Source organism: Lissotriton vulgaris, chromosome 4_1 (assembly GCF_964263255.1).
Source record: "Lissotriton vulgaris chromosome 4_1, aLisVul1.2, whole genome shotgun sequence".
In the NCBI taxonomy this organism is placed as follows: Eukaryota; Metazoa; Chordata; class Amphibia; order Caudata; family Salamandridae; genus Lissotriton; species Lissotriton vulgaris.
In genome coordinates, this window is record NC_141691.1 from 1,936,354,886 (window position 1) to 1,936,499,064 (window position 144,179).

Sequence of the window (144,179 nt, forward strand, 5' to 3'; positions counted from 1 at the left end):
AGTATTTAGATTTGTTTTAATTTATTGGCGGTGGTGGTACTGGGGGGTGGTACACTGTACGCTGCTTTTATTGATTTGAAATCAGCGTTCGACTTGGTGCCCCGTCATAAAATGTGGACTGTCTTTTTAGAACAGGGTATGCCCTCTCTCCTCTTTAATGAAGTTACACAAGGGTAATTATGCCCAAGTCCGCTGGAATCAACACGGGAGCGTTACAGAAAAAATCCCAATCGCAAGGGGTGTGCGCCAAGGATGCGTTTTGGCACCGACCCTCTTTTCGTTGTACATCAACAGGGTGATCAGCTATTTTGAAAACCAACCAACTGATGCCCCCAAGTTGGATGGGAAGCTGATCCCCCTGTTGATGTTCGCCGACGACACACTTTTAATTTCAAAAACCCAGCAGGGCTTACAGAAAGCCAAAGATGCTTTTGAATTAATTTGCAAAGACCATGGACTTGTTATAAACGTTAATAAAACCAAGTTTATGGTACTACATAAATCTAAGCAAGTTAGAGGCAGGGCACTCGTGAGTGGAGTACAGCTCGAGCAGACAGAGGTTTTCTCATACTTGGGTATCACCCTGGCTTCCAAAATGGATTGAGAACACCATACTAATCAATTGGCCATAAAACACACACAATTGGCAGGGGCCTTAATGAAGGCATTCTATCTCTCCCACACTAGGCCGGTTAGTTCAGTTCTTAAGATTTATGATTTATGAAGATTGGCTCAGCTGTTCTGTATGGGACAGAATTGTGGGGGTTTAGTAACCTCAGTTGTCTAATGATAGCACAAAATAAATTCCTATGGGGAATTACAGGTCTCCCGGCGTCAACCCCCCTGACACCTCTTTTTTATGACCTAGCTGCCTGCATTTAGAGGACATGGCTCGCTACAGAACGATAGCCTACTGGAGAAGACTGTGGGTTACCCCAGAACTCTCCCAGTATGCTCGGGCATTTATGGATGTACGAAATGCAGACAGGGCTCATAAGATTTCATGGATGAGGGAGGTTGGGGTAACATATAAAGCAATGGGGTTATTAACTCTCTGGCAAGATCCTGAGGCCAATGTCTTCCCACCGAGGAATCGGTTTAGAGAACTTTATTGGAGTCTGGTAGCTCAGAAAAGGTTTGGTCGCTGTAGTGGCCCTTCCCTGACCGCTGCTTTTTTAGACATCAAGCATACAGCAGCCTTAGAGGGCTATTAGGACTATATAACTGTTCCCGGAGATAGGAGAAGATACAATCATTTTAGGATTGGTACTTTACCCATTAACAGCTACACTGCTAATTGGCGCAGTGGTTCCGGTGCCACTTGTCCCTTTTGTCCCTCCGAAAGGGAAAGTATTGGACACATACTACTCGTTTGCCCCGAATATAAAGTATCAAGTAGGACATGGTTGAGACCCATTTGCCTCCAGCTAGGTATACAAACAGGTTGTGAGGCACTGAGGATTTTAAAAACAAATAACTCACAGCCTGTGGTTATAGCTGTTGCAAAATTTCCCCACTGGATGTGGATCACACGAGCCCGAGATCTTTGCACATATTGATGTGTTGTGTGTATTTATCTAATCACATAAAATTGCACTTGTCACTTTACTGTCTTAGAGCAATACAGAGTTGGAATTATTTCTGTGTTTTTAAATAATTTGAATTTTTTAATAAATTGAAAAGTTGGATTCTATTTAAACTGGTCATAAAATCCACCACTATTTTATTAATTAATTATTTATATTTTTAACGATGGCGGTTGACTTTATGTAATGTCTTACTGCTTTTTGGATGCTATTTGCTGCTAGATTTGTTTTAATCAGCCATAAATGTAAATTGTCCTGTTAATGTGTCTTTTATGATTTTTATCGAAATAAAGACTTTTGAATTGAAATGAATTGAATTGACTTTTTTCCATCTGGATCAGAAAGGTGGAACTGGCGCCAGATGCACCAGATGTGACGAAATAGGGGCAGACCTGCTACACCTTCTATGGTCGTCTACGGTTATCCAAACATATTGGAACATGGTCAACTGCCTAGCTAGGAGCACAGGACGTACCCTGGACTGGTCATGGAAATTATGCATATTAGGACTGTATCAAAGACCCAAAAAGTATAAGGTGACGTCTAGATATATAGATCTAGACCTCACAACAGCCAAGCGCCTGCTCACACGCTGCTGGAAATCCCCTAACCCCCCAGCGGCTAAAGCCTGGTATCAGTCACAGTTGTGTTGGGCACAGGCAGAAAGTGTAGCACTTCGTAGGGAGGATGCCATGGGGGTTTTAGAAGCATCCAGTGGCGGAGGATGGGACACAATATTATCAGACTTCAGAGCGCAATGGCGGGATTGATCAGAAATATCAGAAAGTGAACTCAAAAGTGTTGAGGGGACACATGGCCGAAACTGATATATAAGGCGGGGTGATGACCAACACACTAATAAAGACACCTACGCCGGATAACGACGGAGGAGTAGTCCCCCCCTTCCATCCCAAGCCTGCTCGAATCCTCCCCCCTCCTTCCCCACTCCTTTGCGGAACCCTCATTTTGCCTCCCCCCCTTACTCCCCATCCATCAATCCAGATGTACATGGAGCCTCTAGGCATCATGGTAAACCATGCAATTTGTATACATTGGGCATTGGCGCACCCACACAGATACAAGCAACTCGTATCTTGTTGGACTGGGTGGTCGGGTTAACACACTGCAATATAGGGAATAAAAGCCGTACTGCATATGGTAATCTAAGGCAGTAATGCAGAGCCTCAGGAAGCAGAGCAAACTGTTGTGTGTTACTTGAGTTAAGTTGACTATAGTTAAACTCCGTATGTAAAGGCACTACATCAATCAATGTTACCGTAAATCTCTTAACACATAATAATGTTCGTATTGTCTACAGTACTGACTGCATTGTCGCCACCAAGTTACAGTGTTATTTGAATAGACTTCCAGAAATGTCAGATGTATTGAAACTTAGAAAACAAAACAATAAAAACACATTTAAACAAAAGTTATCCATTAATAAAAAGCTTGATTGGTATGGGCAACCTTGAGGTCGATTTAAAACTCCTCACAAATTCACAACCACATAATAAAAAGCCAGCTCTGCTTTAATCAGGCATCATAGCACACCCGGGATGCGCTAGGTATCTTTGATGGGAACCCCATGAGGAAGCATGCCACCATCTAGATTGGTGGGTGAGGGTAGCTCGCTCCTTCTTGTCTGCTTTTGATACATTTGCTGAATGCCATGGGCTGATACTTTTAGCTGCTGCCAGCTGAACCACAGAAGACAGTGGCTTAAAACGAGTCGAGCAAAGCCCCTTTTGTCTATATGCACCTGTATGCAAGTGTATGCATATATTCAATATTGTGTTGTGTGATGTAGGTTTGTGAGTTATATGATGACAATAGCTCTCTCCAATCAAGAATCGTAACTTATAAAAATAACCTTGAAAATTAAATGTGCATTAAAAGCCATGCAAATGTCATCAATGTAGTGAAAGATGCTCGATCACTATTGTAATCTATGCTTTGAGGCGCATACAGAGGTGCAAGCATGGAACATATTAAGGAGGCAGTGAGTATGAGTGATGAGCAGACAGGGCTGGTTCTATTCCCTCCAGTGTTGTTCTCAGTGAAACTCTGATCAATATGCCATCTCCAGTCACTGGTTTGTTCTGAGCGGATCTCCTTCCGCTTCCTTCCTCACATTCCATCATCTTATATCTTGTGGGTCGAGTAGGGTCACTGTTGCTTTAAGCACCGTGACCTTTAGAATTATAACAAGGTCCCAGAGCACACATAGCAATAAAAAAGCAATCATACAGCTGGCCTTGTGGACATTATTATTTTAGGATCAATGTGATGGGTTTTTAAAAAGGCTAGTAGCATCCCGTGGCTTTTAAACACACATGCTCGGCCACAAAGCGTTGGAGCAGTAATTAACTATTGAATCGCCTGCCCTAACGAGCCAGCGGCAAAGGGACTGCACTCCGCCCAGCCGACCTGCAGGAACACGTGTGCAGATGTGCATTTGCTCATTTATTAATTATATTCTTACTGGGAGGGATTTCGAGTTGTAGGCTCGGGCCTGACATTGCACGACAGAGCTGCAAGCGGAACAAAATGCTCTCTTTGTCCTTCTTGGAAAACAACAAATCGATGTGTACTCTGTATTTTGTCTCTCATGGTTGCAGCTCCATTAGCTCGAGAGCAGGTGTGTGATCCATGCTTCTGTGTGCTGTTCCTCCGTGAATACAAGCAATTCTCGCATTGTGGTCATAATTGCACCTCAAAATATTGCTCTCAGGAGCTGCTCTCACTCCTATATGTGATCTTTAAAAGGTCAGCAGACCAATTATACCTCCTAAATCTATTACATAAAGAAAACGTCAGTATATCAACTATTTGTGCTGGAAAGAGAAAATGATTTCCTTCACCTTCTCTCCTGCCACTAGGGAAGATCTCTGTGCTGCCTTTACCCTTTCGTGGGCAGCCAAAGAAACGATTAAACCTGGCACACTGTTTTTTCAAAAGAATCTGTGGCGTTTTAATAAAGATCAACTAGGGAAATATGTCATTATGGAGAAGAACATACTATGAATCTTGCTCCTTTCAGTTTACAAAATGAGAGGCCATCTTTTGGGGTATGATAGAGCACTGACAAAGGGCTCTTAGGTTTGTCCAAAAAGGAGATGCTGGCGTGGCTACATGGAAGATAATGAATTGGATAAATAGAAAGACAGGAAAAAGTATAGATTGGGATTTAGATTGTCTTCAAATAGTCTACAATCTGTAGCATGGAAGGCCTTGATCAAAAACTTTGAAAATTGCAATATATTAATGTAAGAAATTGGGTTATTATTTGAGAGGGATCAGAGCCCCACCCACGTAATATAGACAATTCTTTTCAGGGTGAACCACAAACGTCACTAAATAAAAATGTGCTTAAACACTGATAGTTTAGCACAAAAGCAGTCAGGCGTAATTTATAGGCAATATATAAAGTATTTATGGAGCACTGGAACAGCAATATAGTGAATCCAGAAAACAAGAAGACTTCCATATCAATTAAGAAAAATAGAGTACATTTTAATAAAATTACATCAATATAACAACAAATCCAATAATTAGAAGTGGAGTTATGATTTGTAAAAGTTTCACATATAACTAGCACCAAGAAGCAGAAGTGGAGTTTTTCTTAAAGTTTCAGGCAAAAATAGCAGCAACAAGCACAAAACGCCCATTACAGTCATCTGGTCATGCTGGACTGGGTCAAAGTTAAACGTTCTGGCTGCAGCAATCGAACGCGGGTCAAGTGAAAGAACCACATTTGTCCTGGTGGGGAGTTTACCTTCTCACTCGATCCAGACCACGTGAGAAGCCTCAGCCGGACACAATGGTGGGGGCTGCTATGAGATCATTGTTAGCGTGAAGCGCAGGTCGTTTTCAGAGCTTAGCATTGGTGGCAGATGCAGACAGTACACTTTGACACAACCAAGAGTCTATGACCTGGGAATTCATCACTTGGGGGTCATGACTTACTCATCCAGAGGCTAGAATCAGGGTCCAGGCAGGGCCAATCTGTGCTGGAGAGCTGGACTGTTGAAGGGAAGGCCTCTTAATACTTGTTGTGTCCCTGTAGCTCAAAAAGGAGATAATCCAACTGATCTTTGGAACTGGGGTGTGAGAACAAAAATATGGTTCCAACATGTGCCCCCCAACAGAAACCAGGGAGAACTTTTCACCTTCATCGGATTTCTCAAATCAATTCAAAACAGCTTTATTCGGTGACAACAAGGCAAACACCATAAAAGCATACTAACACACATGTATCTAAAAGAAAATACATTCTGACTATACATCGGACTTCTCATTCCTATGGCAGAAAAACCTGGAAAGACTATCAGCATTGGCATTGTCAGTACCAGGGCGATATTCCAGTATAAAGTCCATTCTCTGTAGGGAGGTGGACCATCTCCCCTCAGCTGCATCAGCCATCTGAGGGGTCTGTGGTCTGTCTGAACACCAAATTCAGTCCCAAGCAAATATGGTCTCAATTTAATCAGAGGCCTGACCACTGCAAATTCCTCCCTTTTTATTGCACTGCACATTTTTCCCTGGCAAGTATCCTCCTGCTAATGAAGGCTTCAGATTGATGTAAGCCCTCATCATTTCACTGTGAGAGGACAGCCCCAATGCCATGGTATGAATCCCTTGGAGAAGTCAGGTGCCTCAAACAACGGTGCAGTGTGAATGGCTTTCTTTCTGGTATCAAATGCTTTCTGGAACATCTTATTTTTTTATTTGAAAGGTTTTATAAAGCGCAAACAAGACCCAGAACGGGTATCAGAGCGCTGTCCAGAGAGGACAATTAGTGTTGTCATGGGGAGACAGTAAAATTACAATACAACAAAGGGAGCATAAGAAGGACCAGGTGAAGGCCCTACTAGAAGAGGCTGTGCAGTTTAAGCAGACCACTGCACCCCAAGAACGATACAGTACAGTTCAAATCGAGTACTAATTTAAACCACATTAGAGAGAAAGATTGTCAGGCATACATTTCAATACACAAAGTAAAAAAGATTGTATAGCACTTGAGGGAATTGATTATCACAAGAACAAGGAGGCTATTGCTGTTGAAGTTCTTCCAAGTGTAGCCATTTGACTTGTTTCTTAAAGGAAGCAGTTGAGTTGTTGGTTCTGATTTCCGTCGGAAGGGCATTCCAGATTCTTGGCGCCAGTCCTGAGAAGGTGCGATTATAGGTTCTTTTTTTTGTTGAATTTGGGTGGTTTCAGGAGTAGGGTATTCGAGCTTCTTAAGTTTCGACTGGAACCGGAGATCTCGGGTTTCTTTGGCAAGTAAACAGGGCTATTGTGGTGAATAGCTTTATCTGTCAGACAAGCAATCTTGAAGCGGATCCTTGCTTCAATGGGAAGCCAGTTAAGTTGAATTAGGTCAGGTGTAATATGATCATGCTTTCTAGAGTCTGTGATTAGTCTGGCAGAGGTGTTCAGAGTAGCTCCTAGTGGCACTAACCTTGCTTTAGGAAGCCCTGCTATGGTTACAAAGCCATATTCAACTCGCAAGATAACAAGTGATTGGATTGCTGATTAGACGTCCTAAGGAGGTAGGAAAGGTTTGATTTTCCTGAGAGTGTTGAGCTGATGGTTCGCACTCTTAGTAGTGACCCTAATGTGTCCTTGCATGTTTTGAAAGTGTGACACCTAAAGAGCAAGTGGAGTCCAACACGTGCAGGGAGCAGTTGAGTGCAGAGATATCTTTGATCCAGTTTTACGTTGGGGTCGCTTGGTTGCGGGTTGTAATCAGGAGAAATTCTATTTTGAGTCCGTTTAGTAACAGATGGTTATGTGTTGGCCATTGTTGAGTTTTTTGGAGCACTCCTTTAAAAGTTTTAATGTCACCTGGAGAGAAGATCTTCAAATACAGTTGTGTATCGTCTGTGTACATATGGTATTGAATGTTTGACCCGTTCAAAATAGCAGTTAGCGTTTCCATGAGGAGATTGAAGCGCATGGGGGAGAGAGCAGATCCCTGAGGTACCCCGATAGTGACCGGGGTGCTTACCACCAAAGATTGGTTGACTTTGATTCTCAGCGTTCAACTGTGCAGGAAGGAGGAGAACCAGTTTACCACAGGGCTAGATAGCCCCATCCTATATTGTAGAAGGTTAATCAAGCGATCATGTTTGATAGTGTCACAAGTAGAGGAAAAGTCTAGAATAATTAAAAGACAAGATTTGTCTTGGTCCAGAGCTCTCAAGGCATCATCCACAATGTGCGTAAGGGCAGTTTATGTGCTATAACCTGGTCTAAAGCCTGACTGATGTCGGTCTAGCAGCTGAAATGTCTTGATATGGTTGCATAGCTGAGTGTGAACGCACTACTTGAGAAACTTTGCTAAAGATATGATGCTGGTGATCGGCTGGTAGTTATTGGGGTCAGTTAGGTCTGCATTGGGCTTCTTGGGAATAGGTGTGACTTGCCCCATTTTAAGGCAGTCCAGAATCATCCCCTGTAAGAGAGAGATTGTTGGATGATCTTGGTCCAGATAGGCAGAATGGCCGGGTTGAGGTCTTTGCGCAGCATAGCGGGGAGTGGATCACAGAAATGGTTGGATGGTTTAAGAGATGCCATTGAGTGTGACATCTCCTCAAAATCAGGGAATATGAAGGTGTTCCAGCAAGCATTTTTTTTGGGTGTGTACTCTGTGGAGTAAGGCGGAGCACTCACTGCAATAGGTATTGTCACACCCAGGGAGCTCATCGACAGCAGATTAGCTGCGGCAGTCCCCAATCAATACTCTTTTCCGAAAAGTGCGCTGAGAAGTCTTCTTCACTGGGACCAGCGGTTTTGATTGCAGGAGTAGGATTAGCCTGTTATTTGATGATATCAAACAGTTTTTGGGATAGTTTTTAGCGCTGTCAAGCTGCACTTTGAAATGATCTGATTTAGCAATGCGAATTTGTTTGGTATTAGAGCTTCTCTTCTTCTTCAACTGATTTAGATTAGGGGTGTAGGGGGCCTAAGAGAGCCTTAAATTGCGTCTTTTGTTGTTTAGGGAACCATTGAACCAAGGTTTAGATTGTTTGCAAGGGATCCTTTTGAGTTGCTTCGGGCTGCAGAGTCGAGTATGTTAGTCATGGTATTGACGTAGTGATCTGTCAACTCTTCCAAATAATTCATTTTAGTGGGAGGTTCTAGAAGCTTCTTGCTCAAGTTGGTGTCTCCGTCCAGATCACCTTCTTGGGCTGCTTCTTTAGAAGTGAGCCCAGATAAGGGAGCTACATTGATACCATACCACACCTTAACAATTTATTGTAAAATCCAATGAGGATTAAGAAGAGACTCACCTGGTTCTTGGGAGGTACCCAAGCCTAGATGGTCTATTCCTTGAGCTGGAGGGCCTGCACCTTGCCCCCACCAACTTTGTGGCCCAAGTACACAACTGACCCCTGCTCTATCTGGCACGTACTGGCCTTGATGTTTAGGTCTGCCCTTTGCAGTGCCTAGAGCTCTTCCCAGAGGTGGTCATTTGATCATACTAGCTAGAGCTGAAGAAGCAATGTAGTCTAGATAGGCTGCACTAACAGCCTCTAACGGGGGCATTCTTTAAGACAAAAGGCATCACTCCAAATTGAAAGCGGCCCTCTGGGGTGGAGAATGCTAACTTCTTGTTGGCCCTCATGTTTAGAACAATCTACCAGTACCACAATGTCAGATGAAAGGTACTTCGCAACTCCTAAGCGATCAATGAGCTCATCAACTCAGGAGATGGAGTGAGCTCCAGTCTTGTTGACTGACAGGAGGCACCAGTAATCCATGCAGAACCACTGTTCTGGAGAGATGCCCTGTGTGGCAGCCTTGGGTATCAGTAGCCCTTGACTGGAGCAGGAACTACAAGAGGGCTCAATCAAACCTAAATCCACCACCTTTGATACCACACCTTGTCAGAGAACCTGCAAATTCAGTTTTTGGCAGGCACGTTGTCCCCAATTTCTATGTTGTCTGTAAAACAATCAGTGAGCCCTGGGGTCAGTGAAAAAAATGAGCCAAACTGCCTCAACAAGTTAGTGAGTAATTTTATTGTTTGATTAATTAAAATCATTAGAGTCAATAAAACAATATAATTTAAGACTTAGCTGAAAACACAATATTCACGAGAGGCAAGTAGTCATATGTACAATATTTCAGTAGACAGTTTAAGGATGTAAAAGTCATTGTTCCAGTGCTTCAACTCCACAAATGAGTAGAACAAATTCATATAAATGGTCAGATAAATTAAACATTATTCAACAGTTTATTTGGTACTAATAACTTAATAAATTGCGCAAATTTACCGCAATTCATATAACCAAATAATTTCATAAGACCTAAGTTCTAAGTCTACTGACTTTTTAACCAGGCATTGTTTAGCAGCAGAAGCATGTGCAACATATTTACAAAGGATGTGCAAATGTGCTACGGTACATACTGTTTAGTGATTTCCCTTTTTCAACCCTGTAATAACATAAATATTCAACTGAAAATGCAATAATTAGGGAGACCTAGCAAATAAGTAATTCAACTACCAGTAAACAACAAAGACATCAATTACAAAGCAAATTGAAGTGTAAAACACAACATGTACTGCCATGGTTTCGATGCAGACATTTTTCTCTTCACCACAGCCAAAAACTTAGCAAACCGGCAAATGAAAAGAATAGAACTGCAAGCTAAACATAAAATCACAGCTTGACAGCACATTCTTGCCCCTGCTTCTAAAAAAAGGGTCTCCGCAGAATTTAATGAGAACTTTGGAGATCTGGACAAACACACACTACATGTAGTAGTGTTTCCACTGAGTGGCCACTCAGTCTGCATTTGCTGTGTGGCCAATCCTTTAAACATAGCAGGGTGCCCTCTTTAGTTGGAGAAGTGCCAAGTCTTGCCTCAGAAATTAATATTGCATGTATGTAGGAAAATGCGAGCAAAGGTAAGTTTGGATGCCCAAGGTTTTGTAAGCATTAATAATTGACCAGTCATGCTTTTTTGATGCGAAATTGTCTTTTCCAGTTGAAACGAGAAGAATTTAAATGATTGATTCATAGAGCTCTTGAAGCATGCTACAGCCATTTGAGTGGACCATTGAGCCTTTAGGCAAATGGTTTGGGAAGAAACCTGCATATATGCCCCCCATGGGCGGAATGGTCAGAAATATGAATTGCTAACCAGCACATGTTGGCAAGAGATCTAGTTTCCGATGAAGCCAGGGAATAGGAGAGTTTCGGGTATGCTGCTCTGCCTGCTAGGTCCTGCCTTTGAAGACCAAACTTTAGACCAATTTGGGCCTGGGCCAATATACGTTGGAATCTTGAAGTGAGCCGTAAGTTAAGGCAGGAATTAATTTAGCTGACATTATATTCAGAAGGTGGCTATAAGATGGACCTGCCAATTTATCACAAAGGGCTTTAAAGTCAGAGATGTTAGTAGCAGCTTTAATCATAAGTAAATCAAAGTAGTTTCTGTGGGAAATTTCCTTATGAAACAAGATGCCAAGATACGTGTAGCTATTAACAGTTTCAATTGATTTTCCTCTTGAGTACTAGGAGCATTATCTGTATGGAGATGCTCTAATCCATAAAATCTTTGTTTTTTTAATGTTAAGATAAAGGCGGTTGACTAGTGTATATTAGTCAAAGGAGCTACTTTGATGCTGCAGTCCTATTTGTGTTTGACTAAGAAAGACTATATCATTGACAAATTAAAGATATTTTAAAGGAATGTGGAGAGCTGAAGAGGGTGACAATTTGATGTATCCAAATGTTGATTGAGGTCTGCCATAAATAGAATAAATAAAGAGGGGGTGAGAATGCACCCCTAATTTAGGCCATTTTATATTTGAATTCTCCTGGTAAGAGATGTTCCATCCCCCAACTTGATCTGGACCAAAGTGTTTGTATAAAAGCATATTATAAGGTCCAGAAGTTTTGATGGACACCCCATGCAGCTAGTTTTTACCATAAACGTTTTCTGTGGATGGTGTCAAAGGCCGCCTTTAAATTAATGAAAAAGATGTAACGCTAGTGTTTCATTGATATGGAGATCTTGACCATCGTGATTGAAAACAACAGAACCAACATTGATGTGAAAATCGGACTTGCCCTGACGAGGGTTTTGTTCATTAATATTAACAGAGGTGCTACTTCTTCGTTGATTAGATCGTCTGACTTCGATTTTACTTATACATAACGCCGTTTAGAACAGAAAGTTAGTGGTGTCGCCAGTTTCGCAAATAAACATACTGCCCTGAGGAAGTCTAAATGCATAAACTGCTATAAATAGACGAAACACGTGTTGGCTAGCAATCCAAAGAGATGCTGTAAAGAACATTAAAGAAGAAGACTGACACCTACTCTGGAATATGATGTTTTATTCAATAGTTGTTTTGTATACATTTTGATTCTGCTCGGGATATATTGTATATCATTTTGCTAATGTGGTTTACTACATTATTTATGACGATAGATAGACGTCATTATTATCCCTAGTAGCAGCTCTAATAGTTCTTCTTAGTACTGTTGACAATAGAGCGCGAGCTTATAACCTTCTATCTATTGCTTTTCATTGTACTGGTAAGATGTAGTTCTCTCCTTTTTGGAATGTAAACTTATATCCAAAATGATGATAAAAACACACTCTATTAGTGAGTTTGGTTGTATACCTTTTATATATAGAGTGTACATGTTTATTTTCTCTGACACTCATATTTGCCTATGTGTTGTGATGTTTCACCTGCACTTTCATTTGATATCCTCTCTCTTGTTTTCAGTGACATGCACAGTCCACGAGATAGGACAAGGAGAGGACACCTAGGGAACCAGGCGATCTCGTAGCTTGTCTTATTATGATTTCTTAGTAATTACGAAATCACACATTATTTTCTTTTCTCACATTTGCAGTAGCATTAGTCATATAGGTCCTGAAGAAAGCAAGGACTCAGTTGTCCACGAGATTTGCTGAAACATGTTGACCTCTCATCACACTTAGGCAGCTATCCTCATAAACTGCAGTTGACTTTTTAATATTGGAGGAGTGAGTAGCACCAGAATAAACTTTTACAGTACTCCCTCACCCAATTTTAATACACATTTGTTCACACTTTTATTGTTTTGCACTGCAACATTAGTCACTCTGTTTCATCCTTGAACTCTGATACAGAATAGCAAGACCATACAGACACCTGGCTGAGTAGATGAAGGCTGTTCCATCTTGTCCTCATCCATCAAAGGCAGGTGTTCCACTCTTTGGTCAATAAGGAATCTCAAATGATGAAGGGCGGTTCCGTGTGGTGACTGATGAGTATCCTTTACTCACCCTCTTTGAGGTCTGGAAAGTAACCTTAAGGTTCAGGATAAATATAGTGTATGTGTTTGGTGTCTCCAGAGATTATACATTTTGCGTTAGGGCAATGAGTATAAAGCGATTTGGCAATTTCCAATAGGATAGTTACTTGAGCTATGCTAATGGCCCACCTCGTGCTCAAGTTTAAATTTAGTAGAAATAGCAGAGATGAATATTGGATTTCTATACATGGCAGCCAGGTCATGTCATAAGAGAGTGCTTGAAATTCAACATCGATTTCTGTTGATATATAAATGGCTAACACAGCTTTTGTCCTATCTTTAGATGTAGATCTTGTAGCTGTGATGAAGATCTCCTGATATCCAATAATCGGAGTACTATGCTCCCTCCACATCTCTTGGAACCTCAAGATCATGAAATCTTGCAAGGACAAAATGGCCTCAGAATCCCCCAAGAGCCAGGTGAGATCATGAAGATTCCAGGAGCAGGACCTCATTGGCAGTTGTCGTTGATTAATCTTTACTGCAGTTCAATGTTCAATAGTACTTCTTTGGCAAGGAAGAAGTGATGGAAGCCAAGACCAGTCGTCTGATTGAATGCTCTTCCTGAGGCTTTCCTTACAAGCACATTGCTTGAAAGCTGATTTTGCAATTTAAAAGTTTGCTGTTTTATACGGTTTGGAAAGGGGGCCTATAGCACTGTGTAATGACCTAGAGGATTGTTGCAAGGGTTTGGGAGTAGGGGTTACCTGCCATTTCCTTGTTAGGGGTAAGCATCAAATTAATATTGATTGATGTTTCAAGGGGGCATCCTTCCTAATTTCAAAACCCCTTTCTGCAAACTGCGCTCTGCAAGTAAACACTTTGTTTGCTGATTCGGGGAGTTGATCATTTGAAGAAGGTAGTTCCACCTGAAGAGTTGGAGAGATCTAGATTGAATTGAATGGCTTCAATATCTGCAGATGTAAGTCTGGATAAGGTCAGAATCAACTTTACAAGTTTTAAAATGGCACTACAGATGAGAATGTCATATAGACCTATAGACTGATATTTGGGTATAACAATAAGCTTACTAAAGTTAAGAGGAGAGTTTGACAATGACGTTCCTGATTGTGTCGCATTGTCCTGAACATGTTCTGGACACAGTTCCTCAATAGTGGATCTAACAAAGACCCCTACAGGGATGAGATGACTTTGGACTCCGCAGAGACTGCCTCTTGGAATGTTTTGATCATTTGATAGTTACTAACGTTATGAGATATAGTTGTCATGGTGCTTCTTTCCTGCGAATTAGTCAATCCAGTGACTTTGATGAAATCTTTATCCTTGGATGATTTTGTTTGACCTGCTTCTTGATTTGCTTCGGAAGAATTGTTTTCCTTAATTGTGGGCTGATTGGGCCACCCTGTTGTTTGAAACTTAGATTGAGGGTTGGCACTACTGACCAGTTTTGTACCGGCCTCTGACGACTGATCCCTGTGGGCCAGTTTCATACAAACCTTGGATGGCTGATCACTATGGAATTACTGAGTGACTGCTATCTCCACCCCATTTTGACAACTGTTGTTGGATTTGAGTTTAAATATTGGAAAACAATTTTCTAACATTCCAATATCACTTGCAGCTACTGTTGCTTTCTTAGATTTATTTTGTTCTTTGCCTAATATTTTTTAGCTGTTTTCGTTAGACTTTTTTGCATGTTGGTACAGATAGGTGAATCTCTGCAAAACTCTGTATGAGGAGAGCTGGTCTGGCGATAATGAGCAATTCAGCTCTATATGTGCAAATAAAGAGCCCTGGGGTTGGAACTCTTCTTGCCCTTGAGGTTTATGTTGGATACAAAGGGGTTGGTTCACTGCGGCCTTTGGCTGCTAAAAATGCACCATAGTTTTGACATTTTCCGCTAATGATCCAGCTATCATCAGGAGCTGATATACAGAGGTGCTGCCATCATATTTTGCAACGAAAGACCGGTCCCCAGATTAAATTCCTTATAGTCAACTACTATTGGTTGGTCACTAGTGAGGGGTACTCATTGCTGATGCTTATGTGTCTTTGGCAATACCTTTAGAGTTGATTTTCAATGCTGTTGAAGTTGGTTTTGGATAGGTTATTCGTGGTCCTATAAATGGAACTGGACTAAAAGGGTCAAGATCGGTCCTTCAACTGATCGAGTCTATTCTAGGTAGTTCCTGAATGGAATTAAAAGTTAGCATGTTTGTAAGATTCGCCCAGAGCTGTAGTGGTGGCAGACCTATAGTATAAGGATGTTGTTTCTGGCTTCGTTCAATCCCAAGTAAGGAGCTCTTAGGGGAAGGGGCAGAGTGGCCATTCTCCGAGCAATTCTTGAGGTCTGAAAAATTAACGTGTGCCTCATTAACACATTTTGAATAATTGCTATGAGTTGTAGGAAAGTGACTATCTGAAATTACAATGTCACCATGAATTTGCTGGATTACTGGATTAGCATGCGTTCTCTGCAGATTAATACGGACGTCCCATTGAGGAATCGGAGCCTTGGATGGCTAAAAAAAAAGCTATGTCATCCAGATAGGCAGCATAGAAGGCCTCCATACCTAAAGGGCCTAGTTCACCAGCCTTTCAAACAGGGGTTTATAAAGCATGCTACTCACTCGTGAGGGTCTCAATGCGCTGGGGAGTGAGGGCAGCTCCAAATCAGTCGAAGAGCCAGCTCTTGAGGTTCTTTCTGGAGGTGTGCAGGGTGGTGGAGCATCTGATGTTGACTGGGAGTTTGTTCCAGGTCTTTGCTACTATGTAGGAGAAGGCTCTTCCACCTGCTCTGGATCTGCAGATGTGTGGGGTTTCTGCCAGGGTGAGGTGAGCAGAGCGGAGGTTTCTTTTGTGTACGTGAAAGGATATTCTGTCGTTGAGGTATTTAGGTCTGATGTTGTGGAGGGATTTGTAGGCGTGGGTAAGTAGCTTAAAGGAGATCCTCTTTTCGATGGGGAGCCAGTGGAGGTCTCGTAGGTGCTGAGTCATGTGTTCGTGTCGTGGGGTTCCAAGGACAAGTCTGGCTGCAGTGTTCTGGATGGTCTGGAGCTTGTGAAGCAGGGTTTTGTTGATACCAGCATAAATAAGCATGGGCGAATTTTGCGAATCTCGCGTTCGCGAATTTTGCGGATTTGCGAACTCGCAATCCGCAAAATCCGCGAATTCTCGCGAATTTGCTGATTTTTTTTTTTGTGTGTTCGCGCGGGTTTCTGCCAGTTCGCGAGGGTTTTGTACAATTTCGCAAAACGCGAACTTACCTGTCGGGTCGCAAGTTTCGCGAACTTGTTGTTTCTACCTGTCCAGCCTGTTTGGGACACTCTTCTTCATCACTGCCACTCTCTGTCACCACTGCCACTCTCTGACTACTCATGCCACCCTCTGGCCCACCCATGCCACCCTCTGTTTCATCAAAGCACCCTCTGGTTGTCCAGTCAGTGTACATTATTGTGGCAATGCAAGCACACCTTCCCTGCCTCAAGGGACCTGAATTAATTTGGGGCTGATTAATGTGTCACAGAATATTTTTTTAGCTGGCACCTGCTTCCTTAGTGCTTCCTGATTAGTGATCTTTTGCACTTGCTAAGTGCTTTCATTGTTGCAAAATTAGTTACAACACCTGCCCTGCCCCAACTGACAATAATGAATTAGGGGCTGATTAATGGATTTGAACTTCCAGCCTGGCTCCTGCTTGTCTCCCTTAGCTGTAATTCAGGACCTTTGTGGCATATGTGTAACTATTCTGAGGTTCAGAGCAGGGTCACATAATAGTTGCAACTGGCAACTGAACTCTGGAGGGGCCCCTCAGGAAGCACTACAGGAAATGGCTACTAATGATGAGCCTGAACTTTTGAACCTGGTAAGTAGTTTCAGTTTTGCTAAAATCGTATTTCTGCAATTTAGCGCTTATTCGCGGGGCGCGAAGTTGTACTGGGAAGCCGCGAACTCACGCGAGCAGTGCGAGCAAAATCCGCTGCTCGCGGATTTGCGGATTTTGCGGGAGATTCGCAAATCTCGTGGATTGCGAATTTACCGAAAATCCGCAAAATCCGCGAGCGAAACGGATTTTCCGCCCATGCTTACATAAAGGGCATTACCTGTAGTCCACTGTGCTGGCTATGAGTGTGTCCGTGACGGTCTTTCTGTATTCTGGGGGGATCCACTTGTAGGTCTTGCGAAGGATGTGGAGGGTGTTGAAGCAGGTGGAGGTGACAGAGTTGACCTGGTGGGTCATGCTGAGGGAAGAGTCTTGAATGATGCTGAGGTTCTGGGCGTGGGGTGGGTGGGTTTCTGAGGGCAGGGGGCCACCAGGAGTTGTGCCATGCAGTGTGTGAGTGTCCCAGGATGAGAACCTCTGTCTTCTCTGAGTTCAGCTTCAGGGAGCTGTTGCTCATCCAGGCTGCAACGTCTTTCATTCATTCTTGGAAGCTGAGTTTGGTGCCGTCGGGGTTCTTCGTGATGGAGAGGATGAGCTGAGTTTCATTGGCGTAGGATACTATGCTAAGCCCATGCTGTTTGACAATGGCGGCGAGAGAGGGCCAGGTAAATGTTGAAGAGTGTGGAGCTGAGTGAGTATTCCTGAGGTACTCCGCAGTTGATCTCCATAGGTTTGGATAGGAAGGGGGAAGTCTTATCCTTTGGGTTCTGCCAGCGAGAAAGGACCGGATCCAGTCGAGGGCGGTTCCTCTTATGCTGGCGTAGTGGATTCTGGCTGTCAGGGTGCGATGTGCGACTGTGTCGAAGGCTGACAAGAGGTCTAGTAGGATGAGGGCTGCAGTGTGTCCCTAGTCGAGTAGCATGCCGATGTCGTCGGTGGCGACGAGGAGGGCGGTTTCGGTGCTGTGGTTGCTGGGGAAATCAGACTTGGAGGGGTTGAGGATGGTGTTCTCTTCGATGAAGGTGATGAGCTGGGCGTTGATGATTCTTTTGGTGACTGGCTGCAAAGGGAAGAAGGGAGATGGGTTGGTAGTTTTTCAGGTCTGTTTGGTCGGCTGAGGATTTCTTGAGGAGGGGCATGACCTCTGCCCACTTCCAGTTATCAGGGAAGGTGCCAGATTCGAGGGAGGCATTGATGGCCCGGCTTAGTTTGGGTGCTATGGTGGCGGTTGCTCTGTGGTAGATGTGCAATGATCAGGGTTCCTTGGGAGCTCCTGAGTGGGTGTTTTTCATGGTCGTGGTGGTTTCCAGGTGGTAATAGTCAGCTGGTTGTCGGTTGTGGAGAGGGTGGCGGTGTCCGGAGTCTGTTCGCTGAAGTTGTAGTAGAGGGCCTTGATTTTCAGGTGGAAGTAGGAGCTGAGCTTGTTGCAGAGGTCCTGCGATGAGGTGCATCTGTGGTTTTGCGGGGGGTTTGGTGAACTGATGTATGATGTTAAAGAGTTCTTTTGAGTTGCATGCATTGGTGGGGATTTTGTTCTTGATGAAGGTCCACTTGGTGGCTCTTAGACGCTGGTGGTATTCGTTCATGGCGCTCCTGTAGTTGTTTTGGACTTCGCTGGTTTTTCTGTTCGGCCAGAGTTTCTTGAGGCATCTGCAGGAGTGTCTGGCTTCCTGGAGGTCGGTGGATAACCAGGTGGCCTTCAGGGGGTGTTGTTTGCTGGGGTGGCGGAGGGGTGAGAGCTTGTCGGCGCAGCCAGAGATCCAGCGGTGCAGTTCTTTGGCTGCTGAGTTGGTGTCGGTCGTGGTGTAGGGGGGATCGTGGAGGAGGGTGATGTTGAGGTCTTGCTTCAGTTTCTTCACGGCAGGCACGGGGCAGGTTTGTGTGCGATGGTGGTGTTGAAGGTAAAATGCACGCAGTGGTGGTCTGTCCAGAGGGACTGCATGGTGTAGCTGAAGAGGATGTTTGTCCCGCCTGGGAAGATGGGGTCGAGGGTGTGTCAAGCTCTGTGGGTGGGGGTGGTGATGAGCTGGTTCAGTCCGAGGTTAGCGAGGTTATCCAGGAGGGTGGTTGAGTCGGGGTTGCTGCGGTTGGTGAGGTGAAAGTTCAGATCTCCGATGAGAATGTAGTCCATGGAGGCGATGGCGTGGTGTGCGACCAGGTCAGCAATGGTGATGGCGAATATGGTAGTGGAGGTGCTCTGTGTTGGAGGGGGGCCCACTCATGCTGGAGGTGGAGGGATGGAGGGAGCTCCTGTGTGCAATGGCGAGTCCTCCTCCTGGGCAGTGGGGCAGCCCTTTCTCAGGATCTTGTATCTGACAGGGAGGGCAGTGGCGATGTCGGGGGCGGAGGTGGTGTTGGTCCAAGTTTCGGTGAAAAAAGTAACATCGGGAGAGAGTGTGTCGAGCAGGTCCCAGATCTCTATGGCATGTTTGTGTAGGGAGCGTACATTGAGGAGGATGCACCTCAGGTGTTTAGTGGTGCTGGCGTTTGGCGATGGTTCAGCTATTGTGGGGCCGCTGTCTGTGGTGAAGGCTTGTCAGCAGTGTCAGCAGGAGAACTGGCCGTGGGTGGTGTTTGGTGAGGCCCTTTGGCAGTAGGTGGTTCTCCTGTGGTTGAGTGCGCAGAGAGCGGCAGAGTTGTAGTGGCGGAAGGGTTCCTGGCACTGGCCGTGGTCGGGTCGTGAACGGGCACAGACGGGCTGGTCTTAGGCGCGCCTTCTATATAGAAAAGGAAAAAAATGGCAAAAGGAGGAACAAATATGGACACATTTTCACAATAGATGACAGTAAATTCTCCTATTGGTCCTGTGACTAACATCCACTGCGAAATTATTCAAATGTTTTCTAATATCATCACACCCACAGGAGGATAAGATTACACATTTTATTTTTTGTAATCTGTTCAAATTATACTTTTTTCATTTCTTTTATATATATCACAAAACACAAGCAAAAAATGTATACATATATACAACAAATAAGCCTACCTATGTACATACCTATATACAACGACTATACACAGTAGAACAACATGTACACTTTATACAGCAAAAACATATAACAAAAACAATATATGACAAAATAAGGGGGGGGGGGGGAAGTATAATTTATATATATATCTCTGTTAAGTACTTCCTATCTTTCACCCTATGGAACAGTACTACAGAAGTGTCCTCCTATTGAATCTAGGTGGTACACTGGGAGGTAGTCAGACACACCAGTTCCAAACAAAAACTTTGTGGAACCCCACTCTTCACATGTGTCCAGTGAAGTATCTTTCACAAATAAATTGAAAACAACAGGACTCCTCCAATTGGAAAGTGTCGACGCGGTCGCGTTTCGGCCTTCCAAAGAATTAGGCCTCCTCAGGACAGGGCGACAAAAGTAGGGGGAAACAAACTTGAACTTCACGGTGGCAAGCCACCCGCTATGTCGACAAACGCCAACTATTTCTTGCGTGGTCCTATCTTTTGTTCAAGGGGTCAATCGCAGGGTTCTAGCATCATCCTGTGTGAACGAAAAATCCAATGTCGGCAGTCCAAAGTACTGCAGCAACAAGTCGCCATGAAGGTCCGCTCCTTCAGCATGCCAGCGGCATGACTGTACAGCAGCCGCTGTTAAGTAGGGGAGAGGGAGGGACGTGCAGCTGGGACGCAGAGGAGGGGTCATGTGGGCAGAGGTGTCAGTGGAAATGGGGGAGAAAATGTCAACAACACACAGCAAAACAACAGCAGGGTACAGGCAAGATAGCAAGATAGCAAGTCAATAGAATGGGCACAGGAAACTGCACAACAATGGGCATAGAGTACAGGCAGCACAAGGAAGCAAAAATAAATATTAAATCAACAATGGGCACAGAACACAAGGAAGAAAAATAAAAACAAAACAGCAATGGGCACAGGCAAGGACAGCACGCAGAATAAAAATAAACTATGGCTGTGAAAAAAAGGCAAGAGTGGCAAAGGGGCTTGAACCCTACATGGGTGGGGATCGGAGGCAGAACAGAGCACAGCTGAGCTGCTAGGGAAGAGCAGATCTCAGACCGAGGAAAGGTAGCAGGGGCATTCTTTAATCCAAAGGGCATCATCCTAAACTGATAGGGGCATTCTGGGGTGGAGAATGCTGACTTCTTCATTGCTCCCTCTGTTAGGATGATCTGCCAGTACCCTGATGTAAGATCAAAGGTACTGAGATACAGGGCAGCCCCTAACCTGTCGATCAGATTATCAGCCTGGGGGATGCGGTGAGCATTTGTCTTAGTCACTGAGTTTAGCCCTGTGTAATCCACACAGAACCTCAGTTAAGGTGTAGTGCCTGGTGGGGCACCTTTTGGTATCAGAAAAACAAGACTGGACCCTGGGCTACTGGAGGGACACTTCAGTGTTAATGCTGGACTACACCTTATCTGGCAACCTGCAAGATTTATTCTTAACATGGAGGTTGTCCCTTGTGTCCACATCATGTGTACACAGGTGAGTAGTCCCACAGTTAAGGGAGAACAAAGAAGGGAAATATCCCTGTCCCAACACTGGGCTCCTTGTTGTACAGGAGTTAAAGTGGGGTAAAGGATTACTCCTTTCACAGTCCCATCCTTCTCCTTGGAGTCCTACAGGTCAGGGAGAGGGTCACTCTCCTCTTCCTCTTTTCCATCTGTCACCAACAGCATGGTGAGCTCAAACCTCTCAAAGTATGGGTTGAGGAGATTTACATGCAGTTTGAGGCGGTTTACATACCCCATCCTGTGGTGTTTCCTAAGGGGTTTGAGGTCCACTAGGTATGTGGCTTCACCTTTTCTTTCAGTCACCTCATGGGACCCGTTCCAGCGGTCCTGGAGGGCTTTGGGCTCTGCCAGCACCATCACCCACAATTTCCGACCAGGTTGAATCTCCAAAGTAGTAGAATGTTTGTCATACCACTCCTTCATGACTTCCTGACTGCCTTCAAGGTTAATAGAAGCTTACTTTCATAACTTAGCCATCTGGCTTCTGAAAGCCAGTATGTAGCTCACTACATCCTAGGGGTATCTTCCTGGGAGCTTCCTCCCACCCTTCTTTCACCAGACTCAGCTGTCCTCTGACTGGGTGCCCATACAACAGCTCGAAGGGGCTAAAATCCACTCCTCTCTGTGGCACCTCTTTGTAAGCAAACAGCAGGCATGGTTTCCTCAGGGCCTCTAGAAGGCCTCTGATCTTGCCCTTCAGGGCCTTGTTGAAGCTCTCAACAAGCCCATTGGTTTGTGTATAGTAAGGGGTGGAGAAGTTGTAAGTTACCCCACAATCCTTCCACATTGACTACATATAAGCAGACATGAAGTTTGTGTCCCTGTCAGACACAATTTCCGTAGAGAACCCCCCAGGGGTAAAAATCCCCATTAGGGCTTTTGCCACTGCAGGTGCAGTCATGGTTCTCAGAGAGATTGCCACTGGATACCTAGTGGCATGATCTACTGGAACCAGCATAAACCTGTTGCCTGAAATAGTCTGGGGATCCAGAGGCCCTGCAATGTTGATGCCCACCCTCTCAAAAGATGTGCCAATGACTGGCAATGAGTTAACATGGGCTTTAAGTATTTACCCTGTATTCCCACTGGCCTTGCAGATATTACACAATTCCAACAGAGGGCATCCGAGAAATGTTTTATCCTAGGCAAAAAAAAGTGGTGGACAAACCTTGCAAATGACTTGTCTTGGCCCAGGTGAGTAGTAAAAGCTGATACCATTAATCCCAATTCATGACCGGAAAAGTGACAGGTCCCCCCAGGGACCCCCGCCCCCCTCAGTGTGGCAGGAAAAAGTGAGTGGTTTGTCCGGAAAAGTGACATGCTTGGCCGGAAAAATCTGCGTGTCCTTAAATGTGACAGGCCTCAAGCCCCTGGAAATACAAAGGGTGTGGCCCCAGGGGTCCTCAAGAGGGGCGTGCAGGGGGCGGTGCTTCTTCTGGAGTCCTCGGCGAACCATAGCCCTATGACCCGTGTATGACATAGTTGTGAAGTAGAGGGTACGCCTTTTTTGGGGGCTGTTTAGGATACATATAAGGCCTCCTTAGGAGTATTGTACAGCAACCGGAGTCCTGAATACGCCGCAGTTCCCACAGCAAGAAAAAAAGAAAAAGGAATGAAGCGATACAACCCCGTCGTGAAAGGCCCTATGTGGGGTGGGTCCCAGACCACTATCAATAGATATTACAGCTGCCTGCCACCCCCGGTGGTGGATGAGAATGCTCAACAAGAATCACCTGGGGTTCAGGGCTGCAACGTTACTGGTTTTGACGCTGACCTGCGTCAGAGTATGAAAACCCCTCGTCCCAAGGCTTGCGACTGTTGTATATCCCCTATTAAGGGCGATAGCAGCGGGAGTGAAGACTCTTGTATTGACAGCGCGTCTGAGGGATTCGAATTTGAGGAGTTGGACAGCTTGGGAGATCCGGTAGTTCTACCTGTCACCCCCATCTATGAAGACCTTGGTTTTCAGGAGGATGCGAATCCCGAGAAGGACGTCGTGCAGCCGTCGGGTACACCAGTCGAAGATGCTGGGTTTTCGGAGGACATTAGCGACTCTCAGGATTTCAGAGCGGCCGCCGAGGGATGCGCCTACGGCATAACCGCTGTTAAAAAAGCGGTAGAACATCCTAAAACACCAGTCTATGAAGACATGGATCTTCCTGAGCAGATGGATGTTGAGAAGGTCGTTCTACAACAGCCTGGCACAAGCGTAGAAGAGGATGGGCTTCGCAGGACATTAGCGACCCTCAAGATTTCAGAGCGGCCGTAGAGAGCTCTGAAATCTTGAGAGTCGCTAGTGTCCTGCGAAGCATCGAAGATGATGGGGCTTCGCAGGACATTAGCGACTCTCAAGATTTCAGAGCGAGCGGAGAGAGCTGTGAAAATGCAGAGGTTAGTAAGAAAACTGTTATGCACCGTCTGGTACGTACTGTTGTACTTTATTTCTCCAGCTAAACTAATGATCCGTCAATCTTTCTTCTTTTACCCCCTAGGGCTGTACCCCAAAAAGAACTAAGGTCGGGGAGTCTCCTACAAAAACGGACAGCGTGAATTTTTACTGTCTATGTTGTGCAAACCAGGCTGAAAGTTCAATAAGTCAAAGTGGTGATGTTCCTGTGAAGCGGGTCGTTGTCTCTAAGAGAGACGTTGTTGTAAAAGAATATATTGCAATAACTTATGACCATTTGAAGTCTGTTAAAGGTTTCGTAGTGGCTGTGGTGCAAACGTGTGTCAAACATGACTATTACGATCTTTGTTATGGACATAAGGCGGATGATCCTCAGCAGGACGCGCACAATTGTCTGCTCGATGCATACAGAGACAGGGTAACCCGTCATATATGTAGTGCGTTAGACCCTCACCGGATGTATAAACTGCTAAGGATAGTTTACGGGTTGTCAGATGAAAAGAAATATGTTCACCCTTCTATGGTTAAGATCATCACGGCGGCACTCGAGGAAGCCCAACACGACCCCCATCCCGATTTAAAACTGCTGTGTATGCGGGCTGTGTGCACGGTTAATGATAGAAAGATGATAGAAAGACTCATAGAAAGATGGGTTTGTAAGCTGTATAAAAAAAAATATAAGAATAAGGCCGCTGGCTCCGAAGACTATTTTAAATAAATAATGTCACACCTAAATTACCCTGATAGTGTGTTTTTTAGAATGACGTAGTATGATGTTACACCTCGAGGTGACTAGGGTTTAAGCAGTTCTTACAACGTTTACTGTGAAAATGTAAAATACCTACTGTTTATGATTTGTTAAGATTCACTATTTTTTTTATAAAATGTCCTTACGCAGAACAAGTGTCATTCATTGGCTGTGGTGTAGCTGTTGATATCATGCTGGGGGAGCGGTTAAGAAACCTTTATTACGATACTGGTGGGGGGGGCGGCTTGGGAAGCGCCGAAGCTCTGTAAAGAAGGGCTGTAGCTGAAAACAAGCATGTGACAAGAGCCAAGGTCAAGACGTGGCTTTCAGGAGAAGAGGCGTATTCCCTCCATAAACCAGCCAGAAGACGTTTTAAGAGACGCCCAACAATCGTTAATGCACAATTAGATTATCAGTGGCAGGCTGATATCATAAGCCTTCAAGATATAGCAAAACATAACAACGGCGCCCAGTATATATTAACAGTCATAGTCGTATTGTCCAAGTACGCCTACGCAGAAGCGTTACACGATAAAAGTGGTACGAGTGTCACGGCCGCTTTTAAAGACATCTTCGCTAGGGGCCGAATTCCTCAAAAACTACAAACAGACGCCGGCAAAGAATTCTTAAACAAGACATTTTAGAAATTATTAAACCATCATGGTGTTCAACATTTTGTGACACACACGGAGGTAAAAGCTGCTGTTGTAGAACGGTTTAACAGAACTTTAAAGTCTAAGATGTGGAGGTACTTTATGGCCAACAACACCTACAGATACGTGGATGTTCTTAAGGCTTTTTTAGATGTATATAATGCCAGTTATCACCGGACCATCAAAACAGACCCCGCAGAGGTGACTCCTAGTAATGTTTTAACAGTATGGAGAACGGTGTACGGGCGCAATTTTGCTACAAAGGTCAAGAAGCCTGTTTTTAAAAAAGGAGAGCACGTCAGGATTTCAAAATTGAAAGGCGTCTTCACGAAGGGCTACCAGCAGACATTTAGCGACGAGATATTTATAGTGGAAAGTGTGGAGCTCAAAGAGGGCCTGTATATTTACAGGTTAAAGGACTACGCAGGGGAAGAGGTATCTGGTATCTTCTACAAGGAAGAGCTACAAGCGGTACCTGATGATCCGAACCGTGTGTATAGGGTTGAAAAGGTTCTGAAAAGGCGGGGTCGAGGGGTTAACAGTCAGGCGTATGTCAAATGGAGGGGCTGGCCTGAGAAATTTAACAGTTGGGTGTTGGCCAGCTCTCTGAAGGGCGTGTGAGCTAAGGCCCTGTTACAAGCAGCTGAGAAGATGGAGACGAAGCCCTTTCATATCACCTTGCCATCCAACTCTTCAAAGGTCATGTTCCCCGACAACCAGATTTCTAACTACATCGTGAAATTGGCAAAGCCGGTGGGCCTGAAAGGGGATTGGGAGGTGGCCCTAACAGAAATACAATACCCTAGAACCTGGATTACCTTGACATCGAGCGAAGCAAAGTTTTTCATAAAGCGTGAGGACAATGTGAACATGCACTCTGGCATCCCGTTTGGCTACTACCCATCAGTTGCAAGTGTTGTCGACGCCATCAACAAATCCATAGCCTCCCTCGAAGGATATGCGAATATTCAGCTGACGCTCGATCACGTCAGAAGGAAGGTGTTTCTTACAGCCCCGACTCGAGGCACGTCGTTTAACTGCTCCGGTAAATTAAAAAGGATTTTAGGCACAGTGATGAATGCGGCTTCGAAAGACCTGGCGGAACAGGATCAATCTTGTCCAGATATTAACCGCTGTTAAGATGGGTCCAGGTACAAGGTGAAAATAATGGGATGGTCAATATCCAGTTTCATAAACCTGACTACGTCGCAGTTTCTAAAAATCATTTTGACACTATTTCAATTATGATCTACGATGATCAGTCTGAGCCGGTTGGGTTTAAATACGGGAAAGTTATTGTCAAGCTTTATTTAAGACCAGAGACGCGACAGCGGCTATTAAGCAGGCATCATGGTGGTCGTGAAAACATACGGTGACCCTTCTATGTACCGGGATTATAACAGAAACCAAGGAGGAGCCGTACTTTCAAGGAACACCGGTTATGTACGGGGCTGGTTTAGGGGGATTCTTCAGGAGTCTGTTTAGAAGAGCGATGCCATTCCTGAGAAGAGGTTATGAAATTGCAAAACTGCATATTAAGACGGCCGCTATGAGCATTGCCGGAGACGTGGTGGGGTCTGTTACTTCAGCAGTTGCAGAGCGCATGAACAAGCAGCCGCAAGAAGGATCGGGGCTGGTGTACGCAACGCGTGCACGTGTTAAAAGGTAGCGTCGTGCTACGAGCCGCAGGGGCCCCCCGGCACCCTATAAAAAAAAAGGAGCTCTTCAAAACGCACTCAGAAAAGAAGAGCTCCAAGACGGAAGAGAGCCGTGAAGAAGAAGAGAGCCGCCTCTAAAGTGAATATTTTTTAAAAGCCTCGTAAACTAAACCATGGCCTTTATACATTGCGCATCTTGACACCCAGCTTTCAACGGGTCTCTTCTACAGGGATACACACGCCCAGTTTGAAATCACTGCTCTGGACGGCGCCAATAAGGGTTTTGTAAAAAGAGCGGGGCTGGCAGCAGGCAGTTGTAACTTTGACCTTCTGGGACGCATACATTCAGACCTATTCTTCCAAGATAAAGTGCTCCTCAATGGAATTGATCTTAAGATCAAGCTTACCCGCAACAAGGACTCATTCTGCCTCATCAACGGGGATGCGGAACAGTACAAACTGGACATACTGTCAGCGAGTCTGTTTGTAAAGAGAGTGCAAGTATCCCCGAGCGTCAGGCTAGCGCACGCCAACGCTTTACAAATATCAAACGCCAAGTACGCTGTGGAAAGAGTAGCTCTGAAGTTATTCAGTATCCCAGCAGGTACCCGCTTAACACAACAGCAGAACCTATTACTTGGGCAACTACCCAAACTCATCATTATCATTTTTGTGGACAATACAGCCTTTAGCGGTACCTATGCCTCAAATCCCTTCAATTTTAAACACTACGGCATCAACTACGCCGCGTTGGTCCATGAGGGCAATGTGATTCCCGCAAAACCCTACACTCCCAGTTTTATAACCTCCAACTACGTCAGGGAATATCAGGGGTTGGTTTCGATAACAGGGAAGCACCAGAGGGACTGCGGCGTAGCCGTGTCACGCAAAGGCTTTGGGGCTGGATACACGCTGTTCGCATTCGACCTGACCCCCCACCTGGGAGACGGCGATCATTACAACCTGGTCAAAAACGGAAATCTAACAGCTGAAATACGATTCAGTAATCCTCTACCTACGAATGTGAACATGGTCGTATTCTCGGTATTCGACAGCATCATCCAGATCAACCACGCCAGACAGATTTTGTTTGACTATCTTTAAAACATTGGCAAAATGGACACTGTGCAGATACGTGACGTCTTAAGCAGGCATAAACACGCTAGGAAAAGCTTTTTAGGTGTTTTCCCTAGCGACGGGTTACCGTCTGAAATAGGGGTAGAAAGACCCCGCACCCTAGTCTTTAACACGGATCCTCACTACAAGGGTGGAACACATTGGGCGGCCTTGTTTATAGAGAATGATCAGGTTATAATGTTTGACAGTACAGCAGAGTTCCCAGAACACCGCCTATATACACAACCCATATTCAAGTTTGTAAAAAAAGTTGCAGAGCGAGTGGTGTATAATAAGGTGCGGGTGCAGGATTCTGTAGCCATGACATGCGGGGAACACTGTATTTATTTTATCAGTAAAATGTCGGAGGGTGTTTCGTTTAGAAATTTCTTAAATTTATATTCGAGGGACCTTGTCAACAACGACAGTATAGTTGTGTAATATGTAAAAGAAAACACAAGGGTATCGGTCAGACCTGTGAAAAATGAATATGTTGCTTGTCAAAATTGTAAGAGCTTATAACTTATGTTTTTAATGATGAACGTCTAAAAATAAAAGACAATATTTTTTTAAAAATCAGGCATTCAGTCTGTATGTATTTTTATTGCTTATACATGCACCATAATTTAGAAACAAAAAGTTTTTAAAAATAGGAGCGGGAGACGGTATGAAAAGTTATAAAAGTGTTTATTACAAACAGGACTGTAGGTTGAACATTACAATGACAAACTCTGGCGAATAAACATATGAAGAAAAATTAGACACGCTTTTACACATAAACTGTACATTTTTAGTTAAAAACCATTAAGGCTGAATCCAAGTATGGGTTTTGGACAAATGTCTTTTTAGCCGTACAGCCGGCACCACGGGGGTACTCCACGATGGGGATAGCAGCGGTGCGTCCGAGCCTGCAGACGATGGAGGAATGGGTGTCTTTAAATGTTCAAGCAGACGCCGGTGCTCGTTATTGCCCACCAGCGTGGATGGGATGTTGAGTTCAGCCCGCAGCTGTGCCCCTGGTTCCCGCCGAGGGCTGCCGCTGCCTCCAGCTGTGCTCCTGGCCCCCGACCGCTGCTGCTTGCGCTGCCTTGCTCTGTAATCCTCTGTTTATCGTTCCGACTTGTGCGCTGATTGTGCCTGTATTTTATTTTGTTTCTCTGTGACTGTATCCCCTCCCTGTGGCTTATAGTTTTATTTGTTTGTCGCCTTGTCCCCTGTTGCCCCTGTTGTGCTCAGCCCCAGCTGCGTTTTCCCGCCCCTCCCCGCTCCCGCCGCTGCCCCCCTGCGGCCCCGCCCCTTTCCCTCGGACGCCCTTCCCATTCACCGCCCCGCTCCCGCCTCCCAGCTGCTCCTCCCTCGCTCCGCCCCCCACACTCTCCACTTATGGCAGAGTGGCAAACGCACAGCGTTGACGCGCAGCGGGCGCGCCGTAAGCGCGCTGAAGGCACGCCAAAGGTAAGCCCGTCTGCGCCCGTCCGCGCCTGGACCGCGCCCAGCGCCAGGACCCCTGGCCCCCGCAGGCACCAGCCCATCCGCCGGACCTACGACGCCACCGAACTCAACGCACTCAACAGCGGCCGAATCCCCGGATGCTACCGAGCCACTCCGAGACGCACCCACGGACCCTTCAGCTGCCACTCCTGCAAATTCACCTGCAACCAGACCTGCACTACATCAGCACCCAACAAGCCGAACACCAGCAGCAACCACCTGAAGTGCATCCTGCTCAACACCCGCTCCGTCCACAGACACACCATCGACCTCTGGAACCTCCTCGACACCACATCTCCAGACGTTGCCTTCCTCACGGAAACCTGGATGAACGCCTCCTCAGCACCCGACATCGCCATCGCCATCCCGGACGCATACAAGATCTCCCGGAGGGACCGCACCAACCAGACGGGAGGAGGCATCGCCATCATCCACAGGAACACCATCCGCATCACGACCAACACCGACGACACCCTCACAACCGCCGAACACCTGCACTTCCAGATCCACACCGACCCCAAGACCACCCTCAGAGGCACCCTCATCTACAGACCCCCGGGACCTCGCACACAATTCAGCGAAGACATCGCCGACTTCATCAGCCCGCACGCCCTCCCCTCCGCTGACTACATCCTCCTCGGGGACCTCAACTTCCACCTGGAGAACAGCAACGACCGCAACACCACCACCCTGCTAGACAACCTCGCCAACCTCGGTCTCAAACAGCTGGTGACCACCCCCACCCACTACGCCGGACACACACTCGACGCCGTCTTCTCATCCAGCAAGGACATCGTCTTCAGCCACGCCACCGGACTCCACTGGACGGACCACAGCTGCGTCCACTTCAGCTTCAGAAGAACCACGACCCACCACCACCAGCAACAGGTTGCATGCAGAAGCTGGAACAAGATCACAGCCGACCAGCTCGCCGCATCCCTGAGCCAGCACCCACCCACCAGCTCAGTGAACCCTAGCCAGGCCGCCAACCTCACAAAGTGGATCATTAACTGCGCAGACGACCTCGCCCCACTGAGGACCCCTCCCAGCAGACCCGGCAGCAAGAAAGCATCCTGGTTCACCGACGAACTCAAGAGCTCCTGAAGAACTGCCGAGCCCTCGAGAAAGCATGGCGCAAAGACCCGACACCAGACAACATGACCACCCTCAAGCTTGCCACCCGTAAACACCACCAATTGATCCACGCCACCAAGAAAACTGCATTCAAGGCACGACTGGACAATAACGCACACAACAGCAAGGAACTCTTCAACATCGTCAAAGAGCTCTCCAGCCCCAACGCCGGAATCAACAACATCACCCCATCTCAAGACCTCTGCAACTCCCTCGCCTCCTACTTCCACAACAAGATCGCAGACATACACAACAGCTTCAACACACAACTGACGCACCCCATGACCGCACCAAAGCCCCCCACCACCACCGTCCGCGCCTGGACCCCGACCACCACCGAAGACACCATCCGTACGATGAACTCCATCCACTCCGGATCCCCAACCGACCCTTGCCCTCACCACGTCTTCAACAAAGCCAACGCTGTCATCGCACCCCATCTGCGGGACATCATCAACACCTCCTTTGACACCGCCACCTTCCCAGAGAGCTGGAAGCACGCCGAACTCAGCGCTCTACTGAAGAAACCATCAGCGGACCCCACCGAACTCAAAAACTACCGTCCCATCTCGCTCCTCCCGTTCCCGGCCAAAGTCATCGAGAAGACCGTCAACAAGCAGCTGGCCGCCTTCCTCGAGACGAACGGATCCCTCGACCTCTCGCAGTCTGGCTTCCGGGCCAACCACAGCACCGAGACCACCCTCATCGCAGCCACGGACGACATCCGAGCCCTGCTGGACAATGGGGAAACAGCGGCCCTCATCCTCCTAGACCTCTCCGTGGCGTTCGACACCGTCTGCCACCGCACCCTAGTGCAGTGCCTCAGCAACGTCGGAATCCAGGAGAAGGCACTAGAATGGATCATCTCCTTCCTCGCGGAAGGACACAGAGAGTCCGCCTACCCCCGTTCAGATCAGAAGCCACCAAAGTCATCTGCGGCGTTCCTCAAGGCTCCTCGCTCAGCCCCACCCTCTTCAATGTCTACATGAGCCCCCTTGCGGCCATCGCACGCCAACGCAACCTCAACATCATCTCCTACGCCGACGACACCCAGCTGATCCTCTCCCTCACCAACGACCCCGCCACCGCCAGAACCAACCTACACGAAGGGATGAAAGACGTAGCCGAGTGGATGATGAACAGCCGCCTGAAACTGAACTCAGACAAGACGGAAGTTCTCATCCTGGGCTCCTCGCCCTCCGCCTGGGACGACTCCTGGTGGCCCCCCGCCCTGGGCAGCGCACCCAAACCAACAGACCACGCACGCAACCTGGGCTTCATCCTGGACTCCTCCCTCTCCATGACCAGACAAGTCAACGCCGTCTCCTTGTCCTGCTTCAACATCCTACGCATGCTACGTAAGATCTTCCGGTGGATCCCCACCGAGACCAGGAAGATGGTCACCCAGGCCCTCGTCACCAGCCGACTGGACTACGGCAACGCCCTCTACGCCGGAACCACCACCAAGCTCCAGAAGAGACTCCAGCGGATACAGAACGCCTCAGCAAGACTCATCATCGACATCCCCCGACACAGCCACATCGCCAAACACCTGAGAGACCTGCACTAGCTCCCGGTCAACAAGAGAATCACCTTCTGTCTCCTCACCCACGCACACAAAGCCCTACACAACAAAGGCCCAAAATACCTCAACAGCCGACTCAACTTCTACACTCCCACTCGCCAGCTTCGATCGACCAGCCTCGCCCTCGCCGCCGTCCCCCACATCCGAAGAGCCACCACAGGAGGAAGATCCTTCTCCTACCTGGCCGCCAAGACCTGGAACTCCCTCCCGACCCACCTCCGCCTGACCAAAAACCACCTCGCCTTCAGGAAGCAGCTCAAGACCTGGCTGTTCGAGCAGTAGCGGACCCCCCTCCCCCAAGCGCCTTGAGACCCTCCGGGTGAGTAGTGTGCTATATAAATGTCTTTGATTGATTGAGCAGCGGCTCGTAGAAACTGCTCCCAGCCGCGTGGGGTATTTTGAGGCGTCAGGATTCTGGGGTGTGTGAGACCTTTGACTAGATCATACATGTGCGAACCTGCAATCGGCTGGCCCCTGTAGAGAAATTCTCCTCGATCATTCCAGGATGTTAGGTCTTTAGAAGCGGCTAGTTTACTCATCAACGTTTGTGCTGCCCCTCGGTGCCTTTGACTTATATTTTTTAGGAGGTCCCCTACAAAGGTATCTGAGGGTGGCTCAGAGTCCGGCGGTTCTTGTAGGGGTTGAGGGGCATTCGTAGGGGCTGCTGGCTGCTCAGAGTCCGGGTTGTATAGAGTTAGCTTGTTTTTCTCGGTATTCCACTGTTTGTAGTAGCTTAAAAGGTTTTTTAAGACTGCTGGTGTAAAGATTGGCCTTGTCGTAGGGGTTTAGATCAGTCCGATTCAATATAGCCTTAATTTCAGCATCCAACCGTAGAGTCTCATTTCTGCGTATATCCCATACATTGTCCGCGGAAGAGCCCAGCTGTTCCATTTGTTGTTTAGGAACCAAATACATTTTTGTGGCATGCTCCATCAGCGTGTCGGGAGGAGGCTTGTGATTACAGGTATAGCTATATGCAGCAAGGCGCCTATAAACCCCCCAGACTGTTTCACCAGCTTCTTCTTGGTAATGAGTGAGGCCCTTTTATTACTGAGCTTCTTAATAAGACCCTTCTTATTCTTCAGAACCTGTAATTGCCCCCTTGATATAGGAACTTTGCCTTTTAGGGTATTTAGGGCTATTTCTGCAATGGCAGACACTAAGTCATCAGAAGCAGCGCACAGGATGGCCTTTCTGTGTTGGGGACTGGCGGTAACAATCATTTTCAGGAGAGCGAAATTACGACGTAGACGGTCCGACATGGTCAACACCTTGTATTATAAAGTCCTGGTTGTAAATGTCTTTAAAAGTCATCAAACCTGCTTTTTATAGGACCTGTTCTTGACCCTTGGCGTGTAAACTACGGGTAGCTCGGGGGGGAAAAATATCAGCCCTCAATCTATAGTCTTCTAGAGTTTCATTTTTTAAGTCTACCAGTAGGTAACCGTGGGGTTTTGCTGTCGCGTCGTTAAAGGCTTCCATGAAGAAGTGAGTGTTTCCGGGGTACATCTGTTTAGCTATGATGGATATTTGTTGTTTGTCACGGGGGTTTTTAAATAAAACAAGGTACGAAGCGTTGAGAGCTATAGATCTGCTGTTCTTACCCTTGTAAAACAAGTTCTGCACAATATAACAGATACTTAGATTGCGATGATGTGAATATTGAGTAAACGCTCTCTCTAACTCCGGATGATCGCCCCCTTCACGCATAAGGTCATCGACAATTATCATGTTTACCCTGGTCGGTGGCAGTAACTCATCATCGTTGAGATTATCCGGTATACCCTCTATAAATCTGATATGGGGGAAACTGCGGGCCAGGCCGTATAAAGCGGCTGCCAGCATGAATAAAGCCATACAATGTTATTAGGGGTCTGGGATAGAACAGAGGCTGCGTTTTCTAAGAGCTTTTTTATAAAGTAGCTCTTACCGCTGTTTGAGGGCCCTGCTAACACGCAGGGGAATGGATGTTGTAATTGGGTGTCCATGTTAGGGCCGTGTTTGTCTCTCTAATGGGGTCTAATACCCGTACAGCAGCGTTTTATAGTCGGTGGTCAGGACCCTTTTATCAAAAACAACGCGTAAGGTTTTATGTAGGGGCTGTGTTGTAATTTCCCACTTCTTTTTGGATCTGACTATGCAGGGCTGGTTCACAACTATAGTTTTAGCATTTTCGCAATCGTCTGATGCCGCGTATTCGTGCACCAGATTCTTTAGACTGTCAAAATTGATTTTTAGGGTGTTGTTGACATTTAGGGTTATGCCTTTGACCTTCATACACACTTTGTTCTTGTTTGTGCGGTAGGAGTATGTTTTAGGCAGGGATGAAGTATATTCTATTATATGCTCATCCTTATCGAGCTCGCTGGTCAAATTACCAAGATAATCTCCAAGGGGAGGGTCTTCATCCCCCTGCTTACTCACAAAAATTACAGAGTCGGTATCATGATACAAACAACGGTCCTGGAGTTTATCCATAACCCTGTAAAGCTCTAGACGGGCGTGGGCTGTGGTGAAGCTTGCTATGAAGATGTTTATGTTGTTACACGTTGTGGGGTATGCTTTTGTGTATTTCCAGCATAGTGCTGTGGTATCGTCGTCGATAAACTTGCAGCTGGACACCTCGTAACAAGGGGCAAAGAGGTACTTAAACAGTTCGGCAGGATCTGTTATTAAGGTCGTGTTTGACAGATTTGTACGCTGAGCGAATTTTCCCCATAAGGAATTAAGACAGAGTTTGGCTAACCGTCGACGGGCGGGGTTGACCTCTATCAAATGGGGTTGTAACTGGATACCCTCGTGAAAGTAGTAGTCATCGATGTACTTCTGCTTTGCATCCTGACTAGTACACCATTCGGGATACCCAGAGGCTTCCTGCTTGTCTCTGAGAAACAGATTAATGTACGGGGCAAAGAGTTGTGTAGAGGTACTCTTAAAATGCCACACCTCGTGACTCCTTCCAAGCCTGTAACCTATCTCTAAGGCAGCTTCTACCTCGATGCTGCACCAGGTCCCTGCGAGCATCCTTTGTTCTTCGGTGTGCCCACAATAACCAACCTCTTTAAACACAGCACATGTTCGACAGAGGGGGAACATCAGTTTACCATCGACTCTGTATGGTAACACAGGAAAGTAAAGCTGTCTTGGAGGATAGATTTCACATTTGACTAGCCCAAAGTATTCGGATATGTGCTTAAAATCTCTATAGATGATGGTTGGGTGTCCTAAGGGGTATACCTTCATCTTGTTCACAAACGGGTACAGACTGGTGAACTCTTAGTAGTGTATTTTCTCACCATCACCCGCTGCCCTGTACAATTGTATGGCATTTGTACGACCGCCGAATAAGGCATCGTGAGGTTCCAGGGGTTCGGGTAAAGCGCGCGTCTGTAGGAAAGAACAGAGCTTGGTGTCGATTGCTAGCATCTCTAACCATTCGTGCTCCCAAATAGCCCTCAGAGCATAGCCACATTTTTCAACATACTGGGCCTTCAACAGAGTATGTCTGTGTAAGTGTTCAAATTTGGCACCCAGCAATCTGTTAAACTCGTGAGGCTTGTAACATTGAGGACACCCGTGGTAAAAACAACCATTGTATTCGAAGGCCGTCGGCACTCCCTTAATTACAGCGTACCCATCCAGGTAGTAGGGACCCACACGGTGCTCACCGCCCTGTAAGGCATGGTGAATCTGTATGTCTTCCTTCTCAGAGATGTACATGAGCCAGCGGATAGAGGGGGTTGAATAACGTTTCTGTTTGCCGTTATAGAGATCTGGAGGGACTAGAGCGATACTTTCTGGTTTTAAAAACATGTGTTTGTAAATGGACATACACATGGAGGCCAGTGTGATGTTTTGAAAAGGGTCGATGTATTCGATCTCCTTTGGCGACTGATCCTTCTCGGATTTCAAGGCCTTGCTTTTCTTTACCGTTTGAGGCTTCTTGGGTTTCATAGCTCTGACCGTCGTAGCTCTTTGAGGCTTCTTTGGTTTTAACAGCTTGACTTTCTTAGTCATCTCCACCACAGCATCTCTGAAGAGGTTGCACGCTTGTCGCAGGATCATTACATCCACCTGACAATAAGCTTTCAACTCTGTTTTAAAATGAAACTCCTTTTCACGGTTTTCAGAGTACCATTGTTGAAAGTTCTCTTTCTCGGCAGGCATCATGTATTCAACCCCGTAATTGTCAGGAGAGAGCATGGGACCCACATAATCCTGGTTAGCCCAGGTATTAAAAAAGTGTGGAAAATAACCTTTACACAGAGGGAATCCAAAGGCTTTTGGAAGCTTGCTCAGTTTCATGGGTAAAAAATTCAAGGTGTCTATAAACCTTATTTGTAACTGGCCAGCTGTTAACAGCATCAGCTTGGAACCCTGAGTGATGAGGTCTACTTGTACCTTTTCACGAATCATATTTTGCAAAATAAAGAATGAGTCGTAGGCTTTTGAATTGTGGGCCAGCATGGTGTAGCCTTTGAATTCTGTTTGAATGAAGGTGTTAAGGAAATCACCAACGCACGTTCTACCTTCAAACTCCCAGCTGTCGTCGGAAGTTAGATGGTGGGCGTAAATATAGTTAGGCTGGTGTACTCCAGTCTCCTGCGTGCACTCTATATCAAACACGATGTATGCTTCGGTCTTGGTCTGGGGTCTGCCTTTAACCATGTAGCACTGATGGTTGGTACCAGCATCAAAAGACATCCGACACCGGGGACATTTCTACCCCTGCATTTGTGATCAACAGCCACAAACCAGCCACACTGAAAACAATCCATTTTGGGGCTGCATCTAGCAGCTTTCCTGTGGATGTTCAAACAGTCTTGAGAGCGACAAAACATCTTACAGGTGCGACACCTCACCTTCAGGACTGCGTCTTCGACGCAGCCATCCCTCTGGCACATCTTACAATGTATTTCACACTGATGACGTTCCATATTGCTGTATATGTGGTTGCAATGTGTACACACGTATCTGGCTCCCAGAAAACCTTTAAGGTTCAAGATGCCGTAAAAGTGTTTGTCATGGTGAAGGACATATACAGTCTTGTTCCCCACACCGGCCCCGGTTGTAAAGTACTTCCAAGAGCCGTTGTGATAAAGAACTTTCACAGTCACCGAGAAATAGTTTTCAAAAAGACTGTCACCAAAGCCGACCAGCCGGTCTGGAGGTATTTCAAGAACCTTATGGGCTTGAGACGCTCTAGCCAGGATGACAGCGTCGGTGGTGTCGCGCCCCATCAGCAACCCGGCTATGCTGGCCGCAAGACACGTGTTGGTTGCATTATTGTTAAAGTCGAGCAGCCAGCGCTGCTTCTTGCCTATTATCTGGCTGTATAGTACGCTCTTTAAGGGGCGGGAAATACCCCCCTCATGGCCCCGTACAATGAGGGCTATGACCCTGAAAGTGCCAAAGGCGACTAGTTCAGCATGGCTCTGTAAAGGCCGCGACAGGTTTTCTAAAAAGTCGACGGCGTCAAACACATCTCGCGATGCTCTTCTGGTGAACAGCAGACTATCAAAACCCTGCCCCTGGAAACATAGCTGGAAAAAATCATTGGGCCCCACATCGCGTAACAACCTTTCAATGAGCGCTTGCACCGCCTGATGTATAGCAAAAACACCGTGATCGGTGGACGTTATTCGGTGTAGGTTAGCAAACCTAAACTCCTCGTAGTGCTCGTGGCCCTAAATCTCTCCACATTACGCCTGTAGCTTCTAACGCTCTCTAAAAAGACAACCTCTGAATCCTCATCTTGAGGGGTTTGACTTTCTGGGGAGCTTGTTGCGGTATCATTTTGAGGGTTCTGGTTTAGTAGGGGATCTTGTTGTCTTTTAAAGCGCCTTGTAGCACATATTCTGGCTTTCTTTAGCTTCCTGATTAAAAACCGACGTTGTTTAGCGCTTTTGGCCCACTTTTGTTTTTTATGGGGTCCTGCTTTTCTAGGTGCCAGACCCCCGCCTATCTGGGCAGTATGTACTGCACCTATGTGTGGAGTGTTCCTTGAGGCCTCTGTTATAGAACCACACAACGACTCCTCTAAGGGTTCCCGTTGGGGTTGTGTTGGGGTTCTAACACCAAATCCTTCAACCGGTCGCCCCTAGGGCTGTCCTCTCCCGCGCAAGTGTTCTGGTGTGTGTCTGGTATCGCGGTATATGATTCGGACTTGGCTTTCGAAACAGCATGCCTCTGTTTGCGGTGTTCTATACACTTTTATGACCGCGTAAGCGTAAGAAACGCAGGGATTTTGTTAGAACTGTTTGGACCTTACGGGTATATTTTGAGGTGCGTATTTTACTAACCCCGGGGGACTGACGTTTCTTTAGGAGCTGTCGGCGTCCTAGTCACGGTTGTATAGTCCCTATGTCTGATCCTGCTTCCTGACAAGTTTGGAGGATCACTCTTTTACAGAGGTCAACCCTTTGCAATATCTTCTGTTGTGCCGCCACCACGGATCTGTCACAGCTACCCCCCAATCCCCATTTTAAGGTTGCGGTGACCGCTTGGCGCTTTAGTTTTCTGACAGCCAATTGTATATCCTTTACATACGCATCTAGTACCGGTTTTGGATTTATAGAGTCATATTTTGGAGGGTTGGGGGTGAATGCAGGGGTTGTGTGTGTAGCAACCTCTAATGCGCCGAGGGCCTCTCTAGTGTCTTCAAAACCCCCACCATTCTGTAACTGCAGGCCTTGGGGGATCATGGAACAGGGTCCTAGTGCGAACACCTAGGGGCATCTGGGGAGGGGGATCATTCTAAATACCCCCTCCATACTATGATTGGACCATTCGCCCGCCCCTGTACTAGCAGCAGTGTATATTGCCGGGGGTGTCGCTGGGCTGGTTGGGTCGTAAACTCTCTGAGGGGGTATAGGGGACATAAGAAGGGGTGTGTTTAATTGACTGTCGCAATAATCAAGGGTGCCACAAGCTATGGCCCTATCGTAGGGTTGGGGAGGCGTAGGTGTAACACATGTTTGCAAAACCACCTTGTTGTTGTTAGAAGGGCCCGCGTACGCTGCTTCTGAGGTTCCCTCAAGGCTGTCTGCCGTTCCACCTAATGGGCGCCCCTTTTCGGACACTTTGTCCCTAAAAACGGATGGAACGCCTATCAAAGTTTTTAGGGTTTGGTCTTGGGGACATGGCTCTGCATGATTCGTTAGTTTGTTTGAAACTCCCGAAGGTTTCATAGGCGGATAAGGGGTCTGAGGTGTAACAGGTTTGCTTAAGGGGACCTCAGGTGTTTCTACTTCTGACACATCTAATCTATGCTTATTCTTAAGATATTTTCTTGAAAGCCTGCTGACTTTAGGGGTTTGTGGTTGTAACAGAGTTTCCGCAACAGGCGTCGCTGTCAATGGGTCCTTAGAGAGCCCCGGGGTAGTGGGCTTGCTCCCCTGCTTAACAACATTTTTTAAAGATAGATCTACAGGAGGCGTCAGGGGTTCAGAAGCCACAGGTTTCTTGCTGAGGTCTAAGGGCCCTTGTTGGGACATATAACCGCCCTTCTTCTTCTTCTTGAGGTTTTTGGGCCCGGTATGGGGTGAGGGTTTCAGCTGCTTTTTGTTAAGGACAGGCTTGGTTGTGACCAGCTTCCCTTTTGAGGCCTTGAGAGGTTTCAGATACGCTGAGGGTTTTTTACACAAACCTTGCTTTACAACGGCTGGGGTTGTCAGCACTACTCCAAGGTTGACACCCACCCCTGGTAAAATAAACTGTCCTGTAAAAGGGTTCAACTGTTTGGTGGTGGGCTTGATTTTACATTTCTGAGATGTCCCTGTTCGCTGGTGTATATGGCTGTAATAAGAACAGAGTTTATCCTGGCGAACACGCCTACTCACACCTTTCACTGTAGGCCCCTTGTTCAGAACGATCTTTGTGATATACGCCAATGGTTTCGTAGCTCTTTTAGCCTTATGAGTATCAGCGCCGATGCTCTTTTGAGCTGCTCCTAGAAATGTAAAATAAAAAATATATATATTAGAAACACGCATGACTCTTGTATAAGATGCTTACACTACCCTCCGCAGGACCCTGGTACTCTAAGTCTGAGGCCCCTTGGTTTTCAGAGAATAAAACCCAGAGTTCTTTTTTTGTTTCACACCCTTTTGTAAAAACACACCTTTTAGATGACTTTTCCCAGATCCTTTCTTTTTCACGGGTCCATCTTTAGATGCTGTAGCTTTCCTTATCACAGTTGTTTCTTTTGGGCGTTGGGGCGACTCTTGCACAATCACGATGTCCTGGCGTGACTCAGGGGGACCTGTAAAGAAAAATAATCACATTTGTAGTATAAGACAGACCTTAGCAGACCCCTCTGAGGAGCGTTCCTATAGTTCACATTTGTTTTTTAGGGGGTACTAGGCCCTCCTCCCAGGTCTTAAGCCTCTGAAAACCACCGCCCTTTTGATTTACCTGTAGGAAGGGGATTAGCCTGTGCACTCTTCTTTGTCTCCTCCTGATTTAGTGAACAGCGCCAAGAAACCGACCGGTGTATGTTGCGCTTTACAAATTGTTTTTACATTACATTACATTACATTACATTACTCAGCGACGCGTCTTGAGCCACTGGTAGGCGCTGTAGTTCACCAAGAATCCTCTGTAGTTCGGGATTCAGACCTATAAAAAGTATACATATGTGAGAACACATTAGGAAAGCAGGGCTTCTAAGAAACAAGGGTGTGCAGTAACTCGGAAGTAAGAATCTCTAAGTGCATATACCTGTCTCTATGGTTTGCATTTGCGAGTCTGTGAGGATTAATTCCCACAGGTCCGAGTCTGTGAGGGTTAATACAGGCAGTTCTGAGTCTGTGAGGGTTAATACAGGCAGGTCTTGTGGCTGGGGTAAATATATAAAATGAAAAGAAGGGGATGCTTTAAAACAAACCTCATAAACACTATGTTACAGTTACATACCTCATAGAAAAACACACATCACACCTTGAAAATCAACACATGAGTATTAGCGTTTACTTATGGGCAGCTGCATAAAATAAACAAACAGCGACTTAGGCGTGTATATAATATTGAAAAAACAACCAATTGAAACACCCCTGCACAGACCTTCAAACGGACCTCAAAAACCTCCTTTAACAGCCTCCTTCAAGGACACTTCCTAGTTTAATTCAGTGCCCCCCCTCTATAATCTGAACGAAGTCCTGCCATTATAGGAAATGTTGTTCTACAGGGCTATATAAGTGTCATACTAGGGGTTCTGCCCATTTATGGCATTATTATACCTCTACTTGTACTTTGTACGCTTTTGTGCTACATACACACGTCGCTTTATTCCTCCTGTTATGAATCGCTTGCTACCCCTTGTAATTTGTATGCTATAGATACATGCACAAGTACCCCATTGCCTACGTAATGTTTGCTTGTTTTTAAGTGTCTGTCATATAACCACTCCTGCCGCCTGTAACTTAACGCTCTCCTTTGGAACCTGCACACATGTCACTGTTTCCGCCTGTAATGCACCGTTTGCTACATCGTGTATTGCTCACGAATACCACTTTGCCGCATGTAACGGTTTTTGCTTTTGTAATTTGTTCACTTGTAATGTTCTTATGTATCAGGCCTCTTGTGAAGCGCTCTGACACCTTCAGGTAAAGTCTGCACTATAAAAAAATGCCTAAAATGGCATTGAGGAATCCCCACACACTTCCCTTCCGGGATTGCTGAGGTAGGAACCGCCCCACCAATGACATCATCGGGACTCCCCTGATGTCACTGGAGGGGCGGGCCCTACCACACCAGTCCCGGAGGGGAAAACAACATGCCGCCGCCATCGGGACCCACGTGGGATTGCCGCCAGCCGCCTCAACCCCGGAGCAGCACAGTCCATACGCTTGCTCTGGGATCTTCATTTTTTTTTTTAAATTATAGGGGCCGCCAGCCCAAGCAACCCACAGCAGCCGCGCATGCCCCGGAGCCAGCATGGAGCGGCAGTGGTGCTCCGGGGTTTCATTTTTTTATTTTTAAAAAAACAGCGCCACACACGGAACACTGGAGCCACAACAGCGCCGCATGCCCTCGGAGCCCGCAGGGAGCCTGAGCGGTGCTCCGGGGCTTTATTTTTACAACTTGGGCATGGAGTCCTACCCCCGCAGCACCGGGGTCGTCGGAGCCCTCCCCACAGCACCCGCACATGCCAGGGAGCCCACAACCGCCACAACGGAGCATAGGAGCTCCCAACACCCTCCTCAAAAACCCCGGAGCTCCGCATGGAGCACCACGGACTTCGGGACAATATATTTTTTTACAAAGGGGCCGCTAGTCCTACATTGACCCAGCAACCCACGAACCATCCCCTAAGGCCTCATACGCCACACGGAGCTCCGCATGGAGCCCAGCGAGCTCCGGGGGCATTATTTTATTTTTTTAAACGATGCCTCCAGCCCACCAAGGGCCCCGATACCCCCCAAGGCCATAGGAGGCCCCACCACCACACCGCAAGCCGCCGGAGCCACGCATGGAGCCCTGCGAACTCCGGGGGCATTATTTTATTTTTTAAAACGATGCCTCAAGCCCACCAAGGGCCCCGATACCCCCCAAGGCCATAGGAGGCCCCACCACCACACCGCAAGCCCCCGGAGCCACGCATGGAGCCCCGCGAGCTCCGGGGGCATTATTTTATTTTTTTAAACGATGCCTCAAGCCCACCAAGGGCCACGCCGGCCCCCAAGGCCATAGGAGGCCCACCACCACGCCGCAAGCCCCCGGAGCCACGCAGGGAGCCCAGAGGGCTTGGGAGCATTCATTTTTTTAAACGAGGCCTCACGCTCCAACAACGCCCCTGAGGGCCACACTGCCTCAGGGGCCAAGGAGGCCCCACCACCACGCCGTAAGCCCCCGGAGCCACGCATGGAGCCCAGCGGGCTCAGCGAGCATTAAGATTTTATTTTAGTGAAAACGGGGCCTCACGCCCCACCACGGACCCCCGAGGGCCCCAGCACTGGCCAGGGTGATCAGGAGCCACCGGCAATACCCCACGCCAGGACCGCGGCTACTCTGTGAAGTCCTACAACTCACCAGCGCCTATGCAGAGCACCGGCCCCCTGATGGTGAGTACCAACATGTGATATTTAATTTCTGTGTAAAACGCTGATTGTATGTGTATGGCATTAACAGCACATATGGGTCATGTTTCTATACATTGTTAAAGAGGTTGTTATGCATGTATCAAAATGTATACTCTTAGCTATGCTAGGTATTCACTCTTAAAATGCACCCCTAAAATACCCCACCCCTGTGTTTAAAAATAAAAGACAGTATTGTCCACCTTACCATTACTTGAAACAGCGTAAACCATACATAGCGTTAAACACCCTTTTAAAAAAATACACCATTGATCACATTAAATACACCCCCTCTTTGCACCATCAACATTACCCTTAAACAACATAGCCCCCAAACCCATACTTAATTGCAACACTTTGAACACCTTCCTATACAGCTCTAAAACCCTTTAAAAATACAACTTTGAGCACTTAAATACATTCCCCAATACATAAAATAGAATCAGCATACACCAACCACCCAGCCCCTTATTTATTTACCTTCCTTAAGTTGTTGCAGGCAGCGTTAATCTGTGACAAGTTGCTCTGATCCATTACTCCCTTTAAAGTCCTGGGACGGGTCTGTACCACTGCAATTCACCAATGCGACCTTCCAGAAGTGTGGCCTCTGTATGTGCTTTGTGTTTGAGACCTGTATTTGTAGGGGGTTTATACTTTTGAACGGTCTGCTCATTATACATACAGCCTTTGTGGAGGTGGGCTCCTAACGGATGATAGTGCATTGCTTTTGATGCTTCATTTCCTGACACAGGCCCTGAGGACATACCTTTGAGGCCCTCTTACGGGCGCTTCACAGGGTCCTAAGGGTCATCCTTTTGCGTTCATCTTATCACGGTATCTGTGACTAATTACATTTCAGGGACTTTAAGTTGCTGGCCTTAGTGCTCATTTTGTCCTCGGCTGTAATTATCTTTCACGTGCTCTAGGGCGTCTCCTGCGACAGTGTGACTTATCCCTGGGACCTCTGCTAATCCGTCCCTTCACCTCTTTTTGCGGGGTCGTGTGCCCTTGGAACTGTGTTAAATTACATTTCATGCCTTAGGAGACTCCTTGTCCACCTCTTTTGCAGCTCCATCTGTGCTAAATTACTCTTTACAAACCCTTCTTTTAAAAACGCCACATTTAACTCTCTGACACAAACCCCGTGCTGCACCCTTTGTATTTCCAGGGGCTTGAGGCCTGTCACATTTAAGGACACGCAGATTTGTCCGGCCAAGCATGTCACTTTTCCGGACAAACCACTTACTTTTTCCTGCCACACTGAGGAGGGCGGGCGGGGGTCCCTGGGGGAACCTGTCACTTTTCTGATCATGAACGGGGATTAATGGTATCAGCTTTTACTACTCAGGTGTACTACCAGAGGTTTTTTGTAAGCCAGCTCCAGTAGGAAAGCACAGAAGCATTGGGGAGCCACTAGTGAGTTTTCAGTCCTATGCCCAGGAACCTTAGGCTTTCTGTAAAAAAAGTTTGTCCTCCCAGTAATTGTGGTGACTACAAGAGGCATCACCTTCTGTTTTACCTTTAGCCTGTTGCCTCATGCTCATAATGGTTGGGCTCCCCTTTGTGCAATACAGAACTCCTACTTGGTTGGTCTTTCTTCCACATGCCATCCAACAAGCTCAGGCAGGTCACCAAGCAAAGTAATGTCCTCCTCAGTGGACACCAGGGCGGCCACCGCAGGGGCCACGTCTATCTCACTGGAAGTACATTCAGAGCTGGTTCTCCACACCTCTGCCTCTACCCGTTCTAGCACATGGCTGGGCCATTGTTCCAGGCTCTAGCCCTTTTTGACTCCCATCCTGGGCATCCATGGACTTTGTGGTAGCACAGATCCATTCAGATTACTCTAACATCTCCACATAAGCCTTGAGCTCTACTTCCTTCCAGGTAGTGTGCTAAAGGTAATTAGCCATCAAGAAGTCCACAGGCATGTCAGGGCTAACTGCACATTTCAGAAGACCTGCCCCATCCCACTCAAATGGAAAAAGGGCCAAATGATAGTGACTATCTCTGTTGTCAGCCACCACAACTTGGTGGGATGCATGAAGAATTACTTGCTCTGGGGAAACCAGCTGACTCTCTATCAAAGTGATACTGGCTCATGTATCCCTCAGAACCTCAACCCATTGCCCATTGATGGGGACCCATTGCCTATACTTGGAAGTATTTGAGGGGAAATTGATCTTTGGTACCATCTCACAGTCACCCTGGGAATCCTAGGGTAACCCCAATAAACTCCCCCCATTAACTGGGACAAACACATCCCTACACAAGCCACCCCTGGACCCTTTCCTCCCGTGGGAGGTGGTGCTCTGTTTGGAAGCTTGGGATCCCCCTTGTAGTGTCCATACTTGTAGCACTCATAGCACTTAACTTGAGTTGCTAACCTCTGTCAGGGTAGTTTTTCTTCTGGTGACCATATTGGGAATTTGAACCAGACCCTTACCCCTGTGAGTTGTTTTGCGGGCCTGAAGAGAATATCTTTCTGGACACTCTGGTGCTGACCCAGAATTTGCCTCCTCAGCAAGCTTCCTGGTGTCAGTAAGCTTGCTATCAAGCATGTGTGGGCGCAGCTCCGTAAAACAAGTATCACAAATCTACTCCTTTAAGAACAAGTTGTACAACCCTTCATAATAGGTAACGTTGCTACCCCTCTTGGTCTATGCCTTACCAACATAGCTCAAGAAATTCACTCATGTTTGTGTAGAGAGTTTGTGACTGGCCCTGAACCGTTGCCTGTACATCTGAGGGGTCAGCCCAAACTTGCTGACTCAAATTACCTTAATGGCAGTGTAGCTGGCCTGATCCCCCACCTCTAATGTAAGGAGTGTATTCCTCCCCGTTGTGGGCATGTACCGACATAAACTGCCCATCCCCCAGAACTCCTCAGGTTGCCTGTGCACTTTCAAAGCAACTGCATAGACTGCCAACCATTTATCTACATCATCCCCCACATTATAATTGGGCGGCATACCTTTTGGAATATTAAATCTTTCCTTGTGTGAAGACCCTGCAGATAGGCTGCCACCATGTATTGTTGCTGGAACCCTCTTGGAGGGCTCTGATATCGGGCACTCTAAGGCTCATGGGCCATCTTCCTTTCCTCCATGACCAGCCTCTTCTCTCCTAGAGTTTGATCCTTTGCAAGCGCAGCAAGGGATAGGGTCTGCTCCTTGTCCTTCTCCATCTTGGCAAGCTCTGGCTTCAGTTTTCTTTCCTCCCTGTTCTCCAGCTCCTCTGAGAACAGGTTCTTTGAGGACACACTGCTGCATGGTTTGGAGTGGACTTCCAGTCGTGGGAAAAAATTGTCCCTCAGTAGGCTGCATGACAAGACTCTCTGTCAGGTCCCGCTGTGATACTTTCTCAGACTCAGATCTTTCATCCTCATCCACTTCTTCTGGGTGGGCTGTTGCCCATGCTCTTAAGGCTTTATGAAGCTCTCCCATCTTTGCATTTCCCTTATGGAACACCCTGCTCTCCTGGCAGAACCCCTTGTGCTGGGTTACTGTGTATGCCTCCATGTTGGCCAGCTCAAATTTCACATTGTCAGGTAGGGCCACAGACATTGCATTGTCTGACTGCGCCTGGGAGGGGAGGCATGGGTGCTGCAGCCGGTTTTCCCAAGGAACTCCCATAGATTTTGAGGCATCCCTAGATTTACAAGATCATGTAAATCTGGGGAAGCGCCAAATCCTTAATGATGAAAGAATTTCTTTATTTCTTCTTGTTTTTTCCTCTTTCTATATGTGCTGCATTCTTTGGCACCCATTGAAAGAGCAAACCCCCTCTCAGGGTTTTTTCTGTGCAGGAAGGTGTCCCTTCCTGCACAAAAGCAATCCTGCCAACAACCCAGGCACCCTTGCACCATGGCGCAAGAGTGCCAGCGTGGGCGCTAGGCAGCGGAAATGGCGCCATCGCAGGGAGAAAGGACAGGAATGCATCATATTGTACAAAATATGGTGAATTCCTGCCCTTTCAGTTTGGTGTAGGGCAGTGCAGGAGATTACTTGCAGTGCTGCCCTACGTCAAATCTTGTAAATAAGGGCCTATACATTTTTAGTCTTCTGTAATTGAAAGTTCTCTGAAGCAAGAGCTTCGTATTGTGAATCCTACGTTCTCTGGGGCATATTTAAAAGCCCCTTGCGCCACTTTTGCGTCACTTTTCCCATGTTAAAAGTGACGCAAAAGTGGCGCAAGGGGCTTGTAAATCTGCCCCTCTGTGTTTTATGGCCTAATTTACAGAATATTTTTGGTCCAAATTTCCCACTTTAAGAAGCTCATTTAAAATAAATAAATAAATAGATAAATAAATATTAATAATAAATATAAAAGTTGAAGAACGTGGGCTTGATGTTGGGATTATAATATGGATTTTCTGCTGTTGACAAATATATATTTAAAAAAAATAACATGTTGTATTACAAATTACTTAATGCCGCAAATGTTTTTGCCACGAAAAAAATGCAATTTGCTTTCACAAATCTGTTTAAGCTACCCAGCATACAAAGAGAACACGTATAAATGCTGACATCTCATCTGTAAATATAACGTGGCTTTAACATCCTCTTCATAATATAGAAAAGTGTACAGCTATTTGATTCCCTAACTTCAGAATGCCCACTTACCTTGACACAAGAATTTTGCGCAACGTAGTATTATGACGTTTTGACAGCATAATTACATAAAAATAAATATTACGGTTTAAGAATGGCAGTGCAATTCCTAATGGCCGGGAAATTATTCTGACGAAACTGCGTGCAGGAGCATTCTAACGACCCTTTTAGGTTTACGAAAATACACCACACCATTATACATATCTTGCAAGGAATGACAGTTTTGATTATTATGTCACACAGACAAGATAATGACGAAAACCGCGTATAATGAGCACGTTTTCCTTCACATGTGTCTAAATCTGGAATGTAGTGACACACGGATTCACCTTCTCACATCTATCACGAGATTTTCTGCACTTTCAGAGACGGTAAATGTATATTTACAGTTTTCGCTTTTCAAAAAGCGCTGTTTGACAGATATTTCAAATGGATTTGGATTGTCAGTTCATTCTTTGTGGGTTTAGGTCAAATGCGTTAATTTTTATCCCGGAATCTTTGCTTGTCCAATAACAACAGCGTATTTTTTAATGGAAGAAAATAATAAAGCAATACTACTGGGCACATAATGTAGGTAAGTGCAAGACCACATATTTTTGATGCCAAAAATATTCAGGGGCAGATTTATGTTAACTGGCGCATCCCCAGGGATGCGTCAGTTAACGTGCGCAACAGTGCGCCACAGCTCCGCCACCCATGGTGCGCCGCATATATAATGCAGCGCACCATGGTGCAAAAACGGCACAGATGTGTGACGCATCTGTGCCGGAAATGTGGCGCATTGCTGGAGTTGCGTCGCAAGCGCGACGCAGCTCCAGCAAGGCTCGGGGGTGCCCCAACTACACAATGCTGCGTCAAAACCTACGCCTGCTTCAAGCAGGCGCAGGGTTTTGACGCAGCATTGCCCTGAAAGTGACTGAGTGAAATCTCATAGCAGGAACGCCCCCCCCCCTGCGCAGGAACGCCTCCTTATGGCGCAGTGCTTTACAACGTGACGCATCTCCTAGATGCGTCACGTTGTAAATAGGGCGCATTGTTTGCGCCACAGTTGCTTCAAATAAAGTGACACAATTGCGGCGCAAAGAGGCGCAACGGCCTCATAAATCTGCCCCTCAGTCTTTAATCCACGAACAATTTTAACTTATTATTCTATATCAGTTTATTTCTGCCACAATGCCGTTAATTGATTTTATTGAAAATTAAATTGTTTAAAAGAACACAGATCTTTATTGTTGGGAGCTTTCTCATACAGGGTATTAAAAATGAGGGTCTCTTATTAGCAGAGGTATGCACCTTTGTCCAAGTAGGGACCCTTCCTACTAGTCAGGGTAAGGGAGTTACACACTCTAGATAAGCCTTGCTCCTCCCTTGGGAGCTTGGCACAAACATACAGGCTTATCACAAAGACAATGTGTAAAGTATTTGTACCCAAACATACAGTAACACAGTGAAAACAACACAAATGGAACCACACCAGTTTAGAAAGATAACGTACCTTTATCTGAAGCAAACACGTCCAAAATGACAATATACATGTATCAAAATATTACTTTTAGAACAGTTAGTTTAAAAATAGCACTTGTATAAACAAAAAGCTCCACCTATGACAGGCATAAATCCAAGGTGCGTGGCATGGGGCACAGAGTCACATGGACCCCAAACAACAGTACCTTGGAAAAAGAAACAGTGGACGATGCATAGCATTGTGGAGGTGAAGCTTTATTGCATAGGTGGATCCGGTTCCCTGTTGCAATGGGGGAGGCAAGACACTGAGTACGCAAGGAGGTGAGGCGTCGAATCCAGAACAGGAGGCATTGTGGTGAGGCGCCGGTTCCGGGGAGTCGATGCCAAGTCAAAGAGTCCCTGAAGTCACCATTGTCGGTTCTCGGCTTCATAATAATGGGATGCAGATGCTGTCGGTGACAGCGTCTGCCCAATTGGTGGTGTTGTGAAGGACGGTAACTTCAGGCGTCAAAGGGCGTCGGAGCTGCGGTGCAGGCGTGGTTAATCGTGCACTTCCTGAGAGGTGCCCCAGGCCATGGTGCAGGTCGCAGCATCACTGTCGGTGGCGCTGACAGCATCTGAGTTGTTATTCCTGCACTGCAGCACCAACTTTACAATTTTCTGGTCCCAGGAACTGGAATTCGCACCCTCTTGAATGCAGGAGTCCACAGAGGAGTCCTGGTACTGGCCAGTGGTTTGCAGGTTGTGTTATGTTAAAAAAACTGTTTACATTGGGGGAATATCAGTTAGTGTCTTGGTACTAGCAGAACCAGAAGGGGCGAGCCGGATCACTATTCGAGGAACAGCAAGGTCTTAATGGCCTTCCTGAACAATGTCAAGGAGGGAAGATTTCTGATAGTAAGAGGGAGGGAGTTCCAGAGCCTTGTAGCTCCTACCGCACAGCTTCTGCCCCCCCAGTTTGATTTAAAGACTCTTTGAGTGCGGATCACTTTTGCCACTTGAGATCTGAGGCATCTGTTTGGCGAGTACTAATGAAGAGACCCCCTCAGGAACTGAGGACCGATCCTGTGAAGTGACTTGTATGTAATGCACAAGGTTTTGAATTTGATACGACTCTGAATTGGCAGCCAGTGCAAACTCTGGAGGTGTTTGACCATGGACTGAAATTTGGGAATCCCCAGGAGGATTCTTGCAGCCACATTTTGGATCATCTGACCCTGAGACTTCAGAACAGGAGGCCAGCACACACAGGCCCTTGGAGATTCTTCTTCGATGTTTCACAGCAAAGTTCCTGTCTTTGTCCTCTCCTTGGCAGAAGCAACAACTGCAGACCAACCCCACACAGCACACAGCATAACGGGGCAGTACTACTCCTCACAGCTCTCCAGCTCTTATCCTTGACAACTTTTCACTTAAATGCAGAAGTGGTCTTTTTTCTAGAATTTTAGGTCCAATATTTATGCCCTATTTTTTATTTGTTCTCTTTGTGGCAAGGGTCTCTGAGCCCAGTCCAAATGAGGTCTGCCCACTCTGATGCATCATGACCTCAGGAGGTAGAGACAGCACTGTGGTGCAAAGGAGACACAGCCTATTCAGGTGCTAATAAAACCCCTCCCATTACTTTAAATGCAGCCAAGGTTTATTTATCCCAGCTATGAGTTACTCAGGAAAGGAAGGACTCACCTCAACACCCCCCCCCCTTTGTGACCGTCTACAGTGAATGCTGATCCCCAGCAACTGTAACTGCAAAACCAAACCAGACAGTCAATAAATAAACAGAAGAGGCACACCAAATAGTTAAATGGTTAAACAAGAAAATGCCTACTTTCTGAAAAGTGGCATTTTCAAACCCACAATTTAAAAACTATTTTCCTAAACGTATGTGTTATTAAATTCAGAGAGCGTAAACCTAATTTCTCTATCTTGCCCCATGGAAATTTACTCTTGTAAGATGTTATAATGCAGCTCCCATGCTATTCGATGGGACAGACAGCCTTTCAATATAAAAAATAAAATTGGCAGTATTCCACTATCAGGACATGTACAACACACCAGTACATGTCCTACCTTTCACATGCACTGCACCCTGCCCATGGGAGTACCAGGTTTGAGACTCAGTTATAGGGCTACTCCTGTGGTTGTCACAATCAGTGCTGAAAGCACAATCGTAGAATTTGATCTACAGGCCCTGGCATACTCAGTGCACTTTCCTAGAGACTAACTAGTAAATCAAATATGGCAATCATGTATAACCAATTATATCACAATTTAAACAGAGAGCATATGCATTTTAGCACTGATCAGCAGTGGCAAAGTGCATAGTCCTAAAGCCAACCAAACCAGGTCAGGACAAATAGGACGAAGAAGCAAAACGTTTTGGGATACCCATGTAAAAAGGGCAATTTCCAAAACAGGGCTGCTGTTAGAACATGGAATGTTGTGATGGGCATAGGAATGCATACCTTTGAATAGGGGGCAGGAAGTTGATCTGAGCCTGCCGCCCTGCCAGACCATACTAGAAGATGCTCTTGAATCAATACTTATTCTAAGTATTATCTATTCTTTAACATCTTTATATAGGTGATGAGTGGACTGGCAGGTTCTCACTGTGCTGCCTTCGGTATCTTTGTCATCCTTGGATGTTTCTGCAGTGTGAGAAGTTTGTCTGGATTTTCTTACATGTGGAAGGCGATTTGTCAACTATTGAAGTGGCTGTGGAAGAGGCGGCTATTAAGGAGTCATCGCTTTAAAGGAGGTCCTGGAATTGTGACTTTTGCCAGATCGGATTGATTTGGCTGGGTTGGATTGGTCTCTACGACGCATCATCCTAATTACTGCATCATCCTTATTGGCTGTACCTGCCTGGTTTGTCTCTTTCTACGTGTCTGACTTGATGCATCTCAACCTCGTTTGTCTTCACGCTGCCTACACACTTCACACATTTTGACATCGCTTGTTTTCACGTTGCCTCCATTAGAGTGCCATTCTGTCAAACGTTGCTATGGCAATGTAACCACAGATGTGTGGTGTAGGTTCACCTAGCAGGCTTACAAAGGTATTTATGCTGTGTGTTACTTGTCCAATGACATGCACGCCATAACTCAGGTATTATCCAATTTACTGGTGTGTATACAGTCTTCAGTGACATGCACACCACATTCATTGTGAATATTCCAGATACTGACATTCTCCCTTTCAGGCAATCTGCAACAGCAGTATTTAAACATTTAAAGGAAAATAATGCATTTCTCCTGCGTGTTACTCGTTTAGTGACATGCTCAACATTACTTAGTAATTGCATAAGTTTTGATGTTTATTCAATCCTCGGTTACAGTCACATTGTAAATTATTGGCATTCCTTTCTGCTGGTGATTGACTATATATTCGCGTATAACCAACACTAGGTGACAAACACACTGTAATTACCATTACCATTTTAATGACAATTTGTACCATTTAGATGACAACCACACAAGTGATATGTATAATCGTTTGTGTGTTGTTTCTTTAATCTGTGTGATATTTTGTGGTCAATTGAAGCATATTAGTATATTTGGTAGTCGAAAATGTGGTAATTTCATCCTTGGAATAGAAGTGGGTGTAAGTAAATTAATTGTACACAAGTCAACCAAAATGCAGCAAAATATTGTACCTTCACTTGCATTTGTGCCCAGTCCTGGACATGCTGGTATAGATTGGACACAATGTAAGAAGGTCTCCACCAGACCACCTATACCCAGAACTCCAGCACCTAACACTGTACTTAATGAATGGGGGTTCCCCGGCATTAAAGGTCACTACCCTTGCAGTGACTTCAGTGTCTGCCACCTTACAAAAGCAACAAAAAACTTAAGTCTGGAGACAGTAAATATGCGGCAACAACTCCACCACACCAACTGCAACTCCAATAATGTCATGTATTTGATCACCTGCACATGCAGCCTCAGTTATGTAGGCTTGAGGAGTCGCAAAGTCCGAACCCAAATTGTGGAAAATCGCAGCACCATACGGTGTAGAAAAAAACATAAGTAAACTGACAGACCACTTCATCCAAGCAAACCACACTCCAAATGACCTAAATTGTACTATAATAGAACATATCAACAGCCAGACCCTTTCAAATGACAGGATCCTACTACTTAAGGAGCAATTACATAACCACCTTAGAGTCAGGAGCTCCACTTGACCTAATAAAAGAAACATCTTTTTTTCACACGACAGCACGAATCCAAGTGTATGTCTACACTACACTCAACCTTTCTTCTCTTTTGTGATATGTTCCAAATTAACACAACATGTAACACAAACAGAGAACTGTCTGAAAACGACGCACTTTTCACAAGCCCCCGCGGGGTGCTCTATGAACCACAATAATCTATAGTATCAACTGTTATAACAGTACATTCAACCAAATTATAGACAAATAATTTTTTTGCATTCAAAAACCAATGAAATTAAGAACATCTTTTTTATTCGAAGTGTCCTTGTCTTGTAGTTAGTTCTTCAATCTTGGTACATTACTTCATGTACATCCATTCATCTTTTTTCAGTAGATCCCAATGCATTTCGGTATAACAATACCTTCATCAGGGGAATACTATGAACAAAATCAATAAAATAACAATAATCAGAATTGAAAATATGGGAGCCCCACGCTCCACCACAAGTGTGTATTACCTCTAATGCAAGTTTGTCAAAACAAGTACCAGCTTAGCTCTACCTCCACCAGTGTGTCTGAAAGCAAGAACTGAAAGCCACCACGTGTGACGCTGCACACAAATCCAGAGAATGTATGTATGAAGGTGTACCTGACTCGGTGCAGTAAACAACTGTGCTGTGCCACGTTGGTTGTCCCTGAGTAATGAAACAAAATAGTAAATAATTGTCCTAACCATGTCTTAAATCAAAAGGTCGCCAAAATCAAAAACCCACCGCCGCCTACCTATGTCGGTGACTGTTCTACCCCGAAGATAAACGTCAAAGAGTCTTGCTTCTCGTATCTTGCAACTGCAAAAAATGCGCGATGTCATTAGAGTCCCGCTAACGGGTCTACTGATCTCCCAACCCTTAACCCGCACTCCGTGCTGCTCATACCTCGCTATCGGGAACTATTAGCTTGTCTCGTCGTCTTGCGCTCAGAAACGCCGACTCTGACCCCTCCTAATGTACTGACTGCCATTTCCGGGTTGACACTAAAAACTGACTATTGGAACTGACAACGGGCGCCATGTTTGCCTAGTCAATAACGTGTGGGTAACGAAGAAAGAAACAAAAGCGAACCAAAACGAATGCGACCTGTGTTAAATGTGTAAGAAACCACATGTCGGGTGTGATGACATAATCTATAAACAGGGTCAAACAATAACTAATTGTGAAGGGTAAGTGAATTACTAACATACACCACTAAGTAAGTGCTGGTTATGACAAAGTTGCCATACAAACAATGGTAATAACAATGCTCAATACATATGTTTGTGTTACAGAAAACATGCCAATTCAATTTTATCATTGAGTCCCTGCAGCTCTAGCGTATTCAACCTACGAATCCAGTATGTCTCCCTTTGCAATAATTGGCGATTGGTATCAGCATGTACCTCCTGATTGATACTTTCTAACACTGTGAAACGCAATTGCGGGATGGTATGTTGTCTCTCTTTCCAATGCATTGCTAGGTTAGATTTGGGATTCCCCGTTCTTATTAGGCTCTTGTGCTCCGTTATGCGGACCTTGATTTTTCTTGTGGTTTTATCCACGTATACCTGCCCGCACGGGCATTTGATGGCATAGACTACTCTGCTTGTGCTGCAGTCTGATGTATGTCTCAACTGTATGTGTTTGCCTGTCTGTGGATGTGTGAACACATCCCCTGTCATTACGTTACCGCAGTGACCGCAGTTGTGGCACTTTACCATGCCTCTATGTCGTGCAATGCCTGTATTGATCTGGGAGTGTTTCAGTATCTCTTTTTTGTTCTTAGACCTGGTGTGTGCAAATAGTGGTTTGTCAAAAAACACATCTTTAAAGTCTGTCTCTTGTTCGATCACTTCCCATCTTTTTAAAATACTTTTCTTAATGAGTCTACTCGATGTGGAGTGTTTGATAACAAATACCTCCCTCTTCAGTGGTGGTCTGACTGTTTTTGAAAGCAGTTCCTGTCTGTCTTTCTGGCTGGCTTTAAGTTTAGCCTGCTGTAATACCTCGTCTGGATAGCCTCTCTCCTTGTATGCCTGAACCATACCCTCCATCTCTTGAATTCCTTGTTCTTCCTGTGAACAAATTCTGCGTGCACGTAAAAATTGTGAAAAAGGTAGGTGATTTTTTAAGGATAATGTGTGAAAGCTACTGTATTGTAATGCACTATTACGGTCTGTGGTTTTTTTGTACAGTCTTGTTTCTAAGCCATCTCCTTTATTTTCAATCAGAATGTCCAAGTAGTTAATGGATTTGTCATCAACAGAGTACGTGATCTTAATTTGATCATGACAACGATTTAACTCTGTCAACAAATGTTCTAGCATCTCATGTGTAACATCCCACACCATAAGGATGTCGTCTATGTACCTGACATAAAGCTTAAGGTGTTGTGACCATTGTGGGTTTTGCAAAACGTGCTCATTCTCGTACTTTGCCATGAATATGTTAGCAAAAGTTGGCGCTCCCGTAAAACCCTTGCTAGTGCCTGTCCTTTGTAGGTAATAACTGTCTTGCCATCTGAAATATCCATGGTACAGGCAGAAATGCAACAGTTCTAGGAGAAAAACATTTGTACCCTCATCGTAATCATGCTGTAATAACATCCATTCAACAGCCTCTATGCCCTCCTGATGAGGGATAGAGGTATACAAGGCAGATATATCCACAGTACATAGCAAAACATTTTCTCCTGGTGTTATAATCACTTGACTAATCCTTTTTAAACAATCCGTAGTGTCTTGTATGTACGTGCTCCATTGTTGTACTAGTGGTTGTAGGTAATGATCTAAAAACTTGCCTAGTGGTTCATGCAGAGACCCACATCCTGCCACAATTGAACAGTCAAAAATTTGCGGGTTTGTTCATCTATCCAACTCATCTCCTGTGCTCTTTCAAGAATCGTGTTCAGAATGGTTTGAAATCGAACTGTGGGGTCGGTATCCAATTTGATATATGTGTCTTCATCGGTGACATGCTGATTGACCTTTGCCAGATAATGAGAATGGTTGAGTACACCGATGAAGACACATATATCAAATTGGATACCGACCCCACAGTTCGTTTTCAAACCATTCTGAACACGATTCTTGAAAGAGCACAGGAGATGGGTTGGATAGATGAACAAACCCGCACATTTTTGACTGTTCAATACCCTAAGAGGCCTCATATATATATATATGGTGCCCAAAATGCACAAGAATCCAACAGACCCCCCATTCAGGCCAATTGTGGCAGGATGTGGGTCTCTGCATGAACCACTAGGCAAGTTTTTAGATCATTACCTACAACCACTAGTACAACAATGGAGCACGTACATACAAGACACTACAGATTGTTTAAAAAGGATTAGTCAAGTGATTATAACACCAGGAGAAAATGTTTTGCTATGTACTGTGGATATATCTGCCTTGTATACCTCTATCCCTCATCAGGAGGGCATAGAGGCTGTTGAATGGATGTTATTACAGCATGATTACGATGAGGGTACAAATGTTTTTCTCCTAGAACTGTTGCATTTCTGCCTGTACCATGGATATTTCAGATGGCAAGACAGTTATTACCTACAAAGGACAGGCACTAGCATGGGTTTTACGGGAGCGCCAACTCTTGCTAACATATTCATGGCAAAGTACGAGAATGAGCACGTTTTGCAAAACCCACAATGGTCACAACACCTTAAGCTTTATGTCAGGTACATAGACGACATCCTTATGGTGTGGGATGGTACACATGAGATGCTAGAACATTTGTTGACAGAGTTAAATCGTTGTCATGATCAAATTAAGATCACGTACTCTGTTGATGACAAATCCATTAACTACTTGGACATTCTGATTGAAAATAAAGGAGATGGCTTAGAAACAAGACTGTACAAAAAAACCACAGACCGTAATAGTGCATTACATTACAGTAGCTTTCACACATTATCCTTAAAAAATCACCTACCTTTTTCACAATTTTTACGTGCACGCAGAATTTGTTCACAGGAAGAACAAGGAATTCAAGAGATGGAGGGTATGGTTCAGGCATACAAGGAGAGAGGCTATCCAGACGAGGTATTACAGCAGGCTAAACTTAAAGCCAGCCAGAAAGACAGACAGGAACTGCTTTCAAAAACAGTCAGACCACCACTGAAGAGGGAGGTATTTGTTATCAAACACTCCACATCGAGTAGACTCATTAAGAAAGGTATTTTAAAAAGATGGGAAGTGATCGAACAAGAGACAGACTTTAAAGATGTGTTTTTTGACAAACCACTATTTGCACACACCAGGTCTAAGAACATAAAAGAGATACTGAAACACTCCCAGATCAATACAGGCATTGCACGACATAGAGGCATGGTAAAGTGCCACAACTGCGGTCACTGCGGTAACGTAATGACAGGGGATGTGTTCACACATCCACAGACAGGCAAACACATACAGTTGAGACATACATCAGACTGCAGCATGAGCAGAGTAGTCTATGCCATCAAATGCCCATGCGGGCAGGTATACGTGGGTAAAACCACAAGAAAAATCAAGGTCCGCATAACGGAGCACAAGAGCCTAATAAGAACGGGGAATCCCAAATCTAACCTAGCAATGCATTGGAAAGAGAGACAACATACCATCCCGCAATTGCGTTTCACAGTGTTAGAAAGTATCAATCAGGAGGTACATGCTGATACCAATCGCCAATTATTGCAAAGGGAGACATACTGGATTCGTAGGTTGAATACGCTAGAGCCGCAGGTACTCAATGATAAATTTGAATTGGCATGTTTTCTGTAACACAAACATATGTATTGAGCATTGTTATTACCATTGTTTGTATGGCAACTTTGTCATAACCAGCACTTACTTAGTGGTGTATGTTAGTAATTCACTTACCCTTCACAATTAGTTATTGTTTGACCCTGTTTATAGATTATGTCATCACACCCGACATGTGGTTTCTTACACATTTAACACAGGTCGCATTCGTTTTGGTTCGCTTTTGTTTCTTTCTTCGTTACCCACACGTTATTGACTAGGCAAACATGGCTCCCGTTGTCAGTTCCAATAGTCCGTTTTTAGTGTCACCCCGGAAATGGCAGTCAGTACATTTGGAGGGGTCAGAGTCGACGTTTCTGAGCGCAAGACGACGAGACAAGCTAATAGTTCCCGATAGCGAGGTATGAGCAGCACGGGGTGCGGGTTAAGGGTTAGATCAGTAGACCCGTTAGCGGGACTCTAATGACATCGCGCATTTTTTGCAGTTGCAAGACACGAGAAGCAAGACTCTTTGACGTTTATCTTGGGGGCTGAACAGTCACCGACATAGGTAGGCAGCGGTTGGTTTTTGATTTTGGCGACCTTTTGATTTAAGACATGGTTAGGACAATTATTTACTATTTTGTTTCATTACTCAGGGACAACCAACGTGGCACAGCACAGTCGTTTACTGCACCGAGTCAGGTACACCTTCATACATACATTCTCTGGATTTGTGTGCAGCGTCACACGTGGTGGCTTTCAGTTCTTGCTTTCAGACACACTGGTGGAGGTAGAGCTAAGCTGGTACTTGTTTTGACAAACTTGCATTAGAAGTAATACACACTTGTGGTGGAGCGTGGGGCTCCCATATTTTCAATTCTGATTATTGTTATTGTATTGATTTTGTTCATAGTATTCCCCTGATGAAGGTATTGTTATACCGAAATGCATTGGGATCTACTGAAAAAAGATGATGGATGTACATGAAGTAATGTACCAAGATTGAAGAACTAACTACAAGACAAGGAAACTTCGAATAAAAAAGATGTTCTTCATTTGAACGATTTTCATTGGTTTTTGAATGCAAAAAAATAATTTGTCTATAATTTGGTTGAATGTACTGTTATAACAGTTGATACTATAGATTATTGTGGTTCATAGAGCACCCCGCGGGAACTTGTGAAAAGTGCGTCGTTTTCAGACAGTTCTCTGTTTGTGTTACATGTTATGTTACTGACTTGAGCCAGTCAGATCAAACGACAGCACCTAGAAAGAAGGAGTACTAGATTCGTTTTTTCAAAAAAGAGGAGTGCAGAGTGTCAATCCTAAGATATATATTTGTTACCCCAAATTAACACAAAACATTCTCAGATTTTTTAAAGCCACAGTTCGTAGGCACACTTGAATTGAGAATAACACCTGCTGAATTTAGCAGTGCCTCTGGGTCTGTAATGAGTTTAACATTTAGTTTAGTTTATTTTACTTTTTATGCACACACAAGCACTCCAAACTCCCACAGGGGCGTGTCTTTTCTCTATGTCCACACTTCCACAGGGGAATGTCTTTTCTCTATGCCTACTCTCTCCTGCAGATTCATCCGAAGACAGCATAAACCAACACCTGAAACACTTGGAACCAGTCACAGTGGTTCCCAATTAACGGAACTAGCTGACACCTGTTGGAACCAGCAGAGTATTTAAACCACCGCCCAGCTCTACTCATTCTACCACGGAGCTCCATGGCGGCTGAAGCAGGTACAGAGAAGGGTCCTAGTCCTTGATGAAGCAAGTGGGAGAATCCTAAGGGAGGTATGCTTTAACACTGCCTCTTCACCCCGCTGCTGGTATTCTCTCACAGCCAAGCATGCAGGTACATTTTAAATCGCTTTTGTGTCCTCCTTTAATTTTTGTCACATAGAGTGTGACTACAGGTTAGGCCCCAACATGGAACTCATGAGGCATATTTCGGATATTGTCTGAGTAAGATACCTTGCTTTTTTCATGTTTTATTTTTAAATTACACGATGCACCATGTTATGCGCATCTTGGATACCACTCGGTACCGCATAAGTTACCAGGCATCTAATATAACGAGTTTTGCCACACCCCATCCTCACTGTGCCTTTGACCACGTAAGAGCAGGGACACTCCGCTCCTGAAACAACCATACCAGTATGTTAAATGTTTCTCTGTAGGTTTGTTTGTCTTGTCCTCCACCACAGGAAAGCGCCACTAGAGGAAATTCTCCTCTACCACATATCACGCCTTAGTGGGTATGTCACATATATGGTCTTTTAATAACACTTTTTTAGACCACTCACTTTGCACTACACATAGTTCCAGAAAAAAGCCATACCACTTAGATAGCATAGCTGAAACATGTTGACCGACTACAATATTGGAGTTAGTTTAAGATCTCCTTAAATATCCGACTCTCGTTTTTAGGTCTCGCCTGGAATAGCATCTGAAGGATGCGTCCAGCTGGAGACTTATAGCTGCCCGTCTTGGGGGAATGAGGGACAAGAGGGTGTTACGAGCTTTTCTGCCGGATTTGGGTGCGTGAACGCGCACGCCCAGCCCGGTGCCGTGCACGTCCCCTGCCACAGATTCCCTGAACACACACTTGCACACGAAGGCAGGATGGCACACACACACACACACACGCGCACCCCCTACTCCCCCCCACTCACCGGCACCCCCCGCCGCACACACACAGGAGCGCACCTACATGCACGCACACACACATGCAGAGACATCCCCCACCCGGCCGCCGCCACCACCGCCGCATACATACAAGCGCCCCCCGCGGCCGCCGCCGCTACCGCCGCATACATACAAGCCCCTCCCCCCAAGCCCCACTTACCACCATTCTAAACTCTTGCAGCCTCCGCGGGGCTCTCCCTCGGGCATGGGAGCCCCGCGTCACCAGCACTGCTTCTCTCCGTGGGCGTGTGCGCGGGCTTCCGAAGACGGAAGTCCCGCCCCATGGAAGGTTTCGGTTTTGTGTGAGTGAAAGCCAGCATCAGCATTCGCAGAGTGCGTTTGGTTTTCCCCTCCCACAATCCACACGTATTTTATCATGCCAGACCTAGAGCGAGCCTTCCCCTTGTGTTTGTTTCAAATCAGTGGACATTTCTACAGTGCTGATAAGTTGTGGCAGTGGGCGGTAAGTGGTAGATCTAGGCTGGTGCTCGCTTTTGAAAACCTTTTAATACCTGCAAACACTCGGAGCGAGCTGAGATTTGATAGTTCGGCAGCCTAACATAAAGCTTTCACATCCATTAACCGGCAGCTCATTTAAAAAATGTGTACATTTTACACCAAATGGGTACTTTACTCTGTAAGAAGTGATGCATTTGAAGTGTACGAATGTCTGGGGAGTAAGGGGCCATGGGATGCAATCGTTGTATGAGAGGCCCAGCCAACCATTAGACGGAGTCCTATTTTAAACCCTGCCTGGTTTGGAGAGGCTTCTGCTTTAGATCTCAGTGATGTTGTCATGGACCAGAAGAGGGTGGCTGGTTTAAAATCCACTCATTCAGTCACCAGCGAACTGATGGACTGGGGTTTGAAAATGAGCTGACTGAATGGGTCTGATTCCCGAGTTGTTTTGCATCTGTTAACTCTAGATGCACATGAGAAGCCCGGGACTGCTCCTTGGAAGGTTCCAGCACCTCTGAACAGTGGCATTGCTAGCGCTGCACATCACCATGGGATAAGAGGCACAGACATAGCCTAGTTATTTTCTGTTATTTCACAGTTGCAGTTGACAGAGATGCATGTAGTTTGTACTGATGTGGGCAGAGGACACTGGTGTTGTTTTGTGGGGTTTAATGTTTTTTTCCGTTGTTTCACGGAGTCTCCTGGTACGTAATTTGTGTTGAATTTGGGGAAACACCATTTAGCAGCTTTCATGTAATGCTGCTGGTTTTTGATGCTGTGCAGGTCCCAGCAGTGAGCCTCAGTTGGCCTCACGCAGTCCCAGGAGCTTTCAGATCGTGAGTCAGCAGTCCTTGTTTACCTCCTCCATCTCATGCTAAAGTCGCCGATAGAAGTGCAGACAGCACCAGAATGTTCTCTGGGTCGTCTCTCAGGTGAGCAAGTCCCCTCCCTCCCCCACAAGCATGGAGCGCTTTTGAGGATAGCGCAATTTAAGAACTTTAATTAAACTAGGCGCTTTCGGATCATTCTTAGTGTAGAGACAAAGTTCACGTTTGAGAGTTCTGGACACAAAACTGGCGTGAAGTTCAGAGGCATTGGGTGTGGGCGGCCTGACGAGGCGTTCGAGGGCGCCACTTGTGGTAGCGGGGCTCTGTGTTTTATCAATTTTAATGGCGGATTTTAGGGGGAAGAAAAGTGAGTTTTCTCTGCATGCATAAACAGGCCAATGAGCGTCTTTTGGCTGCAGACGGGATGGTGTTTTGTGGGTATAATTGAGCTTGTGCAGAGCTCTGTCCAAGGTGCACTCGTTAGAGAATTGCAATAGAAACGGGAGGAAAGAGATTATTACAGCCTTGTGCCGCTCACCATCTGCCTATGCTCCTGTCCCTCTTACCTGTTCCTCTTAAACCATTGGATCTTTAGCCATGGGGGACGCCTCTTTGGGGATGGAGAACTGCATCTCGATGAGAGGTAGGGTTGCTGGCAGGGGTTCATAGGCAGAGACAACTCCTGCTACAAGGCTGGTGTGAGGCAGGCAGTCTCTCCAGCCCTGAAAACACTTTGATCAGCCTCCAGCCTCCTAAGAAATCCCCCGGCCCACTGCAGTCTAAAAACGGCCTTCCCTCATTCCTTCTGGCACTTTGTATATTATGTCATTGATAAAGAGAATATTTTCCCCTTTGTATTGTGACATAGTTTTTGAGTTGCACTGCTTATACAATTTGTACAACCATTCAACAACACCTGGTTCAAATATGTTCTCTCAAGGTTTCAAGCTTTATTACAAAGGTAACAAAAAGATGTTCATATTTCACTTCTGTTCTTGGATTTTCGTCACAATAGAATACACTGAACATAATCTTCACAAAAGTTATTAACAAAACTTTATGCTATTGCCATTAATAATTACAATAACTTTTATTTAAGTATTAATTATTGAAAAAAATGTAAAGCCTTTGTTATTTGAAATATCAATACATGTAAGTCACGTAAATACAACACATATTACATTACAAATGCTATAGGTGTCACATTTGCAAAAGTTATAACTATTGGCATTGTAAATGACAAAGCTATTAATTTTGCTATTTTCAAAAACAAAACATAAATAAAAAATGTGTCATTTACAATACCAATAGCTCAGACTTTCCTAATGCAAGACCTATTGCATTGCAAATGCTTGTTATTAACTGCCAGGGGACCATTCATTAAAATAGTAATTGTTTATCCAAGGGACCTGTAGGATAGCTTTTTTAACATTCACTCACTTCCTTTCACTGTACTCCACAGGCACATTACCAGCTCTGCTATATCTAGGCATCGTAGCACACCCAAGGTGCACTCGGTGCTTGGGTGGGGCCTGATGATGAAGCATGTCACAAACTAGGTTGGTGAGTTAGGGCCTTACTATAAACACAATGTGTTTCCTTTCCACAACAAACATACGCTAGGAGCACCCACTCCAGAGATAGTTTTCTTTGACAAAACATCTATACCAGGGGAAGTGAACTGGCTCCAGTACCTTTCCCCCCTCTCCTTTTGATTCTTTTTAGTCTTTCTAATGTGCCTGTCCTACTACTGAAAACAATTGTGTTTATTGAAATAGGAAATTGCATTTTGCCAAGGTATGCAGGTTAAAGGATAAAGGAAAGACAGAAACTGTAGGTGTGGTGAATAAAAATGATGACGATAATTGCAAATCATGAGATTCAAGTGATAAGAGTAGCGTGTTAGATATTGAAGAATATACAGAAACAGATGCAGATTGTTGTGAACGTAATGTCTATGTTGAACATATCAGGCATTAAAATGCCTTCTTGTCAAGTGAATGTGATTTTGAGCATGATGGCAGATTCTGGGTCACCCTTCACTCTGATTGGAGTGAATGATTGGAATAATTTGTGGTGGCTAAGACAGTGTGCTAAGAAAATCACTTATAAAACCTAAAGCATATAGCAGAAAACCTATAGAGGTACTCAGAAAGTTTGACATCATGTTAACTTTCAAACAAAACATGTTTTCTGCCATGGTGTATGTAGCCAAGGATGGTTTTTCATTATTGGGTTGGTTGGAACAAAGGAATGTTGAAATATTTCTGGATCCCAATAATGCTGATTGATCAGTTTTGTTAAAAATAAAAAATGTATGAGTGTTTGGGCAATGCAAGTATCTAAGTGGGAGATGACTTTTCCCAACTTTTTTTATGTATAAGGTTGGCATGTTGAGAGGATTTAAACATAGAATGCAACTGAAGCAAGGGGTGGAACATGTTGTGCACGAGGTAAGGAGGGTTCAATTGATGATAAGCAATGAATTATGTAAGGAATTGCACAAATTGCGGGAACATGGCATGATTAAACCACTAGAAGGGTTGGAATGGTTGTCTCCTATTGTCCTTTTGTGGAAGCCAATGGGTCATTATGCATGTGTGTTGATATGAGAGATTTAAATAAGAAGATCTGGCTAGGCCTAAAAATACACAGATGCTCTCTTTAATAATAAGTATTTTACCACATTAGACATGATGTCTGCATACCATCAGCTAGTTTTGGATCACAAGTAACAGCTTCTGACTTCATTCATCTCTTCTGAAGGGAGCATTTCATTTTTAAAAGAGAATGCCATGTAGATTAGCTTCAGCTTCTGCCATTTTCCAATGATCTGTTCAAGGAGGTAGAGGGGTCATATGTTTCCAGGACTATTTATTCTTCTATGCTGATGACAAGTCAAGTTACAACCGGAGATTAGCTGGTGTTTTGTCTGTGTTAGACAAAAAAGGAATGACACTGAGGGCCCACAATCCGATTTGCCATGGAGAGGGTAGATTATTTAGGGCACACATTATCGCCACTTGGCTTAAAACCTAAAAAAAGATTTGGTGAAAGCCATGGCAGATGCAACGGTATCATATTGGAAGGATCAGTTACATTCCTTTAAAGGATCACTGGAATATTATTTTAGGTGTATTCCAAGATGTGCCGAAAGAACACACAATTTGAGATTATTACTAAAACATGGAAAGAAGCTTACATGGAGTGATGCATGTAAGAGGGAGTTTGAAGAGATGAAGTTGTATGATTCTAATGCCATACCTCCCAGGATGGTTGACACCAAGGATGCCAGCATCATCCTCTCAGATGCCAGTCAATACGGGCTAGGTGCAATGTAATTATAGAAAGAGAATGGAAGGGAAGAAGTGGTGGCATTTGCCAGTCATGGGCTAAGAGGTGCGGAATCCTATTCTGGTATGGAACTTGAGGCATTAGCATGTGGGTGGGGAGTTGATCATTTTGGCCAACATCTATGGGGTTTAGATTTTGTGGTGTGTGTGGTTCATAAGCCATTCATTGACATGTTCACCACAAAAGAGGCAGCAATATCTGATCCTATGATAGGTAAATCGGGGTACACGTATACAAGTTATCACAGCAAGTTCGAATGTATTCCAGGTGTGAAGAACATAATGGCAGATTGTCTATCCAGGTAGCCAATAAGTAAAGAAGACAAGAATGAAAGGGACATTACTGAGGATGAAGTGGTAGTAATTAGAGAGTTATTCAACATAATTAGGAATTCCTTTTCGAAAAGGAATGGATGGAAGCATTGGAAAAACATTTTTTTAAAGGAGGTGGTGGATTATGTGAAAGGATGTTGGCCAAAAAACAAAATATCTGATGCTATTTTGGATGCATACTGACATGTACTCCCTGAACTTTCTATCTTGAACTGTGTACTTTGCAGAGCAGAATTGTTGGTTTTACCTGGGAACTTGAGAATGACAGTTATTGAGTTGGCCCATTAAGGCCACTTTGGCATGCGTGCGATGACAAGATGAGTGAGAGATACTTACTGGTGTCTGCGCATGGACAGGAGGTGTAGGGATATGTATGGCTATGTAAGAATTTTGTTGTTATTGACAAATCACCGGTTATAGTACCAGTTTCTATAAATGCTGTACTGGTACCATAACAAACCTGGTCCACATTAGCTGTAGATATCATTGTACTGGTGAGAGTTAATGGTTGTCAGCAAAAGTATGGAATAGCTGTAACAGACTATTACTCACAGTGGTCATTAGTGGAGTTTGTAAATAGTATTACTTCTACATCTGTCAGAAGTGTGATGGAAGAGATATTCCTGAAAGAAGGGGTTCCAGAGGAACTTCTCTCTGATAATGTCCCGTTGTTTATATCTCAAGAATTTGAGGAATTTATGATTGAATTTGGAATCAAACATATCACTATTTTAATATATCACCCTAAAAGCAAAAACCTTGTGGAGAGGTTTAACCAAGTATCAAAAGAGAATTTGCAGTTGTCAGCAATCAATTGAATTCCTTGGATGCAAGAGATTAAGAATCTTTTTGGAGATGTCCTGATCATACCTAATTCTGATACCAAGTTTTCCCCTTTTATACTATTGAATTAAAAGGCAGGGTACTAAGTTCTACATTGAATAGAATGTGGATGGGTAAGATGGTACCATCGGAGGGCAATTGTAGAGAGGAGGAAGACTGCGCAAAATAAATATGTCAAAGTGAGGTTTCGTGAGCCAGTGGTGAAAGAGGGTAATATGATGAGGATCAAAAGACCTTTGTGTGGTGAGGGAAATAATTGGTTTTCCAGACCTGTGAGAGTGAGGAAAGTAGGAAAACACATTGTGACATTAGAGTATGGTAAATTTTGGAATAAAGACAGAGGGCCTGATTTAGATTTTGGCCTATGTGTTACTCCTTCACAAACGTGATGGATATCCAATCCACCATATTACAAGTTCATTATATTTAAGGCTCTCTGTTTTCCATTTTTACTGATTTTTACAGATAAATACATACAGAAATTGTTATGTTTCCTTTCTGTATTGGGCATCTTTTGAGTGACTCTCTTTGCTGTTAATCACCAACAGGCGATCAGCTGAACAGGCTCACAACATTTGTAGATTTGCTTAAATCAATGCATCTCTCATCATACATTTATAGTAAAATGCTAACATTTTTCATTTAGGGGGTATTGCTTTATTTTATTGGATATTTAATGTGTTTTAACCGGACAGGCATCAAAGTTAGGTTGCATATTTACTGGTTAAATAAATGTCGAAATATACAAGTGGAAACTTTTTTATTCACAAAACACAAAATAAATATGGATAAATACTAATAGTATGGCTTAAAATAAATATGGATAAATACATATGGAAAATAAACACCATAAAATTGTGAGCCCTTTTATATTCAATAGCAATTGTAATACAGTGGACGGGATATCTGTCACATTTGTGACATAGTCACCTGTCTGCTGAAACCTAAATGAGGCCCTGAATTTTCTGTTGTGCATGGAGAACAGGGATGTGAAGAGTAATCTGTAAAAATGGCAAGCATATAGTTTGGAAGAAAATGCCCAGCGCCAAAGTTCACCTATTTAATTTACGGACTATGTAATGGGAGGAGGTGAGTGAATTCCATTTAATATGGTTACTGTAAAATATAGTTGTTCTGGAATCTTTACATTATTTCTTAATGTTTTGTGTGTTAATTATGGCTTTGTTTCGTTTTTTTTGTAAGATTTTGCTATTATAGTTTTTGTTTTCGTATTAGTTTATGGTTGTTTTTTAATTAGCATATGTTTCTATATTTTGTTCTTATTTATTGGATATGTTTTGTTATTTATTTATTATTATATGAGGGGAAGATGTAGTGGGATCTTTCTCATACTGGGTTGTTGTTAGAACATACAATGCAGTATTGTGATGGACATTGGAATGTCTACCTTTGAATAGGGGTAGGCAGTTGATGTGAGCCTGTATCCCAGCCAGTCCACATTAGAAGAATTTCTTGAGTAAATGCTTATTCGAAGTATTACCAGTGTTTTTACATCTTTGTAAACACTAGTCTGGTGGCTGAGGGTCAGGCGGTCCTCCAGGACCATAGGTCATCCCCATCCATCTCACAAGACTGCTTTCTCTGAGTGAGCATTTGACTCTGGGGGCCACTATCTCATGAGACAATGAAGTTACGCCTGATATTCAAAGCTCATGGGGAAGGAGATCCTTTGGGGGTACTGGCTACAATCTATGAAAATATGGATCTATGAAAATATTTATGTTAAGGAACCACTAGTCATTTCTGACTCTGTCATGCAACAGTTTAAGCAGTTGTCCCAGTTATGGTCACTGCTTCCCCAATGATGTCATCCTGTGTCAGCACATGATGTCATTCTGTGGAAATGGAAGGATCCTAACTGCATCAACGCACCTCAGTACATTGTTGACTCTACGTCATTGAGTACACAGAGATGCATCTCACTGATTCAATGCCTGTGGATATACACGTTGCTAGTTTCTAAAGAGTCATCTGAATCTTGTGTGTATAATTTCATATAATATTACCTAAAAAGATCTATAATTGAGTTAGTCTCAGTAACTAAAACCCCATTGTAATACACAATTTGTTTAACACTAGTCCTAACTTGTTGAACTTTTGTTTTGTAAGTCAATAAGCATCCCACCAATTCACTGTATACGTAGAACTGCAGGGCTCAAAATACTGATATTAGTATAGTAGTTGAGCTTTTGTCAGTAGTACATACGAAAATGCCCTTAATATAGGCTGTCTGAATTGTAACGGCAAGCATATGCATATCCTCACCCTCCTCAATCCCCATATGAATATCCATCCTAAGACTTTGAACTTAGCTGTGAAACAAGAACATGTGAAAGTGTTGAAATGCAGAGAACAGCTTGCGTCAAATAATCTGGTTTTGGGAAAGCTGTTGGTGGTGTGTTCTGTGCACTCAACAATGATCTGTCTCATATCAAATAAAAGGGATGGCCAGAGAGTTAAATGATTCAACCATTAGGAAGGAGTTACCACTTGCTTCTTGGAGGAGAGTAAGCACTAAGTTTAACATGGGCCTTTCCTTTTTTAGAGAAATTCACTGTCTCCAGTATGTGCCTCAGGCAGGTCCAGCCTATCAATCACATTCTTAAAACTGTAACTAGCGCCATTGTTTGATTTTATTAAGGAGCTCCTGTTCGTTTTTCAGTGCTTTGGGATGATATACCGCTATACATCAGAGTGTTTTTTCCCTCTCGGAAGTACAAGGCCTCATTACTCTTCTTAATAGGATACTCGGGAACTGTTTACCTGGAATTGAATAAATTGGAGGCTATCTTTCTTGGAATTAAAAAACCTGCTCACCTTCACTCCGTAGGTTTGTCCACGCTTTTTAAAATATGGATTGCGTCTAGCAATATATTTGAATACAATATTCCTTTAAAGCTCAATTCAACTTCTCAGTTGGTGACTGCACTGGTCAATAGATGCCTATCTCAGATAGGCTTGATAAAATATGTAATTACTTTTCTCTTGCAAATACAAGAACATAACTGTATGCATTGTGTTTACCAGGGGGTTTGTTAGCCATGGGGTTCTCCAGTTGGCTGTGGTAGGTACCTTCGTCCAAACAGGTACCCTTGCTTCTAGTCAGGGAAAGGAGGGACACACTCTTAGATAACCTCTGTTCACCTTCTGGTAGCTTGGCACGAGCAGCCAGGCTTATCTCCAAGGCAATGTGTAAAGTATTTGCAACCCCACTCCCAGTAACACAGTGATAATATTACAAATGGACACCACCCTGATTTAGGAAAATAGCAGCATCTTTATCAAGAAGAAATACGATGAGATCAAACGATAGAAATATCAATGATATGCGTATTCATATTATTTCACTGGGCCGGTTATTAGGCCAACAATCACTTGTAGGTTCTTGCGGTTTACATGAGCAGTTCACGATGATCTAATGCAGTCCTAATGCAATCCTATGCAGTTTGTAATGCAGTTCGTAATTGTTGGACTTGGCCTTTAAGGCAGGTTCACCCCTAATCTTTTTGCTTTAGATCTGTGATCTGTGTGGATGATTTTCTGGTCTGTGCGCACTTTTTCCCTGTGTCCCAGAGTAAAGTGCGTGCATGTAGTTAAGCTGGCCTGCTCTCCCATAGGGATGCATGGGGAATGTCTGTGTCCCTAGTAGTTCCTGATGCGTGGGGAGTGCAAGCTCGAATTTGATATGTGCGAGCTCGTGGGAAGGAATGCTTCGCAATGGTGTATGTGGCATGTGTGTGTCATGTGTAGAAATGCCACTTCTAGGACTTGGCATATTAATTTAAAATATGCCTGGCGTGTGATTGGCCGGTGAGCTTGGCTCCAGGAAGGCTGGATGGGTCTGCCCGGTGGTGAGTGTGAGATTAGCATGTTGATGGCTTGGGAAGAGTGCACCTGGTCCCTGATGGGCCTGGACTTTCCCCACACAATGCTGGCTCCACACCCTGTAGTGCGACTGATGTCCCTAGCCCTGCCAGTGAATAGAAAGGGTGGTTGAGGTAAACAGAGTACTTCAAAACCAGCTGCAACTGGTTTCTCCCCCACCCTGCACCATGAGACAAAGGGAATTTACTGTATAAGAAGGATCTGTGTCCCCATACAATTTGGTTCTGTTTTGGATCCTTGCCAGAGGGGGCTGCTGCTGCTGCTGGGGCCAGGAGGACCGCCACTTGAACTGTCTCCCTTCCTGGAGACCCAGTGAGCTGGCTCTGGCCCTGCCTTGCCCCCCTGCCTGCCTCCAGACTTTGCTGGATCTTTGCTGTTGTCCGAGAGCGCTGCTATCTTGATTTTAGCGCAGTGAGCGCTTTTCCCTGCCCTGAAGCGCTTGGGAGCGCTGTGGATTGCCCCTAGCGCTAGAGAGCGCTTTATTTTACTTATTGGGCTAGGAAGCGCTTTTGTCGCCCAGCCGGTGCTCACCCGGCGTTTGCCCGCTTGGATTGCCGATTTGTGGCGCATCGCGAGTGCCTACCGCGCTTTATATTTAATTTAAAAGCCGGAGCCCACCCGGCATTGCCCCGTTCTTGGATATTGTAATAATCACGAGGGAGCCCACTCCTCGGATACTCTGAGCCCGCCTGCCTGTCTGAAGCGAGCCGCCGCGCTGCCCGCGGCGACCCGGAAGTGCTCATCTGCCCGGCCAATCACAGCGCGGCCCCGAGGAGGCCGACCGGAAGTCCCGCCCTCAGCGCCGCAGCGCGAGCAGGAGTCTTCACCGGTCCCCAGTGTGCAGAGGGAGACCGGCAGCCTTCCCCCGCCGCTGTCGAGGAGCAGAGAGCCGGTGAGTGGAGCGCTAACGTGCAGAACTGGGGAGGAGGGCTTCGGGGCACATTGCCGGTGCCCGCCCCTCCCCGTCAGATCAGCTCGAGCATCACTAGGCCCCCACAACATAGACAACGGTCGTAAACTTGGAGAGGCAACCCCGGTACTGCTGGGCAGGTACGGGGTGCTTGGGGACTCAGCGCGTCTAATGCAATGCAGCGGGAGAGAGATTGGAGCACTCCTGCACGCCTCAGCAGGCCAGTCACGCTTGCGGCTCCCGACCGGAGTCCAAGCCTTACCTGGGGGGGGGTGCGCTGCGGCACTCTCTCTTTCTCTTCACTGGTCAGACGTACTGCTGGGCGGACCTGATGACATTGCAGCTCCGGAGCTTGGCGACACTGTAGCTGGACTAGTTAAGGCACTGCCTTCCCCTTCATTGACGATCTTGGGCAGATTCATTTTGGCGAACAATGATCACGATCCCTTTCACCTTGCAGATTCCTTAGCTTCCAGAAATCCTTTAGCACGTTGCGGCGCAGGCTGGCGGCGGTGTTCCTTATGCACAGCTTCAGTTACAATGACGGCTCGGACCACAAACTGCAATGCAGCAGCATGGACGATGTTTCACACTGCGAGGGCAATACGTTCACTGGGCACCTCTTAAACAGTACCACAGACCACACGGCAATCTCAGGAGTGCAAAAGCACCGCGCACCAAGCGTCGCTGAGACACGGTTGGAACCTTTGATGTTCCTGAGTTTCCACAACAGGGGACCAGCTCTCCTCGGGCCCTTGGAGACAAGTTACATCAGGACACAGCACACAGCAAAGTCCTTTCAAGCAGGGGGACACAGCACACAGCAAAGTCCCTTTTCCACTCCTTAGTCAAATCAGCGAACTGCAGGCTAACCCCAGAACACACAGCAAGGGCAGTCCTTCTCTTCAGTCTCTTCAGCTGTTCTTCTTTGGCAGAGGTTCCTAATGATCACAAAGTAGTTTCAATCCTTTTTCAGGCTTGAGTTCAGTCATGAATTCAGTGGTTTCAGCTCTTACATTCATACCCCTAAATGCCTTTAAAATCTTTATGTTCAGGGGGCTCTGAGCACGGTCCAAACCAGACCTGGGTGTCTTCCTGCCAGTGAATACCTTCTTTCTTTGATAGTGAGGGTCTGGACCCCAGACGCTCTGCAGGAGGTGGAGCCATCCTTTTGTGGCAGCAACACAGCTCTCTTCACATCTAGGGGACGACTCCTCCCCCCACATCAAATGCAGGCCAGCCTGTTGCGGTCTCACCTACTCCTCCTTGGGGTCAGGACCCTGTCACATCTAAACCCAGACAGTCAATACACAACCAGGTAGAGGCACGCAGAATGGTTAGGACAAGAAACGAGCCACTGCTAAAAGCGTGGTTTCCAATCACACCATTCAAAACCATCTTCACAAAAAGATATGTCATTAAATTCTGAGTTCAGGCACACTAAACTCCAACTCTCCATCTTATGCCTATGGGAAGATATGCTGGAAACATGTGACACAGCATTTCCCATTCTGTCTTGTGGGCAAGATGGCCTTACAACAGTGAAAAACGAATTTGGCAGTATTTCACTGTCAGGACATGGTAAACACCTCAGTACATGTCCTAACTTTCACATACACTGTATCCTGCCCAAGGGGGGTACCTTGGGCCTACTACAGGGGTGTCTGATGTGCATAAAAAGGTAGGGGTAAGGGTAAGGCCAGGCAAGTGCTTTCACTTGTCAGGACAACAAGGCAGTTAACAAACTGCGCACCGGCACAGCAGTGGCAGGCCCAAGATCTCTTTTTAGGGCTACTTGTGTAGGTGGCACAACTAGTGCCGCAGGCCCACTTATAGCATTTGCAATGCCAGCCCTGGCACACATTGTGCACTTTCCTAGGGACTAGTAAGATAAACATACCAGTTATGGACAACCCATTACCATAACACTTTGCAAAGAGAGCATATGCACTTTAGCGCAAGTAGTAAAGTGCCCAGAGTCCTAAAACCAATACAAACAGGTCAGAAACAATACAGGAGGGAGGCAAAAAAAGTTCAGTGATGACCCTGAAAAAAGGGCCAAGTCCAACAGGGTAGAATTATTTAAACATTGGGGGATATTTAATAAAATTGTGGTGCAGTACAGCAAGTCACCTTGCTGCACAGCCTTGCGTCACAGAGAAAGCAAAGGATTGCCCCGTATTTATCCAATATGACATATTCCTGTCCTTTTCCCTGGCCTTGGTGCCGTTTTGGCAGGCTTGCACCAACATAGGCACCCTTGCACCATGGTACAAGGGTGCCTGCCTTGCATGGAGGATTATTTTGGGGCTGAGCACCTTCCTGCACAAAAACAATCCGAAGAGAGGTTCCCCTCCTTCTATGTGTGCTGCAGAATTCAGTACACATAAATCCTTGTAAACCTGGGAATGCATCAAAATCCATGGCTATTGCATGGGAACATACGCCGCAACGCCCATGGAACGCCTACCCAGGGCAGCAGACTCCAGATTTATAAAGCCACTCAGGGCCACGCACAGTGGCTTTGCGTGGCCTCATAAATTTGTCGTAGAGGTTTGCTTCTTGCATATACCACATTGCGTTGTGCAAGCATGTCGCAAACCTCTCATAAATATGCCCCACTCTTTATTGGAGTCGTCCTGCATAGATGGACTGTGCATCTGGTCCGAGCCCTCAGGAAAAGAGGTCATCCTTGGAAGACCACAAGATCTGGCTAGCAACTCGCTTAAAAAGAATGACAGCTTCTCATTAAAGTCAACTGCTTGGTATTTATATGTTCGGCTGGCTATTGCCCATCCAATTTGTTCGCCTCTATAGTGGCACATTATTGGACGCTTTTTAAGTGCATCCTTTCCGCCATTGGGTCAGGATCATTAAAATATTCCAAACTACTAGGACTCGAGACATAAAAAAATTAAACAGGATTTTTCTGCCTCTTCTATAATGATGATTTGTATTTACCATACACCTTAATGAACTCAGGCACCCTCTAAAAAGAAGATAACCTGTCCTCCTTAGAGAACTTAAAAAAATACGGGGCCTCATTTATGAGCCCCTGCGCCACTTTTACACTGCCGGTGCATCACTTTTTGTGAAGCACCAGTGGCGTAAAAAATGCGCCTTGTTGCGTCATATTTACAAAGTGACGCATCTACCTAGATGTGTCACTTTGTAAACCCCTGCGCCACATTATACCTACGTCAGGTGTAAAATCTTATAGGAATCGCTTTCAATTCCGCAAGCAGTGTTTTTTATTGCACAGAAATCAGTAAGGCCAAATATTTCACCTTTAATAAGAAGAAGCAGAAATGTTAGCGTGTTTAAATCGTCATGCTGTGAATAATTTAGCATGAAAAGCTTTTCCCCAAAGTTCATTTGCAATAACAGAGGGGCATATTATCAAGGGGGTTTATCTCCGCTTTTTTGGCTTTAAAAGCCAAGAAAGCGGAGATAAAATTATCTCCCTATTACCAAGCTGTCGCTAACACCAGTTAGCGACAGCTAGTAGGAGATAGCGACCATCGTGGGCCCCACTTTGCATGTCAGTGATATTTATCACTAATGAGATGCAAAGTGGGCGTGCCAAGATGTTAGAGACTGAAAACAGTCGCTAACATCGCTATCTCCTATTACCAACTTTTGGAGATATTCGCGCTAAGCGGGAATATCTCCAAAAGCTAACACCTGCCCTGAGCAGTTCTTAGCCATGTTATCCAATGGGAGGTGGATAACATGGCTAAGAGCATTTGCTCGATAATGCATGAATATCGCTGACTTTTCAGCGATATTCATGCATTTCGGCCGTTTTTTATCGCATTTGCGATAAACCTTGTTAATAGCAAGGTTTATCTGCGATAAAAATCGCCGATGTGCGGCGATAATTTTTGTCTCTAAACAAGTTAGAGACAAAAATTATCGCTAGTTGTTGGTAATATGCCCCAGTGTTTTCCAGTCAGGGCCGGGCATATGGCAGAACAGAGGATCTTCTTGAAAAGGTTCACATAAGGGGGAGCGGGGAGGCCCTGATTAATCCCTGTCTTTATTTTGGGGGCCCGCGAAGGCAGGACTTGCAATACATTACCTCATTGTGACATTTTTCGCAGCAGATGGGTGTTGAAATTTTAATTCAGGCTCATGTTCCGTTGGGTTCCTAACATTTGGAAAAGCGGAAATGCCTTGTGTCCTGCACAAAACCATCTTTCATTGTCAAACATGTTATATTTTGTCCATGAACAGATTTGGGATGCTTTTCTAATGTTTTCAAACACTGGATTAGCTATTACCGACCGGAACCCGCGTTTATGTTTTTATGAGGCAGTTTAGAGCAGTTAATTTCACGTGGTGGTTGTTTCCAAAGTATGATTAATTTAGTGCAACCGGCAGAGAAAATCTACATAATATGCCTTTGGCCCCCATGGTTATTGGCAATAGAAATTATGATTTTTCCCCCACAGAATTGCAGTAGACAATCGAGGCTTTTAAAAGCCTTTTTAAGTAGCCAATTTATCTTCTATTGATGCCTTTGTTACCGAAATTCGAAATACCTTAAACAACAGGAGACAAGAGGTGTTTTGCAAAACAGGAACAGTTTGGTTAATTGAACATAGCAGCAGGGAGAACAGTTACAGGCTCAGGGTCTGAAGACTGTCTCAATCTACATTCAGTTGGGAACCTACTCAAATACAGTTTTTATCAGGATGATAAAGTACCCTGGTGAGCCATCCATGGTGCAGAATGTTGGTTGCTGCCTTAGAGTCATAAATTAATGGTCAAATGGTTCATACAGGTGGGCCTCGACCTTGTATGGATTCATTATGGCCTGTGGGTACGTGCCCAGGTATCTGGCAATGGGGGCGCATGATCACTGCTTGTGCTGTGTTCTGTTTGGCTATGTGCTTCTAACTCATGTGGAATCTAACTTCATGGTGTTTTTTGGAGTGCATGTACCCCCTCTAGCTATGTGTGCTTTATTGGGGTCGTTCTCCCTGGACCATTGTAATGTTGCTGCACCTATATGTGGGATTGATCTAGGGTTTCCTGTTCATGCAGGTATCTGCTACTTATGTGCCATCCCACCTGTGTCTTATAAATCAGTAACCCCAGGTCTTGGTCTCAGAGCTTACCTGCCTATATATTTGCGAGTCCGTGTTGATATGAAGTTCACGATGGGCCATTTCAATATTAGCAACTTTATTTTGCTTTCATTATTGAATATATAGCTTCTCATATTCACACTGTAGTTTTTCATATTTAAATTCCACCTGCTAGTCGATTCTTCAACTACACTGTTTAACGTATGCCTTTGTTCTATTATTTGATTGGGCTTTTACTGATCCCCTTGCTCTCTTTCGACTACAACAACCTTTCTATTTACTTGCATTCTACCTTATTTGAGGACAGTATTTTGACTACACGTGATCCTCAACTGTAATGCCCAAAATATCAATAAAAGCACAATAATAACTAGCAACATTGATTTGCACAATCCGGATAACCATCCAGGGAGCTAGGAGAACCAATAAGAAAAACACTCCTTCTCAGAGGCACCTTCCACCTAATGCAAGTCTCTTTGGAAATTGTGAAATGCTTGGATGGTAGGTGTCAGAGTTCTGTTATCTATATCACTCCCTGGAATAAAGGTGCAGCATGTCACACCTATCTTGGCACACACCCCTCCCTTCATTGCGATTATTAAGTCCAAAATATCTTGGTGCTGCATTTTAATGATATGTGTGGCAGGGTATACTCAGACATGAGTCCCTTTCTCACTGCACCATCAGGATTCAAGCAAGCCGGGCCGAAGACGGCTGAAATGCCAGAAACCGGTCCCCGGTAGCTTGTCTCCTTTCTGGTGAAGAATTGGCTTGGTAGTTTAGTCTGCCCTGTTCCCATGATGCACTGGGCCAGGGACAGACTGATTTGCATATAGCCAGGTTCTGAGCTGGGATGGTGCAGTGAGATAAATAACGGTGATGGATCAAGCCCTGATCTTTGGACTGGGTAAGAGTGGTCTGCTTAATTCAGACACTCTGTTTATCACCACCCCCTTTTCTGAATCGTTTTTGGCCACTATAGGTGTGGCAGGGTATACTCAGACATGAGTCCCTTTCTCACTGCACCATCAGGATTCAAGCAAGCCGGGCCGAAGACGGCTGAAATGCCAGAAACTGGTCCCCGGTAGCTTGTCTCCTTTCTGGTGAAGAATTAGCTTGGTAGTTTAGTCTGCCCAGTTCCCATGATGCACTGGGCCAGGGACAGACTGATTTGCATATAGCCAGGTTCTGAGCTGGGATGGTGCAGTGAGATAAATAACGGTGATGGATCAAGCCCTGATCTTTGGACTGGGTAAGAGTGGTCTGCTTAATTCAGACACTCTGTTTATCACCACCCCCTTTTCTGAATCGTTTTTGGCCACTATCGGTGTGGCAGGGTATACTCAGACATGAGTCCCTTTCTCACTGCACCATCAGGATTCAAGCAAGCCGGGCCGAAGACGGCTGAAATGCCAGAAACCGGTCCCCGGTAGCTTGTCTCCTTTCTGGTGAAGAATTGGCTTGTTAGTTTAGTCTGCCCTGTTCCCATGATGCACTGGGCCAGGGACAGACTGATTTGCATATAGCCAGGTTCTGAGCTGGGATGGTGCAGTGAGATAAATAACGGTGATGGATCAAGCCCTGATCTTTGGACTGGGTAAGAGTGGTCTGCTTAATTCAGACACTCTGTTTATCACCACCCCCTTTTCTGAAGCATTTTAATGAGGCAGATTGCTCTCAGTTCATTCTTGATTGAATTGAGGTTAAGCTCAGTGCTGTTTATCCCTTTGAGACTCCCACCAGGTTATTTGTAACCAGCAGGCATTAGCTTTTGTATGCATTGTAAAGAAGGGCATTGACCCTCCCACTGATACTTGCCCATCTGTGAATAGTCTGAATTCTTCGGTGATGTCTTGGAACTGAGCTCAGCAAAAATAGCCTGCAGATCCTTTGTCGCGAGTTTGGAAGTGCAACGTTGTTCTTCTCTTTAACAGGTATTGATATAAGTCAGATAGTTCTTCTTGAGGAATGACCAGGGGCGGGTGTGCATGGTTACCAGGGAACAAAGTTCACATCATTCGGGGAGGAGCTGAGTATTGCTAAACTCGCTGCATTGTCAGTAATAATCCGTCAGCGTGTAGGTGCCCAATTGCATATCCAGAACGTGCAATATCATGCAGCAGTTAGAATTCATGCCCATTTGAAGTGTTCCTTTACCTCTGAAACATAAGGAGTAGTGCGTAAGCTTCTGAACAATTAGTGGTTGCCCTTTCCCTTCCAACCTAGTGCTCACCTCAGTTTGATGTCCCATTTTTCTTGACATGGGGTGGATATGCTCTCTTTGAACACTCCCCATGTGACTCATTCCCCTTTTTTATCCTCAAGCTGGATTGCCCTACACAGAAACTCTGTGTCTGAAGACCACTTGAAGAAGACCACCCCAGGTACGCTAAGGCCCAACCTTTGTTCACAGATTGATGTAGTATCAGACATATTTGTGCACTGAGTTGGAGGTTTTACTACCTCCAAGAATCTCTTCTTTTGGCAGTATCGGGCAAAACAGTGTCTTCCCCTATGGTGCTCTTTCTAAGCATTCTGCCCAGCTCAGTTTGGATATGTGTGTGTTCAGTTAACAGGTATAAAGGGGTTGGGTTTGTGTCATAGCGGGTCAGGTTTACAACTACCCTGTGAAGTTCCTTCCTGTTGGGATGAATCTTGGCCTTCATCCTACATACGTAAAGGTGCTTTTTCGGGGGCTACTCCTTAGGACAGGTAAAGACTATCTGAGCCTAACGCAGGTGGGATCAACAAACAGCCATAACATGACCTGGCTGATGCTTAGGAGGCCGACTGAAGTAATGTTTTGGTACCAAGTGTTTTGTAGGAGGGTGTTATGTGGTGCATGTGGAATGCTAGTTTTCTGTTTAGTGTAGCTGTAGGTGACATATGAGAGATCCCTACACAGGCACTGTTGTTCGCCATTTGTGAATCAATTTAGACCTGGTAGTTCATCAAGGGTAAACAAGTGTGAGATTACCCATAGTAGGCAGAGGTACACATACACACAAATATACATGGCTTTTGTAGTGATATGCTTTGCCAAATTGGAAAGTGTTTGCAAAGGTTCGTTCATAGATGTCATCGCCATGTAGGGGCTAGACTACACGAAGGAATTGTGCCCCCCACTTGTGTGTTAAGCAGGCTGCGGGACCTTCCTCCTTCATCTGGCGTAAGTGTAAAAATTGTCTTTTTTTCTCTTTCTTGCTTAGTGAAAGTGGGCGACACATCACATTGGTGCAATCTTACTGTCTTCTCTGTTACGTGGTTTTGAAAAAGCTCTGTTGATGGTCAACTCAGACACATTACATGTACTTCATAATGAATGGTTGTTCAGAGTCCTTGTATTTTTACCGTAAGGGCTGTGATCGCCACACTCCACCAGTGAGGCACTGATAAGGTGATCCCTGTTGTGCATGTTTTGGTGATTTTGGGGAGGAAGGGTGGTTATCAGTTATGTGGATGGATTAAATCTTTTAATAAGCCATTGAGCCCCTCACTCTCCAAATCGGATTCTTAGATTGGTGCAAAAAATGTTTGTGGGATGGTCAAACAGATATAAGGATGGTTGGCATCATGTAATAGCAGGGGCTCCATGGATATTACTAGTTCTCAACAAATGTGTATTGCCTGGGGTGTGCATGAGGGTGCTATTACTGTGAAATGTGTTTTTCAGTCTACATGTGCACAGTAATGTGCGATGAGGGAGTGTATAGCTGTTTAGTGCTGCTGATGTTTGCAACGTTCTCCGGAATCACATGTTTGTTCATCTTTCTGTGGTGTGGCCCTCTCTTGTGTCTTCCAGGTACCATGCTTTGGCTGACTTGACCCCGTCTTGGTATCTGAAACCTTCTTTTTGGTCTGTCGTTGTTCAGTTTTCTTTAGTTTTGGGCGTTTCCCTTAATCTTGGGCAATCTATTATTTTCCTTGTGCTGCAGAGGAGAGGGTCGGGTGTGCTCTGTGCACTTTTTGTTTAACCCATGCTGCCTCGTGGTATCTGAGGTCAGGACCAACTGCTTTCCCTTGTCGGAGCCTGCAAGATTTGGAGCAATGTTAATAACTAGGCTTGGTATGGAGGTCAACACACCCGGTGCCATACATTTGTCTTGAGCCGGAGGGGAGAATTGGGATTCCTCTTCCAGGGGCATCCCCCTCTACCTCAGACCACACCCCGTTCCCTCTCAGCATGCTGGTGGTGCATAGGCCATAGCTTGAAGCTGGGGTGTCTACAACCATGTGTTGCCTAATTAATTTTAGAATGGATGTAGCAAGATGACGGGACTTCGGAAATATAATACAGGACAATTGCCAAACTAGAAAATGGTTGGTTAAACTAGTTATTTGTCTTGTCACATTGAAAACATAGAGCCCGCCACCTTTGACCAAAAATATCAAAGGCCTGCTGGGTGACGACAGCAAAAACTGGCACTAATTGCACAAATCCTGGAGGCCTGGTCACCCTGGCAAAACCTCCCAAATGGAAACTTGTGCTCAATATCATGACTGCTTTCGCCCTGGGATATGGTCTGCCAACCCCACACTGGGGAATCCACAGCAGAGTGGGGTCTTAGCACCAAAGGGCGTCCCAGGTAACTTGGTTATTCCACGCTCCTATGTGATTGCCATTGGTGTCAAACCTTTAATGAGGATATCCGATCGACAAAGTTCTCAGTCACTCTGAATTTCTGAATGACAGGAACTATTTGTATTCGCACGGTCTTCTTATTAGCTCTTCTTTTCTGGTTGGTACAGTTATCCTAATGGAAGGGGAAGCCAGTGCTAGTTATTAGCCACTAGGCTTTAAGGTCCTGATGAACACTTTGGCACAGTTGAGCTGGCCCTCTACAAGCACAGCTGCGCCAAAACCATGCAAGGACCACCAGCCAGCCTTATTATGAGTCAAACTCATGTTAGGTCTTTTGCCCTTTCCATGGTGGTGCCTGGAATACAGGCACCGCAATGGAAATGGAAATGGCAAAAACCGTTCCCGCACATGCTGGAAGATTGAAGGGAATACAGACAGGGGGCACATGTTGTGCCCCCCTGAATGTATTCTCATGGCAGGGGCTGCTTTGTTCATGCACCGCCAGCCTTTTCATGGCGGGGCTTCTTGCATAAAATGGCTGGCGGGCAGGAACTTGTAATATGCTCAGCTGGACTGGCACAGTCCAGCTGATAATTTTATATTGTTGCGCAGCGTTGTCACCTTCAGAGAGGGACTGTTCCCCGGTGCAGCCAGTAGTCTACCGCCGGTATCACTTTGAACGTTATAATCCAGTGGACGGCGGCCCACCACAGTGAGTACGGTGATTGGAAGACCAGCACACTCATTCACTCACCCAAGTTGTTGGGGTAATTCCTACTTATACTGGAAGTTTGTCTTACGGCACATTTTGACTTTGTGAATGTGTGAAGGCTCTAACTTTCCACACTGTCACCCCTCTCTGCCTCGGCCGTGGTTCAAGTTCCTGTGGTGCTGAGTTCCCTGTCTGAGGTTGCTGTTGTCACGTTTGTCCAATTAACTGATCCCTGCTGTGGTGGTGTGGCAGACGGTGGACCCCCCTGAGGCTCAGTGTAAGGTGCATTCTGATTCCCTAGCACTTCGTTTTGAGGCAGGACATTCGTGGGGTTTTGTGGTGGATAGCACTGGTTCATCGATCTTTGCTGCTTTTGATGTTCTTGGTATACCTTAAGCAGGCATCTTTCTGCCAAGTGACCCAACCTGTGGCAATTGCAGCACTTCCCAGGGTCTGGTTGCTGCCAACCTCCCTGGTCTCTACTGCCATAGCCAAACTGAAACCCTTTGGGGTTTTGCGGTAGAGCCCCATTGAGACGCCCCCTCAAGGGTAGTCTTTTTCAATTTGTTTGGAACCAGTTTTGTGGTGTTTCTTTGGGCCTGCTCCTGTTTTTCTCTGTCCTTTTCTTCCCTCTTTTTGTGGCAGTGTAGTATGTGGGCATGTATACCCTGTCAGGGCTTGGAATCTAAACCAACTACACTGTCCAGCCCCCTCTGTTTCTCACTGGGTAACACTCTTTTAAGAATGTTGTTAGGAAAATGCAACTTACAGGCCTGTTTTGGGTCATGGCTGTCCTGGCTCATGTCCCCATTGTTCCCATATTATATTCTGGAAATCTGTTATGCTTTCCCCATGCTTCATGATCTCTGCCATTGATCCTCCTACATCTGGATGGTTAGGGAATACATCTCTCAAGCCTGTCTATATCTAATGCCTTTAAAAGTTAAACACGACCACTTCATGCTCAGTCTGGGTTAGCTTAATTGTTGGAATCTGAACTTGGGCGAACACTGTGTTAGTTTGATCTCCATTAACGCTACTTAGTAGGCTCTTAACGTCACCTATACTCGCGGTGTTCTTTTTGAAGCATGAAAGCCATTTCTCTGCCATATCCAACAATGACGGTAACCTTGTTCCCAACCCTTCTTTGTCCATTTGGGCAATGCTATGTATACAATCCCCACCACGCCCCTGTACTAGCGGGCATATTCTTATCTCAAGTGGCTTTACAGGGGATTCTCCAAAATGGCGTTACCATCTTAATAAGCATTCCTGGATATAAGGGAAAGTTCCTCTTAAGGTCTCCCCCCATGCTGGATGCAATTGTCTACTATAGCCATGTCCTCTGGCTCAAAAGATCTTCCTCTAGGCAAGTACTGGTACTGGTGAACAGTCCAGTCTGCTAACAGGTCGCAAAATGGGCATAGAAACCTCTTGCCTTCTTTTCTTGCTACTATCACCCTGGGGGTAGGTTTCTTCTTACCCTGCACTTGCGTGGAGCAGCACACATCCTCATCACTCCTACCCTCCTGTGCCTGCCAAGGCACCATCTTATTTTTAGTACCAGGTGAGTACCAGGTTGCATTGGTCTTTTATTTCGCAGTTAGACACTCTCCAATATCGACCTAGCGGTAAAGCTCTGATCCCTTCAAGAGGCCTCTCATTTATCAAATACTGTGCCTTCCTGTTTTTCCCCCTGTGCTGGTGCAATTTCAACAGCCTACCGCCAGTGCAGGCATCCTTGCACCATTGTGCAAGGGGGCCAGTGTTGTTAGTAGGATTGTTTTGTGAAGAAAGGGGCACCTTCCAGCATGAAAAAAATCCTGAAAGACGTTTTCCTCCTACTATGTGTGTTGCAGAATGCAGCACACATAGAAAAAGAAAAGTTAAAAACTAGGAAATATAAAGATATTTCGCCCCGTTACACCTGCCCTTGGGAGGCATAAGATTTTGACACATTCCCAGTTTGCAAGTCCCTGTAAATCTGGGAGTGCACCAGAACCCATGGGAGTTGCATGGGAACACCCACCATAACGCCCATGGAACCCCTCCCTTGCACAGAGTAAAGTTTTGGAGGAATTTGCACTGAGTTACCTTACTCAAGATTTATGAGGCCACTCAAAGCAATGCAATGTGGCTTTGTGTGGCTTCATAAATTTGCATCAGAGCCTTGCGTTACTTTGCGTGGTGCAAACGTGGAGCGAGGCTCTTATAAATATGTCCCACTGTTGCGTTGATCACTGTGTGCAAATGATCCTCTGCATATGGAAGAGTTTTCCTAGCGACACTAAAAAATGAAAATGTGCAAATAATTAGAAATATTTATTACGGTTTCTGGATCCTTTGACAGATTTACTATTAACATTGCATATAAAATCTGTGTAACTAGCTGGGTCTGGTGGCTTAGTGGACTAAGACATCCCCTGTAGGGACCTGTGTTTGTCTTCATGGTCACATTTAAAATTCTGGTGGGCACACTCAGCTAATCATCCTTTTGAGGTCAGTAAATTGAGTAGCATTGAGATGGGTAACAATAAACATCTGTTATTCAGTGCTAAGATGCCTTTCTGGGTGAATGTGCCCTTTTCAAATACTGTTATGTTAACTACCCTATTATCGGTCATATTGTCCTTTCGTTTGCATACATTGTTAACATTGTGTACCTCACAATTCTATAGTGATTTGCATTAGCATTCCCCCAGTGTGGAATTGTAAGCCTGAGCAATTCTGTATGATATTTTTTTTTCACTGACAAAAATATTTTCCCAGTGAAGAAATGAATCTACTGCCCACAACGTAGTTCAGATCTTCTTCTCACTCTGAAATAGATGTGTGCCTGCTGTTCTATAGTGTAGTACCATAATTTCCTGGGTGAAATATTGTTGGAGAAGTTTTTGGAATGCACTAAATGTGACTCGTTTGTGGGCTTCCATACATGTTCACATGAAACCGCTCTATTAACCACCCACCCCGCTTCTATTTTCTGGGACTTTTACCTGTGTATTAATCTGAAATTGGATAATTTTCTATGTGAGTAAATAGATGTATGACTACAGTTTTTATTTCTCGCTTGGGGGCCCATTAGGATGGCGGGCTTACTTCAGTCCGCCCACCATCCTAGCGGTGCTGGGACAGGCCACCAGACGTGCAGCGGTCCCGCAGCACCCGCCACAATGCCAAATATACATGTTGTGCATTCCCATGTACAACGTGGCAGGCACTGCTCGGTGCCTGTCACCTTCTGCATGCAAATGGAGGGGGGTACCATGGGTCCCCAAGTACATCCCCCACACCCCTGGGTTATGGGCCACCAAAGCGCATCCCCGCAAGCCTTTCCATGGCGGCATTGCTGCCATGGAAAGGCCTTTGGGAACATATATCATAATATGAATGGCGGTGGCTTTTAGGCACTGCCACCATTTTGTGCCCCAGCCCTGCCCGGCCAGCAATCGTAATGATTGCCGACTGGCGGAAGAGCGGCAGATGTACTTTTCATCTGCCGCGATATCCCCGCCATAATAATATGACAGGGTAAATCAGGTTGAGATGGCGGGAGGATCGCCATCATAATCACCCACTTAGTCTTTTTTATGGATGTTGAAATCTTCTAGTGGTAAAGGTCTAAGGTTGTGATGGGCAAAGGTCACTCAAAGTAGATACGTCATCCTAGAGCTTCAGCTGATGCCTTTGATTTTTGCACCAACATTTCAGAGTGGTACACACCTGGATTTCATAGCCAAAGAGTACCCTTTATGGGTGGATATATTTGCCACCTTGCTGCAACTGTATGTTTTACCATCGGACATCTTTGGATGGGCAGGGCTCTATGAGGCATGGTACCTTCACTGCAAGGTTACGTTAATCGATTTTTTCAGCACTGAAAAATACTCAAAATGGGAGCAAACCTAATTATATTGCCTTCGTAGGCGGTGACCACCGTGGGCACATGTCAGCATCTTGCCTTGGTCCGCCGGAGGTCATATAAATTAGGAAGGGCCTGATTTAGAGTTTGGTGAATGGGAACCTCCACCACAAATGTGTTGGATAGCCCACCTGCATTTTTACAAGTTCATTATGTTCTATGTTATGTTAACAGTGTTTTATAGCACGCTAATCACCTCTGAAGGTATTCACTCGCTTTGTAGCAGGTGTGTGAGCTTTTGCTATGGGGTTCACATGAAAAGCCAGGCGTCCAGCTTCTTGTGAGTCAAGAAGAGAGGAAGAGCCTTTCATGTATTGTAGGAGGTTGTTCCAGACTTTAGGGGCAAGCTATGAGAATGTTATCTGGTAGGGCATGGGGTGTCACACATTCTGTGCACCACCGGGTGTCTCGCCATGGTGAGGCATCCCTCCTGAAGACTACCATCTTGTCTTTAGCACTTATAATAAGGTGGATGAGGCATCCAACTCATATGTGACACCACACCTTTGACCATCTGCCAAACTCTAATTCAGGGCCTAAGTCATAACTTTTGAAAGGTCTGGGAGAGTTCCTCGTGATCATTCCTGCAGCCCCTAGCTCCTTAAAGCTAGTTACAGGCACTAACTCACTTTCTCCATTTAGGTCTCCTGCAGAGTCCATTCCTCAATGGTCCACCGCAAACTCTTAGTATCAGAAGACCTTCTAATTTTTGGGACTCTGAAGCAAGAAACAGGTCAACTGTTTGAGATTTGGAGAGCTATTCCAGTCTCTGAATGTAAGCAGGAGTAGGGAGCCCTGGAGTACTTGTATGAGTCCACTTCTGCCAATTGGAGTCTGGAATCTTCCTCCAGCAGGGCTGTCCTCTTCAGATGGTGTCTTCACAAGTCCAGGAATGTTTTGAAATGGTGTAAAGGAGATGGCAGATATAGCCTTCCTACTACCCAGTGTTTGTAGAAATTCTACCTCACAATCCTGACTATGTTCCAGCAGTATCCCCACTTCCATTAGCAGCTTGCAGCACTTCTGTGCTTTACTGTGAACTTATCCGGGAGCTTTGTTTTACAATGGAAAAAACCCAGCAGCCACCAGGCAGGCCTGTCCTCTTGTCTAAGCCACTTCCCTCGGATGGGCTCTCTTCACACCTGACAGAATGTCCAAGACAAAGGAGGTTGTGCTAAAGCTGCCCTTTGTTCTGCCACCTGTTCTTATTTATTTATTTATAAGTTTATATAGCGCTAGAATCACTCCTACAGGAGTATCTCTGCGCTTTTGACCAGGGATCAGCAGCATATTAACAGTGAGGGGATGAGTTAGACTTCATTTTTAAAAAGAGCTGTTTTTAAAAGTTTGCGGAAAGTCAGATGTTCTTTACATTGCCTTAATGCCAAAGGTAACTTGTTCCACAACTTAGGGCCAGTAACAGACAAGGCTCTGCCTCCATGTCTTACTTTTTTTATGTGGGGGACCACCAGAAGGAGATTACTACTAGATCTAAGAGACCGTACTGGAGCATAAGGAATAAATTTCCGTTCCAGATAAATAGGTCCCTCTGAGTTTAGACATTTGTGGATCAAGCAACATATTTTAAATTTGACCCTCTGTCGTATTGGAAGCCAGTGTAGGCGGTTCAGGAGAGGTTTAGAAGCAGTTCTCGGAGGGGCATTCAGAACTAGGCGAGCCGCCGTGTTCTGGATCACCTGCAGCTTATCCAACACACCCTCATTGGCTGATAAAAGTAAACCGTTACAGTAGTCAATCCGACTGAGGATCAACGCTTGAACAAGCGTTTTCCTTACTGCGTCGGGTAAAAGCGGGAAGACCTTACGGAGAAGTCCAATGGTGTGGAAGCAGATCCCTGATATGTAATTGGTGTGCTGTTTAAATGACAGGTCATGATCGAGTCTGACTCCCAGATTCTTCACAACCTGTTTAGGTTCAGGGACTGCTCCAAGCTCCGACGGCCACCATTCGGGAGTCCAGAGTATTTTCGCGTCTCCAAATAACATGATCTCAGTCTTGGTGGCATTGCATTGGAGGTAGTTTGTAGCCATCCATGTTGCCACCTCTTTCATGCCTGTCAAAAAGGAGTTTCTGATCTCAGTGGTGAGAGTTTTGAAGGGGAACAGGAGCTGTGTGTCATCAGCGTAAGATATGGGAATAAAGCCATATCTACGCAAAACTCCTGCCAGGGGTGCCATTCTTCTGTATTCCAATATAGATAATCCCTGCTCAGTGGTTAACATCCAATGGCCCTTTCTGGTCTCAATAGTATGTCATTATTGAAACTGTAATTGCATTTATATAGCACTTACTACCACTGATGAGGCATCAAAGCACTCTTTCAGTGAGTAGCACGCTACTCCTGAACCCAAACAGGATTAGTGCTGAATTAGTGTAGTGAAATATAAAATTAATTTGATCGGTGGACAGAAGAGGGAAGGGACTAGGGGCCTCATTTATGAAAAGTGATGCATCGCTGCGTGAAAACAGCGATGCTTCACTTTTCACTGTGCACTCCTTACGACATTCCTGATGCGTCATATTTAATGTATGACGCATCATGTCGCAAGGAGTTACAGATACGTCAGTATTTCTGACGTATCTGTAAGCGCAAAAGTGACGCATTGCTGGATTGTGTCATAAAAGTGACGCAACTCCAGCAATGCGTCCTTTCACATGGGGAAAGCCCCATGTGAAAGGGCTTGCGTCAGTCTTACGCCTGCTGTGAGGCAGGCCCAAGATTTTGACGCAACAGCGTCCTAAAAGTGACGCAGTGAAATCTCATAGATTTCACTGCGTCACTATTACGAGGCTTTTTGCGGGGGAACGCCCCTACGCAGGTATAATGTGGCGCAGGGGTTTAAAAAGTGACGCATCTACCTAGATGCGTCACTTTTTAAATATGGCGCAACGAGGCGCATTTTTTACACCGCTGGTGCGTCACAAAAAGTGACGCACCAGCAGCGCAAAACTGACGCAAGGCCTTCATAAATAAGGTCCTAGATTTTTCTTTTTTTTGGAGTTCATAGCACTAGGAGGAGGTTTGGGATTGGTAAAGGGGAGGTGGAGGAATATGAATCAGAGGGAAGGGTTTAGAAAGACTTGTTTGGGAGATCTGAACAGTAAAAGAGGTATGAGATGATGAAAGGAGGGTTAGAGAAGGGAAGAGACTAGATTATTTTGAGAATCACAGTAGAGGATTCCTGCTTGCCCAGGCTAAGCTTGTCTGGGGGCATGAAATTTTAGAGGGAAACCCTTTGTGAGTGTACTGAGGGAGAGGTTTTGTGAGGTGTAAGTCTTATAGGTGACAGTACTGCCCCCTATCAAGCCAGAGATGGCCTATCCTGACAACACCTTTTTCCCCTTTGTCTCACTGTGTGGGAGTAATACACAAAGACCAACTACCAGCTGCACCTAGTCATGTGACCAAAGATACAGATGATATGCATCAAACAGTCAAGTGGCATTTTCAGAATTGTGACTTAAATCTGACTTTATCAATAAAGAGAATTTTAAATTGCAAAACTTTAGACACCAAACTAGACATTCTGGCCTGCTCCCAAATGAAAGTTATCACTTATTAAATGTAATAAGGTAACCAAATGTTATCCTATGGAAGAGGTAGATACTGCAGTAGTGAAAAGCGAATTAGAAGTTTCTCACTAATAGCACATGCAAAAGTGAAAGGTAAAAGTATCGGCTCTTCAAGGCCTACCCTGGGGTGACCTGCTTATATTAACAAGCATTTGCAATGCAATTGGTCTCGCATTATTAAAAGTTGTATCTATTGGCGTCGCACATTATAATGCAACCCCAATACCTCAAGCTTTCAGTAATGCGATACCTATTGCATTGCAAATGCTTTTTATTACTTGCAGTTCATAAAGTGAGCAGTGAACAGGCACCAAAGACTGCAAGTAAGCTGCAGGCCATGGGTTGAAAAACGTATTTATTTTCCTCAATCTGTTATGATAAGGCTTCTAAAAAGGTATATTTGGGAAGTAATAAGAGATAACGCCAAGCACTATGGTACATTTTAAATCCTGACTTAGTGTTTCACCTTACCATACAATCTTAGATCCTACTCCCAAACATTGACGCTGATGTGTGACTTCTAACCCTGGAAACCCTTATCGTCTTATGTAACACCCTGTACATTGATTTACATTACACAGTTGCATGATTTATTGTCAATGTATACTGTGTGATGTAAAGTGCTCTGACACCTTACAGTGGGATGGTTAGAGCTATAAAAATATTAAATACAACAAATTAGCGAGTGTCATTTAAATTGTTATTCGTGTAAATGCTCACACATACGGATGCCTGTGACACTCTTACAGTGCATGCATAGCTCTTTCAAAGGGGTTGCACGAAGTCAAAAACCTGACTCCAAATGTCTTATGTTTCTCTTAAGAACTTGTGTTGTGATAGCAAGCTGTGTGGCTATGTTTCACAGGGTGCATTGGCACCTATGTATAAGGCTGCAGATAGCTCCCCGACAGGACTGTACTCCAATAAAAAGAGGGCTGATGGCCCTTTAAATTGCCCTTTGTTTTGGGCCCATGACAGAAAAGGTCGTAAAAAGCCACCTTATGGCCAGGCGAGGAACGGGCGGAGGCATCTGAATTGTGTCAACGTGTTGGCAAATTACACTTAGACCATGTCAGCAAATTTTACTGGGGCCAAACGGATCCCCGATCTGGCTAGCTAATCTCTGCTGGACCTGGGATCTAGTGGGTTTCGCTTTCATTCCAGCTCTGATGAACCTCCATAGTTGTTTAGAGAATCCTCTTCCCACCTAAACATTCCCTCTGCAAATGAGAAGACCCTTACACAAGCCCATTCTGTCCAGTTCTACCCTATGTACATGGCCTTTGGCATCCATAACATTTATTGTATTTATTTTGAAAGTTTTATTAGTGCTAGCTGGACCTTTGGTGTTCTTTCCTGTGAAGTTCGATGGTGTCCTTGTCTATGCAGTGTGTTTGGTGTTCTGGTCTGTGAATTACTATGACGTGCTATGTTTACATCCCAATGATTGTTGAAATGTACTTTTCCATCCACATAGTGTGTTTGTGTGCTTTTGGGAGGGTACTGATAAACTGTCCGGTCTGCATACAGCTGCAGTGTGTTCATTTAAGCTGTAAAGGCTGCCACGCTGACAGCCCGAGGTGTGTTTGTGACTTCTTGTCCTATGCATGTTCCCTTGTGTAGCTGGAAGTGTCACAGCTCTAAATAGTGCCTGGCAGATGAGAGGCTGGAAAGTGATGTATGAAGCCGAGCTCAGTGAGCTGATCACACCGGACCTTCAAGACAGTGAGAAGTTCCTGCTGTGCAGTGTCAGCGCCAGGGCCAGGTGGTCACGAGTTATTGTTTATATATCTATAGTGCAAACTCAAAGCACTTCACACGGGAACCCTGACGGTTACAGTACACAAGGTTGGGTTGATTTCTTTTGGGGGATCAGGGTGGGGGTTACAGGAGATTAAGTGGGCGGCCAAGAATCACGGGACGTTCAGCAGCACTGATCGGTTATTTGAACCCCCTCCTCCACCAATGCAGGCAAGACGAAAGAGGAGAAAAAAACAACAAAAGAAAGCAGGGCTTCCTGGCCATGTACTAAGACAGTGCCCTAAAAGTAAACATTTAGTAATTTTCTTCAATTAAGGAAACTAAACAAAAAAAACGACCTGTCTGGCGTAAAGGAGAAGTGATGCTTGTCGTGTGTACTTCATCATTACCAAGCTCTTGCCCCCTTACGCCATGTCACACAAAGGGTGTTTAGAGGCAGCGGGCATGTGTTTTCTTTATTCATGAGGCAGAGGGAACTAAACAAAGCTTTAACTCGCAGTGGAGTTCAGCTTATGTGGGGCATGACTCCAGTTACAACCCGAACAACAAAGAGGAGCAGCAGGGAGTGCACGCTGTGATGTTGCCTCCTATGTGCTCAGCTTGCCCGAGGCATGCAAGTCTTGGTGCGAAACATAAACACAGAGTTTGGGAGGCTCAGATCAAACAAGGCGAGGAGGGAGAAGAGGGGGGCCACACCCCCAACCACAACCGGAGCTTACATTTGTCTGCAGGGTCTCACACGTCAGTCAGGGAGGGCTAATAAACAGATGGCACACTGCAGGCAATTAATTGTCAGAAAGCAGAGGGAAAACTGTAGTTAGGTGCTGCTGCGCCGGGACAACAAGGAAGTTACCATAGGAGCAACAGCCAACAGAAAGCAAAAAACAACAGCAATGCCAGACTTCAACCAATCACAAGGGGCAGGAGAAATTACACAAAATTGAAGCCAACATACAGATTACTTTAACTCTCGCTGAGACAGCGCAAGCAGAGCATGCGCTGCCAAACACGAGACCTAAAAAGGAAGGCTGGCTAAAGGTCTATTTTGCAGGTTGAAATGTCAGTCTAAAACTACATACACAGGCTACTATGACATGCTTGAGACATGTTTAAAAGGTGACTTTAGTGGGTGGCATGCTGAGTTCTGCAGGGCCACTAGAAGCATTTAACTTACATGCCCTGGGTACATGTAGTACCAATTTACTCGAGGCTTAAAAGTAAACTAAATATGCAATTTTTGCCATTCTTAAGAGAGAGAGCACAAGCATATTAGCACTGTTTAGCAATTTCAAAGTGCACACAGTGCTAAGGCCAGCAAAAGCAAAGTGGGCAAAAATAGGAGGATTGAAGGCAACACATTGGAGGAAAAGTACACGAAGGATGTCTGGTCCAAGATAGTTAGTCTGCATTAACAGATTAATGAAATCCAAAGAGCTTTCATGGTGTAGACTATGTTAGACTTTTCCCTAAGTAAGCTTAGATCGGACTAACATCTTAATTACTTATCTCCTGGAAAAGGCTTGGGAAACACTTGATAGCTATTTGAAGCTTGAATGTTAAAAGGTGATTTAATTGTGAAAATTCTTTTTTTTATAACAAGTATAACTTTATAGAAATGTACTTTAGGCAGCCTCAGACAGAACTTGTCTAAAATCAAATCAACTTCTCATCACACTTCCAGAGCTGGAAAGCACTTCTGTGACTGAGGTTGGACAGGACACTATCACAGTATTATGGTGTTTTTGATAGTTGGGGTTTCCAGATCTTCAGGCCAGGTGATGAGTGGGTCACAATTTTTCCAGTCGCCACACATAACTATTTCCATTTTGAAAGCAATTTGATATGGCTCCATGTCAACCTTTGATTCACAGCCTGAGACAACTGAAAATGTGTGAGATTCCAATGTGTTTGGGGCTTTCCATTTTAATGAGTATTGATTCACCAGTTCTGGTAATCAGTCCATGTAAATGTTGAAAAGCATGGGTGAGATGATTGAGCCTTTATGGACCTCTGCTTTTGTGAAGTGAACTTTGGCAGAGATAAGGGGGATAGGGATGACATTGACTCTGTGGTGAAGGTAGGATGTGATCTAGATCGAGTGCAGTCCCCTTTATGCCGTCTTCGCAGAGTTTTTGTATCAGAGTGTCATGGTCAACCATTTAAAAGGAGGCGGAGAGGTCCAAGAGAAGTAGGGCCGCAACCCCGTTCTTGTCAACTGTGTTCGAAAGGTCATCCCAGATGGCAATGAGAGCAGATTCTGTACTTCTTCCTGGACGGAATGCTGTTGGAAGTCTGAAAGTATGGAATTATCTTTAAATAATTGTGACATCTGGGCAAATACTGTTCTTTCTACCAGTTTGCCCAGGAAAGGTCCATTTGTAATTGGTCTGTAGTTGTCAGGGTTAAGCGGGTCCAGGTTTGTTTTATTTAGTAATGAGCGTATGTATGACTTTTTTAGTTCTTCTTGAAATATTCCCATAGTTAAGGAATTGTTGGTGAGTCTTCTTACTGTTGTGGCAGCTGAGCTAGTTCAAAGAATTTTCTTGAAGGTTTGTGGTGGACATGGGTCAGATGGGCTGCTGGCAGTGGCAGGCCTGCTTGCTTTTACCAGGTTCATAAAAGTACTGTGTGAAATATGTTGGAAGGAATGGAAAGGCTGGGTTAGCTTACTCTTGGATAGTTGTTTTGGAAGAGGGTGGTGCTAGTGGTTTTTCTTTGTGTTAAATAGGAGCCCAAAGTGTCTGCTTTAGTCGGGTATTTAAAAAGCCACATCCTATACCCAGTTAACATTCCCATATCATATGTGACCTTCCATATTTTCTTGCAAACAGATGATTGTGAAATGCCGGTCGTGAATTATCTGATGATTCTGCATTTTATGATTATTGGCTGTGGTGTTTATAAAGTTTTAAGGCATAGAGATGATAAAGTTGGTTAATTTGTTTATTTGTAATCACAGCCATCATTCTGAACAGAACCACAGTGTTGGAGCAACTGGTTCAACCTGATTCCCACACATTTTCAAATCATACATTCCATGCGTGACATCATGCTACATTCCATGTCTGAGATCACCCATAAAGTGTGATGCAGGACCCAACACACTGTGGTAGCTCAAGATAATTCACTCCACAGGATACCAGAAGTTGTTCAGAAGATAAATGTTTAATCCACTTAAGAGATATCAACCATCACAACAACCTGGAGAGCAATTTACATAGTTCTAACCTCCCCTCAGCACCCTTTGTCCTGACATCAATCATGTCAAACAAAGAAAGAGTGTCATGTGCAAAGGGACCTGTGTAAAAGCACAGAGGCAAAGACTGAAAGAAAAATACTCTTATGGACACAGTGGAAACCTTCAGGGTTTTTTTGGAAGCCCTCACTCACCAACCTGGTTGGTGACATGCTTCATCATCAGGCCCATCAGGAGAAGCCGAATGCCTCCCTGGTGTGCTACAACGCCAGATTACTGCGGAGCTGGTTTTTGTGACAGTGATGTGAAAAGTGATGTTAAAAATGTCTAAAACTGTGCCAACCAAAAAGATTTTATTTACTGGTCAGTTTAGACATAGTTAAAAGATATGTGTGGGAGAACTACCACAGATTATGATGGGAGTTTCCACTTATAGTGGGGTCAACATGTTTCTGCCCTAATAAGTGTTAGATTTACATGGGCATTTGTCAGGACCGTGTAGCGTGTACCTCGGCGGTATGGGCACGCTAAGGCCCACCCTAACCAGAGGACGTGAAAGTTAAAAAAAATTCTATGTGTGAAAAAAGTGCAAGAAAACAACACAAAACCACAAGTTGTGGGAATTACCTCAACTCAGAGGAACCTGTGTAGTTTGTGTTCTAAAAGATCCATGCCCCATGGGTCTCGGGAGGGGGGTGGAGGCGACTATGGCACACCGCCCGCAACGCCTAGCACCCGCTCGACACCTAGCTTCTCCTGCTCCGGACCCGCAGGAGAAGCTAGGTGCCGAGCGGGTGCTAGGCGTAACAGGCGGTGTGCCACCCCCCTCCCGAGACCCATGACTTGTGGTTTTGTGTTGTTTTCTTGCACTTTTTTCAGCAGTCATGCTCAGATGGGCCACACACCCTCCCCCTGCACGAAATAAAAAATAAAAACACATTTGTAACAATACAAAGACGAATTAAAATAGCATACATAAACCCTAAAGCAACCTGAAAGATATTTAAAAAGAAACCAAAGTTCACCCACACTAAGGGTCCGATTACAATGCGCTTCGGAAACCATTCCCACCTGGGGCCCGAATACGATGTGATTAGGAAGGCCTCCTTACAGTATTTGCCTCTTCCGAATCGGATCAGGAACATGCCTTCCCAACTGAGGGCCCGATTACAATGCAGTTAGGAACATAGGCTCCCATTAAAGTCAAAGGGAGCCCAACTAAATCGTATCTGGAAGCATCTAGATGCATCATACTCGGTCAGTCAGACTCTCCCGATCCGAGTGGGTTGCAAACCATTTCCAAACCGAGTCGTTCGGGAAGATTTCCTAACTACATCGTAATCGGGCCCATAGTGTTATAATTAAATGAGAGTGACACGTTTCCTTTGAGGGCTCCTGGTTCGCTTCAAATTGGCATAATTTGTAGTAGTAGTGAGTGTTGAACAACTGGGTATCATCATCTCCATTGGGCTTCTACTCTCACTGTAATCTGCACCAAAGTTATGACTCAGGCACTCATATATTAGAAATAACCATTCCTTGCTCCACCACCTCAGATCATCCAATTTAACTGCTACTGGTGCTCACATTGAAAACCTCCTAGTGGTCATAACTTCACTATTTCCCTTTTGTGCAAACAAAAGATACCTTCACTCTCGTCCTGTCCCCCATGGACACTTGTACACCACACTAATTCACAGCAACATACTTGGTCTACTGTGCTGTCCACCTCACACAGTTTGGCATTAAGCATTGCTCTGTGATTCATTCATAATCTGTTAAGCTTAGAACCTGGAACTTTCCCCCTCGGAAATATGAAAGGTGATACCTCAGTGTCGGCATTAGGAGTGGTTGATAAAGCTCATAACAATTTCTTAAGCTTCAGGGACCATCCTAAACCACTAGCCAAAGACAACTGAATATTTTCCTTAATGACATTATTCTTCCTTTCCAGCAATCCATTGCTGCGGGTACGATATAATGAGGTGGTTACATGTTTGATTCCTGACTCATTTAGAAAATTCTCACATTCCAGATACACAAATTGAAGGCCAATATCTGTCAATACGTCATCAGGAATACTCTCGCTAGCAAATAAAGATTCCAAAAATGTCAGCACACTGCTGCTGTCAGCACATCACACAAACTTAACATCCAACCAACTGTTGATAATGCAGTGTCATTTTAATTTACTTATGCACAAATAATATGTTAATATGCAGCCCATGATTTATTGAATATTAGCACACAACTTTAACATATTATATTCAATATCATTTTGCATTTAGAATTAGCAGAATGAACACGTTTGGTTAACAATAGTCAGCCATTGTACATTTAAAATTTAAACAAGTGAACCTATGTGCCTCACTCTATTTCACAATAAATGTATTTTTGCTTGCTGTGCACAACACTTTTCTGTTTCAGATAGCAGAGTCACCATGTGCTCATTTAAATAGTTATTCTTTGGTAGTGTACATTTTAAGGTAGTAGAGTAGCAATCGGTTGTTTTGGAGCAGTGAATGAGAAAAATTGGGAGGTAAATGCTCCTTTGTGAGATATTGTGAAGGTAGCCGTGGCAAAAATAGGTGACATATATATCACCTATTTGCGGTCACCAGTAGGTAGGTATAGTTAGGACCTAGTTTTAATAGGAAAAGCTTTTTTTGTTTTGCCAATAACATTGGCGTTGTTTAACAGTGCAGCGACAGAATATCGAGTAAAAAATTTCGAGTTGCACAAATATAGAGTCACTAATATTGTAGTTCAGAAATATTGACAGCAAGAATATCGTGGTCAAGAATATTGGCTTAAGGTAAGTAATATTGATTTATAAAAAATTCAAAGTGGTTAATATCATTTGCGAAATTGTTCAAAATATCATAATCTTATTAATGTTATGTATTTTAGTATATATTTTATATGTACGTGATGTATGTTTATTTGTATAAGAATTGTTTGTATTTTTAATTTATGTGGTACATTTTTAGTAGTTATACATTTTTTTATTTGAATTTTCGGTTTTAGTTCCGTAGTTGGTTGTGAGTTTATAGAGGAATAGGGTGGGAAGTAATTTAATTATATTACATTTATTGATTATTTTTATGTATTATTATGTATTTAATTTATTACTAATACATTAATAATTGGTTGTTAATTAATGTTATTTATTTGGCAATTAGTTCTGGTAATTACATATTTATTTTAGGTGTGTGTTTTTGGTGTTTATAGGTGTCAAGGGTGGGAAGCAATGCATTTTTAATTTATGAATTAAACATTGGTTGTTAATGAATTTTAATTAATTAATTGGTAATTAATTATGTTATTATGTAAATATTGTAGGTGTAAGTTATGGTTTGTATATTAGTAAAGGGTGGGAAGTAATTTATATGTATTTGATTAATTAATAATTTGATGTCAATTTAAATTAATTAATTGGTAATTAATTATGGTAATTGTGTAATTAATTTCAAGTGTGTGTTGCAGTGTTAACAGGAGTAAAGGGTGGAAAGTAATTTGTAATTATTAAATTAATATATAGTTGTTAATTAAAATTAATTATTTGATTTTTATTTTGGGTAATTGTTTATTTTTGTGTGTGTTGTTTTTACTTTTAAAGAGGGAAATGGTGGGTATTAAATACATTGTAATTACTTTATTAGTAGTTAGTAGTAGTTTTTAATAAAAAAAATTGTAATTGTGTTTTATTACTTTATAGTTTAATTTAGGTGTGCGTTGTGGATATTATGGTGTTAGAGTGTGAGTAGTCAAGTAATTGGTTTATTGGTGTTTTTATTAATAATAGTTTGTAAATGATGATTAAATATGTTAAATATGGAAGTAAATGTAATTCAAAATGTTGAAGTTTTTTGTTATTGGTGTGGTGTTATAGGGTAGGAAATGCAATATATATTAATGTATTGATTAATTTTTTTGTTAGTACATGTTTTCCAGTTCAAAAGAAATATTTATCATACATTTAGTTATTATTTTAGTATATATATTATTTGTAAGTTTTTGTTATATGTAATTAATTTAATAATATATTTTTTGTTTATGTATTTAATATACTTAATTTTTTTATTTTTTAAATATTGTTTATTTTTTTATTTTTAATATTTTTTATTTTTGTTTTAACTGTTTGAGTGTGAATAGTAATTTTTGTCTCTCCTCTGTCCAAACACTTTCGCTAATTTTGCACTCGCTAGAGTGGGAATGGTAATTCTTATGTCTCCACTATCCAGCTCTTTCCCTACTCTTGCACTTACCGGATGGGAATAGTAATTGTACCCCTCTGCTATCCAACACTTATCTTACTGTTGCACTCCCTGGAGTGGGTATAGTAATTTTTACCCCTCCGCTATCTAGCACTTTCCCCACTGTTGCACGCCTTAGAGTGGGAATGGTAATTTTTACAGCTATGCTATCGAACATTTATCCTACTGTTGCACTCACTGGAGTGGATATAGTAATTTTTACCTCTCCGCTATCCAACACTTTCCCTACTGTTGCACGCCTTGGAGTGGGACTACTAAGTTTTACCCCTCTGCTATCCAACACTTTACCTTCTGTTGCACTCTTTGGAGTGGGAACAGTAATGTTTACCCCTCCGCTATCAAACACTTTCCCTAGTATTGCACTCACTGGAGGTGGAATAGTACATTGAATTCCTCTACTATCCAACACTTATCCTGCTTTAACGTTTTAATTTATTATAGATTTTTGTTTTTTATATTTTAAATCATTATTATTTTGGTATTTTTATATTATTTTAAACTTTTAACACAAATTAAAGATAACAGTTCATTAATTGTTTTAAAGTACATGTAAATAATGTTTACATTATTATGTGTGTGTGTTTACTTTTTTAATTACATTTATTTGTCATATTTTATGAAAATGAATATTTCATCTATTTTATTTTGTTAAAATTATATTTGATATTTAATATACTTAATATATATTATTTTCTGTTATATTTATAAAAAGTTGATATTTTATACATCTATATTTTTGACATCAATATATTTTAGTCTATATTTTTGTACTTACAGCTTTAAGTATAGGGGTAGATATTTTTGTTATCTATACATTTCAATCAATATTTTTTACAGCAATATTTTTCAGATCGATGTCATGTCAGTGAACCCTTTTGACAAGTCTTCACAACATTTGCAAAGCAAGTTTGCCACTCTTTTCAGCTGTTGTCCTGAAAGACTCGGGTGATTCGTCATGTGGGGGCTGAGAAAAAGGTGGTCCCAAAACACATTTTCTCGATGCAATTTTCCATCAGGATTTTAAACATGACTACAGCCCGAACCGCTAGACAGAATTTCACCAATTTAGGCAGAAAGTTAGCTCTTGGTCCAGAAAGTGTACGTTATGTGATTTGGTTTAAATCCATCAAGTAGTTTTTGAGATATTAAGTGAAAAACAAAATTGGATATCTAGGGACACAGCACATCCTCGGATCCTAGAGTCTCTGTTCTGAAATCTGATTGGCTGGCAACACTTCAACCAGGAAGTGATGGCAGCCATCTTGGGACTTGAACTCAGCCAAGTCCTGAAAAAACTTTAAAAACAAAGAAACAGGTGCATGGCAGAAATACCTCTTACTGTTGGGCTCCCCTGGGAGCCGACAGGGGGTTGATTTTTTTTTAAAATTTTGTTACAAAATCATGGGCGGATCCATGAATTTGTGACAAAGCTGAAAGAAAACAAGCACATCTCTTATTCTCTCTATTCATGGATTTCCTTTGGGAACCCGCTAGGTAAGAAGAGAGAGAAAGGCAAACACAATTAAATGTTTCCCCAAATGACCAATCGCTAACGTGAATTCTGGATTTGTTTAAAATCCTCCCAACAGCACGCGCACCTTCCTTGGCACATAACGAGGTCCTGCTGTTACTTACAGACGCTTTGCTAGCAGACAAACAGCTCAGTAGATCTTCTGGTAGAATTACAATAGCACACCTACAACCTTCAAGGCAGAAATGCTTCAAAATACAGTGTAGCGAAATGTCTGGAGCAGCAGTATATGAATACTATACTTACCAGCGAGCGCGCACCCCTATGATTGTGGCAACTTTTCTCAGGTTGATAGACTGTAGTGACCACAACCGCCTTTGTCGCCAGGACAGGTAAACATTATTCTCCTGCTTTGTTTCTGAAGGTATCCAGGCTTTGGAATACACCATGTGCCAGGAACGCTTAAAACCTGTCATCATTGTAAGCATCTTGTTATACGTCAACAAGCAGCCATCTCAATAAGTGTTCACTGCAATAAGAATCTCAATAAGTGCTCACTGCAGAGGTCTTGGTCTCACCTTCACATGAAAGTTATTTACGTTTTCATCCTTTACCCCTTTGATGCTCATGACGGAACGGTTCCGTCATGAGGCACAGTGGAGCTGTGCTCATGAAGGAACGGTTCCGTCATGACCACACCCATTATCATTGACCCTCAGGACAGGAGGGGAATATGTCAAGCAGTGATGGGGTTAAGCGTTAGTTACTGAACAAACAACACCAAATCCATCATTCGTCATAAACCATCATCTGCTGCATACTCGCAGATTCTATCCACCCCTTTCAGAAGAAAAAGCGAGAAATCCCTACTGAGTGCTTTATCACTCTCACCCTCCACCTCTCTCCCCTCTATCTTATGTCTCCACACACACACAAACTCACACGGACACACGGAGAAATGCTAATCTGAAAGTGCCCTTTCAATCAGAGACATTGCCCACACAAACTGTTGTCAAACAAGGTACATTTTGAGTGTTGGTTCAGTTCACAGTTGAATAGCTCTAGAGTCTAGAGGAGGCTTCTCCAACGAGTAGCTCACAAACTATTGGTAGCTCTCCAGCTACCACTGAGAAGCTCTCCTGTGTGCAGCCCAGCCTACTGAGTTACACAGAACAGGAAGACCCTTTATTCTCATTTAAGATACACCCCCACCAATTTTCCTTAATTATTTATGTACTCCATTTATTTTGTATGCAATTGACATGTCAATGTGGTGCTTGCAGTTGGTGATAGGGACAGCCAGCTTGTTCAGTCATAACAAATGGGGTTGATGCTGCGTTATGTAGTAGGGTGATACAGTCCCCCGTAGAATGTATTTCCTTTGGGACCCTGGTAGGTATGAAGAAAAAGAAAAGAAACCATAATTAAACTGTTCCCTGATTAACCAATTGCGAAAGGAATTCTCCAAAGTCTTCAAAAGCCGCCCAACTGCACACCCACCTTCCTTGGCATGTGACGCGTAACTGCTGTTACTTGCGAACACTTTGTCAGCAGACAAACAGCTCAATAGATCTTCACCAGGGATGACAATAGAACACCAGCAACCTGCAAATCTGAAATGATTTAAAGTACAACAGAGCGATCTGTATTAAGAAGCAGTGTACGAAGATTGTACTGCTACGATCGCAGCCACTTTGGCCAGGTGGACGGACTGCAGTGACCACAACCTCCTCTGTCACCAGGACAGGCAGCCATTATTATCCCACTTTATTTCTGAAGGCATCTGTACTCTAGAATGATACATGTGCCACGAATACTTAAAGCCCATCACCATTATAAGCATATGCCTGTAGTCAGCATGCATTGGATTAGAAGCAAGTTGCAATAAGTGCTCACTGCAAAGGTCTTAGTATCACCTGCTTATGAAAAGTATTTACGTTTTCAATCTCAAGGTTCCACTCTGACCAAACACCACCAAAGCTGTGATGTCACATAATCCATCATCTGCTACATAATCTGCAGATTGTTTTTTTAATTGTTTCTAGCTCAAATGGTTCAAACGTTACTAAAAATGCAGTAACACTTGTTGTTGCACAGTGGAAGACCCTTTGCGGAGGGTGATTACACTATTAGTGTATAAACATAATATTGAACCATCCTTTTTTTTTTTTTTTTTTTTTTTTTTTTTTTACTGTTTTCCAATATAGCACATAACACATTCAGTACAGTAAAGGTAAAGAAAAAAACATAAAGAGGAGAAAGAAAAAAAAAAAAATCATATTCATATACACTTTAGTATTATCTACATACCGTTGTTTATCAAATTTGATATACTTTCTAACTTTCTCCTCCTTTCTACCCGCTCCCCTCTAGACCACCTTTCCTTAATTCTTACTATTCCTCCAGCTAGCTAGAGGTTGCCAAATTCTTTCACCCAATGCTCTTGCCCTCCTGCCCTTTCTTTCATAGATAGCTTTCTCCAGATTGTAGGTAGAAATCAGCCTTGCTATCCAGAGTTCAAAAGTAGGGGGGGCCTTATCGAGCCATGCTCTTGCAATCCCGATTCGATACACCGCCATTACCATAAACAAAAATTCTATGTAATCAACATCTGTTTCTCCCGAGACTCCTAGAATTATTATATCATCTGTCAATTTTCTTTTGATTCCCAATGAGTTTTCCAAAAAATTTTAGTGTATGTAGTTGCGGACATTGAGCGAACATATGAACAATATCCGCCTCTAGTGAGTCGCAGCGTGGGCATGTGATTCCAGTGACCCCACCCCACTGTGCAATTTTGGCTGGCGTATGATATAGGGAGTATATTGTTTTGTAGTGTTGTGATTGTAATGTCGCAGAGCATAGAACTGTATGTCCTAATTCCAAGGATATTTGTAGATCCTCCATGGAGGCACCCACCTTTTCAGTCCATTTGGTGGCAAACTTATCCCTGTCATCGATTTTTAGTGTATATAATTCTGCATAAAGCTGTCTGATTGTACAGTGATTCGTCTTCTCTAAATATTCCATAATCCTGCTATGTTCAAATCCTATTGCTCCACCTCTTTTATCTGCTAGATAACTTCTTAGCTGTAAATATTTAAAAAAATTATTTCCCCTTATGCTATATTTCATTTGTAGATCCTGGAATTGTCTAATTGTCCCCTCCATGTCCATTAGGTCCCCTATCTTTTTAATCCCCTTGTTGTCCCATACCTTCATAGTTGCGTCGCTGAATATATCCCCTGGTAGTGAGTGATTATTATATAGTCGTGTATAGTAGTTATATCGGCCGATACCCAGCTTTTTTGCCACCACTTTCCAAACTTTATATGCTGTTTGTAAAGTCTTAAATTTAGTATGTTTAAAATAGTTGTAATCAACTGTTTTCAACAGTCCATTCTCAGCTTCTTCCCCGACTAGCGCTCTATATACATTCGTGTCCTGTTCCTCATTTTCCCCTCCACCTAATAGCCCCTGTGTATACTGCAAGGTTGCTGCCCAATAATACAGTCTAAAATCCGGGGCTCCCCATCCTCCCTTCTCCCTCGGAAGTACCATGTATCGATACGCTCTCCTGGTCTTCCCATGGGCCCAGATTAGTCTATTAAGTATTGATTCCAATTTCCTGAACCATGATTGTTCGAAGAACAATGGGATCGTTCTAAAAAGATATAAAAATTTTGGGAAAGTAATCATCTTAATGACATTTATCCTCCCCATTAACGTCAGGTGTAGGTTGTGAATCCTTTCGGTGTTTCTTTTTACCTTATCTAGTAATGGGTTCATATTGAGTTCAACTAACTTATCTAAGTCAGTGGTCACCTTTATCCCTAAATATGTGGCATCGGGCACAATTCTGTTATCTTGATGTATTGTATATTTATTTTGAACAATCTGGGTTTTACCCTTATTAATTGAATATCCTGCAATCATTCCAAAGTTCAAGGCCTCTTGCTCTATTTCAACTAACGCTCTCCCTGGTTTTGGTGTTATAATGGCCACATCATCTGCATAGGCAAATAGTTTGTAATCCCTCCCATGCAGTGTCACCGGGTGGATGTTACTCCTGGCGTCTAGTTTTCTTAAAAAGGGATCTAGATATAAAGCAAACAGCAGGGGTGAGGCTGGACAGCCCTGCCTGGTCCCTCGTTTGATCTGAACTTCCTTTGTATAGCTTCTGTTTATTCTTATCCTTGCTGTTGGAGTTTCATATAAAGCCTGAATCGCCTTAATGTAGCCTTCGCCTATCCCGAACCACTTCATAACCCTCCATAAGTAGTCCCACGAGACCCTGTCGAAGGCCTTTTCAGCGTCAAGAAATATGGCTGCGACAGGGTCTCTCGATACCTCCCCTGCATCCAAAATCGTTATCATTTGTCTGATATGTTGGGTCGTGCCTTTCCCAGGGATAAAACCATGTTGAGAGGTACTAACTAACCTTTCGATAATTTTACTAAGTCTTTGGGCTAATGATTTTGAAAAATTTTTTGTATCTGCGTTTAAAAGAGTGATTGGTCTGTAGGACCCTGGCTCTAGTGGTGGCTTGTCTTTTTTCAGGATCACTATTATGTCTGCCCCTGCCCAAGATTGTGGAATCGAACTGCCAGTCTGTGCCTGTCTAAAAGTCTCTAACATGTCTCCCTCTATTTGGTCCCAGAAGGTTTTATAAAATTCTGCCGGGATCTGATCTGGTCCTGTGGCTTTCCCCGCCGGTAAATTTCTCACGGCCTCCCTTACCTCCTGTAATGATAATGGAAGATCTAATTCCTCCTTTGATGCGGTGTCTAATATATCATGTTGTATTCCCGCCAAATAGTCTGTGATTTTTCCATCCACATTTCCTATGCTTGAATCGTATAGGTTGCCGTAGAAGCTTCTAAAAACCTCCTGTATCTCCTCCGGTTTACTAACCACATTGCCTAGCCTATCTTTAATTTCTTTTATATCCCCTGCTGATAAATTTTGTCGAGTGCGTATTGCTAATAGGTGTCCGACCCTTTCATTATACTCGTAACACTTTTCCTTTTTTGCTAAGTAATTCCCTGCCGCCTTTTGTGCCAAACTTGTCCCTGCCTCTGCTTTGTTTACTTCTATTTCTAATAGTATTTCCTCTAATGGGTCTCGCCTATGGATCGCTCTAATTAGTCTTTCTTCTAAGGCCTCCAGTTCCATCATCCTATTCTCTATCTTGATCTTCTCTTTCTTAGTTCTTTGTAGTGTATAGCTTAATGTTTCTCCCCTGATTCCGGCCTTAAAAGCATCCCAGGTCATATTAGTTGTGGCTGTATTCCTATTATCTTCCCAGTATTGGGGTATCCATTTCTGCATATGTCTTATATAACCTGGTTCCCTCAATAATCCTCTCTCAAATGTCCATATATTCTTATTACTCACATTCCTATTAATAAATGGTATACTAAGCACTAACGGATTATGGTCTGATACCACTCTAGGCAGTTTAACTAATTTAGCCTCATTTATAATTGATCTAGATATAAAAAAGTAATCCAATCTGGTTACCATCTTATGTGGGGCTGAGTAAAATGTACTCCCTGTCCCTATTGGATTTTTTTCCGCCCAAACGTCTACTAGTGCATTATGCCGCGCCATATATTGTATGGCTTTGCAAGTTTTTTTCTTTCTTCCATTATACCCTCCCCTGTTCAACAGGCTCCCATCTAGTCCATTAATATTAAAATCTCCACAACATAATATAGGTTCAGGCCATAATGCAAGTTCTCCATCTAACATTTCAAATATTTCTGGTTCATCATCGTTTGAGGCGTAAACTGATACCATTGTATAGCATCCACCTTGTACTTCCACCTCCACAATTACCCATCTTCCCTCTTGATCTTCTTTTTTCCTTCTCACTTTTACGGCCCCTTTTTTAGCTAATATTGCCACCCCTCTTGTCTTCGTTTCTTGCCTTGTGTGAGCAAGAATGTCAAACCCCATTTGTTCCAAAAGAAAATTTTCTTTTCCTGCGATGTGTGTCTCCTGCAGACATATTATCTCTAATCTAAGCGATCTCAACATGGCCGCAACTTTTTGTCTTTTATCTCCATTGTTCAACCCGCATACGTTCATAGAGATTATCCTTAAAGCCATTTATATTTCTGAGAAATTTCCCGTCTCCAGTGACATACTCTTTCCGCTCTAGCCATCAAAGTGCTTACTGATACAACTTTCTCTCTAATGTGTTCTTTCTTTCCCCCTTCTTCCGCTATTTGTGCTCTTATTCTCCATCTTTCAGCCCCCCCCCTTGCCCACCCTCCCTCCCCGCACCCCTCCCTCAGAACTCCCGCCCCCCTCCCACCCCTTTCACAGGCAAATAGGTCACACATGACCTATATGTGACTGCTGTGTGGTGCAAAGTCGCTTCCCTCTCCCTACCCGTTTTTTCTCCCTTTCATTATCTTTCCTTTCTGTCCCCATCACCTTGTGTTCCTTCTTTATCCTGGTCTTTACCAATTGAATCGTTATTTTTTCCCCCCTCTTCCCTTATTTCTCTCTGTTAGCTCTGTCAAGTATTCAGTGGCCTTTACCTCTGAGAAAAACATCTTAACATGACCACCAAAGATGGTCTTCAATTTTGCAGGGAACATTAAGTAAGCCTCTGCCCCTTGCTGCTGAAAAGGTGTTATCACAGTGGAAGACCCTTTGCGGAGGGTGATTACACTATTAGTGTATAAACATAATATTGAACCATCCAATGACAATACAAAATTTAAATATGAAATTACACAGTATAATATCATCTAAATTAATAATCATACTAAAAATAAAATTCGATATAAAAGAATATATATTCATACATGATATATATATATATATTCACAGAAAAAACCATAGGTTATAGTGGATATATAGTTAGGAATTTGCATTTACAAAACCTTGAAAATTCAATGAAAAAACCATTGGTTTTAGGCCATATATAGTTAGGGATTTGCATTTACAAAACCTTATTTTACTCGCATAATACCATTGAAATTCCATATATAGTTATAAGCGCTAACTATATATCGTGCACCCGCAATCCACTGCTGATGATGTCACATATTACATCATTCATGACATGGTTAGTGACATCACTGATGACATCACTGATGACATCTCAAATGAACGCTGCACCCCCCCCTCCCCTCTTTTGTCTTAGTGGTACTCTCTCTTTGCAGATAGTGAACGGTAGTTAACGCAAGCCTTTGCCCCCGTTGTAATCCGTCGTGCCTGCTTGTCTCTCCATTTGATTGATTGTTGTCCAAGCATTTACTGTTTTAGAATTGGTTCTCTTTGGATCATTCTCTATTTACAAACAAGCACAAAGTCGCAATACTCTTTTTAGTCTTTGCAGATAGTGAAAAATCGTGTAAAAAAATAAAAGTAATCGAGCAAAATCAGTAGGCCACTAATTGGATCTCTTTTTGACCTCGCTAAAATAGAAATATTAGGAACAACCCTTCATGAGAAATACCAAAATAGTGAGATGAACTGAGCTCCACACCATGAGGGCTGCAAGACAGCTCGGCTCCATCACCCATCCCGCACAAAATAATGACAAACCCTATGCAAATATTAAAAATATAGACAACACACCAGCAAAGAAACAGGGTAAAACATTTTATTAAAAAACTATTTACATAACGTTGGTTTATAAGATGATGTCAGTAGTGGACCGATGTGTGAATAGATCGAAAGCAGCACAAGGCTCCAAGATCCGGATGGCAAGCTCCTGGATGTTGGGTGCCATAGTTCAGAGTTCTGAGTTTGAGCCTTTTTCAATGCCTGTGCTTTGTTGAATCAAAATGGCGGCTTGACACAAAGCTGACTCAAGCGTTGCTACTGATGCTAAGCAGACCAAAACTGGTTTTCAGTTTGTACATTTTTCTAGATTTTTCAATCCAAGTTTGGTTGACTTTGTAGAACGATGGCTTCAAATTTTCAACATACGGTGTGGTGGCGCTGACTGGGAGGGGGCGCTTCGCTCCTGCCCCCTCCCCAAGTAAGATTTTCATACGTGAAAGTACGTTAATGGTTTTGGTCCCTGAGTTGCTTCGATGTCACTGCCATTCTCAAATAGCATAAGTTCTGGATGTTGGGTGCCATAGTTAAGAGTTCTGAGCAGTGCTTGTAACACTGTCTGAAGCTTATTTCCACCTACTGCAGCTTCACTATTCTCAAAGTAAGTGAGTGTCGTTTGTGGACCTGACTGCATTAGAAAACAATGTGATATGTTACCTTCCTAAACAGCTTGACGGAGGCCCCTGAGGGGCGGTGTGATGGCCATGGACTCGGATAAGACGCTTGGCTCCGACACCCTCCCCAAGTCTTATAGCACTGGTGTAGCCTGAGATCGCCCCCGACATAGGCGGCCGGCTCCCGGGGTCCGGCGGAACTTTTTGCCTTTTGATGACTCTTCAATTCTGGACCTTGTCCCACAATCCGTTTCACCTGAAGACAAGCTGTAGTGGGGCGCCCCTTTACCGTTTTAGTTGCCATTCCGCCCGCTTTTGCTACACTGTACCTCTTCCGCCATTCAGCTGTTTACCGCCCGCTCTTGCGACTACAGCGTCTCGCTCACCATGTAGTTGAGTTGCTCCCGCTCTTGCGGTGCAGCGATAGGCGGCCGCCACATGGCTCTCAAAATGGCGGCCGGCTCTTCGGTTTTGGGCCTGGTCCACTAAAATGGCCCTGGGACACATTGGAACTCGGACGCTTCCCTGATAGGGCTTGGGTCCCATTCTCGAAAAGCGTCCCCTCAGCCGTGAAGATTCTACAAAAGTCTTGGGGGCCTCCGACTCCCGCAGGCTTCTGGTGGGGAGCGGCTGCCATGATTGCTCGTGGAATGGCCACAACGGAGCTACGAGATGGTAGTGGTCTCATGCTGACGCCAGCTTTAGTCTGAAACATCCAGAAACACTGTAGACTACCAATTCGATCAGTTCCGGTAGCGCCCCAACATGACCCGGAAGAGAAGAACTTGCCCTCCCCTCTTTGACTGATGGTTCTTGTTGCCTGTCCCCTCTGTTGTCATTTAACAGAACTTTTTGGACTGCTGAAAGGGGTTGTGTTCTGAACGCTGGTTGGTGGAGACATTTTGACTATATTCTTGACCTACGTTGTCGCGTAATGCGTTATATGACACGCCGCGTTAGCGCACCCGGAAGTTTGTTAATAAAACTTTTCATTGGTTCATTTTACTTTTGTTAATTTAATGATGAAAAGCTTGGTCATATGACCTAAAAATTACGCTTTTTATTGTTTTCGAATATTTTTTTTTCAAACATATGTTATAATATTCCAGGCTAATGTACTTTCCCGGAAAATTTACAACTGTCTTGCAAGTAAAATATATTCCTTTTTCGAGAAAAAGGGCGTTTCTTCCTTCCATGACGGAACCGTTGAGTAAAAGAGATTCGGCCTGCTGTCTTAGTCGCCGATACGCCTGATTATCAGATTCTTATCGATCACTTTATGTTGCAGACATGAAAAACACAACTGCCCTTGACCATTTATCTTTACTGCGTTCCTACATATTATACCTTTTATCCGTCATGTAATTGGACTGCTTTATTTCACTTGCCTTTTACTGATTCGAAAACAGTGACTAAAAGTAAAAACTTTTCCAATGTAAATACTACTACCGTGTTTTGTTTTAAAAACCTTTATTGTGAAAATGTCAGTATACAAATACGGGCCTATAACCACGTGGGCCGGCCACGGAGCAAACTGAAATCGTATATGATGAGGAGACATTTACACTGTAGAGGAACGTAACGAGCGGGCCATTAGGTTGCAAGAACTAAGGTGTCTAACAGTTGCGGAATCGGTGGACATACATTTTGTAATTAAAATAGGACAGGGCCACTTACAATAACATTTTCTAGATATACATTTGCGGGCAAGGAGTTACGAGTCCCATTTATACCGGCGCCATTTTGGGCGAGGCCGGGCAGGTCCAAGATATAGTCAAAATGTCTCCACCAACCATCGGCCAGACCAGAACCCCTTTCGGCCCTTTATGCTACAAGATGGTGTCTTCCATTCAGAAAATATTGTTGGCAGCATTTTGAAAGGAAACAGAAACAGCCGTTCTCCTAGTGAGTTTCACATTGTTACATTTAGGAAGAATGTTGAAGAGTAGTATGTGGAAAATCTGAAGCCATTTTTCTACGAACTCTTAATCAGACTTGGATGGAAAAAAAAAACATGAAGAATGTACAAACTGAAAACCAATTTTTGTCTGTATAGCATCAACAGTAACGCTTGAGTCAGCTTTGTGTCAAGCCGCCATTTTCATTCAATCAATAGCGTCCCCCTGCACACATTCAGGGACCTGGTCGTGTCTTCAGATGAAACGGATTGTAGGAAAAGAAGCAGAAAGGAAAAGGCAAAAAGTTCCGCCGGACCTTGGGAGCCGGCCGCCTATGTCATGTGCGACCTTTGGCCACACAAGGGCAATAGTGAAGCTGCAGCAGATGCAAATAAGCTTCAGACAATCTTACAAGCACTGCTCAGAAATCTCAACTGAGGCACTCAACATCCAGGACTTGCCATTCGAATCTTGGCGCCTTGTGCTGGTTCCGACCTATTCACACATCGGTCCTGGATCTCGGCGCGTTCGACTCACTGTACCGCAACAGTGACCGCAATTCAGCTGGACAAGCTGCCATTTTCGTTCACTCAATAGCGTCCCCCTACACACATTCAGGGACCTGGTCGTGTCTTCAGATGAAACGGATTGTAGGAAAAGAAGCAGAAAGGAAAAGGAAAAAAGTTCCGCTGAACACCACCTTGGGCAATAGTGAAGCTGCAAAAGGTGCAAATAAGCTTCAGACAGTCTTCAACTTACTCTGATTCTTATAATAAACTTCAGATAGTCTTACAAGCACTGCTCAGAACTCTCAACTGAGGCACTCAACATCCTGGACTTGCCGTTCGGATCTTGGCGCCTTGTGCTGGTTCCGACCTATTCACACATCGGTCCACTACTGACATCACCTCATAAGCCAACGGGGCACCCCATGCCGACTTTCGGCGCAGCATTGTAGGATGGCCACACCAGTGCGGCAACTTGCTGGACACAACATCGGGGCCATCCAGATCTCGGCGCGTTCGACTCACTGTACCGCAACAGTGACCGCAACTCAGCTGGACACGCCGTCTTTCGGCGCAGCATTGTAGGATGGCCACACCAGTGCGGCAATTTGCTGGACACCACCTCGGTGCCATCCGGATCTCGGCACGTTCGAGTCACTGTACCGCAACAGTGACCGCAATTCAGCTGGACACGCCGTCTTTCGGCGCAGCATTGTAGGATGGCCACACCAGTGCGGCAATTTGCTGGACACCACCTCGGTGCCATCCGGATCTCGGCGCGTTCAAGTCACTGTACCGCAACAGTGACCGCAACTCAGCTGGACACGCCGTCTTTCGGCGCAGCATTGTAGGATGGCCACACCAGTGCGGCAATTTGCTGGACACCACCTCGGTGCCATGCGGATCTCGGCGCGTTGTGCTGCCTTCGGCCTATTCGCACATCGGTCCGCTACTGACGCCGCCTCACGTGCCATCGGATTTTCTACGCTTTTTGTAGCCCTATGCCGCATAACAGGTCATGTGACTTGTTTATAAAACTTTTCATTGGTTCATTTTACTTTTGGTTTCCTAAAGATGGAAGGCTTGGTCATATGACCTAAAAATAACACTTTTCATTGGTTTAGAACATTTTTTTTTCCCAAACGATGAAAGCCCCACCTTGTTTCTGGATCATTCAGACTGAAACTGGCGTCAGCATGAGAGCACCACCATCTCGTGGCTCCGTCGTGGTCATTCCGCGAGCAATCATGGCAGCCGCTCCCCACCGGAAGCCTGCGGGAGTCGGGGGCCCCCAAAACTTTTGTAGAATCTTCACGGCTGAGGGGACGCTTTTCGAGAATGGAGCCCAAGCCCTAGCAGGCAAGCGTCCGAGTTCCAAGGTGTCCCAGGGCCATTTCAGTGGACCAGGCCCAAAACCGAGGAGCCGTCCGCCATTTTAAGAGCCATGTGGCAGCCGCCTATCGCTGCACTGCAAGAGTGGAAGCAACTCAACAACATGGTGAGCGAGACGCTGTAGCCGCAAGAGCGAGCGCAACTCAGCTAGATGGCCGCCACCTGGGGAGGCCCGTTCACGCCGCCTCCCCCACCCCCGGGCCGCCGCACGCCAATTTTCGGAGCAGCATTGTAGGATACCAAAACCAGTGCGGCAGTTTACTGGACATCACCTGGGTGCCTGTCGTACATGTTGTGTCAGCCATGTGACACTGGACACAGTCCCATCAACATCTCAACGCGTTCTGCTGCCTTGGGACTATTCGCACAACAGACCGCTACTGACGAGGCCTCCCCCCGCACCACCCGGGACGCCCCACGCTGTTTTTCTGTGCTGCATTGTAGGATCCCAAAACCAGTGCGGCACCCAGGCGACATCACCTGGGTGCCGTCCAGAACTCTGCACGTTGTGCTGCCTTGGAACTATTCGCACAAAAGACAGCTTCTAACCATTGTTGCTTTTTGTGTTGAAAAATGTTTAAATGTTTTTAGTTTTTGTTCCGTTCGTTATAGTTAATAGTTAATAAAGTTTTATAATCTTACTTTGTTGGAGTGTTATCTATTTTTTTAAAAACGGGTGAATGGGGCCTTGAATCGGGTTATTGTCATGTGTGGGCTTTGGAAGTGTGCTGCTGCAGGATCGGACATTTCAAACTCAAATGCACGTTCTTTTTCTTACCTTTCCGAAGCATGGAGCGCAATAGCAGGCAGAGAAAGGGTGATGCACGTGTTGAACACTACCTGACCTGGCAAGTTGCTGGCAGTGCCCCCCCGCCCGCTCCTGAAAGAGGGCACACACACACCGCCGCCCCGAGTACTTCACAAATCTTTAAAAGACCATGCGCTTGTTCATGAGGCTTAAATGGTTTATCACCTCTTCTAGAACCCCTGCATCGACCCTCTGACGTTTCCTGGAAAAATTACCATGTAACACAATACCAAGCCCTGTCAGCTGAAACACCCAAGGAATCGTGGGGCATATTATCAAGGGGGTTTATCTCCGCTTTTTTGGCTTTAAAAGCCAAGAAAGCGGAGATAAAAATATCTCCCTATTACCAAGCTGTCGCTAACACCAGTTAGTGACAGCTAAAAGGAGATAGCGACCATCTTGGGCCCGCTTTGCATGTCAGTGATACTTATCACTAATGACATGCAAAGCGGGCGTGCCAAGATGTTAGCGACTGGAAACAGTCCCTAACATCGCTATCTCCTATTACCAACTTTTGGAGATATTCGCGCTAAGCGCGAATATCTCCAAAATCTAACACCTGCCCTGAGCAGTTCTTAGCCATGTTATCCAATGGGAGGTGGATAACATGGCTAAGAGCATTTGCTCGATAATACATGAATATCGCTGACTTTTCTGCGATAATAGCAAGGTTTATCTCCGATAAAAATCGCCGATGTGCGGCGATAATTTTTGTCTCTAAACAAATAAGAGACAAAAATTATCGCTAGATGTTGGTAATATGCCCCCGAGTTTTTGCTTGCAGAAATCGGGAGGCGGGAGACTAGCACTGAAATCAGTAGTCACACGCCTGAATCGGGAGGGTTGGCATGTCTGAATTCTCTACAGCTGGGACCATAAACTACATCCGCAGGGGTAGGTGATAGCCTAGGTCCGGCCTGGACAATCGGACACAGAGGAAGAGGAGTGTCAGAGGGTGCGGTAGTGAATAGGGTGAAAGAGAGGTGTCGGGAGGGCACAGGGTGTGATTCTCAGAGAAGAGCAGCGCAGATGGGGGGAAGTATATGGCCCATGCATGAGAGACAGAGCGGGGATGACCAGTGCGTGGGGGAGATGCTTGCGAGGGTGGGAAGCCATGCTGAGGATCGGCGGCGTGCAGAGAGTGGGCCTGGTCAAGGCATCTAAAATGGCTGCCGTGCACGACAAAATTGTGGCATTGGACAAAATGGCAAGATGGCGCAGACAATGTTTTTCAATAAGGATTCATTTATAACAAAATATTTACTCGCAGTGACAAAATGGTGGTCAACACTCCCTGATTTCCATCGAATCGAACGTTAACAAACGTCACGCAGCAAAAAAAAAAAAAAAAAAAAAAAAAAGCTCACGCACAGAGCAGTTTTTAACCATGTTATCCAATGGAAGGTGGATAACACGGCTAAGAGCATTTGCTGGATAATACATGAATATCGCTGACTTTTCAACGATACTCATGCATTGTGGCCGATGTGCGGCGATAATTTTTATCTCTAAACAATTAAAACGAAGCACAAAATGGCGAATTCCAGTCTCGCTACCAGTTTGCGGCCCAGTTCGCGGCCCGTGAAGTGCTTCTACCGTGAAAAATCATTTTTTTTTTCTTTTCCCCACGGGACCCTTTAATAACCCCAACAACATTCCTAGGGGGTCAAGAGGGGGATACCTTGCCCCCTTTCATTAAATTCCCCTTTCGTTTTTCACCTCTTCTTCTCTCTCGATCCTACCGAGCGACAAGATGGCGGCCGCTCCGGACTGTTTAGAATGTTGACAGACACCGGAGAGCCAATCAGCTTTCTGCACGCAAAGTTCCGAAACGCGAAAAGTAAGCGGACCGGATCGCTGCCCGGAGCGCTGTTACAGATATATATCTTGATTTAAACGTTAATTTCTCAAAATCCACTGAAGCACATATATTGAGACCTAGCAAAGGCACATCGGGCTAACAGTCCCTACAATTTTGCCAAGTTTCGTGCAAATCCATTCAGCCGTTCGAGCTAAAAGTGAGTCCAACCGCCCTATGGAAAACTCAATGCAAAAAACGCGTTTTGGGACCCCCCTTTTTTCTCAGCCCCCCCTTGACCAAACCCCACCGAATTTTCAGGGGCTGCTCAGAAACAAAATGTGCCATTTTCCTGAAAATTTCAGCCGATTCCGTCCACAAACGCCAAAGTTATTAGACATAGAATTTTCAGAAATCCCATAGGGAATTAATCCTAACTATATATACCTACTGGCGATAGCCAGTAGGTAATATATATATATATATATATATATATTATTAATCATTCACAATTTCGTATTTAGGGTGACCGGCACCCGCACAGGATCGCTACCGAGTGAGCGCCAGGAGCATCCGGACTTTTGTGGACATAATATATATTATTAAGTATAGATAAATAATGGGGGGCGCTAGCGAGTCCGAAGCAAGATGGCCGCACATTATTGCAGCTCTGCTTGTCAGAGCCAAAATCCGGTAATTATCCTGCTTCTCTCTATGGCATCCTTTGGTGAATCGCGGCGTCTCTGATTCCCCTGAGTGCAGGCAACAAATTGATGTGCATGCTGTGAACATTGGTGAGCTCTACGTGACATACATCGTTTGCAAGCACTCACTCGCGATTTGCAAGGAAATGGCAGCCGTGGCCCTGTGATTGATGTATCCACCCACCAGGGATTGCTGCTGAACTACAGGGGCCACTCATGCAACAAGGGCTGCTGTGGAGAACGCAGTGAGATCGGAGTCCAAACATCAGAACACTGCCGGCGGAGTGAACGAGTCCTGGACAACCCGCGCTGAACAAGTAGGTGTGCGGCGTCCTGGCTCCGGCGCTGTGCGCTCCAAAGCCGCCTGCACGAGCTATGCGTTCGCAAAGCCCCTGCAGACATTTGTGTAAAGTAAGCCTGCCTAAACAGCCACAGTGGATGAATACAGTGGCCAGCTTAACCCCATGCTCGCTAGCGGTTTTCCCGCTGTGCGCAGAGTTTTTTAAAAACCCGCGTTACATGACGAGCTCAGCTCATCATGAGCGTACGACAGGCGTAACTCATGATGAGCCGAGCTCGTCATGAGTGTAGAAGGGGTTAAAGGCAACACTGGTTTGTGCATTTTCGTGCTGCAGAGGCGCGTGTACCATTATGGACTTTCCCTGAATAGCAGCGCAACATTGCCCAGTGCCCGCCATTTTATGAATCTCACAGCTGAAAGTGGTGGAGGCTGTTACTGGGCGAATGCGGCAGGTATGAGTAATTGTTCCTGGTTGCTAAGGTTGGCCAGCACACGTTTGACTACTACTTAAGGTGCCTGCTGTGAGAACTGTGACCCCCATTGCTTTGACTGCACATAAGAACAGTATGTTGGCCATTTTGCCCTTCATGATCCTTATCTGTGCGCGCCATTATACAGCGCATTGAACATCGCTCCTGGTGGCATATCCGGCTGGCACGGTAGACAGGGAGCGGCCTCACAACAAATAAGAGGGTTCAAATACTTTGACTGATTAAAGCCTGTGGGAACAGATTTTCGCACCCCTACTTCAATGTGACTGTGTCATTCTTGCACGCTGCTCGCCCACGATCGACGAAGGGAGCACAGTAGAGAGCCTGGGCTTATATAGTGGTGTTGCGCTTGCAATAGGGAAGCGCACAGTGCAGGCTCACCATCGCGATGGGCAAACCAGACAAACAGGTACAGCCAAAGCTGTGCTTTGAAACGACGCGCCTCAAAAAATCGATGCCGCCGGCACAGAAACAGATATGGAGGCTGGTAGCACCAGAAAACTGGAGCGGATGCTGCTGGCCATGCAACAGAGTTTGCAAACCAGTTATGGTAAAATTGATGTGCTCCACTTCCGCATGGTCAATATGGAGTCCAAAATGGACAAGCATGGAGTGCGCATAGCAGAGGTGGAACAGCGTATCTCCAACGCCGAAGATTAAGTGGATAGCACCGCTAAATCTTGCGCACAAATGGAGAAGTTAATATTGGTTATTAATGCGAAGAACGAGAACTTGGAAGCCAGGTTCAGATGTAACAATCTGCGCATTATTGGGGTCCCGGAATCCACAAATGTAGGGAAAATGGAACTATATATTGAAGACAAGCTCAAAATGTTGTTTGGTGCACAGAATTTTTCCAACATGTTGGTAGTTGAATGGGCGCATCAATCCCTGGAGCCGCGTCCGGTTCCGGGGGCACCCCCTGCCCCTGGCAAATAATCGCCAGACTGCTTAACTAGCGAGATCGTGATGCAGCATTCCGGCTGGCGAGGGAGATGGGCACTACCAAATATCAGGGCACGGAGGTTCAGCTGTTCCTGGACTTCCCAACAGCGGTGCAGCAGGCCAGACGTGAGTTTCAACCGTTTAAAAAGCGACTGCAAGCACTGGAAATACAGTACGTCATGCTATAACCATCGCGGCTCCGGATTCAGCATGGTGGCAAATCCAGATTGTTCACGACTCCAAAGGACGCTATGCACTTCCTCAAACAACTTGAGCGCAAACGTCGAGAGCAGATGGAGATGACGCGGACAACGAGGACTGATGGGCTGGGCGACTGTCCTGGCTAAACTGGTATTGTGGTTGGGATGGGTGCCAGTTTGTCACCTCCATTTGTGGTCTATACACTGTTTTGATACTTCTCTAGCTCACGAGTGGGGATGGGATGTAATACTGTTATCTTTTTTTTCTGCACTTGGCAGCATAGTAAATTATGCGCTGAGGTGGGCGGTGGCCGCCATAAATGGCCGTAATAACTCAACATATGCACACAGCCATATAAGACATGGCATTGACTTAATATCTGTATTGACATGGAGCATATGATTGATTAAATATGATAACGATACAGCTGAATAAGTGATGGGATGGGGGTCACAACCTGCTGTGTTCTGCCTGGGGACCTCTGAGGCAAACCAGTAAAGGTCCCATGATACTAGGACGTACTGGAGAGAGAGCTCCGAATGTGCCCTGACCCCCCCTTATTACATCAAGGGGTTCAATTGATGGCTGGTGTCTTCCATGAGGGTGTACCCCACACAGTTGTTAACTAAAATTATCAACAGTGAGCGGATTAGCCACTTGTTGTGGGTAGGGGTGGGCGTAGTTTGCGAAGTAGCGCTACGCGAAGCTACGCGAAGTGCACTTCGCACTACGCGAACTTCACGTAGCACTACGCAAGCTGCGTAGTAGTATGTTCTCACTTTGCAAGATGCGTTTTCAATGATTGCACAGTGCGGACATGCATCCGGCACTTTGCAATCATTGAAAACGTCATCTTGCACAGTGCGAGCTGTAGTTTTCTGCTGCTCGAGTAGATTTTTACCCGAGCAGCAGCTTTCTCAATTCGAACTGGTAGTTTCTCATTGCGAGCGTTCGCGAGCATGCGCAACCACTCGCAATGAGAAACCTGACCTCCCCGCATTGATAATCTCGCCAGGATGTCATTTTGCTTGCTCGCGGTTGCGTACATGACGTTGAGGACCGCGAACAAGCAAAAAATTACCGCTGCACTATGCTACGCTGCACTACGCATGTTGGCACTGTGCTATGTGCAGCTCGCGTAGTGCGAAGTTGCGCAAACTTCGCAAACTACGCGAGCGTAGCGTAGTGCTTCGCCCAGGGTTAGTTGTGGGATGGGTGGGAGGGTTTAGTTATGCTGTTCAGTTATATGGGTTTCCTCAGTGTCATTGGGATGCTGGGGTGGGTGGGGGGTTTCTTTGGGGAAATGTTCAGAGATCCACGTTTTATCAGCAGAATACAAGCCTGGTGGGTAGTTTGTATATGCAGGCCACATGCTATGTATGCCAGGTACACCGTTGTAAACAGTGCACATGCTGCAAGTAGAGGGTAAGTTGAACTGAATAACATGGAATGTTAGAGGGCTCAATAACCCAAAGAAAACTAGGCAGGTATTGGCATATCTTGACCGTCATATCATACAGGTGGCATTGTTCCAAGAAACACATCTCACCAAAGCAGCAGCATCCTCTATAGCCACGAAATGGCCCGGTGCTCGATTCGCCTCCTCCTACTCTTCTTATGCGCGTGGAGTTATGGTCTTAATAAAAAAGACTGTCCCCTTTGTTAGCACATATAAGGAAGTTGATGACAATGGCCGCTATATAATCATACAAGGCAAACTGTGTGTTAAACGAGTTACAATAGTTAATGTTTATGGGCCAGATGTAGATGACCCTGACTTGTTTGCAGAGTTATGGAACAAAATATATAAATTTCCACCTACTGCAATTGTATGCAGGGGGGATTTTATTGCGATATTAGATCCTACACTAGACCAACGCACAGCTGCAGACCCTGTCATCAAAAAAGCCACACAAGCAATTCACACTGGTATGCAAGATTTAGGCCTTTTGGATGTTTGGAGATTGAGGCATCCAGGGACACAAGAGGGTACTAGTCATTCATATACTCACAATTTGTGGTCCCGTTTTGATTACTGGTTGACTACAGTAGATGTTAGTACCTGGAATTTTGAGGCTGTCCACCTTCTTCATACCTTATCTGATCACTCCCCAGTACAAATCACTACGACCATACCCACTTACACACCACCCACATTTCAATGACGATTACAACCCTCGGAATTATTGGATCAAGTATTCCGAGAAGGAGTGTATGAAGCTATAGATAACTACTTCACTGAGAATGTGGGTTCAGTGCAAACCCTCAGCATTTTATGGGAGGCCTTTAAGATAACTATACGGGTAGTGTGTATAGGCCTACAAGCTGGGGTGCTCAAATCGCTTTGTGACTCAATGACACGGCTTGAAAGGGAACTGGGGCAACTAGAACAGCAGTATGAAGAGACTACTGACACTGCTATTTTAGCTTCTATGCGGTCTAAAGTTAATGAATACAATGAGATAGCAGAACAAGAGCTGAGACATATGTCCAGGCATTGGCAAGCCCAATACTATGCGGAAGGGGGTAGACCTGGAAGTGCCTTGGCGAGTAGGATTACAGAGTTGTGGACAAAACCCTGCTTGATCCAATCAATTACAGAGGGAGAGCACACTCATTGTGATACATCAGGGATACTTGGTACATTTGCACAATATTACAGGGATATGTATGTTGCTATGCATACTGCAAGTGAGGAAGATATTGCTCATTACCTAGATGATAATGCCCTGGTGTGGTTATCGAAGGGGCAACAGGACTTCCTAATGCATCCACTGACAGCGGATGAGATTAGGGATGCAATCACTGCTCTGCCTAATGGTAAAGCTGGATGGGATGGGATTACGGCAGAGTTCTATTAGGAGTGTCTGGATATCTTGGTGCCGCACCCACAGGCCATGATTGATGAGGCGTATGAACAATAGCATCTCCCAGATACGCTGTGTGAGGCCCTCATTATAACGCTATTGAAACCAGGGAAAGCCCCGGACAAATGTGACTCCTATAGACTCTTATCACTGATGAACACAGATGTCAAAATCCTTGCGAAAGTGCCTGCGGCCAGACTACGCCTGCTAATATTGGTAATGGTCTTACCTGACCAGTCAGGGTTTATACCAGCTCGTTCCACTGCTCACAACCTTAGGACACTATTCCCAGTGATGCACCTCCTGAAACCTGAACTGCCAGCAGCTGCTGTCCTGCTAGATTTCGCAGAGGCGGTTGATTCCATCGCATGGAATTATATGCTTGCAGAACTGCATCGTATGGGGTTCCATACTTTTATACAAATTGGATTAAGCTGCTATACACTAGTCCAGTGGCCCGAATACGGGTTAATGGCCAGACCTCGGGCACGATACCAATCGGGCGCGGCACGAGACAGGGGTGCCCACTGTCGCCTTTGCTTTTTGCGTGGTAATGGAACCCTCAGCCTGCATTCTACAGCAAAGGCACGCCAATGCAGCATTACATTTTTTACTGCGGCCATTAGCAGTATCCATGTGTGCAGACAACATGGTCCTGTACGTACGTGAACCAGCAGTGCACCTAGACAGACTGATTCATGAGTATGTATGGTTTGAATGGTATTCCGGCCTTGCCATGAATTGGAACAAATCAATTGTACTACCCTTGACGGACAGTACTACTCCATTTGCATTGGACTGTCCTCTACAATGGACGACTGAGCCTGTCAAGTTCCTGGGTATCTGGGCTCATGGAGACTCTCAGGTCGTCGTCAGCACCAATTATGGTACAGCTGTTACGCGGCTGGAAGATCAAGTAGCTATATGGATTAGGCTGCCACTTACCTTTGCAGACAGAGTGTCGCTCATCCAAATAGTGGTGCTGCCAAGGTTTTTATATCTCTTTGTGCACATACCTATATGCCTCACGCAGCATTTTTTCTTTACACTGCGAATACTACAGATTACATAGGCATGGGGGAGCAAAAAGCCATGAGCAAAGTGGGAGACACTAACACGCAGTATGAAACTGAGGTTTTGCTCTACCCGATATGCATCTGTACTACGGATGTGCTCAGGCGAAATACGCATATTATTGGCAAAATGCTCCGCCGAATACACCACACGTTGCAGTAGAGGCGGGTGCTACCCATCCAATACCCCTCAAGGTAATGATAGTAATAACAGTACGGTTCTTGAAAAGGACGAAATAGACACAGTAAAATGTATGTATCAGGCATGGCAAGAAGTGGGGTGCCGAAGTAAGAAATTACCACTATATGCACCAGCGATGCCTCTAGCCCATCATATGGATATATCGGTGACTGGAGAGATGGGATCACTTAAAACACTGCATGTTGCTGGGGCGCACACTATGGGTGATGTATATCCCAATGGGCAGTTTCTGCAACTCCATGACTTTGTGGGAGAAAGGGAGAATGTCGTTATGTTAACCTTTATTTACAGCAGACTGCGAGCTGCATTAAAAACACTATATTTCAGTTTCCCGGCGGAGCCATCAGCACTAGGAGCTTTGTAATTTCTGTACACCACACAAAGTAAAACAAAGTTGGTTTCACGATTGTATACAGCCTCACAACATGATGAGGGGCCTGTTGATCCAACCTCACTAGCCAAGTGGAATGCTATCCTACCACAACCGCTAACGGAAGAGGAGTGGCAAGTGAGCCGCTGTTTAACGAGTCAATTAGCTGCAAACAGTATTCTTAAGCATATTTATTATAAATATGTCCATCAGGTATACTACATTCCAGTACAATTACATAAATTTGGTTTGCGAGATTCCCATTGCTACAAAAGATGTGGAGCTGATAACGTGGATTTTCAACATCTATCCTGGACCTGTGCAAAAGTGGCAGACTTTTGGGGAGAGCTCACAAGCACGTTGTCAAATATGGTGGGAGAAACAATCGAATGTTCTATGAAAATGTGTTTGTTGAGACATGTACTGCATGTTAAGACTGCGGATCACAAATTTCTGGCGCTGCAGTTGGCGAAACGCAGGGCCGCCCAGCTCGCAAATTGACAAGCTGGCTGCAAGATATCACATACTTTTGTGATCAACTCCCCTGTTATACAGAGGTGCTGCCAAGGGCGTCCTGACCTCGGGACATTTGGGCCCCCTTTAATACCTACAAGCTGGCCAATACTACTGGTTAAAGCCATTATAGCTACTTGACTTAGATGATTGCCTTGTATTTCGATGTACTTGTATTTTACTACTACCCTTATTTTATGTACGCTTGTACTGATTGGTTCCTATGTATTCTATGAGATTATGCAATGCTATATTGATATCTCTGATGGTTCTGTTCTATGAAACTTTCAATCAACAATAAACAAATAATATATTTATTTTTAAGTATAGATAAATTATAAGAATAAAAAAATGAAAGTTCAGTATGTATATTGTCATGGGGATGAGCCTTGCATTTACACTGTGTTAAGTTGGCATGAGCTTATTGAAGTTTAAACACCATTTTTCCTTTCTGCTGCCTTTGCACACAGCACACATTTATATAAATGTTTAGAGTTTACCAGAGTGTTTTGCTTCACACGAGAATAATATGTTTTACTATATTAGCAGCCTTGCTTGGTAAGCTTTGTCTGAACATTAAGTGCTGAGGCCTTCAAGGTTATTTCAACACAGTGGTTGTTGTTCGGACTGATCAGTGCACATTCTAGACATAACATATATGCAGCTGTGGCCACCTTTGAGTTTGGCACGTTTAATAATGCACTGAGTAGGCATGATCACACACACTTGGAGAACATTCGCATGCAGAGAGCTGGGGCAGAAACTGATGTGATCCATTTCTGCTAGGACCATAGGTATGGGGCCGCCCTTGTAATCCCAAGAGACCATCTGTAGATATAAAATAACCAACTAGCAAGGGAGGGTGTGATAGAGGTGTATTCTAACTTGTTTCCATTTAGGATTGCAACATGCTTTCTCCCTTAGTTTTTTATGGAATAGTAACTATACTGATTATCTTGTTGATTATAATATGTCTGTTTGTATTAGCTAAAAAACTGCGCATCAGAACACTTCATTAGAAATAAATATTTTAAACTTACTCGTGTCTCCATTTACTCCCTTTTTAGGACTGGTATGAGAGTATAACGAAAGAGTGTTCATGTGTTCCACATTGCTTGAGGTATTATAAGTTCCATGTTCTGGGTTGTCTAATCATTGGTGGTATGGAAGAACCAATAAGACACTGATTGCTAGTCTGGTAGGGGATATTGGCCTACTAAGGTGAGTTTTGGCACACCCTAATTCACTGAGGTTCCAAGTCTCTATGCACAGTTCTGTGTAGGAGCAGAATCCCTGCTACAATATGTTTTTAAATCTCTTCACCCTTTTAATGTCTCCATCCCACTACTGAAATAAAATAAATCAATGTTTTTAAAAAAATTGTTACAAATATATTTAAAGAGCTACTCAAACCATAAACATTTAACATAGTGTCAAGAAAAAAACAACTGTTAAACAAACTAAATACAACACAAAAACAGTTATTCACAAATAACACTAACATTAAAAAAGCAATATTACAACAATAGTTTTAACCACAATATTTTTAACACTCAAAGATATTTTTACCTGAGGCTTTCCTGTTGATTTTTCAAACATCATAATATTCTTGCCATGATATTCTGGTATCACAACATTAAAAACTCAATATTTGGTGCTAACCACGCTGCAGCAACAGTGATTCTTGGCTCCCACATTTGGACCTCTCCTTTTGTCAGTGCAGTGACTGTGAATTGTTCTGTGGGCTTTCTCCTTGCAAGAAACAATGGGGCTGGAATGAATCTATCAAGCCCGCCAATGGACAGATCACCCGGGATACAAGAGTGCTGTTGTATGGCTAGAAGAGGATATCAGTTCTTGGACTGAGTGGTAGACTGTAATCTCAAAGTAGGATTTCCACCACTGATCAGTGAAGTTCTGCTCATATTCATATTGTAAACCATGCAAGATTGAGTGTGGTATCAGAGAGGCCTGCTTGGAATGCTGACATTAACCCAATGGTTCCACAGATGAGGAGAGCACACCAGAGAGTCACATTATCTTTGGTAGATGGTTACACCAATTGACGACATTTAGGAATCACCAGGGGGTCACAGACGATACCCCTGCCTTGCTCATTTTGACCTCAGCAGTATTTTTGTGACTCCTAGGCCCTAGAGTCAAAATGCAGCTCGAGTGTAAAGAGAAGCCTGTATCCAGATTCTATCTTGGGCTTTAAAATTAAATCTGTCTACGGCTGTGGTCACCAAAACATGTAAGCAGGGTCTGTTTAAACATCTTACCATTTGTCTGGCCACCTAGCAACCCCACTTCAGGCCCCAGGATCAGGAAACTTCCCTTTTGCAGCAGCTTTGGTTATTGTAGTTCAATGAAAAGAAGTTTAGACAATGTAATATTAAAGTCTCTCAATGTTCAATGAGATGAAGTTCTGTTGAGGCAAATGAATCTGCTGGTGTCAATATTCGCTGGCCTGTACTTTAGTTTTATGGTTAAAGGCATGCATCCTAATAATTTGCTATTGTCTTTAATATTGCCATATCCGGCCTGTGAAATATAATACACAACTGGGTCACTGGAGTTAAATTTCACTACACAGGCTGGTGGAGCTGTGAAACAGGGTTTTGGTAGGTCTTCTCTTTGCAAGGAATGTGGGGCAGGAGGCCAAGATACCACCCTGAGTTGAGGAATCAGCCATGGGTTCAGATACATAATTCCTGGAGGGGAGTATGAAGCGTGGAGCAAAGACTCAGGGCTGCTGCTGTCTTTACTCACTGATGTGAAGACACTGTTCGCCTAAGTTAGAAATGGGACCGAAGAGGTTATTATGCTGGCTTCCCATATGGAGCACTTCAGGCAACGCATAACCATTTTTGTGTGTGGGGGTGTCAGCCCATTGTACACAGCACAGGGTTATTTCCTGCAGAGAAACAGCAGAGCCCTCTATTGGTACATTGCTGCATTGCATTACTCTTCCCCAGTGAGGCGTTCCATGGGTGGAGTGTGGGTGTTAGGCAAATTCCCAGATTTACCATTAGTAGAGGGAATGCTTCAAAATGCTAAACCTTCCCAGCACGGTGCGATGGGTGCCTGCATTGGTGCAAGGCAGCATATTGTGTGCCCGTGCAAGGAAAGGATATGAATACATCATAAAGTCTTACATATGGTGCATTCCTGTTGTCCTCCTTTCACTCAGCACAGCAAGCTATCTTGCTGTGTTGCATTGCATGAACATTTGATGAATCTGGACCTAAGTACACAGCTCAATGCATGAAAGAGGAAGAAACAGTGAGAAATGGAGATATTTCTCGTTGTTACGCCGTCCCTGGAAAGGCATAAGATTTTGGCTCATTCCCAGGTTTACAAGTTCTTGTAAAAGAGACTTAAAGTGACTTTGCGTGTCTTTACAAATCTGACTTAGAGGTCTGCGCCACACATGTACCACACTGCATGGTGCAAACCCGACACAGGCCTCTCATAAACAGGCCCCATAATGTATGATTTTGTACTCTACATAGGTTACTGAAAGGGTCAATATGTGAGGTCACTGAATTCAAATTAGATTGCAGACTGGGCGTTTGTGAACTGTCTAAGGGACTTCGGGCTATTGAGGCTGGTATGGAGGGCCCAGTCTTTCCTGTGAGTGGCTCTGTGCGCAGTGTGCAATGCTTAGAAAGTAAATTGTTTACTAGTGTTTATCTGTGCTCACGGAGGGCCCTGAGACATATCTAGTTCCCACGTTTCACTTGATCAAGAATGCATATTAATTCTCTTGCGAGATACATTTATTGGATGAGTTCAAATCCCAGCAGCTCAGCCTTCATCAATCTGAAGTTGTTTGATTGAGAAACTTCACATTTTAAAATAGTGCAGAAACAGTGGGGTGCATAATGAAGGACTATATAAATACAAATTGTTATTATGATGATAAGGGCACTCAATGGGAACTGTTATTGATCACATGTGCTGTGCATATGTTAGAAGAAGTAGAAAGATATGTTATTACTTGCACTGCTTTGATCCTTTTTGTGAAAAAAGAAAATCATGAGGTGAAAATCCCAAAACGTCTCTCTTGAGATATTAGGGCTAACTGGATTGGTGTACAATCGGGAAGTCTGTGCTGCCTTCCAGCTGTGTAAATATATTGTTGCAAGTAGCAAGAGTACTGACAGAAAGGGATATGTGCTGTAAATAAGTTCCAATAGCGTGAGGCGTTCTTCAGGGAGTTCTGATTATTTAGCTTGTATTGCTTTTGACACTCAAAGCATTCTGCAGGGAGAGCTTGAAATGTAGCTTGTAGTATTTTCCTTGCATAATGCATACAGTGTAGATGTCTAGTGCAGTAGCTTTTGGTGTTTTTGTTCATGATGCATTCTGCAGGGATGCATGCCTCTGGGTTGTGATGTGTTGCATGCACAATACGTTCTGCTGGGAGGTGCGTCTGTCTAGCCCCTGTTGCTTCCTGTGAAAGAAGACATCAGCGGGGAGATGCAACTCTCAAGGGTACAGTGATGTCGGCTTTCATCAACTATGATACACAAAGTAACTAAACACAACGCCAGCAGATATCCATCATGCATAACATGAAAAAGTCTAAAGGGCAAGGGCTTCTGGGAATGGTGTTGGGAGGGTGAAGTTGTGTTGTGTTGTTTTTTTTCCAATCATCTCCGTTAATCACGCAATGAAGTCTCGTCTGCAGTGTGTGTTTGTCATTGTAAGCATGCCTACTTTATAGTGGCAATCACATTTTAATGCAGTCATGAAGTTGCTGGATTTGGCTCAGAAGTGAACCAGTGAGCCACCATTGCGGGCAAAAGAGCAGCATGTGTGGGGGCCCGATGTCACTCTTTCAGGGATAGTTAGTAAGGGAAACAGAAAATGAAGGTAAGTTTGAAATAACCTTAGGGCTCAGGCTTGGTCAGAGACATGCAAAGTCAGGCATTATTATTATTACAATGATTGACTCCGTGTCCACCAAGGAGCTACCCTAAAGCTGCAATGGTCCAGCCTCAGTGGCAGCTGCTGACTTTTGAGTGGTGAGGCCTAAAAGTTCTGTATGTTGCCATGTGGCGAGTCAGTGTGGCAAGCGAGCCCGGCCACCATAAAATGGGTTCGGGGGGAGGGGGGGCTTCCCCGAGAAGAGTTTGAAACAAGAGTGGGCAAATAGTGCATTTTCAAGTCAATCTGAGAAAGAAAGAAGGTTAAAGCAACTGTGAAAGTGTACTTATGACATCAATAAAGAGATTTCAAATGAGAATGATGTAGGTAGCTGCTTATTCAGTATAACCCCAGAACTTCATAACAGACTTTGAGATAACAATGAATCATACATGTGTAATCAGTGTATAGAAAATATAACATAACAAAAAGGGGGCTACAAGGTGTAGGATTCATGTCACCCTTGCTGGATTCGGAACGTAAAACAGTGGTTAATGTTAGGTTTGCTGATTTATTTCTATTCAAATATGCCCTTTTTAGCATTTTTAGGATAATGAAAGGACCGGAAAAAAAACATAACATTCTAACCTGTACCATGCAGCTTGCATACATCTCTTTGATGGCAGTTCACAGGTCATTGTGTTAAATACGATTGTAACTTAAGAACTGCTCAGTAACAGGAGGTCCTTTGTGACAAAAGCAGTACCCCACTGAGCCATGCTCATAAAATACTGTTCTGTGAATCGCATAGTAGATGTTCTTTGCAGCAGGCATATTAACCCTCTGTGCTCCTTTAGATGAGTCAAAACTGCCACTAGACAAAACTGAAATCTCTCTCCAGGAAGAAAATTAATCACTGGAGTTATCTTGGCTCTTTAATTGTTGCCTATAAACTATTGGATGTACAGGGAACTCCGCAGCGGGAGCTTTAACAAGCATTTGCAATGCAATAGGTCTCGCAGTTGTCAGAGTTAGAGCTATAGGCGGTGTAAATTACAATGTATTTTATCTAGGTGTTTTTGTTTGGAAGAAAACACGTAACAAGAGAGCATGTAAAGGGCAAGCACCAAATGAAAGAGGGTAGCATCGTGAGAGACCTCAAAGTATTTTGTCACCCGGGCACAGGATAGTGTAGTGTGGCCAGGGTGGGGGACTCATCATACTTCTTTCAGATTCTCATTTCAGAACTGAAGCATTTTCAATATTCTATACAATGAAGCCATAGTTTTTGCTTATTTCTCCTATGCAACTAACCACTTACAAAGCCAATAGTCCTATCTTCTTGAAGGTGTAATGTTACTTGTTGTATCTGGATGGGATGACAGGAGCAGTAAATTACCAGTTGGGCGGCATGCAATGTAAAGCTCATATTTTTAGCTTACTTTTTAAATCATGCCCTAATTACATCAGCGACTCCCCTTTGAGAGACCTCTCCCAGTTTTTCCATCCCACTTAGAGCCCTGCTTCCATCCTTCTGTGGTTGAATAAGAGTAAACTGGGTGATTGTAACACCTGTTGTTTAGAACTTAGAGATGGTATTAGTGCCTTTTTAGGTGTTATATAAAACAATTTATCATTTTGTTGACTACTGCAGTATTGTGCTACTAGTGCATACCCTTTAGGATGCCAAGGCCTAGCTGGGCTGATGTTACTAAAGGTGCCCTCCACATAAAGCCCAGCCCACCAGACACTACAAGCACATATTGTATGTATTACTAGTGCACACTACAGCCTGGAGGCTCTGAGCTCACTGTCTGACACTGTTACCAAGTGCAGACTTGTGGAGAAAGAGAGCGGGGTTTGAATCCTAGCTTCCACACTACACCAAATTCTGCACCTACTGCTGATGACTGTGGATAACCTGCATACCACAGGAAATGCCCTGAAAGATAACTGAGTGGGTATATGCATGTGGTGCAGAGCTTAGAAGTTGCATGCTAGCCACAGGCTCAAATGTTATGAGATAAAAGAATTGTTTGTTTTTTACACTTATTTATTTCTTTGAAAGATTTATAGAGCACGAACAAGACCCTTGCAGGTATAAGAGCGCTTTACAGTAAATGTGTATAGACAAATCAAACAATAAAATTAAGCAGGAACAAAAGAATAACAATAGAAAGCTTAATGAAAACAAAGGATAATTCAAACATTAAGGATAAGCAGGACCATAATGAATAGCAGCAAAGACAATCACAGTTAGAAAGACATATCAAATAAGGTGCAGAACCAGACCGGTCGGTCTAAAGGGTGATGGAAATACATTGTTGATAGAAACGTCAAATAAAAGGAACAGACTATACAGACTATACCTATAAAAAGCTGAGCAGTGAGGTGCACAGCAGGGGATAAATATGAGGATCATGGTAGTGACAAAAATTGAGTAGGTTGATAGGTAGGATAACAAGCAAAGCAGTGAGGTGCACAGCAAGGGCGAGCCATGTGAAACATGGTAGTAGCAAAAATTGGTTCGGATAGTAGGTAAGATGAGTGGAGTAAGGGTTCTCATAGTCAAGTGAGGGTATGTTTACGTACTTTTTGCCATGAGTATGCATTTTACTTCCAGTTCGAAGCAAGAGGTGGAGGGGTTCAGTCTCATTTCTGGTGGAAGGGCATTCCATATCCTGGGTGCCATTCCTGAAAAGGAACAATTATACATTTTTTTCATATTGAATTTTTGTGGCTTCAGAAGGAGGTTTTCTGCACTTCTTGTTGATCTTGCCCCTCCAGATATTGTGAGTTTTTGTGTGAGATAGCTGGGTGCATTATGATGTAAGGCCTTGTGCATCATGCAAGCTATTTTCAGGTGGATTCTGGCTTCGATTGGCAGCCAGTTGAAAGTTTTCAGATCAGGGAAGATGTGAGCCCTTCTTTTCGAGCATGTGATGAGTCTTGCTGCCGCGTTGGTGGACCTCTTAGAGGAGCTGTGGTGGCTTTGGGGAGACCACATAACGAGACGCTTCCATAGTCCAATCGAGGTAGAACTAGAGCCTGAACCGCTAACTTGAAGTCATAGGGAGGTAGGAAGGGCTTCAGCTTCCTTAGTGTATTGATCTGAAAGTTTGCTCCCTTCGTTGCATTGCTAATATGCTTCTGCATATTGAGGTTAAAGTCCAGAGTTATACCCAGAGATTTCGCCGAATCCACAATGGTAAGTTGAACATCGAGTGCTGTGAGGTGTTTGATCAAATTGTGCATTGTGGGGACTTTGGCGGGTGGGGCAATAGGGAGGAATTCAGTTTTTAACACATTCAGTTTGAGGTGATTCACTGCCAGCCCTGTTTGGGTGGTCTTAAGCAAACTAATGTCGTCCAAGGTATTGATCTTGAGGTAAAGTTGGGTATCGTCAGCATACATGTGAAATTGCACGTTGGATGTTTGAAGCAGATCGGTGAGTGGTTCCATGAATAGGTTGAAGAGAGTAGAGGATAACGAGGAACCTTGTGGGATTACCAATGTTATCAAGCAAAGCTCCATACCATAGGGAAACATGCTCATCACTAATTCACATACAACAGTTTCCCTCAAAATATATCAAATAAGTTCATACAAATTGATCAAATTAATTAGATTGTGGAAAACGAATTATTCTTGAAAACAAACCAATTTGTGAAAAATGGACGAAGGCGAAACAATGCAATTTTCACAGAAACACATTGCTACATTTCAGTTTTGTCTGTATTCTCTGAACCCAGTCTTTAACTTTTTCAAAAATTTATAAACACCTTTTTGCCCAATGCTAACCCTTACTATCCCTGGTATAAAAATTCCCCACTCCCACAACAGACCAGGAGAGTTTTGTTTCAACAGAGGGCTTTGACGCTTCCTCATTCTAACACCTTTCGTCAATGCCCCCTTCCAAGCCAATGACCTCTCATTTATCATTTCCATCAAGGGGAAAATGATGCGATTTTGGGGAGAAGTCAGCCTTTTGTAGAAAGGGGTAACAAGTTGTATGCAGCGCACACTACAAAATAAGCTGCTTCATGGCGCTTCCCAATCAGCAGAAGGAGCAGAAAAAGCACAGTGAGGGTTTGAGGAAAAACTTTGTCTTCAAAAGCAAGCATTAGTAAAGCCAGCTTGTCTCGGTTTGCCAGTGCTACTTCCACCACTCACCGCTGCTGGTAATAGCTTTGCAAATAATTGTAAGGTTGTTGCAGGGGCAATATCAAAACCAATAGTGTTGGGTGGCCATCTTTGATGGGTCCAGGCTCCAACCAGGTGTCTGAAAATGGAAAAGAAGGAGGGACGTAGGAGAACTAGTGTACAGCTGGGGGACTGAGACCAAGAGTCGAACAGTAAGGCATAGGGACAGAGGTCGCATGGAGAGGGAGGTGACCCAAAGGTAGAGCAAATGGGTGGAGGGAAAACCTAGCATTGGAACATAAGAAGGGCTGCACACTACACATCCAGCAGCTTGCCTTGCTCTATTTCATAATAATCATATGCACAGTCGAACCTCCTCTTGTAGGGGTGATTCCCGGGTAACCTAAAGCCTGTATTTAGGTGTACAGTACATACCGGTCATGGCATCCATGTGACAGCGCTTTCGGCTCCTTGCGAGGGGACTGGAAGCAGGACTGTGGTAGGACTCCCTTATTTGACAGGTGAATGCTCTTAGCCAGACGTGCAAGGGTACTGCAAAAGCCCTGTGACTCACAGTACAGCTGTCTCCAGACCAGACATCCGGCGGGTCGGAGTGCAATGAACGCTGCAGCCTGTCTCTCTTCATGAAAATAGGAGAGCACTGTCTCACACACACTGCAGAGCTCCCAAATACCTAGTAACACACCTTTCTTAGGCAATCCAGACACTGCTCCTGCTGTTACAGCGCACCTGGATTGGCTGGACAGGGGACCTCAATACTAATTACCGAGTCCGGGAGCTGCAGCTAGGAGTCACCCTGGACTCCAGAATGAGCAGGAGGAAGAGATTCTGAGTCAGCCTCTAGTGCACCTCAGACTGGCCAGAGAGAGGCAGCTCTCCAGCCCAACATGCACACTTGAGTTCTCTGACTGACGGTGTCATTTCTGGGATACATTATTGTTAAACTCCACCCCTTTAGTCTTGCACTGACTTCCTAAGAGTCAGGACCTGCCCTCAGGGATACGGCAGATGCCCGCGGCAGAAGAATGCAAAACAGTTCAAGTGTTTACATTAACTATATTTAATTGGGGGATATGGGGCCAAAATATCAGTGAGACAATGCCCCCACACCCTAAGGGAGGCACCGCCCCTAACATAGATACATGTAATATGTTGACTCTTGATGAAGGCTTGTGCTAAATGTCAATATGATGTGTATCGAGTTGACAATTCTCCTCAAACTTCCAGTCACAATCTGTTTCTACATTAATTGCATCCATACAGGTCAACATTCATCAGAGGAAGGCCATTTGGAAAGCCATCGCCCCCAGAAGGTGCGGACCCTGGGGGTCTACAATCGGCATAGTAGGAAGAGGTGGGAAGACCTTCAGCGCTTGACCCAGAAGATCGTAGAGGTCCAGCTGAGGCATGCAATGGGCCCTGGCCCCCCTTATGGCCTACTTACTGGCAGTATGGGTAGTTGAGGGCACTGAGCAACAGCAATAAGGTGGTGAATCCTGGACAGTCATACATGCTACTCTGCCAACTTTGTGTGTTACAGGCAGGTATGTCCAAACCAAGATTAGTGGTGGCCCATGTGCCATACACAAGTTGAGTCATTGTTACTATAAGTGTGGTATTAGGTACGTGCTGCTGTGCTGTGGGTATTGCCTTCCTGACTTGGAAGGCAGCAGAGTTCTGTCCACATCCAAGCCTCTCCTTTTAAGCAGACACCTGGCTGAGTGAAGTGAGTAATCATCTCATGTTCTCAGTAAATGTGTACCACATAGGCAACTGGTCCTGCTTGTGAGAGGAGGGATGTACCCTCACTACTGTCTTTCATTTGATGGTGACCCTATTGCATGTGACATGACATAGAGTTGACAGTACATGCAGTAACTGTACAACAATTCCCATTGGTAAGTGCTGGTTATATAGTGAAATGAGAGGGCAAATATCACTTGTGCCATCAGCATTAGTGCCTACATGTTTGCCAATGTGCATTTGGCAGTTGATGGTTCATCTGTAATAGTGTTCCTAAACACCCATTCACTGACTGGTGACATTCAGGACTCAGTGAGATTTTGAACTGTGGGGATACTATGTGAGTGTCTACATTGATCTTCACAAGGCAATCTGAGTAGGCAATACCAAAGAGTGGTATGATGTGCCTGCCCATTGGTACTTTAGTGATCCACATCTTCATGTCATAGATGTTTAGCGACACCCAAAACCTTCAAAGGTGTATTGGCTTATGTCAAGTCAAAGTCAATTTTTTTTATTGTTTTTGATTTTTTTAAATCATTACAAATCGCAATAGAAAAAAAGTTCATAAAATTCAAACAATTTATAATATACATTTCATAAAATTATCATCTGGTTGCCTTGTCCATTATCGTATGCTATAATCACGAAAATCGTGGGGGAGGTTTTATTTTATGCAGGGATAAATAATTTGGCGAATAGTACATAAAAGTTTTAAGCTGGCCATCTCAATTGAGTAGTTCATTTTGGCCCATTATTAACATATTTTACAACCTTGCTAAAATCATCTGTCACTTTGAGGTTACTATTTTCCTTCTTTTCTTGTTTCCTCAAGTTCGGCTTGTCATAGGAGAGATTGTACTTTTCTCATATATTTGACCCCCCTACAAGCCAACATAGGAGACGATCCCTCCAGCCATCGAATTACAGCTTGCCTGCATGTGCAAATGTTCAGTTTGTTGAAAATGTCCTTTAAAAGCCATCTCCTTAGATCCATAAGAGCCGGGCACACGCATAACAGATGGGGCAGTGATTCTTTTTGATATCCACATAGGCGACAGTGAAGATCCGTATACACGCCTTTCCAAGATGGTTGTAAATCTTTCGAAAGATGTAAGCCCAGCCAATATTCTATATATCTCTTCTTTAGCATTATGCTAAAATTACTTTCTAAGTATGCCTGGGGTTCTATCGAGGAATATGAATTAATCACTGTCCACCCATGTCGGTGCTTGGAGATTGCTAATTTATCTTCCAAAAAGGACTTCCATTTGGCAGCGTTATTTGTTATTTTGTCAAAGCTAGCTCTATCTGGGATGGTATCCCATGTTAATTGGATTTCTAACTCCCTCAAGAATTTGCTCAGATAAGCTCCCCAACCACTTAAGGTGGTTTGCTTCATCTGTTTTTCAATTTCTTTCTAACACAGGCTGTCTAGTGAACCTTGTGCTGACAGGCATAATTTATGGCACAGTTTCGCAAAACTATTCATGCCCCGAAACTTCGGGCTGCCGAAACTTCTGGTTCGGCAGCCCGAATTCCAATTGAACCTGTGCCGGCGAGGCTGATTTTTGAAGGTTAAAAAAAGTGCTTTGTATACCTTTGTTTGAAAGTTGTTTAACAGCCCAGTCTCTTTTCCAAACCAGGTAACCAGAGCATATGACAGAGTGGGTAAAGTTTGTGAAGCCATCACCTTTAAAACATGCATGTAATGTGGGCAATCCAATTTTTTATACAGTAGCCTGTACTCATAGATCAAGGAATGTGTTTTCGCCTTTAGGTCCAATTTCTGTTCTTTGTGGGTCAATCCTCCCTCCAACTTAAGACCTAAGTATTTATTAGACTTTTCCTCCTTTATTAGTGAACCTTTTGCGTACCATTTAAAGTTCGATTTTTTTGGGGTCTACTTAACGTACCACCTTAGTTTTCTCCTTGTTCAGATCCATGTTTTCATGCTCGAGATAGGTAATAAGGTAGTTGATCATTCTTTGAAGACCTATAGGTGTTTGGCTCAGCACCACAATATCGTAGGCATATTGTAGAAAAGGGATTAGACTATTTGCCAAATTCGGTGGATGACCTTCCTCTACCTGCATGTGTTTAACTATGTCTGCCATATATAGGTTGAATAAACTGGGGGCCAGGACGCAGCCTTGTTTTAAACCCTGTTGCATACTAATTTCGGCAGTAATGCTGCGACCATCGCCCAGTTTTACTCTTGCCCATGTTTCGCTCTATAAACTTCTTATTGCCTCCAGTATTTTCCTCGGCAGTCCCCATTATCTTAATTATTCCCATAGACGGTTTTGATTCACCCTGTCAAAAGCTGATTTCAGATCTATAAAGCATGCGAATAGTCTGGTCTTCTTTTTTTCTGCTTTTTCTGTTAGAAGGCTAAAGATGTAAGATTTGTTAATGTGCCTGTCCCTGGCCTGAAACCCGTTTGGATTGTGGGAATAATGTTTGTTTCCTCCATCCAATCTTGAAGGTGCATCAGTAAGCATGATCCATATAATTTTGCTTCCACGTCGATCAATGATATCAGCCAGTAATTACCCGGCTCATTATGATCACCCTGCTTCAAGATCGGGTGGATGATATTCCCTTTCCAGGATTTAGGCATTTTATTTTGGCTATACATCTGATTAAAAAGGGGTGTTAGATATTCTGCCCAGAAATCAGGTGAGTGCTTAAAGAGGGCATTTGGAAGTCCATTTGGGCCTGCCGGGCCCTCTGTTTTTAGGCGTTTTATTATCCCCTTCAGCTGTTTGGTCTTTATCAGGATGTCTGAAACTGATGCTGTTTTTTTTGTTATTTCTTTCGAATATTTGGGATCTGGAGCGGTAACTCGAACATAACAAATATCTTCTTTGGACAAAGTCTCTTTATCCTGCCATGCCATGCTAGTATCTTCCTGTAAGTTTTCTTCTTTTTTTCGCAACGTTTTTAGCAAACTCCATGGGGCAGATTTATGAGGCCGTTGCGCCTCTTTGCGCCGCAATTGCGTCACTTTATTTGACGCAACTGCGGCGCAAACAATGCGCCCTATTTACAATGTGACGCATCTAGGAGATGCGTCACGTTGTAAAGCACTGCGTCATAAGGAGGCGTTCCTGCGCGGGGGGGGGCGTTCCTGCGCAGGAACGCCTCCTGAAAGTGGCTGAGTGAAATCTATGAGATTTCACTCAGTCACTTTCAGGGCAATATTGCGTCAAAACCCTGCGCCTGCTTGAAGCAGGCGTAGGTCTTGACGCAGCATTGTGCAGATGGTGTACCCCCGAGCCTTGCTGGAGCTGCGTCGCGCTTGCGACGGAACTCCAGCAATGCGCAACATTTCCGGCACAGATGCGTCACGCATCTGTGCCGTTTTTGCACCATGGTGCGCCTCATTATAAATGCGGCGCACAATGGGTGGCGGAGCTGTGGCGCACGTTAACTGGCGCATCCCTGGGGATGCGCCAGTTAACATAAATCTGCCCCCATGTTTTTGGCACATATTTCACACTCCTTTTTAATGTCCCTTTTTTGTCATTCTCAATGCCAATAAACATATTTTGTACATACTGGATCCAGGTGTCTTCTCCAATTCCTGCCTCTTGTCTAAGTTGGTTTCCCTTCGTCAGATTATTAATAATACCCCAAAATGTCCGACCGTTTGAGATTTTACTTGCCAGTAATAGTTTTGTCCAGATTTTTTTGCTTTACCCAGCATCTTTTTGTAGTTTTTTCTTAGGGCCCTTAATTTCACCTTATCTACTTTCATTCTTTTTTTCGCCACTGTGGCTTGCCTTCGAACTTTGCGTTGAATCTTCCTTTTTTCTTCTCGTAGGTTCGGATTAAACCACAGCTTCTTCCCAGTATCAATTCTTCCTTTACTATGATTTGTAACAGGAAATGTAAGAGTTAAAATGTTGCATAAGTATTCCCAAGTCTTTATTAGATCTTCTTTATATTGGGTTTTTATTGAAAGCAGATGTTCTTTAAATGTTTCCAATATTAGGTTTATGTCCTTCCCAACCCATTTCAATTTCCGTAAATTAAACTTTTCGGTATAATGAATCAAGGCATTTGTTTTTTGTGCTTTGGCAATAAAAGTTTTATTTTTGTGGTTAGTGGGAAATGGTCACTTTCTATACGTTGACCAACCTCAAATGCAGGTACTTTCTGAACCATATTGCTGCTGATTATCATATAATCTATTGTTGATTGCATTTTGCCACTTTAAAAGGCTGCAGGTCTATCCCCATTTGCGTTCCCGTTCAGAATTGTCAGACCCAGACTTCCCAGTTCTTGGCTTATATGATTGTTCTTTACTAAATTGTTAAAATCACCAGCAACGATCAAAGAGTAAAGCTTTTTTGAGAGGCAGATTAGGAGCTCTGGGAGCAACGAAGCTGAGATTATGTTATAGTAGAGTGTTAGAGCTAGTAGAAAAAATCTGCTTGAGGGAAGCTAAGATTATAAGCATGGGTGAATCTGTAATAAGGGAGCAGGCTCTACAGGGTTTGACAGAGTTGAAATTAGATCTTACGACAGTTCTAACTCATAGAATTAAAGAAAAGTGGGAAGCTAGCCAATCGGCCCAGTTTAGCTATGGGGAGGGCTGTGGCAAACATCTATGTAATTGTAAATGTAAATGTACATGTATTTATATAGGGCAAATCGCCCACATCGCAGGCATCTATGCGCTTGCTTAGGGAACCCGTCCTGGTATTCCCCTGTGAGATAACCCCGGCAGGGTATCCACAAGGTGAAAGCCAGGCATCCCGCTGCGAGGGGCCGTTGTGGAGATTAAGCAAGCTATTGCCCAGAGTCGCAGAGTGTGAACCCGTGAGTCGAGTAGGCACCGGAGCGAGAATTATCGAGTCCGTGGAATTATTGAGCCCAACCCCCGTCGAGGCGGGGAATTGAACCCTGGTCCAGGGCCGATCTCAGCTTCCGGGTCTGCCGCCTCTAACCCCTGAGCCACACTTCTCCACTAGCATGGAAAGGGAAAACACTTCAAGTTTGTAACTTTATTAAAGAAGTGAAACCCATAGAGTGAAGTAGTGTGGCTCACTGGTTAGAGGCGGCAGACCAGAGAGCAGAGGACGGCCCGGGACCAGGGTTCGATTCCCAGCGTGGCAGTTTTCTGGACCAGGGTCAGCGGACTCGATAATTCTCTCGCCTCGGTGCCCACTCTGATCAGCGATCACACTCGGCAACTCTGGGCATTAGCTTGCCTCATCTTCACTAACGGCCCCACCAGACCGCCGGGGATGCCTGGTCTCACCCTGGAGATACCCATTAAGGGACCATCTCTCAGGAAAGCCAGGAAGGGTTTCGCAGCGGTCGAAGCGCCTTGGGACCCTACGGGTAAGTAGTGCGCTATATAAATGCCAATACATACATTTACATAGAGTCTGACACTATCATCACAGACAGTAAAGGAACAGCAGATGCCTTTTTTAACTACTTTTCCAAAGTCTATAGAGAAGATCTAAATCCTGATTCCTCAGTAATTAGGAGCTGGTTACAGCTTATGGACCCACTCCTAGATGAGTTCAAGCAGGTTTTAAACAGTGAGATATCTTCACTCGAAGTACGAAGGGCTATAAAGTCTGGTAAGAGAGGTAAGGCTCCCGGGCTGGACGGCCTTCCTGCCGAAGTGTATAAAACAATGATAGGCAGTGTTGCACCTATAATGTCCCAACTATTTAATAGTATTTTTCAGGGGGAGGCCGCGTTGCCTGAAACTTGGAACGAGGCGACTATTGTTTTAATTCCAAAACCAGGAAAATCGCCTAAATATCTGGACTCCTTTAGACTCATATCATTATTAAATTGCGATTATAAACTTTTTGCTAAAATAATGGCTGACAGGTTAAGTTTGGTTATTACAAAATTAGTACATGAAGATCAAAAGGGGTTTATTAAGGGCATATTTTTAAAGGAGCTTACTTTCTCACTAATAGGCGCAATGGATATGGCCTCGGCTTATAAACTCCCCTTGGCGGTAATAGCACTTGATGCCGCTAAGGCTTTTGACCGAGTAAATTGGTTCTTCTTAAAGACCCTATTGGGGCATCTTAATCTAGGAACATGCTTTACTAATTCCCTGCTATCTTTGTATCATTCACCCACCTCTAAAGTATTGATTAACGGGATTTCAACACAGTCTGTCAAGGTTATGCGTGGGACACGTCAGGGGTGCCCCTTGTCCCCTCTATTGTTTAATCTGTATATAGAACCTCTCGCCTGTAAAATCAGAAATGCATAAAAAATTCCCCCTTTTGTTGTGGAGTGATGGTCCAAGAAAATAGGTCTATATGCAGATGATATAATTATTTATACCCCTAACCTGCAGCAGTCGATGCAAGGGGTATTAGAACTAACTAAGGACTTTGGGCTTGTCTCAGCATACGAGCTAAATGAGGACAAGACTGAGATTATGTCCTGGAATCTAGACACAGAAGGGATAACATGCAAAACTGAGATGAGATATTTGGGGGTAAGGATTACACATAATATTGAAGAGCTTACTAAAACTAAGGGGCTGATTATGATGGCGGACGGACCTGAGTCCGTCCGCCACCATAGAGTAGGAGGGTCCCTCCGTGCAGATTAGGATGTGACCACCAGGGTGGCGGTCACATCCTCAATCTTTAACATTGCAGCGGGTGCAGCTTCAAGCTGCACCCGCCGCAATGTTAAAAAAGCATGCACGGCATTTGCGTGCACAAAGCAGCAGGCACCGCGCGGTGCCCGCCGCTTTGTCCACGCAAATGCAGGGGGGTACCATAGGTACCCCCCATGTGCACCCCCCACCTCCCCCGTCACCAAGGGGGCCCGTAACGTAAGGTTGCAGAGCGAGATTAGATTTTTTCTATGGGCCTCGAAAGGTTCCCGCCTGTCCTGGAAAAAGCTAAAAAGAAAGCTTGTCAAGGGTGGACTGGCGGCACCTGATTTTCAGACATGCTCGTGGGCCTTTCAGTTAAAAAACTTCAGAGTATTGTTGGGTACTCCGATGGATTCATCTCTGAGAAAAATGTTTGCCGCAATGCTTAAGAGTTGTAAATATAATGAGCACGGTTTTTTGTGTAAGTTTGCGGATCCAAGGTACTTTAAGAAAGTCAGGCTCAAGACCCTCCGGGAAGCGGCGGAGCTTTGGTTTAAGATCAGGGGGGTCTTAAAAATCTCCTACTATGGCTATATGACCCCGATATGGGATGCCCCAGGGTCACCTCTTTGGACTAAGGAGACACTGGCTATCCCTCTGAGAGCGGCGGGTTTTGAGCGTTGGGGAGATTTATTTCCGGATGGAAAGTTGATTGCCTGCGGGCAAGGCGAGGAGAGGTGGGGTCGGAGTGTGTCGAAATTCAAATATCTACAAATTCACAGATGGGCCAGTAAAGCGGACAATGTTGTAGGAACTCGGAATGAGCTCGAAGAAAAACTTTTTTCTACTCACTCCTATAAAAAAGAAGTTGCCCTCTGGTATTGGTCGATACTTAAGATGGAAGACGTCCCGTTTCTACTTCCTGAGATCCTGTGGGGTGATTGCTTGCCGGACATCGCTACGGAAAATCAATGGCAAGTAACTATGGCTATTCTATATACAATAGTTAAATCTGCAAACTTAAGGCAGAATCATCTGTTTACGACTCACAGGGCATATTGGACTCCCCGCAGACTGTCAAAATTTAAGGCTGGTGGTGTGGTGGAATGTCCTAAATGTAAAAGCCGCTTTGAGGACGACCTGCACATGTTTGTGGAGTGTCCAAACATCAGAGTGTTTTGGGAGGCCGTAAGTAACTGCCTGTCGCAAGCGCCAGATCAAAATATTGAGGTAAGCCCTGGGCTGATTATAACCGGGAGGTATGACTTGCAAAGCAATGGCAAGGATGATAAAGCCAAATTAGTTTTTTATGGTGTTCTGCTGGCCCGGAGGGAGATTTGTAAATTATGGGTTTCATCAATATCTTCTACTATTTTGGACTAGCTGCGAGCCATGAGATACACTGCTAAACTGGATACCTTGGATCAGTTAAAGAAAAGACGTAGACTTTGGTTATCTTTTTTTGTCACATTTTGGGTGAGGGAGGGAAGTTTAAGTGGAGATTAGGTAAACTAAATAATAACAATCCAATGATTAAGGTCTTGGCCTATCTCACCGGTGACTTCTTTTCCTGTATTCAGGAAATAAGTAGACAAGGTAGCGGCGCTCTAAGTGGATGATTCTTTAACTTTCCCGGTCCATATAAGAATCCTCTCATTCTTAGTAGTGCTGCACAAGCCTTTCTTACTAGAGCTGGTATATGAGATAAAAAGCACATGGATGGTATCATTCACAGTAATGGGTGGCGAAAAGGCTAATGAGGATGAAAAAAAAAAGAAAAAAAACGATCAAAGAGTACAGTTCGTGTGACTGATGTAGTGCTTGGATCAGGGTCATTAATGTAGTGATTTTTTCTTTTTTCAATTTTTTATCCGGGTGAGCGTAAACATTAATCACTAATAAATTATGATTGAGTGGATTTAAATCGGATTTCCCTGGGAGTTTTATGGCTTGCAGCCAATTTACCCCAGTTTTTTTTTTCCACTTGCCATCCGTACTTTTGTGCAATATATGTTGTTAAGCCTCCTCTCGGGTGCCCGAAGGTTGAGAATCTTTCTGCTAGGGTATTGAGCTCTATATATCCGGGGATTGAAACTGGGCTCAAATTCCAAGTTTCTTTGAGTAATATTAAATCATGTTGTTCCAGAAATGTCACTGTTTCGTGGTCTCGCCCATATTAAAAAAGCCATGAACATTCCATGAACAAATACAGATTTTATGCAGGTTCTCCACACTGGGCTCATTCCTAGTTCTTTGGGTGTATTCTATTTTCTGCCAATCATGATGTGGTGTCTGATACTGGGGTTCTGTTTCCTCTTTTAACCTTTTTTGCATGTTAGAAACATCTATTCATTAAGGCCTTAGGAACCCAGGACCAATGGTGCTTTTATCCAGCCTGGTATCTTGCTCCTCTGAGCTTACCAATCTCTTCACACTTGATGTTTTTTGAGGAGTTGCGGAGCATGCGCTTTTAAAACATGATTTCTGATTGTTCCCAATTGGCTTATTGATATACAATCTCTGACTGGCATCCCCACCTGTACCAAGCAGGATTGGGGATGCTCATATGGCTGTATGGAGTGTTTTGCTGTGGGAGAGTACCTGTCTCCCAAATGTTAGTACCTCATTGACTTTACAGGTAGTAGTCAAATTATGTAAATTGGAGTCCAATATGTCATCAGTGTGCAATTAGCCTTTTCATGTGACATGTTGTCTGCCACAGGGGTAATCGGTGTTAAACTTGACCTTCATGACATCATGTTGAGTTTTGAGGGATAGGTAGATTTGCTGGAATCCGGGCCTTGTGTGAGCATAGTTTAAATCTCAAAATTGTATCCATCCTATTTAGTTGCATTTCTTTAAAATGGTATACAAGTGACAAAGTATGCTACGTCAACTATCACAGTATGGACATAAGGATGGAGTGTAGAGTATTCCATCAATGCACTTGGGTCAGTCTTAGGTTCTGACATGAGTGGACCCAACTGTTTGCTGGTTAGGTAGCATGCATGAATGTTCTCATGCTAACTTGGAAGCATATTGAGTGAACCATGAAGCTGGTGTGATAAAAGTGGACTTCTTCAATGTTTTCTGTGGATTTGTGATGGTCAGATGTTGAAATGCAGTTGCAATAAACTCATGCTACATGTTATGTCAGAAAAACCCAGGGCAAGGAGAAGAGAAGGGGCCAACGTCAGTGGGGATACAGCTGGTCATGGTGGTTCTGTACATGAGCCATCAGACACAGAAGGAACCAGTGACCAGGAGAGTGTGAGAAGCCCCCCTGGAAGAAAACATTCACATTGTATCGTCATCTGAGTTATCCTCCAGTAGACACACCCAAGTGATGCTGGACTCAATGGGAACAGTTCCCACTTTATCTTTGTCCACAACCCCCAGTTTCATAGCCACACTTCCTGTTGTTCCCACACAAGTTGGCTGCTCCTCCCCCCCCCTATGAGGCACCTCAGCCCCTGCCCCTGTTAGCCCCATTGCTGCAGTGAGAACGATATTGAACTCCTGAGGAGCATCTCTGTGAGTCAGACTGCAGTGCTGAATATCATCCAGTGGCTTGGCACCGAGATGACCCAGATGTTTGCCATCCTGGAAGGCATTCACACTGCCATATCTGTCCTACAGAGATCTTTTCAGGCTCGGGCCTCCTCCCTCATGGCAGCCCTCTACCCATCCGAACCTTCCACTCCCCTCCGACCCCTTCTCCATCCACATTCACACTTCCAAATCCTATCCAAAACACTTGCACACCTAAGCATGCACCACGCACAAACCCAAAACATCCAGGAAAGTCAGACATGCATGCACACAGCAGACACTCACCTTCCTTACCACCCTCAGCATATCCCCAGGTACCACACCAACACACAATGACATCCACACTGACACACCCATACCTGATGACACCACACCAACATGCTCTGACCCCCTCAACAGACACAACCATACCTACAAACATCACAGCACAGTGGCAGATCCCTCCACAGACAAACCCATACCAAGAAACATCACAGCAACAGATACTGAGTCCTCCGCAGACACACCCATACCAGCAGACATCACAGCAATAACCACAGACCCCTCCACAACACTCCCTCCCAAAAAAACACATACGCTAAAAGTCACACCCTCAACAGCCACCATCACAACACACAGTGCAAACGGCAGACCTACCACACACTTCCACTCCCTCTTCCTCTCAATCTGAACTCCATTCTGAACACCCTACACATTTTTCCCAGTGAATCCCTCTTGTTTGCCCTTACCCTTAACCCTCTGAAATCTGAACCCCCTCCTAAAGTCCCAAACACCTCATCCACACCAAAACCCATACCTTCCACTTCCCATTCCACCCCTGAAAAACAGCCTTTCTATTCCCCTTAAACCAAGCCCTAAAGAGAAAAAAAAACAAATCCTAAACCCACCCCAAAAAGTCCCAA